This window comes from Salvelinus fontinalis, chromosome 4, assembly GCF_029448725.1.
Source record: "Salvelinus fontinalis isolate EN_2023a chromosome 4, ASM2944872v1, whole genome shotgun sequence".
Classification (NCBI taxonomy): Eukaryota; Metazoa; Chordata; class Actinopteri; order Salmoniformes; family Salmonidae; genus Salvelinus; species Salvelinus fontinalis.
Genome location: NC_074668.1, coordinates 39,307,990 through 39,438,582, shown reverse-complemented (window position 1 = coordinate 39,438,582; position 130,593 = coordinate 39,307,990). Strand labels below are relative to the sequence as shown.

The 130,593-nt window shown below is 43.8% G+C and overlaps 2 protein-coding genes across 3 annotated transcripts; one reads left to right on the top strand and one right to left on the bottom strand.

Annotated features, from left to right (window-relative positions):
* Positions 1–29,391: 29,391 nt before the first annotated feature.
* On the bottom strand, positions 29,392–52,795 carry LOC129853752 (tetraspanin-15-like). Of its 2 annotated transcripts, XM_055920116.1 has the most exons (8): positions 52,201–52,794; positions 39,378–39,563; positions 38,709–38,783; positions 38,398–38,493; positions 35,267–35,383; positions 33,636–33,686; positions 32,802–32,918; positions 29,392–31,133 (listed from the first exon to the last, which is right to left on the bottom strand). In XM_055920116.1, exons 1-8 carry the CDS (start codon positions 52,285–52,287, stop codon positions 30,777–30,779), a joined length of 1,086 nt encoding a protein of 361 aa, XP_055776091.1. In that variant the 5' UTR covers positions 52,288–52,794; the 3' UTR covers positions 29,392–30,776. The 2 variants fall into 2 exon arrangements, with proteins under 2 accessions (XP_055776091.1, XP_055776092.1); XM_055920117.1 differs by lacking the exon at positions 38,709–38,783 and having other exon boundaries at positions 52,201–52,795.
* A 19,284-nt stretch (positions 52,796–72,079) lies between these two features.
* LOC129853750 (substance-P receptor-like) lies at positions 72,080–110,608 on the top strand. The gene is made up of 5 exons (XM_055920115.1): positions 72,080–72,914; positions 81,898–82,092; positions 98,038–98,188; positions 103,169–103,365; positions 106,886–110,608. Exons 1-5 carry the CDS (start codon positions 72,460–72,462, stop codon positions 107,253–107,255), a joined length of 1,368 nt encoding a protein of 455 aa, XP_055776090.1. The 5' UTR covers positions 72,080–72,459; the 3' UTR covers positions 107,256–110,608.
* The last annotated feature ends 19,985 nt before the right edge of the window (positions 110,609–130,593 follow it).

Sequence of the window (130,593 nt, the reverse complement as noted above, 5' to 3'; positions counted from 1 at the left end):
CTCCCCCCTGTCTGCACTCACCTCTACCAAGGTTCCGTTCACGTGGTCCTCTGCCGCTGACCGGGCGTTCTGGGACCTTAAATCTACTTCACCACTGCTCCCATCCTGGTTCATCCTGACGCTTCCCGTAAGTTCCTGGTGGAGACCGATTCCTCGGATGTTGTAGTGGGGGCTGTCCTGTCCCAACGTTCTGCCCTGGACCTTAAGCTGCGTCCCTGCGCCTTCTTCTCCCACCACCTCAACGTCACAGAGAGGAATTACGATGTGGGGAATCGGGAGCTTCTCGCGGTGAAGATGACGTTGGAGGAATGGAGGCACTGGCTAGAAGGGGCGGAACATCCGTTCATTGTGTGGACCGAGTATCTCCACACCGCCAAGCGCCTCAACTCCAGGCAAGTGAGATGGGCCCTGCTGTTTACCCAGTTCAACTTTTCTCTCTCCTACCGGCCCGGGTCGTCAAGCCGGATGCCCTGTCTCGCCACGGTTACCACTCCTTCCAACCTCGTGCCTGGCGACGGCACTCAGCTGGGGTATAGGGAAACCGGTCCGGGAGGCGCAACAGTCCCAGCCGAACCCTGGGAGGGGGCCAGACAACTGGATGTTTGTGCCTGACGCTGTCCACTCCGTGGTCCTGGAGTGGAACCATTCCTCCAGGCTTGTCTGTCACCCGGGCTCTCGTCGGACTCTGGCCTTCGTGCGACAACGCTTTTGGTGGTCTACTATGATTCCGGATGTTGCCACGTTTATCGCCGCCTGCACGGTCTGCGCACAGAACAAGACTCCTCTGCAAGCTCCGGCTGGTCTTCTCCAACCACTGCCTATCCCTCACCGTCCCTGGTCCCATATATCCCTGGATTTCATCACGTGCCTCCCCCCGTCTGAGGGCAACACTGCAATCCTGACTGTGGTCGAACGGTTTTCCAAAGCCACCCACTTCAATCCTCTCCCCAAACTACCCTTGGCCAAGCTTATGATGCAGCACATCTCCCGGATTCACGGACTCCGGGTGGACATGGTCTCCGCTGTAGACATCCTGGACCCAGCCCTCATCGCCGACTTCCAGTGGCGCCCCTAGAGGGGGGGGGGGGGGGGGGGGTACTGTCACACCCTGATCTGTTTCACCTGTCTTTGTGATTGTCTCCACCCACCTCCAGGTGTCGCTTGTCTTCCCCATTATCCCCTGTGTTCTCTGTTTGTCTGTTGCCAGTTGGTTTTGCTCGTCAAGTCAACCAGCGTCTTTGTTCTCAGCTCCTGCTTTTCCCAGTCTCTCATTTTTCGCCCTCCTGGTTTTGACCCTTGCCTGTCCTGACTATGAGCCCGCCTGCCTGACCACTCTGCCTGCCCCTGAGCCTGCCTCCTGACCTGTATCTATGCCCCACCTGTGGATTATTGACCTCTGCCTACCCTGAGCCTGCCACCCATCCGGTACCGTTGCCCCACCTCTGGTTTACTGACCCCTCCCTGCCTTGACCTGTCTTGCCTGCCCCTGTTGGATTATTAAACCATTGTTAATTCGACGTTGTCTGCATCTGGGTCTTAACTTCATACCCGATACTGAACTACTCACCTATCATCTACTGTTGTACATAATGCCAACACTGAAGTAGTGCTGAGCGATTTAGTGCTTTTTGAGGTCGGTTTCAGTTCAATTATTAAAAATAATCACGGATTTTGATTTCAAATATTTTCCTTTACATTAAATGCATTATGTAGGTTGAACGCTGTAACACAAAATAAAACAATTAATAAAAGTCCCAATGTTGGTAGTGACTACCCATTACTGCTTATCACTTAACCATCATTTTTTCACATTTAATCAATAAAATATTTCAGTTGTTTATATTACATTTGTTTTATGAGAGGAATTGGAATGAAATAATAACATAACCTCATCTCTATACTGCTCTACAAAGGCAAAACGCAGTAACCACGCCAACAGTGAAACTAAGAAAAATGGCTTTAATGTTTTTTTTAAAATTGTCCTCAGCACAAGGTGCACCTGTGTAATGATCATGCGGTTTAATCAGCTTCTTGATATGCCACACCTGGATGGATTATATTGGCAAAGGAGAAATGTTCACTATAAGGGATGTAAACAAATTTGTGCATATCTGAGAGAAATAAGCTTTTTGTGCATATGGAAGAATTCTGGGATCTTTTATTTCAGCTCACAACACATAATATGTATGAGTTCCATTTGAAATTTGCCCAGACAGAGGGAGGAGAGACCACTGCTGTCTCCTGGAAATGGTATGCTAAAACGGACGAGGTGATAGGTGGCAGGCCCTCCATTACACAGCATGTCGTCTTTCCCTCGGCCAGCCAGGAGGTAGGTAGTAGTGGTCTCTGAGAAGTTGAAGGTGCAGAAGGAGAGCGTGAGAGAGGGAGATGACCTGTCTTCAAAGAGGGAGCCGGAGTGAGTCGGTCTGCTGAAGGATATGCAAGACAAAGATGAGGAGACAGAGATTTGTCAACCAAGGAAATTGAAAAATGGAGCAAGATGCATTGCAGAGAGAGAAGGAACAGAGAGAGAAGGATGAGCAAAAGAAGGAGAGCTGGAAGAGGAGGGATATGTGACAGGAGGAAAACCTAAAGAGAGAGCAGAGGAAATAAATTAAAGCAGTGGTGGGATGAAGAAAACAAGTGCAGAGAGGAAGAGAATAGAAAGAGGGAAGGTAGCCTGCTTAAGATCCTAGAAGGTTTTTCCGAAATACACAAATAGTGGAATTGTTTATATTTGTATTTTAATCAAAGCTTGTTCTTGTCTGTTGACTTTCAACTCTCTAGATCCATTTACTACTTTTCTATTAGTGACTTGACTTGTGACTTGACGGGACTTGCCATTTTGAGACTTAGGAGTGGGACTTGAGACATGACCAGTTTGACTTACGACTTGGACCTCATGCCTCGTGACCGGTGACTTGATCACACCTCTGCAATTTGGTTCATGAAGTTAATATCAACTGTATCCTTCTTTTAGATGTATATTTCTTCATTATCCCGAAAGGACTGCTCCACCACACTCCTCGCCCTGGAATGCTTGACATTGTTAGTGGCCTCCACTGCACCCATCACTGGCTGCCTGTAGAGTGTCATCAGACAGATGTGCTCTGCCAGGCAGGGATATCCTCCATCCCTGAGGAGACACCAGCCTGGTGGTGGATAGAGGCTACGGAGGTAGACAGGGCTGTGCTTCAGTACATAGGCATCATGTACTGAGCCTGTAAACACCACAAAGATACAGTATCTATGAACTTCCATCTGTGGTCACAGATGGCCTGGAGCTGGTAGGAATGGAATAGTTTGGCAGGTGTAAAACTTTTAAAAGAGGCTGAGTTAGTTACAAAGCGAGGGGGAGGCGGGCGCTTCACAGGGCCGAAATCCAAAATAGATAGATTTCAGATATCCGTCAGCTAACGTGCTAGCACTAAGCCAAGGTGACAAAAGTCTAGTAGACTACATTTAAAGAGAACATGCAGAAAACGTTACGAAACAAAAAGGAGAACTAACGAGGTACTGCGCAATTAGAGCAAGTAGGTATGATTTATTTTGTGTTTTAATGCATTTTATTTTACCATTTGAAGTACCATTATATTACAATATTATCATAGGCTTGTAACCTTTCCTCCAACACAAGAATACACACACACACACAATGATATATGCATGGAGGTATAATTTTCTCTTAAATTTTGAGCTCATGGCAAGAAAGCACCAGAGCCTGGTGTGCTAACGGGTTCCCACTAGATTACACAGCCTCAAAGTCTGTGAATAGCATGAGGTGTGGCTAACATTAGCCAGCTAGCTACCAAGCTAGCTAGAATATGAACTTGGTAGCACAGATTAGATCCTCCATATGACATTGAGAAAAAGTACATTGTGGGTAATTTAGAAGTTATTTGTTAATAAGTTCATAAATATGTAATTAACTATACATAACTATGTTTTTACTTATAGGTAACCAGATCGTGACTACAACTAAATTACTAAGTATTTGACCACTTTGTGTTGTTACATTGGTGAGTAAAAACTCATGCTTCCTACCCTTTATGGCCTACCTTCATTACAAGGATAGGGCTTACACTAATCCATTTCAAGATGGCATGTACAGTATCTGTAGAAGTAAAAAAAATCTGGTATCCTTCAACATGGAATTGTCTTATGAAAAAGATAAACCCACACATTGCTCTTGCTAGTATCAGCCTTTTATTTTCTTTCAAGTTATTAGCAAATGTTTCCCACACACATGAGGTATCTCAAATGTGTGAGTGTTTCAAAGGAAGGCAGATAATTAGCAGGAAAACCTTTTGCCATGATTGTGATGTCGCCAGATTGACTTTAGATGCAGTATAACTTTAGCCAGCTAATTTAGATTGAGGGGACCACTGTATTTTAACTGGCTAACATTAGCATTGCTAGCTATTTTTTAGGAACTTTGCTAGTAACAGTAATGGGAACATTGCCATCTCTCTCAAGTAAATTTGACGACATAATATAGCAAAGTTGTTTCCTACAAATTATATGCCTACCTTAGCAATGTAATCATATTTCCATGTCACTCTAAATTAGTGTAATTTAGACAAAACAGTCACTAACCTCAAAGATACAACCCATGTCTAGGGCACAAATAAATATTGAATGCAGCTATCATGGTACTAGCTAACTCATGTCTGACTACAACAGTGTACTAACTAGCAGCAACAAACTCAAACTAACCCAAGACCATAGCAAAATATGTCACAGTTGGTTGCATAGTGTAACGCGTCACTGGCCTGAATCTAATCCAATCTGGAGCCAGTCAGTCTACATCTGTAAGGCATAGAATTAGCTCCCAAACGAGATTACGTTACTTCTCGAGCTATGATTATAATTGAGGGATGATGACAATCATTGACCCGGTTTTTGCCGGGACCTATCAGAAGGAGAAAAGGTGGGTTTCATAACATGTCCAGCAATGTGATTACAATGGTTTAGCGACCTCCAAAGATATTTTTATTCACTGTTCACTTGCTATTTTCACAGCTTGTCAGGCAAAACCACAGAATGAAAGTGTGTCATGCGACACAAGAACCCGTGTTAAGCCTCCTCTGTTGTTGCCAGAGTCTCCCCGACTCCTATGAAAAGGACATGCCATCATGAGGCCTCTGATAGTGACCCGAGTTACTTCCCTGAGGACACAGATGGCTTCATCAACAACAACAGGTAATGTGTGTTGGGTGAAATGTGAAAAGTATAAAAAAATACTCTGCTTGATTAAATAGTAGGCAAATTCCCCAGCCAAGCAGATACAACGAGTAGAGTCATTTTGGTTGTGAAGAGCATCATCAAAAAGATTTGTCCTTTCTTTAGAACAAAATGCTATTATATCACAGTGTCACATGCCGTCCCAGTCAACACCACCTCATAAGATTGCCTGCTGCAGTTGTTTGAGAGATGTCCAGTTTGCAGCCGAACATGCAGCATAGATAAGACCAGCAGGGGGGGGGCCTCATCAGCATCATGCAGACATGCCCTAGCTGTGAGCATTCCTATGAATGGAACAGTCAGCCACATATTGGCAAGTATCCAGCAAGCAACCTTCACCTGTCAACGGCAGCAGCTTTCACAAGCGCATCATTTGTACAAATACAGAAGGCAACCCACTTCATTACTTTGATACATTTGATAACCCAATTGTGAAACCTCATTTATGTAAACTGACATTATTTGTTGTTTATTTTCTACTTCTTAGATGCATATAATGTCCAGGGCATAACCTAGCCTGGTGGAACCAGCCTGATCGCTGTGTTCACCATTCTATTTCACTTCACATTGTATGATATCTGAAGTGAAATAGAAAGGTCAACACAGGGATTAGATTGGTTCCACCAGGCTAATAATAATCACCATTGATAATGCAATCACTGCTCTGTGTGCTTGTATGTGTGCAACCAGTATCTTTGATGAGGGGCCAGGAGCTGATCTATGCTGCTGAGGTCTTTCCCAGTTAGCTTTGGCAAAGACCTCACCTCCAGCCTCGCCTCTTGCCTGCTCATCAACGGTCATCAATAGGGAGAAAATGATTATGTAGGTTAAGTTTGACATGTTCAAACTTCAACATAGTATCTGTTTGTGGGTCAGATATTACCTATCCTAAATGCCATTGGTGTTTGTTCACAGAAACATGTATGGAGCCAGCACATGGAGACCTGTAAGAGGATGTGATGAAGTCCAGACTGACAGACGGGCTTGATATTGATGTCTCTGAATGGAGAGAGATATGGCACTCGTCACAAACATTTTACTAGACACAACTTTTACCTTTATTGCCTTTTTATTATTGAATTGAATGGTATCAGTCAATATGGGACGGAGAAACCCTTTGTTTCTGCAGCATGATCAGCGAACTCATGTTGTATACGGGACACCACACAGGGAGGTATGACCACTCTGACATGTTTGCCAATTTAACCCAATTACCACCAGACAACATGCTGATAGGCACAGTAACTTTATCAGCTGGGAATGACAATGAAAGATGAAAGGTGCACATTGTTATTTTAGCAGAATGCTACTTCTATGGTATTATTTAAATGGTTGTTTATTCTCTACTGACCCGTTACAACATTTGAAAGTTATCAAAACACTTTGTTTAGAAAATCGTCAAAAATTCAGCAATTGCATTCTTCTCATATTACTCTGTAGGCTACTGACCTATTCAAACTTACTCCGAAATCTCACCATGCACATGCAGGTAGTTATTGAACTCAACCTGTAGAGGTTTGTTTGTTGATTTTGAGTGGGGGGAAACAGCTGCGGAAAAGGTTCTGACAGATGGGTGTGTCTTAGTGGTGGCAAGGACACACCCAACAAACACCCACATCAAACCACACCCCCAAGCCAACTGACATTATACTTCTGTCATGGCCGCCAGCATTTCTTGAGGAGCACGCCAAAAAACAAGGCTAAATCAGCGGCTGCAGTTCCGCTTTAATCAAAGATATGATATTTAGCTTCGAAATCACAGTGCATCTTCTGTAATTTCCCAACAACGTTCCAAAGTTGCTATGATTCACCTTGGTCACTTTTGTTGCACGCTTGTGCACAGAACTATTTGTTGCATTCGGTGTTTGTCAGTTGAGGTCTTGTGAGGTGTCTGTTTCTCAAACTAGACACTAATGTACTTGTCCTCTTGCTCAGTTGTGCACAACACAACTGATTGGCTCAAATGCATTAAGAAGGAAAGAAATTCCACAAATTAACTTTTAACAAGGCACACCTGTTAATTGAAATGATTCCAGGTGACTACCTCATGAAGCTGGTTGAGAGAATGCCAAGCGTATGCAAAGCTGTCATCAAGGCAAAGGGTGGCTACTTTGAAGAATCTAAAGTCTAAAATATATTTTCATTTGTTTAACACTTTTTTGGTTACTACATGATTCCATATGTGTTATTTCATAGTTTTGATGTCTTCACTATTATTGTACAATGTAGAAAATAGTAAAAATATAGAAAAACCCTTGAAGGAGTAGGTGTGTCTGAACTTTTGACTGGTACTGTATATGAACCACAGCATGTTGGTGGCACCTTAATTGGGGAGAACGGGCTTGTGGGTAATGCATTGGTATCAAATACATCAAACAAATTGTTTCCATGTGTTTGATGCCATTCCATTTGCTCAATTCCGGCCATTATTATGAGCCGTTCTCCCCTCAGCAGCCTCCTGTGATATGAACTGAATATGCTTATCAACAACAGTTTTTATTTTTATTTTTTGACCTGTAATATGACAACTGTTACTGTCAATCTAATGATTTCATAATAACACAATGCTACAACAACAAACTGGATTCATAGGCTATTTAATAAATTGGTTGCCAGCTACACAAGTGGCAAAAATTGATTTGCAATGACTCCAGTGATATTGTTATTTCAACATATTTATTGTATCAAATGGTAGCCAACAATGGCATATACATTAAAAGGCTACTTGATAGCCAACAAAGACAAATGTATAATTCTCCACATTTCGCCTAATAATGCCAGTTTCATTGAGGACTTTTCCCCATAAAAAGCAGGGAGTTCCATAACTTCCATTTCAAAATAACACTCGGGAAGTCCCAGAGACCCAAGAACTGAGCATGCATAAAGCACTTCGCTCGATACCGTTCTCTTGAAGCAGTCAACATTAGAATGCAGTTTAAACCACCTCCAAGCAGATTTATGTAATGTATTGTGCCCAAAGTCTTTTTCCAGTGCTTTGTCTCCATTATTTCATGATGTGCATCGGTTCTAGCATATTAACATGTTTAATGGAAAAAGGTTTGGAAATAGGTGTCTCCATAATGACAATCTAAATAGCCTACCTACAACTAGTAAAAAGTTGTCAAAAGTGCACGCGTGCTGCTCTCTCTCAAGTCACTCAGCCAATAACTGTAGACGAACTGGCACAGAGAGACAGGAAACAGAGATAAATACACCAGGGAAAATAAGTGACACCTGGAGGGGGTGGAGACAATCACAAGAACAGGTGAAATAGATCAGAGCGTGACAGTACCACCCCCTCTAGGGACACCACCTAGCATCCTACCTGGGCGCATACCTGGCTGACCGGGGTGTCGGCGGTGAAAATCGGCGACGAGGGCCAGGTCCAGGATGTCTTTAGCAGGAACCCAGCAACTCTCACCCGGGCCATAACCCTCCCAGTCAACCAGGTACTGGAAACCTCTGCCTGTGGTCGAACCCTCAGACGGCGTCTCACCGTATACGCTGGCTGGCCATTGATGACACGGGGGGAAGGGATGGGCCTAGAAACATTAGACAGGACTGTGAGACAAGGGCTTAATCCTGGACACATGAAAAGTAGGGTGAACACGGAGGGTACGGGGCAACAGCAGATGGACAGCAGTGGGACTAAGGACTCTAAAAATGGGGAAAGGACCAATGAAACGGGGGGAAAGTTTGCAGGATTCTACCCGGAGTGGTAGGTGCCGAGTGGACAACCATACCCTCTGCCCAGTACTGTAGCTGGGAGGCTGAGTCCGGTGGTGATCCGCTTGTCAACAATACCTGGAAGTGATCTTGAGAAGTTGAGTCCGGTGGTGATCTGCTTGTCAACAATACCTGGAAGTGATCTTGAGAAGTTGAGTCCGGTGGCGATCTGCTTGTCAACAATACCTGGAAGTGATCTTGAGAAGAGCCGCCCAAGCTCTTCTCTTTAACGAACATCTGGGCTGAAGGTATGTTGACCTCAAATTCTTGCTCTGGGAAGAGCGGAGGCTGATACCCCATGGAACATTCGAAGGGGGAGAGTCCAGTGGCCGAGCAGGGGAGAGTGTTCCTGGCATATTCCACCCAGACCAGATGCTGGGGTTACTGGCAATGAGACACCGGAGTGCCGTCTCCATGTCTTGATTGGCTCGCTCCGACTGGCCGTTGGATTGGGGATGAAACCCAGAGGACAGGCTGGCCGATGACCCGATAAGGGTGCAGAACGCCTTCCAGAATCGGGATGAAAACTGAGGACCTGATGGGGTCAAATTGGGGTCATGATAGGGGCTGCACCAAATGTTTGATGTATTATAATAATTGATTATGCTTATGTTGTATTAATAGAAGGGGAGGGGCTATGTGACCCCACCTCCTCTACATTTATAGGATCCTAGACTACAGATTAACAATATATATATTCATTATAAGGTTTTAAAATTGTTCCACAGTCTTTTCTAAGTCTCTGCTTCTTATAAAGAAATGGTCTGAGAAATGTGTGAATTATTGCATGGGGTCTGTGAAAAAGCACTTCAAAGATAAACATAGAGCCCTGCAGGGGAGTAGAAGAGATAAGAGGCTAGTCAGACAAACCTCTATAAATCAACTTGGGGGAGTTGACATTTACTGCTGAGTCCTTAGAAAACACTGGAACTATTGTATCTCTTGCACGTTAGTATAGCTGTGTATGCATGGGCTTGTCCTGAGGAGTAGCAGGTAATGACGTATGCAGTGACATTACAGGTGGTTGACTACAAGCATGATAAAAGCAACTTGGACTTTTCCTACGGGGCAGAACTCATGAGACATCAGTTGTATGTGTGATGTTTGATCTTTGACTTCTGTCTACAGCTGTATTTTGATTATAATTGTTAGGATTTATATGTGCACATTTTGAGTGTTCCTTATTTTCTAAGTAAATAAAACGGAGCACAGAAAAATGGAACCAACATTTGGCGAGCTTGCCAGGAGAGAGTGAGTGCAACGCTACTGGACGGAACCTGAATCCCCTTCTCTGATCACCAAATTGTACGGTAAGCAGACACCTGTTATATCGAAGTCTGTCATTTAAAAGAAGTAGGTGTTCAGTGTTTCGCTGGTATGTAAAAGCGCCGCCTCCCTCTTGTAATTGTCAAAAAACAAAGCAACCTAAAATGTGCATGTGTAAGTCAATGAATGTGTGGTAATTGTTGTATGTCAATGTGTGTTATATGTTTTATGTATTAAGAACAGTAGCTTGCCTTCTAGCGTGTTAGGGATACTGGGGTAACTTCCGGAAGGGTACTCAAGAGTAGTTATGAGCAGAAGCTGTATCTGAGTGAGAGTTCTCAAATAGGCGATAACCTATGGGACACCTGAGATACGTTTTTAGTTCGGGACAGAAGCTATATCTGAGAGAACAGTTCTGATCAGGCGATAACCTGTGGGACACCTGAGTTAGATTGTTTAGTTAGGGATGGAAGCTGTTGTCTGTCCATATGTGTTTGTTTGGTGTGAGTGAAAAGCGCAGTGGGTGAGGAGATAAACAAATCGAGAATTGGTTATTTGGTCTGAGGACTGAGGACTGAGAGCCATTAATAAGTGGATTTTTGATAAGGAGGGGGACGAGGAATAATATAAGAAAGGGATTTTTGGAAGTGAGGACGACAGGAAGGAGTTCTGTCATTGTATAAGAAAAGGCGTGTTTGATAAAGATAATACCTATAATTTCCGGTCACAACTTGCAGACTTGTTTATGTGCTGCTGTGCGTTTTGTTGCTAGCCTTACTTTGCTACCTGACAACTTGACGGTTTTTACTTTTTAATTACCATTTATATTTTTAGTTTTTCCCTCGCTCTACTTTTTTTCATTAAACTTTTTCACTCCGGACACTTTGATCTGGAGGTGGTTCGTCAGGACCTCCACCAGCCGAAGCTAAGTAGTAACATTAACCTGATGACTTCTAATTGCAGTCACTACGGCGAGGATAGCTACAAGCCCGGCTTCAGACGCATTTGTTAGGCAAGGTTAATTTCAGTGTAAGAAAGGATGAAACAGCGTCTGTGCCACCAGTAAGTACAGATAGTAGTATAAATCCCCTCGCACAGTCCCTGCAGCCGGACAACTTTCTCATGGCTTCTGGAGGGAAATGCTGTAGGAATGCTCAACCGGTGTCGCTCATTCAGTCGACAGAAACATTCCACTGGTTCTCCCCATTAAGCAGCGGGTCGGAGTCAGAGGCCGAGCCTTCTCTGGTCTCTCCTCCTCCCGTTACGGGGAGCCTCCCACCATTAGCTCTGACAAATTGAAAACCCTAGTCATTGGCGACTCCATTACCCGCACTATTAGACTTAAAACGAATCATCCAGCGATCATACACTGTTTACCAGAGGGCAGGGCTACCGACGTTAAGGTTAATCTGAGGATGGTGCTGGCTAAAGCTAAAACTGGCGAGTGTAGAGAGTATAGGGATATTGTTATCCATGTCGGCACCAACGATGTTAGGATGAAACAGTCAGAGGTCACCAAGCGCAACATAGCTTCAGCATGTAAGTCAGCTAGAAAGATGGGTCGGCATCGAGTAATTGTCTCGCTAAAGCTAAAACTGGCGAGTGTAGAGAGTATAGGGATATTGTTATCCATGTCGGCACCAACGATGTTAGGATGAAACAGTCAGAGGTCACCAAGCGCAACATAGCTTCAGCATGTAAGTCAGCTAGAAAGATGGGTCGGCATCGAGTAATTGTCTCGCCCCCCCCCCCCCCCCCCCCCCAGTTAGGGGGAGTGACAGCAGAGTCTCACAACTCAATCGCTGGTTGAGAACTGTTTTCTGCCCCTCCCAAAAGATAGAATTTGTAGATAATTGACCCTCTTTCTGGGACTTACCGACAAACAGGACCAAGCCTGGCCTGTTGAGGAGTGACGGACTCCATCCTAGCTGGAGGGGTGCTCTCATCTTATCTATGAACATAGACAGGGCTCTAACTCCCCTAGCTCCACAATGAAATAGGGTGCAGGCCAGGCCTGTTAGCCAGCCAGCCAGCTTAGTGGAGTCTGCCACTAGCACAGTCAGTGTAGTCAGCTCAGCTATCCCCATTGAGACCGTGTCTGTGCCTCGACCTAGGTTGGGCAAAACTAAACATGGCGGTGTTGGCCTTACCAATCTCACTGGAATAAAGACCTCCTCCATTCCTGCCATTATTGAAAGAGATATCTCACATCTCAAAATATGGCTACTTATTGTTAGATCCCTTATTTCCAAGGCAGTTATTGTCAATTAACTAATCACTGATCATAATCTTGATGTGATTGGCCTGACTGAAACATGGCTTAAGCCTGATGAATTTACTGTGTTAAATGAGGCCTCACCTCCTGGTTACACTAGTGACCATATCCCCCGCGCATCCCGCAAAGGCGGAGGTGTTGCTAACAATTATGATAGCAAATTTCAATTTACCAAAAAAAAAACGATGTTTTCGTCTTTTGAGCTTCTAGTCATGAAATCTATGCAGCCTACTCAATCAAGTTTTATAGCTACGTTTACAGGCCTCCTGGGCCATATACAGTAGCTGAGTTCCCTGAATTATTTTCGGACCTTGTAGTCATGGCAGATAATATTCCAATTTTTGTTGACTTTAATATTCACATGGAAAAGTACACAGACTCACTCCAAAAGACTTTCGGAGCCATCATCGACTCAGTGGGTTTTGTCCAACGTGTCACTGGACCTACTCACTGCCACAGTCATACTCTGGACCTAGTTTTGTCCCATGGAATAAATGTTGTGGATCTTAATGTTTTTCCTCATAATCCAGTACTATCGGACCACCATTTTATTACGTTTGCAATCGCAACAAATGATCTGCTCAGACCCCAACCAAGGATCATCAAAAGTCGTGCTATAAATTCTCGGACAACCCAAAGATTCCTAGATGCCCTCCCAGACTCCCTCCGCCTACCCAAGGACGTCAGAGTACAAAAATCTGTTAACCACCTAACTGAGGAACTCAATTTAACCTTGTGCAATACCCTAGATGCAGTCGCACCCCTAAAAACTAAAAACATTCATCATAAGAAACTAGCTCCCTGGTATACAGAAAATACCCGAGCTCTGAAGCAAGCTTCCAGAAAATTGGAACGGAAATGGCGCCACACCAAACTGGAAGTCTTCCGACTAGCTTGGAAAGACAGTACCGTGCAGTATCGAAGAGCCCTCACTGCTGCTCGAACATCCTATTTTTCCAACTTAATTGAGGAAAATAAGAACAATCCAAAATGTATGTTTAATACTGTCGCAAAGCTAAGTAAAAAACAGCATTCTCCAAAAGAGGATGGCTTTCACTTCAGCAGTGATAAATTCATTAACTTCTTTGAGGAAAAGATCATGACTTTTAGAAAGCAAATTACGGACTCCTCTTTAAATATTTGTATTCCTCCAAAGCTCTGTTGTCCTGAGTCTGCACAACTCTACCAGGACCTAGGATCAAGGGAGACACTCAAGTGTTTTAGTACTATATCTCTTGACACAATGATGAAAACAATCATGGCCTGTAAACCTTCAAGCTGCATACTGGACCTTATTCACTAAACTACTGAAAGAGCTGCTTCCTGTGCTTGGCCCTGCTATGTTGAACAAAATAAACGGCTCTCTATCCACCAGATGTGTACCAAACTCACTAAAAGTGGCAGTAATAAAGCCTCACTTGAAAAAGCCAAAGCTTGACCCAGAAAAGATTAAAAAAACTATCGGCCTGTATCGAATCTCCCATTCCTCTCAAATTTTTTTGAGAAAGCTGTTGCGCAGCAACTCACTGCCTTCCTGAAGTCAAACAATGTATACGAAATGCTTCAGTCTAGTTTTAGACCCCATCATAGCACTGAGACTGCACTTGTGAAGGTGGTAAATTACCTTTAAATGGCGTCAGACCGAGGCTCTGCATCTGTCCTCATGCTCCTTGACCTTAGTGCTGCTTTTGATACCATCGATCACCACATTCTTTTGGAGAGATTGGAAACCCAAATTGGTCTACACGGACAAGTTCTGGCCTGGTTCAGATCTTATCTGTCGGAAAGATATCAGTTTGTCTCTGTGAATAGTTTGTCCTCTGACAAATCAACTGTAAATGTCGGTGTTCCTCAAGGTTCCGTTTAAGGACCACTATTGTTTACACTATATATTTTACCTCTTGGGGATGTCATTCGAAAACATAATGTTAACTTTCACTGCTATGCGGATGACACAAAGCTGTACATTTCAATGAAACATGGTGAAGCCCCAAAATTGCCCTCGCTAGAAGCCTGTGTTTCAGACATAAGGAAGTGAATGGCTGCAAACTTTCTACTTTTAAACTCGGACAAAACAGACTCTTGTTCTAGGTCCCAAGAAACAAAGAGATCTTCTGTTGAATCTGACAATTAATCTTGATGGTTGTACAGTCGTCTCAAATAAAACTGTGAAGGACCTCGGCGTTACTCTGGACCCTGATCTCTCTTTTGACGAACATATCAAGACTGTTTCAAGGACAGCTTTCTTTCCATCTACGTAACATTGCAAAAATCAGAAACTTTCTGTCCAAAAATGATGCAGAAAAATTAATCCATGCTTTTGTCACTTCTAGATTAGATTACTGCAATGCTCTACTTTCCGGCTACCCGGATAAAGCACTAAATAAACTTCAGTTAGTGCTAAATACAGCTGCTAGAATCATGACTAAAACCCCCAAATTTGATCATATTACTCCGGTGCTAGCCTCCCTACACTGGCTTCCTGTTAAGACAAGGGCTAATTTCAACGTTTTACTGCTAACCTACAAAGCATTACATGGGCTTGCTCCTACCTATCTTTCCGATTTGGTCCTACCGTACATACCTACACGTACGCTACGGTCACAAGACGCAGGCCTCCTAATTGTCCTAATTGTCCTAATTTCTAAGCAAACAGCTGGAGGCAGGGCTATAGATCTCAATTTTTATGGAATGGTCTGCATACCCATGTGAGAGACGCAGACTTGGTCTCAACCTTTAAGTCTTTACTGAAGACTCATCTCTTCAGTAGGTCATATGATTGAGTGTAGTCTGGCCCAGGAGTGTGAAGGTAAACGGAACCGCCATTGCTGTCTCTGCCTGGCCGGTTCCCCTCTCTCCACTGGGATTCTCTGCCTCTAACCCTATTACAGGGGCTGAGTCACTGGCTTACTGGTGCTCTTCCATGCCGTCCCTAAGAGGGTTGAATCACTGACGTGGTCTTCCTGTCTGGGTTGGCACCCCACCTTGGGTTGTGCCGTGGCGTAGATCTTTGTGGGCTATACTCGGTCTTGTCTCAGGATGGTAAGTTGGTGGTTGAAGATTTCCCTCTAGTGGTGTGGGGGGCTGTGCTTTTTCAAAGTGGGTGGGGTTATATCCTGCCTATTTGGCCCTGTCTGGGGGTGTCATCGGATGGGGCCACAGTGTCTCCTGACCCCTCCTGTCTCAGCCTCCAGTATTTATGCTGCAGTAGTTTATGTGTCGGGGGGCTAGGGTCAGTCTGTTATATCTGGAGCACTTCTGTCTTATTCCTGTGTGAATTTAAGTATACTCTCTCTAATTCTCTCTATCTCTCTTTCTTTCTCTCTCTCGGAGGACCTGAGCCCTAGGCCCATGCCCATGCCTCAGGACTACCTGGCATGATGACTCCTTGCTGTCCCCAGTCCACCTGGCCGTGCTGCTGCTCCAGTTTCAACTGTTCTGCCTGCGGCTATGGAACCCTGATCTGTTCACTGGACGTGCTACCTGTCCAGACCTGCTGTTTTCAACTTTCTAGAGACAGCAGGAGCGGTAGAGATACTCTTAATGATTGGCTATGAAAAGCCAACTGACATTTACTCCTGAGGTGCTGACTTGTTGCACCCTCGATAACTACTGTGATTATTATTATTTGACCATGCTGGTCATTTATGAACATTTGAACATCTTGGCCATGTTCTGTTATAATCTCCACCTGGCACAGCCAGAAGAGGACTGGTCACCCCTCATAGCCTGGTTCCTCTCTAGGTTTCTTCCTAGGTTTTGGCCTTTCTAGGGAGTTTTTCCTAGCCACCGTGCGTCTACACCTGCATTGCTTGCTGTTTGGGGTTTTAGGCTGGGTTTCTGTACAGCACTTTGAGATATCAGCTGATGTAAGAAGGGCTATATAAATACATTTGATTTGATTTTATTCTTGGGGACCTTCAATGCTGCAGACATTTTTTGATAACATTCCCCAGATCTGTGCCTCGACACAATCCTGTCTTGGCTTTCTACAGACAATTCCTTCTACCTCGTGTCTTTATTTTTTCTCTGACATGCACTGCCAACTGTGAGACCTTAAATAGACAGGTGTGTGCCTTTCCAAATCATGACTAATCAATTGAATTTACCACAGGTGGACTCCAATGAATTTCTAAAAACATCTCAAGGATGATAAATGGAAACAGGATGCACCTGAGCTCAATTTCGAGTCTCGTAGCACAGGGTCTGAATACTTATGTAAATAAGGTGTTTTAAAAAAATGATTTATACATTTGCAAACATGTATAAAAACCTGTTTTCGCTTTGTCATTATGGGGTATTGTGTGTAGATTGCTGAGGGTTTTTATTTATTTAATCAATTTAGAATAAGGCTGTAATGTAATAAAATGTGGAAAATGTCAAGGGGTCTGAATACTTTCCGAAAGCACTGTACCTCTTTCAGCCCACTGCTCAATGTCAGGCTGGGTCTGTAGCCATATTAGGCATATTCCATAATGAAAAAGAAAGTGTATTTGTAAGAGTTAGCTAGCTTACTTGTAATGTGGATAATTAAAGTAGCCTAGCTTTTTCCTGTCTAGCTAGCTAGCTTACAAACGATGTTCAAATTCTAATACATCTTTATCTATCTAGCCCAGCTATAGTTTATCATATGACTTTGGCTTCATGTATTTTAATCAAACAATCAACTTTGCTCACCTAAATAAATGGGAAAATAATCTGCTTATTGGTAGGCTATTTGCTAGTTTAACCACCATCCTCTTGCATCATCATGCTGGAATGGCAGTTTGACCAAAAGGTTCTATATAGAACCCACTTTTTTGTCTATAGTGTATGCTTTGGTTAAACACATGATTTCCTATTGCTTCTAGCTAGCGTTTAGATTGCAACAGCACAGATTTGTATGAACCTTGCTGTTTTCCACTCAGATCTCAGCAACGATGTTATAAATGTCAAATAAAAATAGCTAAAAACCAATGAAAAAGGAGCTAGTTAGCTGTCATTCCAGAGTTTGATGTGTTAGCATGTGTTAGCTTTTAGTTTTTGTTTGCCAAAATACACATTACACTCTGGGACAGGGATAGAACTCTTGTGGAATAATTCTAATGTTAAGATAAGATTTGAGTGGAGAAAGCTGATTCGAGAGAAGACCTCCCTTTCTATCGATCCTATCAGTATTGACACATGCTCCAACCACACATTTAGCGACCGTTCTCGCTGCATGGCGTTTTGGGGAAATGCATGTTACATCTTCAGCCGTTGTAGGAAAGATCCATCGTTGAAACAATTGTAAGCCCTTCCATCGCTATTGGGAAATCGGGCCCAGCATGAGGCAGCTAGACCTGTTTCACACTGTGATGATCATGGCCATCAATGCCATCAATTCCCAAATCATGTAAGAAAAGAGAAAGCAAGTGATTTTGGCTTTTCATTATTGTTTAATGCGATTTTCCCATCTGACATCTTTCTCACATTTTCTTATAGTCTTCTCTTCATAACTACCATAGACACAAAGCCCTTCTTTCCGCCCACCCTGTGAGTCTGAACAGGCACTATCTGTACCAGCCATTGATTTAGCATCTGTGTTACATCTTAATCCCAAAGTTCAGTAGACAACTCTGTCCCTGCCTGCCTGTTAGTCTGAGCGGAGGGAGGGAGACAGGGGGGGCTGTCCTTGAGAGGCTCCCTGTCTGCTATTGGTAATTACCAACTGCGGCATTCATGTCGTTATTATCATAATCATGGCTGTTTGGATGTGTCCCGTTCCTGCACTCAGGTCACTGTGTGTTATTTTGGCGACGCAGTTAATTTCCTCCCGTTGTGCTTCTCGCCTCTATGTAATTATTCCATTCCTGCTGTTGATCGCTATCACAAAGGCGGTAGAGAAGTTAGAAGAGAGAGAGACGGAGAGAGAAAGTGAGCGAGAGAGGGGGGGGGGGGGAATAGAGAGAGGGGCGGTAGACATTGAGGGAAGGGAAGAAAGACAGTGAGAGAGAGAGGGGGGGGGGGCGTCCAAGAGATGCTTCACCCTGTTCTGTTTGTGGAAATTAATTATTGTGTACCTGTATGTGGGTCATTCCACCAATTCAGTGCCTTTTGAGAAATGGAACTTGGTAAAAAAAAAAAAAAAAAAATTATCCCCAATTTCGTGGATCTAATTGGTAGTACAGTCTTGTCTCGTCACTGCAACTCCCGTACGGACTCGGGAGAGGTGAAGGTCAAGAGCCATGCGTCCTCCGAAACACAACCCAACCAAGCCGCACTGCTTCTTGACACAGTGCCCATCCAACCCAAAAGCCAGCCGCACCAATGTGTCGGAGGAAACACTGTACACCTGGCTACCGTGTCAGTGTGAACTGCGCCCGGCCCGCCACAGGAGTCACTAGTGCGCGATGAGACAAGGATATCCCTGCCGGCCAAACCCACCCTAACCCGGAAGACGCTGGGCCAATTGTGCGCCGCCCCATGGGCCTCCCGGTCTCAGCCGGCTGCGACAGAGCCTGGGCTCGAACCCAGAATCTCTAGGGGCACATCTAGCACTGCAATGCAGTGCCTCAGACCACTGCGCCACTCAGGAGGCGATTTCACCTCCCGATGTTTTCCCATCTCAAGAGGTTAAATAAATAAAACAATGACTATAGTAAGTACCTATTAAGTGCCAAATAAAGTAACAGAGTTGACGATTTCTTCTTAAATCAGCCATACATCCCCTTGTGATAAGAGGAATGGAAGCTTGTTGTGTGCAACAGGGAGTGGCAATTGAAGGCAAGCTTCACAAAAAAAAACATACAATTGTTACAACATTTCTAGCCTGTCTATCTATGGGTGTTATGCTCGACCCGTTCAGTTTTCCACCAGAAAATGACCAAGAAGAGTAGAACCAGCTCACCTGCTTTTACAATATTAGATGTTCAATGTTCAATTTAATTGTAATTATTTTAAAAGGAATAGTTTTGCATATTGAACAAGAGTTCAGTTCATGTTACAGTTTTGACCTTAAAATGAGGGACAGAAGTAAATGAATGAATAATCGCATTAAATAAATAATCTTCCAAAATGACTGTCAAAGCAACAAAATAACTAGGGCTTTACAATGATGGTGAAACTTGGATAAATGTTTGGATTAAGTGGGTTAAAACCTTCCTGGAAATAACACATGGTTGACGAAGGAACATGTAAAAATGCTGAATTTTGGTACTTTAGCTAGCCTTTTTTCATATAAAAAATCGGATTGATTGAATTCTCCAGGTGGTCTATATTAAAGGGGACTTCATTTAATATAACAGGCTTTCATTTCTACATAAAATATCAAAGAGACACAAATGGCACTCTTTTCGTGGAACGACCCATGAGTATTTAATTGAAGGAGTCTGATTATCAGAAATCTATCGTGAGAGTAAAGTGTCTTCTTGATGAGATAAACAGCAGTTCAGAAGACATTCAGAAATGTATATATATATATATATATATATATATATATATATATATATATATATATATATATATATATATATATACAGTGTATGTACAGTGCCTTCGGGAAGTATTCAGACCCATGGACTTTTTCCACATTTTGTTAGGTTACAGCCTTATTCTAAAATGTATTAAATTGTTTTTTTTCTTCATCAATCTACACACAATACCCGATAATGACAAAGCAAAAACAGATTTTTAGAAATGTTTGCTAATTTATATATATATAAAAAGTATTCAGACCCCTTACTCAGTACTTTGTTGAATCACCTTTGCCAGCAATTACAGCCTTGAGTCTTCTTGGGTATGACGCTACAAACTTGGCACACTTGTATTCGAGGAGTTTCTTCCATTCTTCTCTGCAAATCCTCTCAAGCTCGGTCAGGTTGGATGGGGAGCGTTGCTGCACAGCTATTTTCAGATCTCTCCAGAGTTATTAGTTCCGGTTTAAGTCCGGGCTCTGGCTGGTCCACTCAAGGACATTCAGAGACTTGTCCCGAAGCCATGTCTGCGTTGTCTTGGCTGTGTGTTTAGGGTCATTGTCCAGTTGGAAGGTGAACCTTTGCCCCAATCGGAGGTCCTGAGCGCTCTGGAGCAGGTTTTCACCAAGGATCTCTCTGTACTTTGCTCCGTTCATCTTTGCCTCGATCCTGACTAGTCTCCCAGTCCCTGCTGCTGAAAAACATCCCCACAGCATGATGCTGCCCCCACTATGCTTCACTTTAGGGATGCTGCCAGGTTTCCTCTAGACGTGATGCTTGGCATTCAGGCCAAACAGTTTAATCTTGGTTTCATCAGACCAGAGAAACTTGTTTCTCATGGTCTGAGAGTCTTTAGGTGCATTTTGGCAAACTCCAAGCGGTCTGTCGTGCCTTTTACTTAGGAGTGGCTTCCGTCTGGACACTCTACCATAAAGGCGTGATTGGTGGAATGTTGCAGAGATGGTTGTCCTTCTGGAAGGTTCTCCCATCTCCACAGAGGAACTCTGGAACTCTGTCAGAGTGACCATCGGGTTCTTGGTCACCTCCCTGACCAAGGCCCTTCTCCCCTGATTGCTCAGTTTGGCCAGGCGGCCAGCTCTTGGTGGTTCCAAACGTATTTAATTTTAGAATGATGGAGGCCACTGTGTTCAAAGGGTCTGAATACCTATGTAAATAAGGTATTTCAGTTGTTTATGTTTAGTACATTTGAAAAAAATTCTAACAATCTGTTTTCACTTTGTAATTATGGGGTATTGTGTTTAGATTGATGACGAACATTGTTTTATTTACTCCATTTTAGAATAAGGCTGTAATGTAACAAAATTAGGAAAAAGTCATGGAGTCTGAATACTTTCCGAATGCACTGTAACTTATAAATACCTAATGAGCTTAATTCAAAATATAAGTTTCTTTGACTCAAAACATTTTAAACAATGTAAATGTAAACAAACACTGTATAGCCTCAAAACATTAGTTATACTATAATTTTGATATCAAGGATGGTTAGTCCTTGCATCCATAGCTCTGTCTATGAGTGGTTACATTTCTCCAGGCCTATCCCCCTTACCAAAACAGAGGCGTGTAAAATTGCAGGAACTTAGTTTGAAAACTGCAAAATGTTCTCTCCGATGCCAAGAGGTGGGCCTTTAAAATGTTCTTTCCCAGTGCCGAAGTCATAGTAAAACTATTTATCTCACTTGAGTTATGAGGGGGTCCCTGTGCCATTTCGAAACCTACGACGGACAGCCTATGACTGACAATTAACACCAAGAAATCGACTATAGGATAGTCCGTTGGTAGTTCACCATTTCAGAAAGGCATAAGTGAAATTACATTTCCCTTTTTAGTGAATGCAAAGTGCATAGGCCTTATATTAGCTCAAAGCACACAGCAACACAGGCTATTTGTGGTGGTGCTATCAAACCCAACCCTGGAAGTAAGACAGACGCAGCAGTAATCTCTGACCTGTGCCAATGCATCTGCTGCAATGTGCCCTGCGTGCCAACCACAAACAAATCTCTGCTTTGCAGACCCAGGGTGTGTCTAAAATTCCACCCTATTCCCTATATAGATGATTCTACAGAAGTGGTGCAAACTGCAGTCCCACTGTACTGTACTACTGTACTCCAGTTCTCTACTTGAGTTTCTTACAATTGAAGCAAGGGCCCATGGCCTCTTGATCTAGTGGTCTTGAGACCACTCAAGACTACATCAATTTGCTCTTTCAATTTGGTCACAACTCACTGGATCTTCATCTTGGGACTCTAGTCCTAGTATAAATCTTGGTCTTGGCTTACAAGACCAAGATTTGGTTTTTGGTTTACAAACCATAGGCAACCCAATCGGATCACTGGCTGATCACTCCCAACCCATTGGGATCCCGAGTGGCGCAGCGGTCTAAGGCATTGCATCGCAGTGCTAGAGTCGTCACTACAGACCCGGTTTCAATCCCGGGCTGTATCACAACTGGCCGTGATCAGGAGTCCCATAGGGCGGCGCACAATTGGTCCAGTGTCGTCCAGGTTAGGGGAGGGTTTGGCTGGGGTAGGCCGTCATTGTAAATAATAATTTGTTCTTAACTGACTTGCCTAGTTAAATAAAGATAAAATTGGAATCCCCACCCAGTTGACTACTTTAAAATGGTGGAAGCCCAGCCCTCAATGGCAATGTCTATACTAATATGAGTTATATCAATCTCTATCAATTCTCTATGATTGACACTGAAACACCTGGTGTTTTACCAAAAGATAGGTAAAGTGATAATTTAAACATCTAACAACATAATAATTAGATGCATAAGTAATTCAATCAATCAAAAAGTTTCAGATTAAGTCAATCAACCTTGAACATTTTACAGTGATCACTAGAGATGATATTTCTCTAAATTAAATTTAAAGGTTTTGACAAGTTTTTCAAAAACGTATCTGTAATAGAAGGTTAATCAAAATGATCACTACTGTGTCTCCCTGCAATACAAACAAAGTGGGATGGGATATCTCTGCAGAATGCTGTGGTAGCCATGCTGGTTAAGTACCTTGAATTCTAAATAAATCATTGATAGTGTCACCAGCAAAGCACCCCCACACCATCACACGTCCTCTATGCTTTACGGTGGGAACCATACATGCAGAGATCATCCGTTCACCTACTCTGCGTCTCACAAAGACACGGCGGTTGGAACCAAAAATCTCAAATTTGGACTAATCAGACCAAAGGACAGATTTCCACCCATCTAATGTCCATTGCTTGTATATCTTGGCCCAAGCAAGTCTCTTCTTCTTATTGGTTTCTTGAAACAAATTTTAACAGGAAGGCCTGATTCACGCAGTCTCCTCTGAACAGTTGATGTTTAGATGTGTCTGTTACTTGAACTCTGTGAAGCATTTATTTGGGCTGTATATCTTCCTTTCCTGTGGCGGTCCACACGAAACCAGTTTCATCATAGCGTTTGATGGTTTTTGCAACTGCACTTGAAGAAACTTTCAAAGTTCTTGACTGATCTTCATGATCTGGTTTTGGTATTTTTAATTTAAATTTACGCAGCCTGTTGTCTAAAATTAATTGGGTTAGGATTTGGGCTTAATCAACTGATGCTGATGTAATTGTGTTTTCTGAAACATGGCTCAGCAAATCTGTTCTTGATAAGGATATTTGTATAAATGGTTACAATGTGTATCGCACTGATCGAGTAAAGAAAGTTGGGGGTGTGGCTAAAGCAAGGAACATGTTCTGATGCTGATTGGCTTCTTTTTAGGCAGCTACGAAACAAGTGTTCTTCTCTTCTCAGGAAGGCCAAGTCTGAATATGTTATATCTTTTACCACTGATAACCTATTAAGTCTATATCTGGTAACATTAATGTAAATTAATTACCGTTATTGTGTATTGAAGGACTCTATATGACAAAACTGAAATGCTGAATTGTTTCAATGGGCACTTTGCATCATCTGGTAGGCTATTTGATTCAGTACCCTCTGTCTCAGAACAACCCTGTGTGAAAGGAGAAGCATTGTGCTATGCTTCTTCCTGAATTTATTATTTTCAACTGCAAAACCCTTACGCACCACTGCACTTTATATACCAGTGAGAGCTGGTCAAACTTGAAATTTTTTGCCATTTGCCATACAGCCCTGAAATCCTTAGATCAGAAAAAGCCTGCAGGTCCTGATCTTCTTGATCCCTGCTTTTTAAATCTGTCAGCTGATTTCATAGCTGAACCACTTACATATCTGTTCAATCTAACCCTGGAATGTAATGGAATTCCAAGGATCTGGAAATCAGCATTTGTCCTACCACTTTTAAAAGGAGGACATCCAACTCTTTCAAATAATTATAAGCCAATCTCAAAGCTGTCACCCCTGGCATAAATACTTGAAACTCTTGATAATGAACAGCTAAAATAGTTTTTATATACTAACTCTATTTTATCAATGTACTAATCGGGCTTCAGGAAGAAGCATAGTACAACTACAGCAGCCATGAAGGTTTTAAATGATATCACTGAAGCCCTTGACAAAAAACAGCACAGTGTCTCACTTTTTATTAATCTCTCTAAAGCTTTTGATACAGTTGAGCATGCTATACTGTGGCAGAGATTGTCGAGCGTAAGTGTTTCGGAGCATGCAGTTGCATGGTTTGCTAACTATCTGTCTGACAGAACTCAGTGCACTCAATTTGATGGGCTCATGTCTGTTAAATTGTCTGTCTGTAATGGTATGCCCCAGGGCTCTGTACTGTGTCCCCTCTTGTTCACTATTTATATAAATAATTTGGACAAAAATATGCAAAATGATACTGTTATTTACTGTTGTGCCTCGTCTCCCACAAAAGCTTTCCAGAACTTACAAACTGCTTTTTATATTGTTCAACATACCTTGTGTCAATTGAAGCTTATCTTCAATGCTAACAAAACTAAACTAATGGTGTTTTCTAAAGCAAGAAATAGACCTCTGAACCTTTCACCTATTACTACCTGTCAGGGCAATGAGATTGAGGCTGTAACCTCATATAAATATCTTGGAATTTTAATGGATGACAGCTTCTATTTTAAATTGCATATTCAACAACTTACAAAATAATTGAAGCTGAAGTTGGGATTTTATTTTAGGAATAAGGCCTGTTTTTCTTTTGAAGCCAGAAGGAGGTTGGTATCAGCTACATTTATGCCTATACTAGACTTTGGTGATATTTTATATATGAATGCTTCCACTCAGTGTTTGCGGTCAATTGACACCCTTTACCATGGAGCATTGAGATGTATTTTCAACTGCAAAACCCTTACGCACCACTGCACTTTATATGCCAGGGTTGGCTGGCCTTCTCTAATCACTCGTAGGCTCAGTCACTGGTATAGTTTTATTTACAAAGCCATTTTGGGTTTACTACCTACTATTTGGGCATTTTTATACTTCAGAAATGTGGTGGATACTTTCTTCGTTTGCAGGACTTCATTCTGCTAACTGTTCCAAATGCCCGAACAAAAATTTGGTAAAAGGGCTTTTATGTACTCTGCGCCATCGGGTTGGAGCACCTTACAAAATACTGGAATAACTTGTCCCGATTGGTGTTTTTAAGTCATTGATGAAGGATTTTGAGGCTCATTCCTTGACCTGTCAATGTTTTTGATTTTCTGTTTCATGATTTTGTTACACTCCTGAGATTTCTATGGTTTTTACTAGATTACCTGTAGTTTTTCATGTCTGTCTGTAATTGTGTAATGACTTGGTGCTGCCTATCTTGGCCAGGATGCTCTTGAAAAAGAGATAAAATCTGAATAAGCCCTTCCTGGTTAAATAAAAATTAAATGTCTTAAAAGTAATAATAGACTGTCATTTCTCTTTGTTTATTTGAGCTGTTCTTGCCATAATATAGACTTGGTATTTTACCAAATAGGGATATCTTCTTCATAACACCCCTACCTTGTCACAACAACTGATTGGCTCAAATGCATTAAGGAAATACATTTCCAAAATGTACTTTTAACAAGGCATACCTGTTAATTGAAATGCATTCCAGGTGACTATCTCGTGAAGCTGGTTGGGAGAATGCCAAGAGTGTGCAAAGCTGTCAAGGCAAAGGGTGGCTACTTTGAAGAATCTAAAATCTATTTTGATTTGTTTAACAATCTTTTGGTTGCTACATGATTCCATATGTGTTATTTCAAAGTTTTGATGTCTTCACTATTATTCTACAATGTAGAAAATAGTAAAAAAAATAAAGAAAAACCCTTGAATGAGTAGGTGTCCAAACTTTTGACTGGTACTGTATATGAACCACAGGAGATTGGTGGCATCTTAATTGGGGAGAACGGGCTTGTGGTAATGCATCAAACAAATTGTTTCCAGGTGTTTGATGCCATTCCAAACTTTTGACTGGTACTCACATTATACACTGCCCAAAAAAATAAAGGGAACACTTAAACAACACAATGTAACTCCAAGTCAATCACACTTCTGTGAAATCAAACTGTCCACTTAGGAAGCAACACTGATTGACAATAAATTTCACATGCTGTTGTGCAAATGGAATAGACAAAAGGTGGAAATTATAGGCAATTAGCAAGACACCCCCAAAAAAGGAGTGATTCTGCAGGTGGTAACCACAGACCACTTCTCAGTTCCTATGCTTCCTGGATGATGTTTTGGTCACTTTTGAATGCTGGCGGTGCTCTCACTCTAGTGGTAGCATGAGACGGAGTCTACAACCCACACAAGTGGCTCAGGTAGTGCAGTTCATCCAGGATGGCACATCAATGCGAGCTGTGGCAAAAAGGTTTGCTGTGTCTGTCAGCGTAGTGTCCAGAGCATGGAGGCGCTACCAGGAGACAGGCCAGTACATCAGGAGACGTGGAGGAGGCCGTAGGAGGGCAACAACCCAGCAGCAGGACCGCTACCTCCGCGGCTTGCTGGAGGTCATTTTGCAGGGCGCTGGCAGTGCTCCTCCTTGCACAAAGGCGGAGGTAGCGGTCCTGCTGCTGGGTTGTTGCCCTCCTACGGCCTCCTCCACGTCTCCTGATAGACACATTTGAAGACATGTCTTGAAAGTTCTGTAAAAATAGAATGCACATTTGCATATTTTTACAAACCCAAATTTGTACCACTTTTGAAGAGCAACCCTATGGGCCCTGGTCAAAAGTATTGCACGATATAGGGAATAGGGTGCCATTCGGCAAGCACACCCAGGAAATCCACCACATAAACTATGTGACCATTACAGCATCGTTATAAGACAGGCCGCGTCTGAAATGGCACCATATTCTCTATATAGTAGTGCACTACTTTTGATCAGAGCCCATAGGGTTATAGTGCCATATCAGACGCAGCCACACTTTACATGGGAGATGTTTGCAGGCATCAAACGTTTACAGGCAGAATATAGATGACATTAGAGCAAAGAAATCAAATTCAAAACAGCTTTATTGACAATGACAGTAGTGTTTATACAAGGCCAGAGCTAAGATGAAGCTCAAACAGTGCAATAAATCAGATTAGATATGAAAAAGATCCTAGCTTTACATGGATTGATATAATTTGGACTGGATTTGTTGTATCCCTTATAACATTGGTTTTGTTTCAAAAAGCTAAGTATAAAAAAAAAGTATTTTTTTTTAAAAATGGAAGAGACTGAAAACCCCTGATGAGACCCTGAAAGAGCTGTAAACAGTTTCCTTTTTTAACTTAATTAAAATACAACACACACACTTTCCACTTGGTTCCTGAATAGGCAGTTCATACATACAAACATATAGTGCCGTCAAAGTATTCAGACCCCTTGACTTTTTCCGCATTTTGTTACGTTACAGCCTTATTCTAAAATTGATTAAATAATTTCCCCCCTCAATCTACACACAATACCCCATAATAACAAAGCACATTTTTTTTGTGTGCCATTTTTGCTAATTTACAGAAAATTCTAAACTGAAATACCACATTAACATTAGTATTCAGACCCATTACTCAGTACTTGTTGAAGCACCTTTGGCCGCGAGTACAGCCTCGAGTCTTCTTGAGTATGACGCTACAAGCTTGACACACCTGTTTTTGGAGAGTTTCTCCCATTTTTTACCGCAGGTCCTCTCACGCTCTGTCAGGTTAGATGGGGAGCATTGCAGCACAGCTATTTTTAGGTCTCTCCAGAGATGTTGGATTGGGTTCAAGTCCGGGCTCTGGCTGGGTCACTCAAGGACATTCAGAGACTTGTCTCGAAGACACTCCTGAGTTGTCTTGGCAGTGTGCTTAGGGTCGTTGTCCTGTTGGAAGATGAACCTTCACTTTTGAGATGGTGCCAGGTTCCCTCCAGACGTGACTCTTGGCATTCAGGCCAAAGTGTTCAATCTTGGTTTCATCAGACCAGAATCTTGTTTCTCATGGTCTGAGAGTCCTTTAGGTGCCATTTGGCAAACTCCAAGCGGGCTGTCATGTTTGTTTTACTGAGGAATGGCTTCTGTCTGGCCACTCTACCATAAAGGCCTGATTGGTGGAGTGCTGCAGAGATGGTTGTCTCTCTGAAAGGTTCTCCCATCTCCATAGAGGAACTCTGGAGCTCTGTCAGTGACCATCAGGTTCTTGGTCACCTGCCTGACCAAGGCCCTTCTCCCCTGATTGCTCAGTTTGGCCAGGCAGCCAGCTCTAGGAAGACTTGGTGGTTCCAAGCGTCTCCCATTTAAGAACGATGGAGGCCACTGTGTTCTTGGGGACCTTCAATGCTACAGAAATGTTTTGGTACCCTTCCCCAGATCTGTGCCTCGACAAATCCTGTCTGAGCTTGACGGACAATTCCTTCAACCCCATGGCTTGGTTTTTGCTATGACATGCACTGCCAACTGTGGGACCTTACATAGACTGGTGTGTGCCTTTCTAAATTATGTCCAATCAATTGAATTTACCACAGGTGGACTCCAATCAAGTTGTAGAAACATCTCAAGGATGATCAATGGAAACAGGATGCACCTGAGCTCAATTTCGAGTCTCATAGCAAAGGGTCTCAATACTTACCGTATGTACACTACTGTTCAAAAGTTTGGGGTCACTTAGAAATGTCCTTGTTTTTAAAATAAAAGTACATTTTTCTGTCCATTAAAATAACATCAAATGTATAAAAAAATACAGTGTAGACATTGTTAATGTGTGCACAACTGAGTAAGAGGACAAGTACATTAGAGTGTCTAGTTTGAGAAACATACGCCTCACAAGTCCTCAACTGACAGCTTCATTAAATAGTACCCGCAAAACACCAGTCTCAACGTCAACAGTGAAGAGGCGACTTCGGGATGCTGGCCTTCTAGGCAGAGTTCCTCTGTCCAGTGTCTGTGTTCTTTTGCCAATCTTATTTTTTTTTTTATTGGCTGGTCTGAGATATGGCTTTTTCTTTGCAACTCTGCATAGAAGGCCAGCATCCGGGAGTCGCCTCTTCACTGTTGATGTTGAGACTGGTGTTTTGCGGGTACTATTTAATGAAGCTGCCAGTTGAGGACTTATGAGGCGTCTGTTTCTCAAACGACAAATGTTGAGTATCTGGAGCATCAGCTAGTCTGAAGAAGGCCAGTTTTATTGCTTCTTTAAATTAGGTCAACAGTTTTCAGCTGTGCTAACATAATTGCAAAAGGGTTTTCTAATTATCAATTAGCCTTTTAAAATGATAAACTTGGATTAGCTAACACAACGTGCCATTGTAACACAGGAGTGAGGGTTGCTGATAACGGGCCTCTGTATGCCTATGAAGATATTCCATAAAAATAAAAAAAATCTGCCATTTCCAGCTACAATAGTCATTTACAACATTAACAATGTCTACACTGTATTTCTGATCAATTTGATGTTATTTTAAATGGACAAAAAAAATTGATTTTCTTTAAAAAAAAGGACATTTCTAAGTGACCCCAAACTTTTGAACAGTAGTGTAAATAAGGTATTTCTGTTTTTAATTTTTAATAAATGAGCAATCATTTCTAAAAACGGGTTTTCACTTTGTAATTATGGGGTATTGTGTGTAGATTGCTGAGGGATAAAAAATAAAAATCGAATAATAATTTAGAACAAGGCAGTGGTCAAGGGGTTTGAATACTTCCCGAAGGCACTGTGTACAAACGGAATCAAAGAGTTCATACAAAAAAGAAACATGCTACACATCCTTCACAGACATTGCACTCGAAGCGAGACAAGATTGGCTACTCCCATTCCTCTGCTCTGACTAGAATGATCATCTCAAACAAAAAAAATGTCAAGTCGGTATAGTAAATAAACATGATGTGAATTGTCTTCTGACTATTGGGCCATTTGAATACAGCCTGAGGTATGCTTTAGCACATGAGACACAGCTCAAAATAAAAGATTTATAAAATACCTGCAACAAATTTGAGGAAATGTCAAAAATAATGCAGAGACCGCAGCTCAATTTGAAAGCTCCATTTAGAAAAGGGTAAAAACAACTTAAATTAGTGTCTAAAAACCACTGCAGCATCTTGTTCTTTGAAAGACTAACGATTGCTCCAATAATGCCTTTCCAAAGTGCCAAACCTCTGGTCGGGTTCCAGGCCAACTGCATGCATTGCATCAACCAATGGATGTGTGCCACGTCATCAACTGCGCAGTCAGGCATCAGATTGCTATATCATATAATGTGGTTAGCTGATATGTTAAACACCTATCCAGGCATTGAGATCTGGCATGCGTATGCAATGTAGCCAGCTAGGAACATGGCCATTATAACCTGTGATCCTGTCAGTTAATGACCATTGATTGGTTTGACCACCAAATAGTGCAACAGGTCTAACCTGTCCTTCAACAAACACACAGACCAAAACAACAACAAAACAACTCAGAGGAAATTCTAAAATTAATATTCCCTTCTTTTCTGCTTCCGCCCAATGTCTACCTCGTCCAGTCTAAGCCCAGATAGCTTGAGGTCTTGGAGGGATTGGGCCAGGGGCCTATGGACCTGGACGGGCAGGGGCCGCTGGACCCGGATGGGGATGGGCTTTAGGTCAGGGTCAGACAAGATGGGGTCTAAAGCTGGCAGGGGGAGGTAGCCTCCGTCTCTGGGCAGACACAGGCAGCAGCCAGCACCAGCCAGGTCCAGCTCGCTGTACTCAAAGCCAGCCCTCTTGAGGATCTTGAAGTCCACCATGTCCATGGACTCATTCATCTCCACCAGCAGGTTCCAGAACATACAGCTCAGCACGATGCCCATAAGCTGGAGAGACACACAGCAGAGAGACCAGTTACATTTACTCTGACACTGGGACTAGTACACACAGCTCAGCAGGCTGGAGAGAGGCAGGGAACACAGCAGAGATGTAAGTAGCCTTGCAAGAGCCCATCTCCTGGTTCTGTAGCGTGAGTCAGCTTGATGTACAAGTTCACCTCCTGGACAGGACGCTAGTCTATCGCAGCGCCTTACCCCTAATCTGTCTCCATAATGCTGAGTGCCAAGCAGAGACGCATTGGGTCCCATTTTTTACAGTCTTTGATATCACTCGGCTGGGGATCAAACTCTGACACCCTTATTCCCTATATCGTTTTGACCAGGGCCCATAGAGACTGGTACCCACAGCCAGGGGAAAATATTCCAGCTGGATATTCAAGGACCACCGCATAGAATCCAGTTTAGACCATGTAACTAAGTTTTTAAATATAATGCACCGTCATGTTCGCGTTTAATGGGCTTGCATGTACCTGACACCATAAAAGTTGCAGAGGCATACAGATATCCAACTTTTCAATTAAGTAATACCGTACTTTGGTCCCAAGGTGGGTAATGCCTGGGCAAGCCAACTTGAGTGTGCAGCTGTCCACTCCCCCAGTGCTTTGAAATTAACTAGTTCCCACCTGAGCTTGCCTGATAAGAACCCTCAGTTTCCTTTTCGGTCTGTCTGCTACTGGACTGGACTGTCTGGATTGCACCTCATCCCCAAAGAATAGGCACATTTTATGATAGTGCAGCTGCTGCAGAATCAGTATGTGGTGTAATTACACATCTCCAAGGGGGCTCGCATAGAAGTCTGGCTGCAAAATTGTCACAGCACAGGAGAGTGAGGATAAAAGTAAAAAGAGGCTGATCGGGTGGGGGAGACAGACAAACGCTCTAAACTAGAACTAAAAACTAAGTGAATGGATAATAGTAAACAACAAACTCTGATTTATTCAAATTGAGTTTATAACACAATAGAAATCATCCAGCTCCTTGTTGGTTATGAAAGCGTTAAATGTTACAGAGATACTGTATCATGCAGTGTAAACTGGCTAAGCTACATGTAGGCTAGGCCATGTTGCCAACAGAGAAGGGAGAGGGTTGCCTAGCTAAGCCCAAATTTACAGCTCTTCAGGGGGAGTGCTTTCTACAGACACCATTCACATCACATTGTGCGTGTTCCAAATGGCACCCTATTCCCTATTATTTATTTATTTTTTACATGTATTTTACCTTTATTTAACTAGGCAAGTCAGTTAAGAACAAATTATTATTTTCAATGATGGCCTAGGAACAGTGGGTTAACTGCCTTGTTCAGGGGCAGAACAACAGATTTTTTACCTCGTCAGCTTGAGGATTCGATCTTGCAACCTTTACTAGTCCAACGCTCTAACCACTAGGCTACCTGACGCCCCCCTATAGGGCCCTGCTCAAAATTAGTGCACTATATTGGGGATAGTATGCCATTTGGAACACAGAAATTGTTTAGTTCTGTGTGAGAGGCAGACACAATATAATGAAGTGGTGGACAGACCGACAAAAACTGGTTAGGAGTCAATCAAAATGCAAATGTGCTAGGAGAAACCTCCCGGGGATGGAAAGACTGAGTGAATAAATACACACGCACGCTCTCACCTGGTGCAAGCGTGTGTGTGCGCGTCTGTGACTGACCTGTGGCAGACCTAAGGCACAGCAGAGCCCAATAGTTGCTCCCACGTTGTCGCTCATCCACAGGTTGACAGCATGGATACAGCCTCGCACATGAATCACCTCATCTAGGACCTCACGCTGACAGAGAAAGCAAGCAAACGGGCAGAATGAAGGAGAGAGGGAGGAGAAGACAGAGGAAGAGAGAGAGACTAAATGAAATGCATTTGACTGAGTGTTTGTATGCATGGCGTTAAGGCAAAAATCAAGACGGTCATTTCACAATGATGAGGCACTACAATGCTAACATGAACAATAGAAAAACAGTGGAAAAATATGTTCTACTACGACAAACGAATAGTGTGCCTTTAAAAAACAAACTGTTCAACTATTCCCCAAAGATTTTCCAACATACGGTACCAAAGACAATATGGCTCAAGGACAGAAAACAGAGACAGCTGAATCAATATCACAACACCACCAGCCACTACCAGCAGGCACAATACAGTGATAACCAATTACCTTATTTGCTGCATACTGCAGCTAGAGAGAACAACCATTTTGGGGCCATAAAAGTAAATGCTCCTGTTGCTGCTCTTTTCCCTGTTGCCATCTTTGGTTGAGTCCCAAATGGCACCCTATATAGTGCACTACCTATGCGGGCCCTGGTCAAAAGTAGTGCACTTTATAGGGAATATGGTGCCATTTGAAACATAGCTTCGGTCTCTGCGCAGAATGACAAGCTCCACAGGCTAATGAAGGCCAACAAACAAGCAGCACACAGAGGAAATGGAGGGGGGGGGGGGAAGATTTCACAGCCTATTAGGACTGGGATATAACCACTTATCTTCCCCTTACCTGCTGGCTGAGAGTCTTGTAACCACAAAGAGTGTTGACAACCTCTCCCACCTGGGAAAACGAGACAGGGAGAATATGATTATGAAGATGAGTCATGTGCAAATAACTATCATTTATTTGTTTTTTGAAGTCAGGTAAGTATCCTTGTTGTTAAAAAGTACATTTATGCACGTCGGACACCAACAGACACATGTTGTGGAGCACATGGCAGAGAGCTGGACATTCCTTAATCAGTTTATAGCTTTGTGGTGCTTTGGAGTTGCCCTGTGTGGGTACAGACCAGAGGAAGAAGCAAAGAAGAGAGACAGAGAGAGAAGAAAGACAAACAGACAAGGCACAGAGAGAGAGAGAGAGAGAGGGAAAAAGATGAAGTGATAAAGGAACAAGAGAGAGAGAGATAGCGAGAGGGCGAGTTAGACAGGGAGAGAGGAAATGAATCATGAGTTCAGTAAATGGATTTAATTATCTCCCACTCCCTCAACTGACGCCGAGGTCTCGGGGTCTCTTCCTGTGCCTGAGTGACTCCACACATTTCACTGTAACCAATTCAACCGGCGTTAATTGCCTAGTAATGCAGCACGAGGCCGGGGATGAGAGGCAGGGGGAGAGGGCCTGTACTGAAAGCAGACCATGGATCCACTCACTCAATTCATGGCTAGAGGGCTGTATGGCTTTGTCTCTTCATTTCGCTCTCACAATATCTGACCTGTGCACGTAAAACACCCAAGATGAACAGTAGCGCTAGAACATGGTTAGCTTACTCATCGAAGCACAAGGAAAGGTCTCCCTGATGGGTGTGTGATTCCATGTGGTAGAATGACATTCACCCCCCCCCCCTCCCATTTCATCTGTGTGTGGAGATCACCTTTACAAATAGCAGGGTCTTAGTATATGATTAAAAGGGAAGAGAGTAGAGTATTGCTTTGGGGTTTAGAGACTTCTTCAGTTTCCAAGAACTGATCTTTGTTTAAAATAAATGAGGATCCCTTATTGCTACAGGCCACTGATGCTTCTCACTACCTCTGCAAGGCTCAGTGTGCTCAGTGAGTCTGTGTGGGTCTGGAGGAGCGCTAAATGAGATCCACAGAGACATGTGAGCGGCTGATAGGGAGGGCAAATATAATATTGGCTAAGGTTTATGTGGGCTACCGAGTGGCGCAGCGGTCTAAGGCACTGCATCTCAGTGCTTGAAGCGTCACTACAGACACCCTGGTTTGAATCCAGGCTATATCACAAACCCGGCCGTGATTGGGAGTCCCATAGGGCGGCGCACAATTGGCCCAGCGTCGTCCGGGTTTGGCCAGTGTAGGCCGTCATTGTAAATAACAATTTGTTCTTAACTGACTTGCCTGGTTAAAATAAAAAAATCAATGTGTGTTATCAGTTCCTACCTGACACACACACACACACGTCACGGTCTAGATAAAAGGTGACAGCTGGAGAATGGTGCCAATGGATGATTTAAAAAAATCTACTGTGTGTGTGTGTGTGTGTGTGTGTGTGTGTGTGTGTGTGTGTGTGTGTGTGTGTGTGTGTGTGTGTGTGTGTGTGTGTGTGTGTGTGTGTGTGTGTGTGTGTGTGTGTGTGTGTGTGTGTGTGTGTGTGTGTGTGTGTACGACGAGAGCATTCACCTTGTGGCGGACACAACATGTATAAGGAACGCCACAGGCCAGCGGCCCGGTGCCATTGCAGAAATGGTACTGATTGACACCCCAGTCCTTGTACTCGTCCCCACCACAACAAGAGAACTGGAGAGGAAAATAAACAGAGAAAAAGAGAGAGAGAGAACGAGGGGAGAGAGAGGGAGAGAAACAGCACCAAACACAGGCATCTTAATGAAGTAAGCGGGGGGGGGGGGGAAACAACCACAGTGAGTGACTGCTTCCCTGCTCAGGTCAGAACCTCCCTGTCACCTTGGACTGGAGCCCTGAGGACATTCTCTACTCTGCCTCGGTACCAAATGGCCCCCTATACCCTCTATAGTGCACTACTTTAGACCACAGCCCAACGGGATTTTATAGATGATATACAGTTGAAGTCGGAAGTTTACATACACCTAGGCCAAATACATTTAAACTCAGTTTTTCACAATTCCTGACATTTAATCCTAGTAAATATTCCCTGTCAGGTAGGATCACCACTTTATTTTATGAATGTGAAATGTCAGAATACTAGAAGAGAGAATGATTTATTTCAGCTTTCATTTCTTTCATCACATTCCCATTGGGTCAGAAGTTTACATACACTCAATTTGTATTTGATAGCATTGCCTTTAAATTGTTTAACTTGGGTCAAACATTTTGGGTAGCCTTCCACAAGCTTCCCACAATAAGTTGGGTGAATTTTGGCCCATTCCTCCTGACAGAGCTAGTGTAGCTGAGTCAGGCTTGTCGGCCTCCTTGCTCGCACACGCTTTTTCAGTTCTGCCCATACATTTTCTATAGGATTGAGGTCAGGGCTTTGTGATGGCCACTCCAGTACTTTGACTTTGTTGTCCGTACTTCCACAACTTTGGAAGTATGCTTGGGGTCATTGTCCATTTGGAAGACCCATTTGTGACTAAGCTTTAACTTCCTGACTGATGTCTTGAGATGTTGCTTCAATATATCCACATAATTTTCCCACCTCATGATGCCATCTATTTTGTGAAGTGCACCAGTCCCTCCTGCAGCAAAGCACCCCACAACATGATGCTGTTGGTGTTCTTCGGCTTGCAAGCCTCCCCCTTTTTCATCAGACCAGAGGACATTTCTCCAAAAAGTATGATCTTTGTCCCCATGTGCAGTTGCAAACCGTAGTCTGGCTTTTTTATGGCGGTTTTGGAGCAGTGGCTTCTTCCTTGCTGAGCGGCCTTTCAGATTGTGTCGATATAGGACTCGTTTTACTGTGGATATAGATACTTTTGTACGTGTTTCCTCCAACATCTTCACAAGGTCCTTTGCCAATGTTCTGGGATTGATTTGCACTTTTCGCAACAAAGTACGTTCATCTCTAGGAGACAGAATGCATCTCCTTCCTGAGCGGTATGACGGCTGCGTGGTCCCATGGTGTTTATACTTGCATACTATTGTTTGTACACAAGAACGTGGTACCTTCAGGCGTTTGGAAATTGCTCCCAAGGATGAACCAGACTCGTGGAGGTCTACAATTATTTTTCTGAAGTCTTGGCTGATTTCTTTTGATTTTCCCATGATGTCAAGCAAAGAGGCCCTGAGTTTGAAGATAGGCCTTGAAATACATCCACAGGAACACCTCCAATTGACTCAAATGATGTCAATTAGCCTATCAGAAGCTTCTAAAGTCATGACATCATTTTCTGGACTTTTCCAAGCTGTTTAAAGGCACAGTCAACTTAGTGTATGTAAACTTCTGACCCACTGGAATTGTGATACAGTGAATTTTAAGTGAAATAATCTGTCTGTAAACAATTGTTGGAAAAATTACTTGTGTCATGCACAAAGTAGATGTCCTAACCGACTTACCAAAACTATATAGTATGTTAACAAGACATGGAGTGGTTGAAAAACGAGTTTTAATGACTCCAACCTAGGTGTATATAAACTTCTGACTTCAACTGTACATACAGTTGAAGTCAGAAGTTTCCATACACTTATTTTCCATGTGGTCTATGTTAAAGGGCACTTCATTTAATATAACGGGCTTTTAAAATTCAATATTTGTGCACAATTTCTTCCAGGGGTTGGAACTGAATTATTTTCCAATCGTTCATTCAAGTCCTAACCGACTTACCAAAACTATATAGTATGTTAACAAGAAATTTATGGAGTGGTTTAAAAACGAGTTTTAATGACTCCAACCTAAGTGTATGTAAACCTCCGACTTCAACTGCAGAAAATAGCCATTTGGGAATCACCCAATCTTTATCCTTTCAACCCAGGGCAAGGCTGGCTTCTTTCATTGACTTTAATCTCACAACCCATTTCTCCCAGCAAATCGATATCAATGTGGAGATTGTCAGACAGGAAGCGAGGGCCCCAGGTAAACCGGGACTTTGACACTCAAATAAAGACTACACTTTAAACTCGTGCAGGCTGTAGGAAATCAGATGGATAACCTAGCATGTTGATAGCAGCGTAGAGAGAAAAGTAGAGATACGACAGCGGGTCAACGCTTTTGGTATCTTTTGGTATTATAGTGGCAGCAGCAGCTTCTTATTGTGTTGTTCTCCTTGCGGGGCTCAACAGCGTTGTACTCCACTGCTGATTGAGATAGAGGCACTCTAATAGGTGTGCGAATGACAACAGCCGTTTCCCAAATGACACCCTATTCCCTATATAGAGCACTACTTTTGACCAGGAATCCTATGGCTCTGTCGAAAGTAGCAGACTGTCTAGAGAATAGTGTGCGCCATTTGTTACACAGGTGGAAAGTAAAGCTTTGAGAGGTGTGAACAATGGTGGCCAATGAAAGGATTGAATGCCTGCAGCAGTGAGGATTATTATGCCTAGTTGCCTAGTTAAATAAAGGTTAAATAAATAAATATATATGTGGTCTGGTTAATTAATTAACCAGGATGAATGGCAGAGATAAAATACAAAATTAGCCAACCTCTCAAAAGACTAGTGTGTGTGTGTGTGTGTGTGTGTAGTGGGGGAGGATTTAATAATGACAGGGTTCAGTCTGTTGTTTTTTCAATCACTCATACTCTATCCATCTCAGTGTATCCTACATTCAACACACACACACACATCACTATATCCTGTCTGTTGCTTCCGTTAATGTAAAGCGAGTCCTCTCTTACCTTCTGTTGCACAAAGTCCAAGATGTTTTTGAAGTCCAGATCATCGTAATAGTGTTTAATTCCCTCTCGTATGCTACTTTGGAACAAGGCTGATGTCTACAGGGAGAGAGAGAGAGGAGGAAGAGTAAAGAGAGAGGGGTATGAATGATGAGCGATGGAAGTCATCATCCATCACATTGAATGCTGCTGTGATGTGATCTTTTCGTGGCTGGAGGCTATGCCAAAGGGGACACTGCTGTACCATGTGAACATGTTACAGATGACGTGTGCGTGCATGCATGTGTGTAGGTGCCAGAAATGAGAGAACTGGCCTTCTTCTCAAAGATGAGTGCAACGATGAGAGCCACAACTTGCAGGAACAGTAGGACACACAGAACACACAAGAACTGGTGGAGAGGAGAGAGAAAAAGAGATGTTAATTTCCCTTTAGGTTATTGTCTATTCCATTTGCTTTGGCAATGTAAACATACGTTTCCCATGCCAATAAAGCCCTTTGAAGAGAGAGAGGGGGGGGGGGGGTTAGCATGACACAAACCAGAGGGACAGAGTTTAGAGGGACTTTAGCTGCTATCTGTATATCCCAGTTTGGAGAGAGATAACTGATTGAGAACAAAGTGCCCCGCAGATGGCTTGCTGGGCTGAGACAAGCAACCCGTCATCAGGCTTACTGACATACCCCAGTCAGTCCCCTCCTCCCTCTCTCTCTGACTTTGTGAGGGGGTTCTTCTCCTCGCTATGTCTCTATCCCGAATCACCCCCACCATGTCCTCCCCCTCTCATCTCATCTACCCCTCCAATCCCTTTACTCTCACCATGTGCTTCCGCCGACATAACGTTCCCCTCCTTCCTTTCCTCCCGCTCTCATCTCCCTCGCCATTCCTCCTCCCACTCCCCTCTCTCCCCATGTGTAGCAGGATCTCCTTTCTCCTCCCTCCCTTTATCTCTCTCCTCCCCACCGCTCCCTCCCTCCCCTCTCTCACCATGTGAAGCAGGGTCTTGTTGTCCCTGAGGGAGCCCACCATGCCCACCAGGGAGACGGTGAACATCACCAGGCCCAGCAGGATGAGCACCACAGCGGGGGCCAGGAACACCCCCTCCAGGGTACGGTTATTCTGGCGTTCCACCTCCGCGTACACCCCCACGCACAACACACACAGGCCCAGGAGCTGTAGGAGGGGAGAGGGGGTAGGGGAGGCAGGGAGAAAGTGAAGAGGCAGGGCAAGAGGGGAAGGAAGAGAGAGCGGGAGACAGGGAGAGAGGGTGGGGGTAGAAGCGGCGAGACAGTGAGATGGGAGTCGTAAGAGAAGAGAGGGGTAAGGCAGGGAGAAAGGAGGAAGACAGAGAGAGATGGGGAGGAGAGAGGGCAGTAGGGGAAAGAAAGGAGATGGGAGAGAGGGAGAGCGGGTTGGGGTGAGAAGGTCAGAACACTGCAGGGTGCCATCTTTACGAATTAGCGTCACTGCAAATAACAGGATTTTATGACAGCAGCGTGCATAGAAAGCATAGCCTAACCAAGCGAGGAACATTAAATGCTTTTGCCATTAGTGCTGAGCGATTAACCAAAATGTCTGTTAACTTTCATTTTTTAAACAAAAGTTTGACCAACGTCAGTTCAATTATTTGAATTCCATTTCGTTAGTTTTTTCCTGTGAGCTGGATGCGCAGGTTCTGTAGAGATAAATCCGATCACGCCCGAACTGTGCGATGTAGTAGCGAGTAGTTTTCAACAGGCTAATATTCGAAATAGTTTATAATCCATTGTGCGTCTGTCTACTTGTCCGTTCTGTGTGGAGCAGACACGATACGAGGAGAAGAGAGAACGCACGATCGAGAGGGATGGAAAGCTGTTTCTTCACAAGGTATCCCTACCTGAAAATACATGATCAAAGTGTTTGATAGTTGGTATTCAGCAGTCATAAAAGTATGCCTTATTTACTTTGAAGAACTACTAAAATGTTGATTTTGTCAGACAGCATAGCATAGAGATGAGGACTTGGAATTAAATAATAATGTCCTCAAATAAAACACATATTTTATTAAAGTAATGTGAATAAATGATGGTTAATAAGTGATAAGCAGTCATGGGTAGTCACTACCTTCATGGGACTTTTATTCATTGTTTTATTCTGTTGTTACATAATAAACCCACATAATGCATAGAGCATTTAATGTAAAAAAATTAAAAATATAAAAAATTACTTTAAAAAAAATGAAAAGAAATCGAACCAATCACAACAAGCACTAATTGCTCAGCACCAACTGTTATGTTCAAAGCTACCGTGGATTGGATTACATACCCATAGCTGATTTCAAATAACAAGGACATCTTTAAAAGAGCATCAATGAGCCCCAAATGGTACCCTATTACCAATAGTGCACTACTTTTGACCAGAGCCTAAAGACCCTAGTGCTCCTGCTCCACCCCCTGCTGCCCAAAATAAAGTTAGCAAATAGGGAACAGAAGATGACGGAGACAGGAGAGGACAGAAAATGGTGGGCCTAGCTCCCGTCTCGCTGCGACGTCCCCCTCGTTAGTATAAAACAACCCACTTGACTAGCTCCTAGAGTGCCATTTGGGAGCTTTCAAACCCAGGGCAGGGTGGGCTGCTAGTTCACATCCCAAATGGCACCCTATTCCCTTTATCGTGAACTAAAGGAACTATACAAAGGCAACATAGGGAATAGGGTGCCATTCGGAACACAAGCTTTGACCCAATGATAGTTCTGTCTTTCTGCAACGCTCGCAAAAAAAGAATAGAAAAACAACTAACAATTGCCACCACCTAGGCCTACCTATTGATTCTCAATTACGGAGAAAGGCACTCTGCACCAAGAGAGCGAGCCTCTTCGCTCTTTACCTACTCTAGTCCATTCACTACTGACAGCCACCACCACCACCCCGCCCAACATCGGAAAATGTATTAAAGGATCCATTTTCAAAGATATAGGCCTAATTCAAGTCTCTTACAGAGGAACCTTAGTTCCTCTCTTATTTATTCTGTCTCCCGCCGTAGTGTAGCCTGAGTGGACTGAAAAGTAGGCTAGACACACTGAGACCGAGAGACAAATATCCTAAAATGACCAAACCTCAGACTGATAAGAAGCTATGCAAATAGGGCACACACTCTTAAAGGATTAGTTGCCTGACTCTCTCCTTCCCCCAAAAAACCTACATACACACACACACTTATGCATGCACGTCATACGGATTCCCGCAAAACTGTGTGTGAAATTACATTAAGCAGATTGAAGAGACAAGGGGAAGAAACAGCATTAATTAACTACGAGAGCCCCTGCATGGCTGGCTGTGGGCCAGGGAATCTCTGGGAGGAACACAAGCCAAGGCACTAAATCTCAACACGGAAGAGTGGGAGCTGAAAAGAAGGTGAGAGGAAGAAAGAAGAAGTGAGAAAGACTGGAAAGAAGGAGAGAAAATAAAAATCCAAGCAAATGAAGTCACTGATGGTGCTTTTCCATTGAGACTTACCCCCACACCAGTGGGCCGCCAGTGTTTTATGTTAATGTATGTCTAGTGTTATTGTGTTTCCGTTAGGAGAGCGACTCTAAAGACTTGTGGCGAGCAGAACCAACAACCTCCGCATCATTCAGGACTGTTGGTTTGTGAGAAGGTGTTCAAGTCAGCCATTGTGTAAATGCATAGATGGAAACAGAAAGGTCTGAGCCTTTTGGGTAAAACACCGGAGTAAATCCTCAGTGGAAATGCCGTATTACAGTTTCTTGAGAGGGAGAGGGAGAGAGAAAGAGTGTGCAAATTGAACATGAAAACGACTGCAATTTCCTTTGAGGTTAGAAGGAGAGTCATGGAGTGAGAGATAGGGTGAGACATCAGAGTGAGAGAGAGCGAGGGATTCATTATACCCACTGATTGATTCTAGGAAGACGAGGATTCGCCAAAAATGGTGGTGGAAAGAGAGAGTGATGGAAGGGGCATGGTTACATTTAACTGATAAAGTAACTGGATGAGTAAAATACGATAAAATTGGCTGACTCATCCATTAGCCTAGGATAGGGTTTGCAATTCAAATATGACAACAACAAAAAGTGTCAGCGAGCACTAGCCTATACTAGACATTCTAGTCCCAACACTTTCCAGGCAGCGCACCAACACCTAGGTTAACTACATGAGAACACACAACAACAAAAAAAATGGAATTATTCAATGGCACTCAAAGGTTGTCTACGGTGAGAGAGATATTGGTGATTTCCCCCATAGGCACATATAAATGTATAAAGACATCACTATATGCCTAAACACTGAGTCACTACTCAAGGGTAGGCTGAATTTTATAACAAACTCTGATGTATAGCCAAGAAAACCAATTGAAAGTCATGGCCAAAGTCACTCATCCATATCTCATACAATCTCCCCCAGTTCCCTTCATCCTCTCTTTCAGCTGCATGCAGGGGAAAACGATCCCCCCCCTCATTGAAGCCACGGGAGTTGAAGGCCGACCACAGTACCGCAGGCATTGTTAGCAGAAAACATGACCCCCCTCCATTATAGTGAATGGAAAAATGGAAATCTTCATGGTCAATTTGAGTAAATAAATACAACATTCAAAGACAATCATGGTACCAGTAACTTCTTCTAATGACACCAGATGTATGTCCTTGAACCAATTGTTTTAAAAATGGCACACAGAAGAAGTTATGAGGATAATTGAGATGCTAATTCAGCCTGCAGTACCCCGGTGGCCTTCAACTTGAGTTCAAATCAAATTTTACTTGTCACATGCGCCGAATACAACAGGTGTAAACCTTACAGTGAAATGTTTACTTACGAGCACCTAACCAACAACGCAGTTCCCAAAAAATATGGATAAGAATAAGAGCTAAAAGTAGCAAGCAATTAAAGAGCAGCAGTAAAATAACAATAGCGAGACTATATACAGGGGGGTACCGATACAGAGTCAATGTATGGGGGCACCGGTTAGTTGAGGTAGTATGTAGGTAGAGTAGATGGAGATATTAAAGTGACTACGCATAGATGACAACAGAGAGTAGCAGCGGTGTAAAGGGGGGTTGGGTGCAAATAGTCTGGGTGGGTAGCCATTTGACTAGATGTTCAGGAGTCTTATGGCTTTGGGGTAGAAGCTGGTTAGAAGCCTCTTGGACCTAGACTTGGAGCTCCAGTATCGCTTGCCGTGAGGTAGCAGAGAGAACAGTCTACGACTAGGGTGGCTGGAGTCTTTGACAATTTTTAGGGCCTTCCTCTGACACCGCCTGGTATAGAGGTCCTGAATGGCAGGAAGCTTGGCCCCAGTGATGGATTGGCCTGTTCGCACTACCCTCTGTAGTGCCTTGCAGTCGGTGGCCGAGCCGTTGCCATACCAAGCAGTGATGCAACCAGTCAGGATGCTCGTGTCGGTGCAGCTGTAGAACCTGGATCTGAGGACCCATGCCAAATCTTTTCAGTCTCCTGAAGGGGAACAGGTTTTGTCGTGACCTCTTCATGACTGTCTTGTTGTGCATAGACCATGATAGTTTGTTGGTGATGTGGACACCAAGGAACTTGAAGCTCTCAACCTGCTCCACTGCAGCCCCGTCGATGAGAATGGGGACGTGCTCGGTCGTCCTTATTCTGTAGTCCACAATCATCTCCTTTGTCTTGATCACTTTGAGGGAGAGGTTGTTGTCCTGGCACTACGGCCAGGTCTCTGACCTCCTCCCTATAGGCTGTCTCGGCCCGTCAGGAAGTCCAGGATCCAGTTGCAGAGGGAGGTGTTTAGTCCCAGGGTCCTTAGCTTATTGGTGAGCTTTGAGGGCACTATGGTGTTGAACGCTGAGCTGTAGTCAATGAATAGCATTCTCACATAGGTGTTCATTTTGTCCAGATGGGAAAGGCCAGTGTAGAATGCAATAGAGATTGTATCATCTGTGGATCTGTTGGGGCAGTAACGAAATTGGAGTGGGTCTAGGGTTTCTAGGATAATGGTGTTGATTGTGACCAGCCTTTCAAAGCACTTCATGGCTACAGATGTGAGTGCTACGGGTCGGTAGTCATTTAGGCAGGTTACCTTGGTGTTCTTGGGCACCGTCACTATGGTGATCTGCTTAAAACATGTTGCTATTACAGACTCGGACAGCGAGAGGTTGGAAATGTCAGTGAAGACACGTGCCTCTCAGTGAGAGGGGGCAGCACTGAGCTAGCCTTCAACGTCACTTCCTGGAGTAGCTTAAACTGGGCATGTTATGTCCATCTTAACCAACTTCATTTGTCTTCAATGCGCTATTGAGTCTTCACATAGGAATGAACGGTGTCACGTGATCGACAGCTTTGTCCATTCATATGTACAGTTATTGGCTGCATCCCTCTTCTCTGCCTGGTGGTGAGATGACCGTAGAGACTGTTGTAGTTAATATTGCGTCACCTGCAGAGACCGAACAGAGTGAACAGTTGATCCCTCTCAGGACCACTGCTCTCACTCAAGGCCTCAAGAGATGTCTCTTAACACACCAGCTGCTTCCCAAATGGCACCTTATTCCTGATATAGTGCACTACTTTTGACCAGGGCCCATACTGAACACAGCCCTATGGGTCCTTGTCAAAAGTAGCCATAAAGTAAATGTATGACGTAGAGTAAGGCTTTTTTTATAGATGCAGTTAAAATGCATGATTAATATAATTCACCAATATACAGTAGGTCTTGGTAGTCCAACAAATATTGCAATCAGGTTGCAAATCACAGCCAACCTGGTACATTGTTTACTTCCTCGAGCTATTCGGGATGCACTGTTTCAACTGGCATGCTCTGATCCAGTAGAAACGTCATAAAATAGGGCTACTTGATTACCTCTTATCAGTGCTTGACTTGGACTGAAATATGTTCCAGTACTCATTTTGAGTGATGGTACTGTTTATATTTAGGTGCAGGAGCTCCACAATACTTTTGAGTTAATATTCCATAAGAGGAACAGGAGCTCAAGCAGCAGAAAATGTGAGGTGCTGGTAGTCAGCTTCGGTGGACTCCTGCCCAAGTCAAGCACTGCTTCTTACCCCTTGCGCAAATAGCCTACAGCTGTGTCTGTCCCGAGCTCACTGGCGTGGGAAACTCTGAGGGCCCAGAAGACTTTATACAATGTTTCAAGCTTGCTAGCGCATGCTTTTGGCCAGGCCCAAGTTAATACAATGTTTCAAGTTCATTGCAGACAGGCCAGGTGTAGCCAATGTGATTTATAGCGGGTCGAGAGTTTCAAGTTCCTTGGTGTCCACATCACCAACGAACTATCATGGTCTAAATACACCAAGACAGTCGTGAAGAGGGCACGCCAAACCTTTTTCCCCTCAGGCGCTACAGAGGGTAGTGCGTACGGCCCAGTACATCACTGGGGCCAAGCTTCCTGCCATCCAGGACCTACAGTTGAAGTCAGAAGTTTACATACACCTTAGCCAAATACATTTAAATTCAGTTTTTCACAATTCATGACATTTAATCCTAGTAAAAATTCCCTGTCTTAGGTCAGTTAGGATCACCACTTTATGTTAAGAATGTGAACTGTCAGAATAATAGTCGAGAGAATGATTTATTCCAGCTTTAATTTCTTTCATCACATTCCCAGTGGGGCAGAAGTTTACAAACACTCAATTAGTATTTGGTAGCGTTGCCTTTAAATAGTTTAACTTAGCCTTCCACAAGCTTCCCACAATAAGTTGGGTGAATTTTGGCCCATTCATCCGGACAGCTGGAGTAACTCAGTCAGGTTTGTAGGCCTCCTTGCTCGCACATGCTTTTTCAGTTCTGCCCACACATTTTCTATAGGATTGAGGTCAGGGCTTTGTGATGGCCATTCCAATACCTTGACTTTGTTGTCCTTAAGCCATTTTGCCCCAACTTTGGAAGTATGCTTGGGGTCATTGTCCATTTGGAAGACCCATTTGCGACCAAGCTTTAACTTCCTGACTGATGTCTTGAGATGTTGCTTCAATATATCCACATAATTTCCCTTCCTGAATATGCCATCTATTTTGTGAAGTGCACCAGTCCCTCCGGCAGCAAAGCAGCCCCACAACATGATGCTGCCACCCCCGTGCTTCATGGTTGGGATAGTGTTCTTCGGCTTGCAAACCTCTCCCTTTTCCCTCCAAACATAACAATGGTCATTATGGCCAAACAGTTCTATTTTTGTTTCATCACAACAAAGAACATTTCTCCAAAAAGTACAATCTTTGTCCCCATGTGCAGTTGCAAACCGTTGTCTGGCTTTTTATGGTGGTTTGGGAGCAGTGGCTTCTTCCTTGCTGAGCACCCTTTCAGGTTATGTCGATATAGTACTCGTTTTACTGTGGATATAGATACTTTTGTACCTGTTTCCTCCAGCATCTGCACAAGGTCCTTTGCTGTTGATCTGGGATTGATTTGCACTTTTCACACCAAAGTACGTTCATCTCTAGGAGACGGAATGTTTCTCCTTCCTGAGCGGTATTACGGCTGCGTGGTCCCATGGTGTTTATACTTGCGTACTATTGTTTGTACAGATGATCGTGGTACCTTCAGACGTTTGGAAATTGCTCCCAAGGATGAACCAGGTCTACCATTTTTTTCTGAGGTCTTGGCTAATTTCTTTAGATTTTCCCATGATGTCAAGCAAAGAGGCACTGAGTTTGAAGGTAGGCCTTCCACAGGTACACCTCCAATTGACTCAAATGATGTCAATTAGCCCATCAGATGCTTCTAAAGACATGACACCATTTTCTGGAATGTTCCAAGCTGTTTAAAGGCACAGTCAACTTATTGTATGTAAACTTCTGACCCACTGGAATAGTGATACAGTGAATTAAAAGTGAAATAATAGTCTGTAAACAATTGTTAGAAAAATTACTTGTGTCATGCACAAAGTAGATGTCCTAACCGACTTGCCAAAACTATAGTATGTTAATAATAAATTTGTGGAGTGGTTGAAAAACGAGTTTTAATGATTCCAACCTAAGTGTATGTAAACTTCCTACTTCAAGTGTATATAATAGGCGGTGTCAGATGAAAGCCCATAAAATTGTCAGAGACTCCAGTCACCCAAGACTGTTTTCTCTGCTACCGCATGGCAAGCGGTACCGGAGCGCAAAGTCTAGTACCAAAAAGCTCCATAACAGCTTCTACCCCCAAGCAATGAGACTGCTGAACAATTAATCAAATGGCCACCGAACTATTTACATAGACCCCCCTCCCATTTGTTTTGTACACTGCTGCTACTCACTGTTTATTACTTCACCCCTACCTACCTGTACAAATTACCTCAACTAACCTGTACCCCCGCACACTGACTCGGTACACCCTGTATATAGCCTCGTTATTATTATGTTATTATGTTATTTTTATAATTTTTTTACTTTAGTTTTTTTGTAAGTATTTTCTTAACTCTTCTTGAACTGCACTGTTGGTTAAGGGCTTGTAAGTAAGCATTTCACGGTAAGGTCTACTCTTGTTGTATTTGGCGCATGTGACAAATAAAGTTTGACTTGATATATGGAAAAATACACATTTAAAAATGTCGACCAATCGAATGGTCGAAAAAACAGACGACGTTCGGTTGACAAAGATTATTATTAATTTCTTTTAGTCGGGGATAGCCCTACTTGACACAGTTTAAACTAGGTCTATTTGTGGTGTCTGCAACCGGACTAGATTGTTAAACGACACTTGGCATTGCTTGACTGAGTGATACCGTTTGCGAATTGCAGCCACCCCCAAAAGATTTGTTCTCGAGTTCGAGTTTGTTGAGCAGAGGATGTGTATGTTGTGGTTCTACAAAGCTGTGTCCATCATAACATTCAATTAATTGCATTCATTCTTGCGCCATGTGATCAATTATCAGTTCCAAATATGTATTTTTTCTTCTCTATGCTGCAGCATCATTTATTTTCCCTTGCACACATGGACAGTTGCTGGTCGGAGCACATATCCGGAGTCGCCGGTATTTAAAGGCTCTGCATGGTAAATCCGGAGTCTGCATTGACCGTACCTCATTTACAGCGATACGACCTCTGAAGAAGTCAGTGCAGTCATACTTCTTGCGCGTCGCAGAGCAGAACTGTTGCGAAGGAAGTTGTCAAGGAAGTGAGTTTGTGTTTATACAGTGCCTCCCGCCCCCACCTCCAGAGGCTCTGCAATTGCATCACACCCTCTGTAAGGAGCCTCTGAATCGCATGGCCAGAGAAAGCATAAATTGGCTTTTAATACTGCTGTAGAATTAATTGTGGCCAGTAGGTCAAACGAACGACAAAAATTAAAGAGTCACTGAAAAAAAACAAATCATGTCTCTCGAGTCAGTAAAAAGGGTTGTTCAAAAATTGAGAATTGTTCACGAACTTCACATCACTAGCGGGCAGGCAGGAAAGTTCCCATTCAGTCGTCAAAACGTGGGTTGGGACAAGCATGCAATGACAGACAAGCTGCAGAAGAGCGAGTAGGCTACTCCCCATCGTTCATCAGTGCAATTTTGACGGCCAACACAAAAAGGGTTGATCTACTGTTCCCTTGTTAGATTTTAGCTCAACTCGCTCTGGTTAACATTAGCTGTTGATCTTGTTGTTGCTGATGTGCATAGGCAACAGAGGGCGAGAGAGCCTACCTTTTCATTGTTGTTTGATCAATAGGAATGTAAAGTTCCCAAAGGAACAAGATGGAGCCGACAGAGATGGTCGCCTCGCTTCGAGTCATTTGGAAACTATGCAGTATTTTGTTTATTTCTGTATTATTTCTTACATTGTTACCCCAGGAAATCTTAAGTCTTATTACATACAGCCGGGAAGAACTATTGGATAAAAGAGCAACGTCGACTTACCAACATTACGACCAGGAATACAACTTTCCTGAAGCGGATCCTCTGTTTGTACCACCACCCAGGACAATGGATCTAATTCCAGAAGCCGACCCAAAACAACAGCACCGCAGAAGGGGCAGATGGAGCAGCCTCCTGGTCAGGCTCCGTAGACGTGCACATCGCCCACCGCTCCCGGGTATACTACTCAACAATGTCCAGTCTCTTGACAACAAGGTAGACAAAATTCCAGAGCGACATCAGAGACTGTAACATTCTGTTTCACGGAAATATGGCTCTCTCGGGATATGTTGTCGGAATCGGTTCAGACACCGGGCCACCATTGTTCCTGTACCCAAGAAGGCAAAGATAACTGAACTAAATGACTACCGCCCTGTAGCACTCACTTCTGTCATCATGAAGTGCTTTGAGAGACTAGTCAAGGATCATATCACCTTACCGGCCACCCTAGACCCACTTCAGTTTGCATACCGCCTCAACAGGTCCACAGACGATGCAATCGCCATCACACTACCCTATCTGGACAAGAGGAATAGCCATGTAAGAATGCTGTTCATTGACTACAGCTCAGCATTCAACACCATAGTACCCTCCAAGCTCATCATTAAGCTGGAGGCCCTGGGTCTCAACCCCGCCCTGTGCAATTGGGTCCTGGACTTCCTGACAGGCCGCCCCCAGGTGGTGATGGTAGGAAACAACATCTCCACTTCGCTGACCCTCAACACTGGGGCCCCACAAGGGTTGTGCTCAGCCCCCTCCTGTACTCTCTGTTCACCCACGACTGCGTGGCCATGCACGCCTCCAAATCAATCATCAAGTTTGCAGACGACACAACAGTAGTGGGCTTGATTACCAACAACGACGAGACAACCTACAGGGAGGAAGTGAGGGCACTCGGAGTGTGGTGTCAGGAAAACAACCTCTCACTCAACGTCAACAAAACAAAGGAGATGATCGTGGACTTCAGGAAGAAGCAGTGGAGAAGGTGGAAAGCTTTAAGTTATTCGGCGTACACATCACAAACAAACTGAAATGGTCCACCCACACAGACAGCGTGGTGAAGAAGGCGCAACAGCGCCTCTTCAACCTGAGGAGGCTGAAGAAATTTTTACAGATGCACAATCGAGAGCATCCTGTATCACAGCCTGGTACGGCAACAGCACCGCTCTCAACCGCAAGGCTCTCCAGAGGGTGGTGCGGTCTGCACAACGCATCACCGGGAGCAAACTATCTGCCCTCCATGACACCTACAGCACCCGATGTCACAGGAAGTCCAAAAAGATCAGCAACGACAACAACCAACCGAGCCACTGCCTGTTCACACCGCTACTATCCAAAAGGCGAGGTCAGTACAGGTGCATCAAAGCCGGGACCGAGAGACTGACAAACAGCTTCTATCTCAAGGCCATCAGACTGCTAAACAGCCATCACTAACTCAGAGAGTCTGCTGCCTACACTGAGTCCCAATCACTGGCCACTTTAATAAATGGATCACTAGTCACTTTAAACAATGCCATTTTAAATAATGCCACTTTAATAATGTTTACATATCTTACATTATTAATATCAAATGTAGTGTATTTTATACGATCTATTGCACTTTGCCTATGCCGCTTGGCCATCGCCCCTCCATATATTTATATGTACATATTCTCATTCACCCCTTTAGATTTGTGTGTATTAGGTAGTTGTTGGGGAATTGTTAGATATTACTGCACTGTCGGAACTAGAAGCACAAGCATTCCGATACACTCGCATTAACATCTGCTAACCATGCGTATGTGACCAATAAAATTTGATGTAAGAGGACTCCCATGCTATTTACATATTTTATTGAAATCCATTCAGGTGTATTCTGTGGCTTATGGCAAATCTTTCTAATGATCTAAAGTCTTGCTGTTGCTACTGCCTGTAAACACACAGTCCAGTTTAAAGTAATTGATGGCAGGCCCGTGTGGCAATTGGCTTATTTGCATATAAGCCTATTGTAGCTCTGATTGGCTATGGTGCACCGGTCTGTGTAGATATTTTTATTAGGTTTTATTCGCTGCAGTATCTATTAATTTGCCAAACGCACAGACACTTTCCCACTCTATAGTGCTATAGCATTATCACAAATGCCTGAGTCATTCCCAAACATTCTATGAATGTATGAAAATGTGAAAATGACCATATCTATATTCTTGCTTGTCAGAAAGAAAAATAAGCAGCCACAATCCTCCTGTGGGTGTATATGAACATATTTGAATAACGTTGACAAAATACTGTCAGTTCCACTTTAAAGCCTACATGACACATAAGTGTATGTGTGTCATGTATGCTAGCATGTTATGGCATTTAAGTGAATTAGACTTACCTGTGTAACCCACTCCTGCCCTGAAAAGCTGTAACAACAATGTAGTAAATGTCCCACAACACCAAGAAGAGGCATTAACACCAGGCTGCATTAAATGGTAATTTGACTATAACCCTGATTAGACTCATTAGGCTTAATCAAATGTAAAGTAATAGGTAGGCTTAGGCCTATAGCTAGTTACTCTTTCCAAATATTGCAATATGAAGGCCCTAGAATAGTCTGAAACAATCAAATGTGTTAATGGGCTACAGTTAGCATCCCATTTCCTGTCGGCAAAGAAAATCTCCCACTTCACTTTTAACTGTATCACAGTAGTCTCACGGCACGCCCTGCACTACAAAGCAGGAAAAGCAGTGTAGCCTAGTGTAGTAAATGAACGACAATAGTGTGCACAGCAGTATTTTCATTATTTGTTATTCTTGCAAGCAATTTGACACCCGAGTTAGCTAGCTAGCCAACTAAGAAGATCCTGGCAGCTACTAGATAGCTGTTACACTGGCTAGCTAGACAGCTGGCTAGTAACATATAACGTTAGCTGTGTGGTAAACAAAGGTGATGGTGGTTATCGGACAGTCACACAATCCAACATGTTTGTGGTCCGGTCCCCAACCCTGTACCTAAAACCAACAAGTCAATATTAAAACACTTACCGAGAAGAGCATTGAGTAGATATTTAAGGTGAATTTGATGAAATAATAGAAGCGGTTGCTCTTTCTCACTGCTTTGTACGAAGGCATGTTGCTTGGTAGCTGAAGAAGCAAGCTAGTTGCAAGCTAAAAACCCAATTTAGCTAACGTTAGCTATCTATGCTAGTAGACGCATATCAACACTGACCTAATTAGCTATTTCAGCTAGCCACAGTTAGCTAACTATATTATCCGATAGAATTTTCAAAACATCTCGATTTTACACAAGTACGTCAACGCCTTCGTTTAGCTTATTTACTCCGGTTAAATGTACCCTCACAAACAATAGCAACTTCCGGGCCACGTTCAATGCACGCTCTGTTTTGGCGACGTCATTTAACGGGCCTGAGTAGTGAAATACGTTCAGCTATAACGGGCCTGAGTAGTGAAATACGTTCAGCTATTTCATATGTAATTATCCAGTCAAACTCGATTACAGTATCATCATCTGCGATAGCTGAGACGGTAGACAAAGGAGCTGGCTCTCATCATCCAGACTATTGCTTGCTTTCCTTTACATCTTAAAGGAAATGGGTCACATCTCAGCCCACTGAAGAGTCTGTGTCACTACCCTACAAGTGTCACTGTTACTGGGCAAAGTGCATTTATCCCTGCTATTGCTCCTCGTTGCATTAGTTGTTGGTATATTTTTGGCACACGTGATGTGGATGCTGGATACTAGGCTATTGCTAGGTCACTAATCTTTGTTGTAACTTAAACTGTAGAAGCAATGATGTCTAATTTCTGCCTGCAATTTGGGGAATTCCAGCATGTGGGCATTCCTGCATCTGCAGGAACCCCTCTTTATACTTCTATTGGTCAATTTTTAAGTTAGGACAGGCGGGAGGCGGTGACTCTTCAGTACGGTAGGCGGCATTAATGCACTAGCTAGTACAGGGTGTTGCTAACTATTTAGCTAGCTAGTACACAGTGTCGCTCTAACCTCCCATCTGCTGTGCTAGCGGGAGACAGGGCCGACCGGTACACAGTGTCTTTCACCCAACCGGTTGGGCACAGTATTCTCTGGTACACAGCCGGCGGGAGGCGGGGATGAAATAATGTGCTAGCTAACTAGCAAGCTCGCACATGGTGTCGCTAACTAGCAAACTAGCTAGATAGCTAGCATACGGTGTTGCCCTAGCCTCCCGTCTGCTGTGCTAGCGGGAGGCGTGGGCGACCGGTATACAGTGTCCTTCACCCCCGAGGAGCGTTCATGCAGGAACCAATGGGATGCTCGATGGGGGGGATTCCTGCATTTGCAGGAATGTCCACATGCAGAAACGCCCCAAATTGCAGGCTGCAGTTGCGCACTTTTGGAAGCCGCAGGCAGAATGAACACATCTAACTAGCCTATGGGAATCTCTTGTGCCCTAATACCAGCTCACAACCATTCAGCACCATGGACAGCGCCCCGGACATGATTCAGCACCACAGCCACTGAAAAGCACAGTGCCCAGGCATCTCAATCCACTTTCCCCTGGACTTTAGATTTGTGATAAGGTGCAACGTAGTGGTGTAGTGGGGGCTATACCAACTGGTGGTGGACTCTAATAGAGGTGCCAGTTTAGATTATATGTGCAACTGTCCCAGCGTCCCGGTAAGAAGATGGAAATGACCAGTAACCAGTAACCAGTAACACACAGTGAACAGGAAGGAGAATAGACTAGTGGAAGAAAGGTCCAACTGATGAGTTGTGTGAAGCCAGGGGTTTACATAGGCTATTCTCAACCTGGGCTCCAAAATGCAACTGAAGAGTTCAGAGATTGTGTTGGAGGTTCTCCTGCCCCTGGCTAGGCCAATGATTGGCTGACCATGTCACATGACACAGGTCAGGAAAGTATTGCCCCTAGCGACAGAGTTTCCAAGGGCCAGAGGTGTGAAACTGGGGGATGGTAGGCTCTGCTGGGTTGGAGAGTTTCTCTCTAAAGTTTGGGCCTCTGTGTCCCAGGGTCATAGAGAGGGTTTGAGAGAGGTTTTTAATATCAGGCAGCAAGAGGGCCCAGCTCTCAACTGGCTGTCTCATGGAGCAACTCATCGGTAGCCAGTAGGGTAGGTAAGAAAGACGTTTCAACTTATGATATCTACCAGTAATTGCTAACTAAGGCAACAATGGGTATGCAAGCCAGACATTGAAAAAGTTTGGTCCGAAGTCTTGGTTGAATCTTTGTAATGTGCAATTCAGTCATCATGTGCTGTTCGAATGAAAATGTTAAAGGCTTTTCCAAAAACCCCTCCCAATTTAATGTTGACCGCAAAGTAGGTCTACCTGGCTGAATGATATCATCGTGATTTGTATCAATTGGAAAGGCAATTGTTTTTCCATCACATGTATACTGTACTCTACCAACACACGGGGGCAGACTGGCCATCTGGCATTTCGGGCAAATGCCAGATGGGCTGGTCAATTGTTTTGCCTAGCGGACTTGTCTAACTTAGTGTTTTCTTTAGCAAAATTATAATTATCTGGAAAATTATGAGGGCCTCAAGGGGAAGAAAATGGCCTGGTGTGGGTGCCTCTGTGACAAAAATGGGCCGGTGTGTTATGAATTACATTAGGGATTTTGGGTTCCAGTCTGCCCATGACTGTAGGCCTACATTGTACAGTAACACTACTGTGGTCTCTTGCTACATGCACAATTGAATTAAAGGGCAACTGTGTGAGATTTTATAGATTTTTGCCAAAATTAGAGTATACCCTCTTCTCCAGGCACCACTACACCACTAGCAGTGGATATATGCAGGTAAACACCATATACTCACTTTTTTGTGGGCATGGCATATACTCACTTCTTAATCCCAACGATGTGTATCGAAGTAGTGTAGTGGAGGTATACAACGTATCAATTAATAAGGCTGATGCAACAGATCAGAATGTTTCGCTTAAGATGTTGATAAGCTATTATTTCTTCACATTTTAAGTGCATCAGTGTGCACATGGTGGTAGGCCTACGAGCTAATGTTCCAAAATGCAATTTGCTGAAAGCACCATTCTAAAATGCCCACCGCACATGCGAGTGGTTTCATGGACAGAGATTGAAATATCCTTTCGAAATTTAGAAAGAGGGAAGATCTAAGGATGCAACAACTATCAATCATGGGTTGCTAATATGACTAGGATAATGCCATTGGCTGCTAAACAATGAACGAAAGTTGATTTGGAAACCAATAGAACAAGGAGAGTATATATGAGTAAGTCTATGATTTAAAAAATAATCTCCTCCACATTTCTATGCTGGGATTTTGGCTAGGTTACTTTGAAGCAAGGTAAGACATGCCTCATAATATAAAATATCCAGGTTTCAAACGATTAAGGAACAGGAAAAATATAGTGATGCTAATGATAGAACAAACCGTCTTCTGGTTGATGGAAAGGCTTTGCCAAAAACCTCTATTAAACATTAACGAGCAACAAAGGAACCTATGCCTACCTGGCAGAATAATATAGCACCCCCCTATCCACATCGACGGGACAGTAGTGAAGAAGGTGGACAGTTTTAAGTTCCTCGGCGTACACATCACGGACAAACTGAAATGGTCCACCCACACAGACAGTGTGGCTTGTCACCAAAAACACTCAAACTTTTACAGATGTACAATCAAGAGCATCCTGTCGGGCTGTATCACCGCCTGGTACGGCAACTGCTCCGCCCACAACCGTAAGGCTCTCCAGAGGGTAGTGAGGTCTGCACAACGCATCACCGGGGGCAAACTACCTGCCCCCAGGACACCTACACCACCCGATGTCACAGGAAGGCCAAAAAGATCATCAAGGAAAACAACCACCCAAGCCACTGCCTGTTCACCCTGCTATCATCCAGAAGGCGAGGTCAGTACAGGTGCATCAAAGCTGGGACAGAGAGACTGAAAAACAGCTTCTATCTCAAGGCCATCAGACTGCTAAACAGCCATCACTAACATTGAGTGGCTGCTGCCAACATACTGACTCAAATCTCTAGCCACTTTAATAATTAAACATTTTATGTAATAAATGTATCACTAGCCACTTTAAACAATGCCACTTTATATAATGTTTACATACCCTACATTACTCATCTCATATGTATATACTGTACTCTATACCATCTGCTGCATCTTGCCTATGCCGTTCGGCCATTGCTCATCCATATATTTATATGTACATATTCTTATTCATTCCTTTTGTCAGAACGTGTGCGTACTGGTAGCGAAGTCAGGTGCAGGAGAGCAGAGATTTGTGAACAGGCACACACTTTATTTAGGCAAAAGTGCAAAACAATTATGTTTAACAATAAACATCTTAGTGAAAAATAACACGGAAAAAACAAGCCAGTCTTGCGTGTCAACAATACACACGTAACACAAACAATCTTACACAAAGACATGATGGGGAACAGAGGAATAAACACATGTAGATTGATTGGGGAATAAAAACCAGGTGTGCAGGGAACAAGACAAAACAAATGGATACATGAAAAATGGAGCGGCGATGGCTAGAAAGCCGGTGACGTCGACCGCCGAACGCCGCCCGAACAAGGAGAGGAGCCGACTTCGGCGGAAGTCGTGACACCTTTACACTTGTGTGTATAAGGTAGTTGTTGTGAAATTGCTAGATTACTTGTTAGATATTACTGCACGGTCGGAACAAGAAGAACAAGCACTTCGCTACACTCGCATTAACTGCTAATAATCTGCTAAACATGTGTATGTGACCAATAAAATTTGATTTGATTTGAACAGTGGTAGGTGCCTGCTCAGTTGAATTAAAGGGTAACAACACAAAAAAATCTAATCTATCTTAGATTTTTCCCAGACCTCAAAAGTGGTCTCCTGGTGTGGTTTAAGCATTGTTGTGGAGTTATAACATACTTAAAAATATATATATTACAAAAGTGTGACTTTGAGAGGGAAAACCTGAACATTTTGGGAAAAATCTGAAACCTCTGACTCAGTTGACAGCCTCATTTATCTATTACAATAGTAGGCCTCCTGTTAGTCTACTTGCACAGTGCAGCTTGGATTGGCCTGATTGAAAGAACAATATGCGATTGATCATTTTAAGTTATTCAGAGTGTATGTTACTGTTTGTCATAGACTTTTTCACACAGGGCACCTTTCCTTCGCCGGGCGGGCCATTCAGTAAAGTTTTGGCAAAATTTGAGTATACCCACTTCTCCAGGCACCATTACACCACTGCTTGTTGTGTGTCTTTGTTGTCTGTAATCTATGAAAATCGAATGCTTAATTGCCGTCCAATATGACTTGACATTGTAAAACACAACAGGTGTCATTAAAGAACATATAATTTGCCTCGAAGAGAATTGCAATGCTGGCATCGGAGACCACAGCTCACTCAAAATAATGATGCTGCAATATTTTACTGAGTGGGCAGAAGATCGACATGGCCTGCATCCAAAATGGCACCCTATTCCATAGTGCACTACTTTTGACCAGGGCCCTAGTGCACCATATAGTGAATGGAGTTCCATTTTGGATGCCTATATGGTCTATTTGGAATACAGGTCAGCACCGAAGAGTCGATGTCCGTGCCCTCGTGGGAATCTAATTAGCATAATATACAAATCCCCATCAAAATCCGTATGTTTAAGCTAGAGATATGTTTTTTTGCATGGGTTGCGTCTCAATCCACCGTCTCTGGCCATGTCGGCCTTCCACATCTGGGGTGGAAGGTGGCAGAGCTACAGTGTTTGTCGGACCAGGAGACATCCTGAAAATCGGTCTTCTCCCGAAAATGTCTGCAGAGTCCAAACGGTTTGGGCTATATGACCACCACAATTCATGTTCGTTGTTTTACTCTACTACGCCCACAAGCCTCACAAGACTTGTCTGAAGGTAATCCAGTACCGGGATGAAAAATGTATGGAAGTGAATAGGGCATTTCCAGGTCAAACGTATACAGGTCATTCCCCGGTAAAAGCAAATGAACAAATAATAAACAATCCTTAGCTTTCTTATATCTCTCAGATATAGGACAGACACTGCGTTTCTATGAGCTAATAGCGAATTCAATGTTTAATTAAAAACAATGTATATACTGTATAAGAAATTTGACTATAGAGGGATTCATCTCCTCACTGATACAGGGGCTGACCACCAAACCCAGTTCCCATTTATTTATTTGAATATTCACAATTAATTTCCCCCTGTAGTGAGAGGTAGTGGTTTGAGAAAGGAGTCAAGTTATCAACTGAGATAAATGAGCTCGTTGTAGAAATAGGATATCCTGTCTTGTGGCATCCTATTCCCTAATGCCATATAGTGCACTACTTGTGACCAGAGCCCTGGTCAGAAATAGTGCACTATGAAGGGAATAGAGTGCAATTTGGGATGCACACTTGCGCTTTCCCTCAGGGTAGATATTATTCTTACCATGATTTGGATGGTAGTTGGTGCATGGAATGGAGGAATTTGGAGCTGATTGCAGGCTATGGAGGTTTGCCTCTGATTGTGCTGTATATGCCTGACTGTGATGAAACAAGAGAGCTGAATATCTATGAGAAATCTAACCTGTCGGTGTCTCACTTAGCTTTTTACTTTTCCAAATGCTCATACTGATTCCTTTCAAGATTCAAATTGAGTTTGAAGAATAGGCAAGTCAATCATGGAGCTGACAAGTCTTCACAGGTTGAATATCGTTTCACGTTGAGTAGGTTCACATGCTGAATAGTTGTTTCATTTTCATCTATAACTACTTTTGGGCTACACCCTTGTTGACTGAGTTTCCTGCCTTGTTTCTTACCTGCTCTCTACAATGTTGTTATTCTACTTCTTTCACCTGCTATATTATACATTCTATACCAGATAGTAGGAGTTTCTTTCTGTTTCTGGACACTGCTACATTAAACCTTGATTTCCTTTGTCATCCCTAAGGTAACAGGATCATCTAGTTTTCCTCTACCTATGCTGTGTGAGCCTTTGACATTTTTCAGCTTGCCAGTAACATGCCTGTATTGTGCCAAAATTGAATGTCACAGAATTCATATGATTCAATCTTCTACCTCCTATAGGAGAAACTAGTAAGCATATTGAATTGCTTACATGTTTTAAGCAGTCACGACCTTCGAGCACAGATAACTTCTTTTTTTTTCGTGGAAAAGAGATCTTTGCCAAAAATGTAAAAAGTAGCCTAAAAACTCAAATCAAATTTTATTTGTCACATGCACCGAATACAACAGGTGTCGTAAAATGCTACTTACAAGAAAAATAAAAGTTGAAAAAATATTTACTAAATTAACTCAAGTTAAAAAATCAAAGAGTAACAATAAAATAACAGTAACGGGGCTACATACAGAGGGTACTGGTAACGAGTCAATGTGCAGGGCTACAGGTTAGTCAAGGTAATTGAGGTAAAATGTACAGTACCAGTCAAAAGTTTGAACACACCTACTCATTCAAGGGTTTTACTTTATTTTGACTATTTTCTACATTGTAGAATAATAGTGAAGACCTCAAAAATATGAAGTAACACATATGGATTCACATAGTAAACATAAAAAGTGTTAAACAAATCAAAATATATTTTCTATTTGAGATTCTTCAAAGTACCCACCATTTGCTTTGATGACAGCTTTGCACACTCTTGGCATTCTCTCAACCAGCTTCACCTGGAATGCTTTTCCAACAGTCTTGAAGGAGTTCCCACATATGCTGAGCACTTGTTGGCTGCTTTTCCTTCACTCTGTGGTCCAAATCATCCCAAACCATCTAAATTGGGTTGAGATCGGTTGATTGTGGAAGCCAGCTCATCTGATGCACTCCATCACTCTCTTTCTTGGTCAAAATAGCCCTTACACAGCCTGGAGGTGTGCTGCGTCATTGTCCTGTTGAAAAACAAATGATAGTCTCACTAAGCGCAAACCAGATGGGATGGTGTATCGCTGCAGAATGCTGTGGTAGCCATACTGGCTAAGTGTGCATTGAATTCTAAATAAATCACAGACAGTGTCACCAGCAAAGCACCCCCACACCATCACACCTCCTCCTCCATGCTTCATGGTGGGAACAACACATGCAGAGATCATCCATTCACCTACTCACAAAGACATGGTGGTTGGAACCAAAAATCTCAAATTTGGACTCATCAGACCAAAAGACATAAGTCCATTGCTTGTATTTCTTGGCCCAAGCAAGTATTTTCTTCATATTGGTGTCCTTTAGTAATGGTTTCTTTGCAGCCATTTGACCATGAAGGCCTGATTCACGCAGTCTCCTATGAACAGTTGATGTTGAGTTGTGTCTGTTACTTGAACTCTGTGCAGTATTTATTTGGGCTGCCTTTTCTGAGGCTGGTAACTCTAATGAACGTATCCTCTGCAGCAGAGGTAACTCTGGGTCTTCCTTTCCTGTGGCGGTCCTTATGAGAGCCAGTTTCATCATAGCGCTTGATGGTTTTTGGAACTGTACTTAAAAGGTCTTAGAATTTCCTGATTGACTGATCTTCAGGTCTTAAAGTAATGATGGACTGTCGTTTCTGCTTATTTGAGTTGTTCTTGCCATAATATGTACTTGGTCTTTTACCAAATAGGGCTATTTTCTGTATACCACCCCTACCTTGTCACAGCACAACTAATTGGCTCAAACGCATTAAGAAGAAAATAAATTCCACAAATTAACTTTTAACAAGGCACACCTGTTAATTGAAATGCATTCCAGGTGACTACCTCATGAAGCTGGTTGAGAGAATGCCAAGAGTGTGCAAAGCTGTCAATAAGGCAAAGGGAGGCTACTTTGAAGAATCTGAAATATAAAATATACTTTGATTTGTTTAACACTTTTTTGGTTACTACATGATTCCGTTTTGTGTTATTTCATAGTTTTGATGTATTTTCGATTATTCTAAAATGTAGTAGGTGTGTCCAAACTTTTGACTGGTGCTGTACATGTAGTTAGGGGTAAAGTGACTATGCATGGATAATAAGCAGCGAGTAGCAGCACTGTAAAAAATGGGCGGGTCAATTCAAATAGTCCGGGTTGCCATTTGATTAGCTGTTCAGCAGTCATATGGCTTGGGGGTAGAAGCTGTTAAGAAGCCTTTTGGACCTAGACGTGGCGCTCCGGTAACGCCTGCCGTGCGGAAGCAGAGAGAACAGTCTATGACTAGGGTAGCTGGAATCTTTGGCAATTTTTAGGGCATTCCTCTGACACCGCTTGGTATAGAGGTCCTGGGTGGCAGGAAGCTTGGCCCCAGTGATGTACTGGGCCTTACCCACTGCCCTCTGTAGTGCCTTGCAGTCGGAGGCCGAGCCGTTGCCATACCAGCTGATGATGCAAACAGTCAGGATGCTCTCGATGGTGCAGCTGTTGAACTTTTTGAGGATCTGCATACCCATGCCAAATCTCTTTAGTCTCCTGAAGGGGAATAGGTGTTTTTGTGCCCTCTTCACAACTGTCTTGGTGTGTTTGGACCATGATAGTTTGTTGGTGATGTGGACACCATGGAACTTGACGCTCTCAAACTGCTCCACTACAGCCCCGTCGATGAGAATGGGGGTGTGCTCGGCCCTCCTTTTCCTGTTGTCATTGATCATCTCCTTTGTCTTGATCACATTGAGGGTGATTGTTGTCCTGGCACCACACTGCCAGGTCTCTGACCTCCTCCCTATAGGCTGTCTCATCGATGTCGGTGATCAGGCCTACTGGCGTTGTGTCGTCGGCAAACTTAATGATGGTGTTGGAGTCGTGCTTGGCCACGCAGTCATTGGTGAACAGGGAGTACAGCAAGGAACTAAGCACGCACCCCTGAGGGGCCCCCGTGTTGCGGATCTGCGTGACAAATGTGTTGTTGCCTACCCTTACCACCTGGGGATGGCCTGTCAGGAAGTCCAGGATCTAGTTGCAGAGGGAGGTGTTGAGTCCCAGGGTCCTTAGCTTAGTGATGAGCTTTGAGGACACTATGCTGTTGAAATCTGAGCTGTAGTCAATGAACAGCATTCTCACGTAGGTGTTCCTTTTGTCAAGGTGGGAAAGAGCAGTGTGGAGTCTAATAGAGATTTGTGTCATCTGTGGATCTGTTTGGGCGGTATGCGAATTGGAGTGGGTCTAGGGTTTCTGGGATGATGGTGTTGATGTGAGCCATTACCAGCCTTTCAAAGCACTTCATGGCTACAGACGTACAGAGTGCTACGGGTCGGTAGTCATTTAAGTAGTCAATAACTATGTTTGTTTGAGAGAGAATGAAATTCAGGATTGCCATCTTCTAAAAGAGGACGAGGGAGAGTAGAGAGAACAGTGATCAGAAAATAAAGGCTGTGTGTGATGGAGAGGGCCATAGAACTCTCTACTTACTAATGGCTAGGCAATATTATGTACCATGAATTTCATGACCACCATTATGTCCCCAAGATTATGCACAGTAGTTAGATGAATTCAATATTTTCTCTCAAATGATAAATTAGTCTATAGCTCTTAGAGATACAGTAATATAAGCTCACATTATCATGAAACCTAACATTGTTCAAGATAATGACATATTGTACTGTATGGAGGTACCATAGTTACACAGCAGCATTGTCACACCCTGATCTGTTTCACCTGTCCTTGTGCTTGTCTCCGCCCCCCCACTCCCCCAGGTGTCGTTCATCTTCCCCACTTATCCCCTAGGTATTTATACCTGTGTTTTCTGTCTGTCTGTGCCAGTTTGTCTTGTTTGCCAAGTCAACCAGCGTTTTTCTCTCAGCTCCTGTTTTTCCCAGTCTCTCTTTTTCTCGTCCTCCTGGTTTTGACCATTGCCTGTCCTGACTCTGAGCTCGCCGGCCTTACCACTCTGCCTGCCCCTGACCTCGAGCCTGCCTGCTGCCCTGTACCGTTTTGGACTCTGCTCTGGCTATGAACGCTTGCCTGTCCCCAACCTGGCTTTTGTCTATCCCTTGGATTATAATAAATACCAGAGCTCAAACCATCTGCCTCCTGTGTCTGCTTCTGGGTCTCGCCTTGTGTCGGGATAAGCATACTCTGCATTTGTGAGATTTTAAGCAATCCTATTGATGAACATCAATACAGACAGTCCCCATTGTAAGGCCTTCCAACTGCGTAGTGATGCATAACTCCATTGGTACTGCTGTACTGTATGGGAGCACACATAATGATGTTACCACCATGCTACAGGGATGTCAATGGTTGCTCTTTGTGGAATCATATTTTAAATTATTCTCCTCTAATGTTATAGGTACATAAAGGCTGATGAATCAACCTCCATTTTCAGTGATGAGATTACTACAGTATATACAATTTTAGTTGTACTACAACAGGCTACCATTGTGTGGTCTTTTTTCAATTCCCCAGAAGATTTTCCAAGAACAGCAAAGCCCTAGCCTCCCAGGCTTCACTCACAATTGGTGAAAGCCTGTGATAGAGGCTAGCAATGCCCTTATGCTGCGTTCATTACCAAGTGGGACCAGGGGGTATTTACCACATATAACTGGGAAAAATACACTGATACGCCTCTCCAACTGGTAATTACTAGTGCGAAATCATCCCTGAGCTCTGAATTCTCCCACATGCTGACCTCTGATAACCTTGATAACAGCATTTTCGGCAGTTATATCCAACAACAAAACAGTATTTATGAAAAGCAAACTATTTGCATGTTTGTGTTTTTTGTTTAAAAAATAAATAAATTATCCCCTTTTCTCCCCAATTTTCGTGGTATCCAATCGCTAGTAATTACTATCTTGTCTCATCGCTACAACTCCCGTACGGGCTCGGGAGAGACGAAGGTCGAAAGCCATGCGTCCTCCGAAGCACAACCCAACCAAGCCGCACTGCTTCTTTAACACAGCGCGCCTCCAACCCGGAAGCCAGCCGCACCAATGTGTCGGAGGAAACACGGTGCACCTGGACCCTTGGTAAGCGCGCACTACGCCCGGCCCACCACAGGAGTCGCTGGAGCGCAATGAGACAAGGATATCCCTACCGGCCAAACCCTCCCTAACCCAGATGACGCTAGCCCAATTGTGCGTCGCCCCACGGACCTCCCGGTCGCGGCTGGCTGCGACAGAGCCTGGGAGCGAACCCAGAGACTCTGGTGGCGCAGCTAGCACTGCGATAAAGTGCCCTAGACCACTGCGCCACCCGGGAGGCCCTTGCATGGTTTTTTTAACACTATAATTTGGGGGCTCCCGAGTGGCACAGCGGTCTAAGTCACTGCATCTCAGTGCCAGAGACATCACTACAGACCCTGGTTCAATTCCAGGATGTATCACAACCGGCCGTGAATAAGTCTGTGCCTTGCCAATACTCTCTGTCCCGAACGTACTAGACGACCAGTTCTTATAGCCCTTAGTCGTACCCTTATCCTACTCCTCTGCTCCTGGTGATGTACAGGTTAATCCAGGCCCTGCAGTGCCTAGCTCCACTCCCATTCCCCAAGCCCTCTCATTTGTTGACTTCTGTAACCGTAAAAGCCTTGGTTTCATGCGTGTTAACATTAGAAGCCACCTCCCTAAGTTTGTTTTATTCACTGCTTTAGCACACTCTGCCAACCCGGATGTCCTAGCTGTGTCGGAATCCTGGCTTAGGAAGGCCCCCAAAAACCCTGAAATTTCCATCCCTAACTATAACATTTTCCGACAAGATAGAACTGCCAAAGGGGGCGGAGTTGCAATCTACTGTAGAGATAGCCTGCAGAGTTCTGTCTTACTATCCAGGTCTGTGCCCCAAAAATTTGAGCTTCTACTTTTAAAAATCCACCTTTCCAGAAACACCAACGTCTCTCACCGTTGCCGCTTGCTATAGACCACCTTCTGCCCCCAGCTGTGCCCTGGACACCATATGTGAATTGATTGCCCCCCATCTATCTTCAGAGCTCGTGCTGTTAGGTGACCTAAACTGGGACATGCTTAACACCCCGGCCATCCTACAATCTAAGCTAGATGCCATCAATCTCACAAAATTATCAATGAACCTACCATTGCGTCCGTAATGGGTCTGCGGTCAAACGACCACCCCTCATCACTGTCAAACGCTCCCTAAAACACTTCAGCGAGCAGGCCTTCCTAATTGACCGAACTGGTATCCTGGAAGGATATTGACCTCATTCAATCAGTAGAAGATGCCTGGTTATTCTTTAAAAGTGTTTTCCTCACAATCTTAAATAAGCATGCCCCATTAAAAAAATAAAAAAACAGGAACAGATATAGCCCGTGGTTCACTCCAGACCTGACTTCCCTTGACCAGCACAAAAACATCCTGTGGCGTACGGCATTATTATCAAATAGCCACCGCGATATGCAACTTTTCAGGGAAGTTAGGAACCAATATACACTGGCAGTTAGGAAAGCAAAAGCTAGCTTTTTCAAACAGAAATTTCCATCCTGCAGCACAAACTCCAAAAAGTTCTGGGACACTGTAAAGTCCATGGAGAATAAGAGCACCTCCTCCCAGCTGCCCACTACACTGAGGCTAGGAAATACTGTCACCTCCGATAAATCCACAATAATTGAGAATCTCAATAAGCATTTTTCTACGTCTGGCCATGATTTCCACCTGGCCACCCCTAACCTGGTCAACACCCCTGCACCCCACACAGAAACTTGCCCAAGCCTCCCCCATTTCTCCTTCACCCAAATCCAGATAGCTGATGTTCTAAAAGAGCTGCAAAATCTGGACCCCTACAAATCAGCAGGGCTAGACAATCTGGACCCTCTCTTTCTAAAATTATCAGCTGAAATTGTTGCAATCCCTATTACTAGCCTGTTCAACCTCTCTCGTATCGTCTGAGATCCCCAAAGATTGGAAAACTGCCGTGGTCATCCCCATCTTCAAAGGGGGAGACACTCTAGACCCAAAGTGTTACAGACCTATATCTATCCTACCCTGCCTTTCTAAGGTTTTCAATAGCCAAGTTAACAAAAAGATCACCAACCATTTCGAATCCCACCATAACTTCTCCGCTATGCAATCTGGTTTCCGAGCTGTTCATGGGTGCACCTCAGCCATACTCAAGGTCGTAAATGGTATCATAACCGCCATCGATAAGAGACAATACTGTGCAGCTGTATTCATCAACCTGACCAAGGCTTTCGACTCTGTCAATCACCACAGTTTTATCGGCAGACTCAACAGCCTTGGTTTCTCAAATGACTGCCTCGCCTGGTTCACCAACTACTTCTCAGACAGAGATGAGTGTGTCAAATCGGAGGGCCTGTTATTCGGATCTCTGGCAGTCTCTATGGGGGTGTCACAGGGTTCAATTCTCTGGCCGACTCTTTTCTCTGTATACATCAATGATGTCGCTCTTGCTGCTGGTGATTCTCTGATCCACCTCTACGCAGACGACACCATTCTGTATACTTCTGGCCCTTCTTTGGACACTGTGTTAACAAACCTCCAGACGAGCTTCAATGCCATACAACTCTCCTTCCGTGGCCTCCAACTGCTCTTAAATGCAAGTAAAACTAAATGCATGCTCTTCAACCGATCACTGCCTGCACCTGCCTGCCCGTCCAGCATCACTACTCTGGACGGTTCTGACTTAGAATATGTGGACAACTACCAATACCTAGGTGTCTGGTTAGACTGTAAATTCTCCTTCCAGGCTCATATTAAGCATCTCCAATCCAAAATTAAATCGAGAATCGGCTTCCTATTTCACCTCAAAGCATCCTTCACTCATGCTGCCAAACATGCCTTGTAAAACTGACCATCCTGCCGATCCTTGACTTCGGCAATGTCATTTACAAAATAGCCTCCAACACTCTACTCAGCAAATTGGATGCAGTCTATCACAGTGCCATCCGTTTTGTCACCAAAGCCCCATATACCACCCACCACTGCGACCTGTATGCTCTCGTTGGCTGGCCCTCGCTTCATATTCGTTGCCAAACCCACTGGCTCCAGGTCATCTATAAGTCTGTGCTAGGTAAAGCCCCGCCTTATCTCAGCTCACTGGTCACCATAGCAGCACCTACCCGTAGAACGCGCTCCAGCAGGTATATTTCACTGGTCACCCCCAAAGCCAATTCCTCCTTTGGCCGCCTTTCTTTCCAGTTTTCTGCTGCAAGTTCTCTGCTGGAACGAATTGCAAAAATCACTGAAGCTGGAGACCCATATCTCCCTCACTAACTTTAAGCACCAGCTATCAGAGCACCTCACAGATCACTGCACCTGTACATAGCCCATACTGTTATTTTTTATTTTTGCTCCTTTGCACCCCAGTATTTATATTTGCACATTCATCTTTTGCACATCTATCACCCAAGTGTTTAATTGCTAAATTGTAATTATTTTGCCACTATGGCCTATTTATTGCTTACCTCCCTTATCTTACCTCATTTGAACACACTGTATATAGACTTTTTCTCTATTGTATTATTGACTGTATGTTTGTTTATTCCATGTGTAACTCTGTGTTGTTGTTTGTGTTGCACTGCTTTGCTTTATCTTGGCCAGGTCGCAGTTTTAAATGAGAACTTGTTCTCAACTAGCCTACCTGGTTAAATAAAGGTGAAATAATAAAAAATAAAAAAATATATTTTTAAATAAAATGCAAAAAATGTATTTGTCCTTTGTGGCTCAGTTGGTAGAGCATGGCGCTTGTAACACCAGGGTCATGGGTTTGAGTAATGCTGGGGCCACACAAAAATATTATGAATGCATGACTGACTGTAAGTCGCTTTGGATAAAAGCTTCAGCTAAATTGCATATACTTTATTATATTATGATGCACTCAGACACAGAAAATGACACAGAACAATTTATCTCTGGGCCTGACCTGGTTAATTACCGCTTCTCCCTCATAAAGTGGATGATAGATCAAAAGCTGTTGTTGATGAAACTACTTTAATGTGGTGGTTGTATACCTGGACTATCCTCAGTCAGGGTCAGCCTGATGTTCATACGTGGTTTGTAATGATGGTGACTCTTTTGTCAGATGTATTTATTATTCTTACAATCTTTATTTCTGATGTGCATCTCTTCCAGCTTTTATGCACATATCCCTTAGGTAATATGACCTCTCCTGTCAGCCACATTGACACTGTGCTTCCTCCCTTACTTCCTTACTGTGTCACACCCTGATCTGTTTCACCTGTCTTTGTGATTGTCTCCACCCCCCTCCAGGTTTCGCCCATCTCCCCCATTATCCCCTGTGTATTTATACCTGTGTTGTCTGCTTGTCTGTTGCCAGTCCATCTTGTTTGTCAAGCCAACCAGCGGTTTTGTGTCAGCGCCTGCTTTTCCCCAGTCTCTCTTTTCTTGTTCTCCTGGTTTTTGACCCTTGCCTGCCCTGACCCTGTACCCACCTGCCTGACCACTCTGACTGCCTGCCGGGCTGTACCTTTGCCCCTGTCGTTGTAATAAACATTGTTACTTCGACACGGTCTGCATCAGGGTCTTGTCTTGATACCTGATAGGCTGCTCTCTCTGACAGTAAATAAATAATCCCTGGCAGTCTTAATTCAGCAGTCTCTCTTTCTCTCTCTCCCTCTCTCTCTCTCTTTGCCTCCCCCCGCCCCCTCTCTTCCAGGTTGCATTGTCTTTGACGCAATAGAGACCAGAGTCTCCTTTACCTTCAATTTAAAATTAAAAGATATATTAAGACTTTTCGCACCTTTGAATAGCTAGCAAGGCAATCTGTAATACGATAACACGATAACACAAATACGCTACAAAGTTATTTGTCCGTGGTATCAAACCAGCAACACAAACACGAAAAAGTAATTCGCCCAAGGTTTAAAAGCCAATAAATACCTCTAGTAAATCACTACTACCAGCGGTATAGGCATGAACTCCACTGAGAATTACAGAAATTACATATTGAACTGTGAATTACTGTCAATATTAGCTCTGCGAAGGGCAGCACTCACACTTCATTATCAGTCATAAAATACTCCCTGGCACAGAACATCCCAACACATTTAATCTCAATACACAGAGCACGCAAAATGTCTAATTACATGGCATGCTACTGTGAAAAGCTGATATATTTTGTTTCAGCATCCAGGAAAATGCAGGTGCCTCTGAGAATAACATATTGCCGTATGAGTCATGGCACTAAACTATTGAACATAAAAGATCATGGAAGTGTATCAGATGCTGACGGTTGACTTTGTCAGCTCTTGGCACAGATCGTTAAGTGGCCACCAACATTGGCAAACAACAACGTTCCTTTCTTCCGTTTGATGGGAGGTACTGCGCTGGCCAAGGCAGCACTGAGCTATTGGGAGAACTATCCTGGTATGGCAGACAGTGGGGAAATATCACATGACCAACTCTTGGCCTCCAGTCCAAAAGCCTGGGTGTCATCCCGAAAACACTCACTGATGGAGCAAAAATGAGACCAGCAAGATGGCATTCAAGCCTCTACTTCTGCCACCCAACATTAGTTATCCTTACGATACCTGGCTGTCTTGTTACAAAAGGGCACTGTGGCTTGAATTGAATTACTCTTATACAAAGGAGAGATGTAAACAGCATGAAGAGTTATTTGCAAATCCTACTGCGACCTCTCATTTTCCAGCTTTTACATATAATCGTTTACATGTAATCTGATTACAAAAAAAACTTTACCTGTAGCCAGTTACGTTACCTGGAACAATATTGTAATCGGATTAAAGATACTTGAAAAAAATTATGATTACTTCTTTGATTACTTTTAAATTCAGAAAGGATGTTTGTGAAAAAAAAATACATTATGACACCTTTCTGTTTTCTCAATGACATCAATTCAGAGACCACTATGATGACACACCAAATGCGTTTGATGGATTACTTTTGTCTTTTTCTAATGCCTCTTAAAGGGAAAGTAATCCAAAAGTTACTGAAAGTAATCAGATTAAGTTACCGAGTTTGGGTAATCCAAAAGTTACACTACTGATTATAACTTTGGACAGGTAACTAGTAACTGTAACGGATTACATTTAGAAAATCAACCGACCCAACCCTGCCTGTGGCCAGCACATAATATGATCTCTCCTGTCAGCGACGTGGACACTGCAAAAGGAATACAAATGTCCAGTTCGGCACCAGACAAGGGCTTCCTCCCTTTTCTCCTATAGCTGCTCTCGCTAACAGTCAATAATGTGTCCCTGGCAGTCTATATTCAGCAGTCTTGCATACAGCAGTCTCCCGCTCTCCATCCGTCCCCTATTCCTTGGCTACAACATTCATTCAGAAATTTAGCTATGACCATTATAGCGCAGAGTTCACCACAGAGCGTTAGGTGGCTGTGGCAGAAAGTACCACTAGATGGGGATAGTGAGCAGAAACATGTAGCAGACTGTCAGTTGTGATAATGATCAAAGAAAGTAATACAACTTCTTGGTAAATTGTGTATCCCATGCTGTCTTTCAATTCTTAGGAAATTCATGTTTTACTTTGACATATCCCTTTATGGCTTATGATACAGAAGCCCATCAGGTCAGTTTCCAGAGGCCTCTGAAACGACCAACATGCAGGCTTTCACAAAGGTGTCCACCTCAGTATAAAAATATTTTAAGCTTTTGCACCAATTTGGGGGAAACTGAGGAAAACAGAGCAACAATAATTTGAGTCTCTCTCTAAACTGCATCTCCCCTTCCCCATTTTTGTCACCCACACAACATGATGCTTCACGGTTGGAATGGGGTTCTTCAGATTGCAAGCCTCCCCCTTTTCCTCCAAACATAACGATGGTCATTATGGCCAAACTGTTCTATTTTTGTTTCATCACAACAAAGGACATTTCTCCAAAAAGGAAAATCTTTGTCCCCATGTGCAGTTGCAAACCGTAGTCTGGCTTTTTATGGTGGTTTTGGAGCAGTGGCTTCTTCCTTGCTGAGCACCCTTTCAGGTTATGTCGATATAGGACTTGTTTTACTGTGGATATAGATACTTTTGTACCTGTTTCCTCCAGCATCTTTACAAGGTCCTTTGGTGTTGTTCTGGGTTTGATTTGCACTTTTCGCACCAAAGTACGTTCATCTCTAGGAGACAGAACGCATCTCCTTCCTGAGCGGTATGACAGCTCTGTGGTTCCATAGTGTTTATACTTGCGTACTATTGTTTGTACAGATGAACGTGGTACTTTCAGGCGTTTGGAAATTGCTCCCAAGGATGAACCAGACTTGTGAAGGTCTCCAATTGTTTTTCTGAGGTCTTGGCCGATTTCTTTTGATTTTCCCATGTCAAGCAAAGAGGGGCTGAGTTTGAAGGTAGGCCTTGAAATACATCCACAGGTACACCTCCAATTGACTCAAATTATGTCAATTAGCCTACCAGAAGCTTCTAAAGCCATGACATCATTTTCTGGAGTTTTCCAAGCTGTTTAAAGGCACAGTCAACTTAGTGTATGTAAACTTCTGACCCACTGGAGTTGTGATACAGTGAATTATAAGGGAAATAATCTGTCTGTAAACAATTGCTGGGAAAATTACTTGTGTCATGCACAAAGTAGATGTCCTAAACGACTTGCCAAAACTATAGTTTGTTAACAAGAAATTTGTGGAGTGGTTGAAAAACAAGTTTTGATGATTCCAACCTAAGTGTATGTAAACTTCCGACTTCAACTGTATAATGTTTCTACAATGCTCTCAGAAAATGTGAGCTATTGGAAATTGTTAGGTAAAGAGCCTATAATAAATTACACCATTGAAATACAACCCCCATTCACTACAGGAGTCCTTATCTGCTATAGCAGCAGTCCTTTTATTCGTCGGCTAAATACTTTTCTATTGTCTACATTTAGACAATAATTAATTACTTTAAGTATGCTAGTCTTGCTGAACAAGTTGTCCAGTCCATGGACGTCTCAAGTTACCACACACTATTGCAGAACATCTATGATATTCGCGTAGGCGCGCTCTTGGCTGCGCTCCGGTTGGCGCACGTCGATTGTGTGAGAGGAGAGAGAGAGCACCTCTCTGAGCCAAGAGTATAGGGTACGGAGTACAGAGTACCGCGCTGGAGACTAGGACGCTGCTCCCCGTGTCTTTTTGCTGCGGTGGAGAAGAGCCATACACCAAGGACCATCTCAATTTTACACGGAGTGGAGTCAACTTCAATACATATTCATCGTTTTATCCAAATTCAATTTTTAACAGCTACGACTATTCTCAATGTTCTGTGTGTGAGCTGCGCCTTCAGTGATCATTCCATTATTTTATCATTCTAATTTAGCTGTGCCAAATTAATCGGGAGAATGGCAATGAGGAAGAAAGTTTGAATTGAAAAGCATCAACACACACCAAGATTATTCCTAACCAGTTACTCAATCAGTTGTGAGTGGTTGAGTGTACATGTCATAGGTATTGCATGGACCAACATCATTTTTTGTCACAAAAAAAAAAGAACACCAAAATGGATCCCTTGTTCACCGCGACTGATTTGCCATTGCTAAGCAATTGGACCAACGCTTCAGGAATCAATGGAACTGATCTAGACGGGAACCAGTTTGTGCAACCAGTTTGGAGAATTGTTCTATGGGCATTCGCCTACAGTTGCATGGTTACTGTGTCTCTGGTGGGGAACGTCGTAGTAATATGGATCATTATGGCGCACCAACGAATGAGAACTGTGACCAACTATTTTCTGTTGAACCTGGCGTTTGCAGAGGCGTCTATGTCAGCCTTCAACACCGTTATCAACTTCGTCTATTCCGTCCACAACGAGTGGTACTTCGGGCTGATGTACTGCCGCTTTCACAACTTCTTCCCCGTCGCTGCTGTCTTCGCTAGTATCTACTCTATGACTGCGATAGCGGTGGACAGGTGAGTTCAGTTTGGGGGGACGTTTCAATGGATAAAGGCTAGAATGTTTGCCTATGGTCATAATAAGCAAAACAGAAAAATAATGCACTTGAATCCTGTCACAAATGTATTTGTAATAAATATGTAATATCAATGAAATAAAAATTCAATCACATTTATTGATAAAGTCCTTTTGACATCAGCAGATGTCACAGAGTGCTCATACAGAAACCCAACCTAAACCCCCAGAGAGCAAGCAATGCAGATGTATAGCCACGGTGGCAAGGAAAAACTCACTAGAAAGGCAGGAAGCTAGGAAGAAACCTAGAGAGGAACCAGCCTTTGAGGGGTGTCCAGTCCTTTTCTGGCTGTGTCCGTGTAGATTATAAGTGTACAGGTTCAAAGCGGCAATCAGCAATTGATAGATTTTTTAAAATTACGAATATATACCCATTGATTCTTGAAGAATATCGCTTACTGTCGCTTACTGTCAAAATATATGTTTGTTTTACTCCATTGTTTGTAAACAATGTAGTTGTAAACAAACATTGTATAGCCTCAAAACATTGTTAAAACTTTACCCTAATGTTGATATCATGGATGGTCAGTCCTTGAATCCATAGGTCTGTCTATGAATTTAAGAGTGGTTACATTTCTCCAGCCCTATCTCTCAGCTGTTTACCAAAACAAAGGCTGGGCACCCACTTTGTTGTTATTTGAACTGCAGATTGCCCATTTAAGATAAGAACATTTCTACCAAGGCTACATAGACATGTTATATAGCTAATGTATTCATTCAACTTAATTGGTTCTGGGGTGATGCTGCTGTTGCTGCTCCATCATCAAATCCATCAAACCAATCAATCACTAATGTGTGTGTGTGTGTGTGTGTGTGTGTGTGTGTGTGTGTGTGTGTGTGTGTGTGTGTGTGTGTGTGTGTGTGTGTGTGTGTGTGTGTGTGTGTGTGTGTGTGTGTGTGTGTGTGTGTGTGTGTGTGTGTGTGTGTGTGTGTGTGCGTGCCTGTGTGAGTGTATGACCTCACACTTGTGTTTATGTCCAGGCTGTTGTTTTAAGCAGACTCACCCCCACAATTCTATTCTTATTAACCTGTTTCTGTTAGTGAGATTTAGCCATTCTCATTCTGTGAAAGCTGCTGTCTGATTTCTCCTCTTACCCCCTGACTTGGTACTCCAGAGGTAATAACCTGTAATGCATGCATAGCTCTGCTTTTCTGCCAGCAGAGTCTGCATGTACTTGACCTTTGCAGTGTTTTGAAATTCAATTACCCTTGAGATGACCTGGAGTAGGGCGAGCAGGGAGAGCAAGAAGAGCAGGGAGAACAGGCATCATGTGAGGTACTAAAAGACACACTTCAAACAACACATACTGATCTGATTAAACCCCATACTTATCAACGGGTTAAGCTTGTAGTCATCTCTCCATTCATCATTATCTAACCACTCTTATAAACTTGCCTGATGAATCCTGTCTCCTCATGGTCACATTCTTTTGACATACTCAATGAGCAGTGATCGTGTATGCAAGATGTAATTGGTAAGGTCTATCATTTTTATTCTACATTTCCAGTAAACAGAGGGAGCGAAATAATCATGGCACACTCTACTGTGTAACATATGGAGGAAAAACACCACAAACAACAGGTGTTTATGCCTTCAATTATGTAGATCAAATGATGCGTCTTTCCATGTATTCCCCTTGAATGGGAAATGTCTCTCTAATGCCCTATAGAAAAGCAGTGGAGTGTGCTACGTGCCAGGTAATTGTGATGAGCGTCTCCGCTAAACCGGTTAATTCCCTCTCTCATAGTCCCAGCATCTGCTGCCTTGAGTCATCACCTCCATGTTTCTCCCATGCTATGATGTACACATATTCCCAGCAAGGCAAACACAAACCCAAGCCTGTAGTGACTCTGTCACCCCCCCCCCCCCCCCCCCTTGTGTCAATGTATGTGTGTGTGCGTGTGGGGTGACGCTGTGTGTGTGTGTGTGTGTGTGTGCGTGTGGGGTGACGCTGTGTGTGTGTGTGTGTTTGTGTGTGTGTGCGTGTGTGGGGTGACGCTGCGTGTGTGTGTGTGTGCGTGTGTGGGGTGACGCTGCGTGTGTGTGTGTGTGCGTGTGTGTGTGGGGGGGGGACGCTGTGTGTGTGTGTGTGTGTGTGTGCGTGTGGGGTGACGCTGTGTGTTTGTGTGTTTGTGTGTGCGTGTGGGGTGACGCTGTGTGTGTGTGTGTTTGTGTGTGTTTGTGTGTGTGTGCGTGTGTGGGGTGACGCTGCGTGTGTGTGCGTGTGTGGGGTGACGCTGCGTGTGTGTGCGTGTGTGGGGTGACGCTGTGTGTGTGTGTGTGTGTGTGTGTGTGTGTGTGTGTGTGTGTGTGTGTGTGTGTGTGTGTGTGTGTGTGTGTGTGTGTGTGTGTGTGTGTGTGTGTGTGTGTGTGTGTGAGAGAGAGAGCGAGAGAGAGAGAGAGAGAGAGAGAGAGAGAGAGAGAGAGAGAGAGAGAGAGAAAGTGCATGCATGTGTGTGACACTGTGTGTATGCCTGTGTGGTGTGTGCTTGGCAGTGCTGTGCTGCTGCAGTGCAGAGCATCTTAATGCAGCCATGCCGTTCTCTCCCAGCTGTGGCAGCAAGACTACTGTGTCTGTTTTTGTTCATTCAATTTCCTCTAATTTCTTCGTGACTCTCAGGGGATGTCACAGCAATTCAGCCAATCTCTGTATATTTCTCTCCTATCTTCATCTGATTGCTTTTTATAAAAAAGCAGAACAAAATTCTGTATTTAGTTGTGAAGGAATAAAAGATAGAGTTAGAGGGTTGTGAAGAAAGAGATGTAAGGAGAATGTGGGAAATGTCCACCCACCGGTGGGGGTCAAACGTATTTAGTCTGGGGTCAACACGGCAGCGCTATATCCAGACCAGACTCTGGCACACCGTCTATTCACTTTGGATTTATTTGCACTGTGTCATGTTAGGCCATCATATCCCGTCTCCCACCTTTCACCTATAAGAGGACTGCACACACACACAGCCACACACGCCAATGCAGAGTCTATAAATAAAGCCTATATTTACTGTAGGTCTACAGCTGATCTGTCCAGAGACACACCCACATAACACAAGTGCACACACACACATACACTTGAAGTCGGAAGTTTACATACACCTTAGCCAAATACATTTAAACTCCGTTTTTCACAATTCCTGACATTTAATCCAAGTAAATTTTCCCTGTTTTAGGTCAGTTAGGATCACCACTGTATTTTAAGAATGGGAAATGTCAGAATAATAGTAGAGAGAATGATTTATTTCACATTCCCAGTGGGTCAGATGTTTACATACACTCAATTAGTATTTGGTAGCATTACCTTTATATTGTTTAACTTGGGTCAAACGTTTCAGGTAGCCTTCCACAAGCTTCCCACAATAAGTTGGGTGAATTTTGTCCCATTCCTCCTGGCAGAGCTGGTGTAACTGAGTCACGTTTGTAGGCCTCCTTGCTCGCACACGCTTTTTCAGTTCTACCCACAAATTTTCTATAGGAAGGCTAGCATCCCGGAGTCGCCTCTTCACTGTTGACATTGAGACCGGTGTTTTGCAGGTACTATTTAATGAAGCTGCCAGTTGACTTGTAATCTGTTTCTCAAACTAGACACTCGAATGTACTTGTCCTCTTGCTCAGTTGTGCACCAGGGCCTCCCACTCCTCCTTATATTCTGGTTAGAGCCAATTTGCACTATTCTGTGTTTGGAGTAGTACACAGTGTTGTACGAGATCTTCAGTTTCTTGGCAATTTCTCGCATGAAATAGCCTTAATTTCTCAGAACAAGAATAGACTGATGAGTTTCAGAAGAAAGTTCTTTGTTTCTAGCCATTTTGAGCCTGTAATCGAACAGATACTCCAGATACTCAACTAGTCTAAAGAAGGCCAGTTTTATTGCTTCTTTAATCAGAACATCAGTTTTCAGCTGTGCTAACATAATTGAAAAATAGTTTTCTAATGATTAATTAGCCTTTTAAAATGATAAACTTGGATTAGCTAACACAACGTGCCATTGAAACACAGGAGTGATGGTTGCTGATAATGGGCCTCTGTACGCCTATGTAAATATTCCATTAAAAAACTGCCGTTTCCAGCTACAATAGTCATTTACAACATTAACAATGTCTACACTGTATTTCTGATCAATTTGATGTTATTTTAATGGACCAAAAATTTGCTTTTCTTTCAAAACAAGGACATTTCTAAGTGACCCCAAACTTTTGAACAGTAGTGTATGTGTATTGGATTATAATAATTAAGGATATATTGCTTCAAATCTCTGTCTTCAGTGGTTTAGGTTGTGGGCTGTGGGCTGTGGGATGTGGGCTGTGGGTAGCATTAGATTTAGGTTGTCTATGGCTGGTGTCCAGCGGGAAGTGCTGACTGCTGGAGTAATGAACGCAGGGTAGGGCACACAAACACACGCACACACGCACACACACAATGGTTGGCAACGTTGGGCTGCTGCATATATATATACCGTATATATATATACGGTGCATATATATATATATATATATATATAGTATATGTCTCCGGCAGGAATAGAAATCTTCTCTATCAATCAGCATTACCCCTCTCTGCACCCAGCCTCTCACCACCCGTCAGACCTGGGTTCAAATACGATTTGAAAATATTTCAATGACTTTATCTGTGCTTCATTGAACATGCCACTTAATTGACCAACGTATAGTCCCAATACTGTAAACCCCACCCATTTGGAACCCCAGACAGGCAACAACAAACACTCAAAGTATTTGAAAGATTTCAAATAGTATTTCAGCCCAGGTCTGCCACCGGGCTCATTTCCTCCCATCTGTTGATGGAGATTTTATGTAATCTTCAGCAAAACAACAGTACCCCCCGAGAGCACAATGAACTGGGAAATAGATTCCTGATCAAATTACAGCCTTTAAACCAAAACAATTCAAAACAGAAAAAACACTGCAAGCGTGAAGGTTAAATATTGTGTTGGCACCTCTGTAGAAGGAGCCTATACCTTAAAGACTTATATCTCTCCACGAGAGCAAGAGAGCACCCAGACAGAGCATCTGCCTGTTGTCTTTATTGGATTATTCCTTATGTATTAAGTGGCTTTGGTGGTTTAGATGTCATTGCCGGATCATTAGATCTGTGCCTCTCTCATTCATTTATACCAGGGACGGACAATTGGGATTGGGGTGTGGGCCACAATCCTCATGAGGGGCCACTGTTGCAGTGGGGGTGGAGAGAAATGTTTGCAGTTTTTAATATTATATCTGAGTGAGAGTGACTAACAAAATCAATGGGGACCCCTGGGCGGTAATTCGAACATGATTACTATGAGTTTAGATAGCTGGCTTGACTAATTAACCAATCTAAAAAAAGAGGGGTCACGTGCCCCAGTTGCCCATACCTGATTTATACCATCTTCCAGTGTGGTCTGCTATTGCCCAGACACATTCGCAACAAAGCCAGGTTGAAAACCGAGAAAGTAAGTGAGGTGTAAAACAGGCTTGAAAGAAAGTGAGACAAAGAGGGATGCTGCCGACACTCCAGGCAAACATTAGATACAGAAAAAAGATTGAATTTCCAGTTTAAAAAATGACAAAAGGATTCCCAAAACCGTGGTTCCATGCTGTTGTTGTAAGGTTATACAAAATAAAGAGAAATACAGGGGTTTGTATTTGCTGTGTGTTCATGTGAACATACAGTATGTAAATCTACGCATTTGTATGCAGGTGGTGAACAGAAAACAAGCTGGCATCAGTCACCAGCAGCTAACCCACACTATCCCTGTAAGCCAGGCCTCTATATGCTTTTCAAAGAGTGTTGTCAGAAACACAGCTGAACTAAACCCATACCATGGAGAAGCAGCATTGTGAGTATCACTTGAAACAAGATAGGGGATTCCGAGAGCCGTGTGGTAATGGAATGAGCCACGTATAGCAGATAGTCAAGATGTGACCGATAGTTGTGTTGGACTACAGAGAACGTTTGAAATCAAAGATTATTGGGAGAATGTCCAAATAGAAGATTAAATGGGGCTATTAGATGGATTAAGATGTTGATTAAATCTCCAAGTTAAAGACATTGAACTCTCAAGTGCCGCTCGTTAGGTCAGTAGTCTATTGATGGAATGGGACTTGCTTGGGGTTGCATGCCAAATTGCAACCTATTCCGTATAGTGCACTACTTTTGAACAGTCACTGGTCCTATATAGGGAATAGGATGTAATTTGGGACTAGGACTAAAGGGTTATTCCACCAAATATATACCTTTGATATTTGAAGTAGAAATAAAACGGTTGGAACCGGTTCAGGGAACAGAGCCGAAAACCGGAAAATAACGAAATTATTTGAGGAATAGAACCCGAACTGAAAACGAAAGTGATCCATACTGTTCTGGAAGAGAACGTTCTTTTAAAAGCATGGGAACTGGTTAATAACGTTATTTTACGTTCAAGGCATTTTTTTCCAGTCCCTCAAAAATCACAACAAAGCACCCACTGTGTCACTTAGAAACTTATTCCAGCGTCTGCCTGCCAGCTGGAAATCTTTTCCAGTGGGTGTGTTTGTGTGTGTAGACTACCTGCCCCTCCCCTCTAAAGCATAGGTTACTGTAGCCTACTGACTATGTTACAAGCATAATTCAGAAATTAGGGAGAGACCTTTTACTGCAATGGGCTAAATCAGGATCACACAGACTGTTTCTTGGTAGTCTTAAACAAATCTACTTTGAAACAAAAGTATACACCTCACACACATGCTTATGGGCTTAAAAAAGACGACACCTGTACCATGTCAAATATACAATTGAAATGTATTGCATTTTGAGTTTGCATCCCAATAAAACACTTTACATACATCAAAGAAAGCTGAAATATAACAAATAATATAACGTTGATTAATTATGAAATTATGAAAAACATGAATAACATTCCACCCATGAAGCCACTAGGTCATTTGACTGCAGGAAAGGGCTATATAGAGAAGAATGGATTTACTTTTTCAATGCTAGTTAAGGATAGGATTTTACATTGGATTGATTAACTACAAACATGTAAGACGTTTTTAATTCTAGTTAATAAATGATAGCTAGCTTAGCTAGCTGGCCCAACTGTCACGACTTCGACCGAGGCAGGCTCTCTTTCCCGTTCGGGTGGCGTTCGGCGGTCGTCGTCACCGGCCTATTAGCTGCCACTGATCCTTTTCTCCCCCTCCCTATGTGTTTATTGGGCGCACCTGTTTTGTATTAGGGTTAATTAGTTGGGCTTATTAGTCAGCCGGCCCGCACGTTTCTTTGTGCGGGATTGTTTTGTTTGTAAGTAGTGGTGTTGGTTTTGTGCTACGTGTTTACTGGATTGTGTTCGTTTCCCCCGTGTCTGGGGTTGGTTAAGAAGTACACCCAGTGTGTTAGTAGGGTGGCCTAGTTTGTCCGTGTTCATTAAAGAACATTTGTATTTGCACCTGCTGTTTCCTGCGCTTTGACTTCACACTCCGACACCCAGGCCTTACACCAACATTAAACCAACTCAGAAGTTCAAAGACATTAAAAGTTCCTCCATAGAAGCCGCTCCTCCGTATGTATAATTCTGTGGGCCTAATTCAGATAATGCATGTCATAACACAATGCCCAGCACTTCAAGGTAAGATTCCTCCATCCTCTCTCGCTCTCTCTCACCCTCAAAATTTCAGTCGCATCTCACGCCCTACACTGACTGGCAGCACAGTGTGTTTTGTCTTTCATTATGATTAAACCATGCAGTTATCGACTTTCTTATACAGATTCAATCGCTTACCCGCTCCACAGCAAGCTGCTCTATCCGCACTGATTGGTGAAGTAAATTCATTTCGAGCTAAATGTAAAAAAATATGTTTCAGAGGTTTAAAAAGGAACAGAAAGGAATGATATAAACCGTTACTTTTTTGATTGTTTGAACCAGTTCAGAATGTTATTGTTTTGGTCGGAACAGAGGAACGGAATGAAAAAAATAATGGTTCTGTTCAGGATGAAACGATTGGAAAATAATTCAGTTCCAACCCCTGGAAGAAATTGTGCACAAATATTGAATTTTAAAAACCTGTTATATTAAATGAAGTGTCCTTTAACATAGACCACATGGAAAATAAGTGTGTGTGTGTGTGTGTGTGTGTGTGTGTGTGTGTGTGTGTGTGTGTGTGTGTGTGTGTGTGTGTGTGTGTGTGTGTGTGTGTGTGTGTGTGTGTGTGTGTGTGTGTGTGTGTGTGTGTGTGTGTGTGTGTGTGTTTGTGTGTGTGTGTGTGTGTGTGTAGAGGTGGAAAAAAATACTCAATTGTCATAATTGAGTAAAAGTAAAGATACCTTAATCTAAAATGACTCAAGTAAAAGTGAAAGTAACCCAGTAAAATAGTACGAGAGTAAAAGTCTAAAAGTAAGTACAGTGATGGAAAAAGTACTAAATTGTCTTACTTTAGTAAAAGTAAAAAGTAAAAGCAAATACTATACATCAAATTCCTTATATTTAACAAACCAGGTGGCACAATTTCCTTTTTTAGAACTTTTTTTGACAGCCAGGGGCACACTCCAGCACTCAGACATAATTTACAAAAGAAGCATTTATGTTTCGTAAGTCCACCAGATCAGAGGCAGTAGGGATGACCAGGGACGTTCTATTGATAAGTGTGTGAATTTGACCTTTTTCCTGTATTGCTAAGCATTCAAATTTTAACTAGTACTTTTGGGTGTCAGGGAAAATGTATGGAGTAAAAAGTACATAATTGTCTTTAGGAATGTAGTGAAGTGAAAGTAAAAGTAGTCAAAAATATAAATAGTAATGTAAAGTACAGATACCCCCAAAAATTGCTTAAGTAGTACTTTAAAGTATTTTTAATGAAGTACTTTACACCCCTGTGTGTGTGTATGTGTGTAGATCTTCACCTTGTATCTTCCTGAACATGTGTTTGACCCTCTTTTCTCTCCTCTTTTCCTAGGTACATGGCCATCATCCACCCCTTGCAGCAGCGTATGTCGTCCACAGAGACCAAGGTGATCGTGGGGGTGATCTGGGTGCTGGCTCTGCTCCTGGCCTTCCCTCAGTACTATTACTCAGTGACAGAAGAGCTACCTGGACGAATCATCTGCTACATCGAGTGGCCCGAATACACTGGCTGCGACTACAGAATTATGTGAGTTTCCTTTAAAGGGGGGGAAGTGTGAGAGAGAGAAAAAGAGAGAGAGAGAGAGAGAGCGAGAGTGTGTGTTTGTGTGCGTGGACATTTCCACTAATCACTAAAGTAAACACTCCTGATTACTTTGAGTGGAGAACAAATGCATGAGGGTTGTTGGTAAACACTAGCCAGTAAATAAAAGCAGCATGGAACAAAAATGCTTTGTTTCTTTTCTGTTTCTCGATGAAAGAAAAAACACCAAAAGCTTTTTATCGAGTATATCTGTGTAGGGAAAATATCACTTCAGATGTAAACAGTAGAATACACAACTATACAGTTTACTCTTCTCTCATTATTTATTAAAGCCGATGTAACGTTGACCATTCCCGCACTGCTTATTAAAGCAGCACTTTGACTCTGTCTTAAATACAATGCTAATGATGACTGTTGTCGAAAGCAGCGGAGAGTTAAGGTCCCCCTGTGTCGACTTCTGCATGTCTTCAGCAGAGCGTATAAAAGATAGACCAAGACATTCTGCTGTTCACTATTCTGTTGCCTAACAGATCAAATATTTTATTTACCTTCACGATCGATTCCAAATTCCTCGAATTGTGTCTCCACTCAAGAGCAGCTTGGGTTAACCATAAAAAGCTCAATTCCATTATCTTCTAGCTGTCCAAACGCAGGGCTGATTTCATATTATCCTCTTAGCTCCATCCATCGAAAGCAATAAAAAAACTGAAAGGACTGAGAGAACATCCCAAATGGCGCCCTTTTCCCTTTATAGTCCACTTCCTTTGACCAGGGCCCATATAGCTCTGGTCGAAAGTCGTGCACCATAAAGGGAACGAGGGTGCCATTTGAGACGCATACTAGACTGAGAGTGCATGCAGACTACATACCCTGTGTCTAACCTTAACAAAACATTGTTGGAAGGAAACAGAGTATTATTTATTGGTGTGATTGCGAAGCCACTAGACATATTCTGTGCTGCAGTATCAGGTGAATATGGGTAGCCAGATATTGAACAGATTATTATTTGTATTGTAGGGGGCTTTGGCAGTTTAGATGTTATTGCTGAATCATTGGATCTGAGCCTCTCGCATTCATTCTTCCATTCGCCCCTCTCTCACCTCTCATCTTTCACACTGTTTTGATGTGCTTCATAGATGAACATGAAGCAGGAGAGTGACACCATCAGACACGTGTCTGACTGAGTGATATTCTGCCCAACCTTTCCTCTACATTGCTTCCTTCCTTACGTTACCAAAATAGAACGGAACGATTACGGTTGTCATACCCTGATTCAGAGGGTTGGGTTAAATGAGGAAGACACATTTCGGTTGAATGCGTTCAGTTGTACTCACTAGGTATCCCCTTTCCCTTTTTCAATGAGCAATACAATTATAGGCGTGAAGGGCTATATATATATATATATATATATATATATATATATATATATATAAGGAGTTAATGTTAGCACTTCACACCTATAATTGTATGCTGTATTTGATTTGTGCTGTGGGGAACAGAATAGCAAGTCTGTCACCGGGACCGCTTCCCAACGCTCTCCTTGGTTCTCTTCACCCCATAATGTACGGCAAACTAAAAGCTGTGAAGCAGTGGAGGCTCCTCAGAAGAGGAAGGGGAGGCCCATCCTCGTCAGTGAATTTCATACAAATAAAAATAGTGAAACATTAAAAAAGTTAGCCTTTTTAGATAAAACTAAGCTAAATATATTTTCATCCCCATATCATTGATTAAAACACACTGTTTTGCAATGAAGGTCTAGAGCAGCCTCAACAGCACTCTATAGCGTAGCACCATGGTGTAGCCTGAGGACAGCTCGTTTCCGTCCTCCTTTGGGTACATTGATTTCAATAGAAGAATTAGGAGACTTATGGTTCTCACCCCCTTCCATAGACTTAAACAGTAATTATGTCAACTTTCAGAGGACATCCTCCGATCTCTTGTAGTATTTACTGACAAATTGTCCATCAAATCAGAGGATCAGAGAATGAATCTAGTACTGAAAGCATAAGCTACAGCTAGTTAGCACTGCAGTGCATAAAATGTGGTGAGTAATTGACTCAGAGAGAGAAAGGCAATAGTTTTGAACAAAAATGAAGGAGAATGAATTTAAAAATGAAGGAGAATCAATAGAGAGAGCAAGAGAGATAGAGAGAGATATTTCGTAGCATTTCTTTTTTCACTTTCAGTTTCACTTAGCAAGCGAATGCAGATAGCTAGTTTAGCCTACTCAAACACCCGGCTCAAACAGAGAGGGATGCTATGTTAGCTAGCTGGCTATGCCTATCCAACACTGGAACTCTTCCAAGTCAAGGTAAGCTTTTGGTTTTATTAATTTATTGCCATCGGGTCCCACCGGTATAACTGCTAAACTGCTTGCTGACTGTACTGCATGATTGTAGCGGGTTTACTAATGCATTAGTTCTAGTAGTTATGTTGACTATGACGTTATATGGTAATATGCTATTATGGTGATAATTATATAGGCTGTGTGTAGCAGTTAGTGGTTATGGTATGAAGGTTTGGCTTGGAAATGTTTTTTTGCCTGGTCACAGACAGATGATGTGTTGTGCACTGAAGTCCACAAGCGAAGGGGAAAAGTTAGAGAAGGAGAGCAAGTAGATGCGAGAAGGAATTATACAACGAGCAAAATGATCATGCTGTTTGTATGTGGCTGCTATTAAAGTGAACTGTGTTTGCGTGTGATAAGAGGTGTGTTAATTCCGCCGATTCTGTTTAAAAACATTTCTAAAACGTAAGCAAACGGAATAAAACGGGGATAAACATACCCAAATTTGTCCAATGGAACCTCTTGTTTGCAACTGTTGGACTAATAATTAAAGCCTAGATGAGCTAGATGCAGGCAAGAGTGTGCAAGGCGGTATTGAATGTGTCACTGTCTGTCACCTTGATTACTAAAAATGTTCTTTCGACCTGTGCATCTACGTTGTAAACGTTCATTCATGTAGCAACCTCATGATGGGTATAGGGAACAGTTGAGTATCATGTAGTAGCCTAAACCTATTGATGTTACATTGAGCTGGGTGAATGGAATATGAATGACAGTCATCCAATATAATGTAATAGAAATAAGGCCAGACTCATGAAAAAAACGAATCGTCCTCCCTAATTTTAAAGGTCACTGTCACGATCGTTGGAAGCATACTCGGACCAACGTGAAGCGGGATCTGGGTCCCACATCTTTTATTAGAAATAAGTGAACCACACAACAAAACAATAAAGACTAAACGAAACGTGACGACAATGGAGTGCTAACATGCAACTACACATAAACAATATCCCACAAAACACAGGTGGAAAAATTAGACTTAAATATGATCCCCAATTAGAGACAACGATAGCCAGTTGCCTCTAATTGGGAATCATAACAAACACCAACATAGAAAACAAAACTAGAACCCCATATAGAAAATATTAACTAGACTAACCCCCAGTCACGCCCTTACCTACTCCACCATAGAAAATAAGGACTATCTATGGTCAGGACGTGACAGTCACCGACCGCCACTGCTGTGAAAAGGTATTACACAGTGTGTGTGTGTGTGTGTGTGTGTGTGTGTGTGTGTGTGTGTGTGTGTGTGTGTGTGTGTGTGTGTGTGTGTGTGTGTGTGTGTGTGTGTGTGTGTGTGTGTGTGTGTGTGTGTGTGTGTGTGTGTGTGTGTAAAAGCCGTGAAGATGTATGGCAGCTTCAGCAGAAGGTTGAAATCCTCTGATGGCCACACTGTAGAGAGTGCGAGAGAGAGAGAGTGACAAAGACAGAGACCTGGAGATTCAAGGGATGATTCTAGCACGCGTAAGGCCCGTTTACTCTAACAGTGGGAAAGTGCTCCCCACCCCTGTGGCCCTTAATGTATTTGTTTGACTGCAGTCGTTACCTTCCGCCGTCCAGTGAGCTGATAAACGCACAGCCTCCAGCTCTGATCTGATCACAGCAGCCCCTCTGCTCTCAGCCCATCAACACCACAGCATTTTAGGGTTGCTTTCTTTGTCTCCAAATGCCATTGTCATTCAGTCTGGCTGTCCAGGCTCCCACCCTTCCACATTGTAACCATTTGTCATGAATAGCACGATGGCAATTACAATGTTCATGTAGGAATCGCTGTGGCACTTATTACTTTTTAAATAAAACTGTAATCACTGACACATCAGGTCTAAGTGAGCGGAGCTTTGGTGTGGTTGTAATTCAGCCAGCCCGTCCACTGCTGTAATTGACACATCTGATTATGGCTGACCCTCCAGTCCAAGCATTGTGTGTGTGTGTGTGTGTGTGTGTGTGTGTGTGTGTGTGTGTGTGTGTGTGTGTGTGTGTGTGTGTGTGTGTGTGTGTGTGTGTGTGTGTGTGTGTGTGTGTGTTTGTGTGTATGTGTGGTTGTGTGTGTGTGTGCTGCCCCTCTGCCACCGTCGCTATGGCCCCCTCTCAGTGAGCAGGAATTAGGGAGTAAGGCCACGGGGAGGGTATAAATAGCAACGTCACAAACTTACTGAAGATTCCGTTTCCAACAGTATGATCACACACTCAGACAAGTACGCTAGACCTTCACACACGCCCGTGTGCGGGTTTGAGCACAGCCACATACACAGCTGTGCACAGACCTTTTCTATACACAACTTGATTCAGAGCGATAGACATACAGTTATACCCCCTCCCACCCCCCCCCCCCCCCCACACACACACACAGAGTTAGACACACAGTGACCCCCCCCCCCCCACACACACACACACACACACACACACATTGAGAGAGAGGAAGAGAGGGTGAGTAATAGAGAAAGAGAAAAAGACACACAAAGTGACACACAGACCATCCTGCGCAAGCACACCCCGTTCTCTCTGCCCCCGTCCCCGTCCCCGTCCCCTAAATTGGGTACCTAAAGAGCTTGTCTTTGACCTATGCCAGTAAGCCAGCAGCATTGTGCAGGGTGTCACGTTACCTCAGCCACTACATTCATCTCCCTCTGCAGACGCCCAGGCTTCATTCTCTTCTCCCAGCAAGTCAAAAGAACAGCAACAGCGGCCCACACATGGCGCAACAGAACACAGACAATCTTTGAGATCCAGTCTAGAGCTCGGCTAGACAGTCAGGCAGGAAGAGAAGACAGAAAATTAATGAGCAGCAAGTACTGTACATGGTGAATATTAACTGGGCGGGCTATTGGACTTTGATGTGCTGGGTGTAACTGTAAACTGTAACGTTGATGTATCATTCCTCCCATTGTGACTTTATTTGGCAGGATTTTTATTGATAACTGTGCTGTGACAGTTAGGTGACAGACACTCACTTCTCTTTTCTGATAGCCCCATGGTCTTGTAGCGGATGCGAGCTTCAACTGGAAGCCAGTGGAGAGAGCGGAGGAGCGGGGTGACGTGAGAGAACTTGGGAAAGTTGAACACCAGACGGGCTGTGGCATTCTGAATGAGTTGTAGGGGTTTAATGGCACAGGCAGGGAGCCCAGCCAACAGCGAGTTGCAGTAATCCAGACGGGAGATGACAAGTGCCTGGATTAGGACCTGCGCCGCTTCCTGCGTGAGGCAGGGTCGTACTCTGCGAATGTTGTAGAGCATGAACCTACAGGAACGGGTCACCGCCTTGATGTTAGTTGAGAACGACAGGGTGTTGTCCAGGATCACGCCAAGGTTCTTAGCACTCTGGGAGGAGGACACAATGGAGTTGTCAACCGTGATGGCGAGATCATGGAACGGGCAGTCCTTCCCCGGGAGGAAGAGCAGCTCCGTCTTGCCGAGGTTCAGCTTGAGGTGGTGATCCGTCATCCACACTGATATGTCTGCCAGACATGCAGAGATGCGATTCACCACCTGGTTATCAGAGGGGGGAAAGGAGAAGATTAATTGTGTGTCGTCTGCATAGCAATGATAGGAGAGACCATGTGAGGATATGACAGAGCCAAGTGACTTGGTGTATAGCGAGAATAGGAGAGGGCCTAGAACAGAGCCCTGGGGGACACCAGTGGTGAGAGCACGTGGTGCGGAGACAGATTCTCGCCACGCCACCTGGTAGGAGCGACCTGTCAGGTAGGACGCAATCCAAGCGTGGGCCGCGCCGGAGATGCCCAGCTCGGAGAGGGTGGAGAGGAGGATCTGATGGTTCACAGTATCAAAGGCAGCCGATAGGTCTAGAAGGATGAGAGCAGAGGAGAGAGAGTTAGCTTTAGCAGTGCGGAGCGCCTCCGTGGCACAGAGAAGAGCAGTCTCAGTTGAATGACTAGTCTTGAAACCTGACTGATTTGGATCAAGAAGGTCATTCTGAGAGAGATAGCAGGAGAGCTGGCCAAGGACGGCACGTTCAAGAGTTTTGGAGAGAAAAGAAAGAAGGGATACTGGTCTGTAGTTGTTGACATCGGAGGGATCGAGTGTAGGTTTTTTCAGAAGGGGTGCAACTCTCGCTCTCTTGAAGACGGAAGGGACGTAGCCAGTGCTCAAGGATGAGTTGATGAGCGAGGTGAGGTAAGGGAGAAGGACTCCGGAAATGGTCTGGAGAAGAGAGGAGGGGATAGGGTCAAGCGGGCAGGTTGTTGGGCGGCCGGCCGTCACAAGACGCGAGATTTCATCTGGAGAGAGAGGGGAGAAAGAGGTCAAAGCACAGGGTAGGGCAGTGTGAGCAGAACCAACGGTGTCGTTTGACTTAGCAAACGAGGATCGGATGTCGTCGACCTTCTTTTCAAAATGGTTGACGAAGTCATTAGCAGAGAGGGAGGAGGGGGGAGGAGGGGGAGGAGGATTCAGGAGGGAGGAGAAGGTGGCAAAGAGCTTCCTAGGGTTAGAGGCAGATGCTTGGAATTTAGAGTGGTAGAAATTGGCTTTAGCAGCAGAGACAGAAGAGGAGAATGTAGAGAGGAGGGAGTGAAAGGATGCCAGGTCCGCAGGGAGGCGAGTTTTCCTCCATTTCCGCTCGGCTGCCCGGAGCCCTGTTCTGTGAGCTCCCAATGAGTCGTCGAGCCACGGAGCAGGAGGGGAGGACCGAGCCGGCCTGGAGGATAGGGGACATAGAGAGTCAAAGGATGCAGAAAGGGAGGAGAGGAGGGTTGAGGAGGCAGAATCAGGAGATAGGTTGGAGAAGGTTTGAGCAGAGGGAAGAGATGATAGGATGGAAGAGGAGAGAGTAGCGGGGGAGAGAGAGCGAAGGTTGGGACGGCGCGATACCATCCGAGTAGGGGCAGTGTGGGAAGTGTTGGATGAGAGCGAGAGGGAAAAAGATACAAGGTAGTGGTCGGAGACTTGGAGGGGAGTTGCAATGAGATTAGTGGAAGAACAGCATCTAGTAAAGATGAGGTCAAGCGTATTGCCTGCCTTGTGAGTAGGGGGGGGAAGGTGAGAGGGTGAGGTCAAAAGAGGAGAGGAGTGGAAAGAAGGAGGCAGAGAGGAATGAGTCAAAGGTAGACGTGGGGAGGTTAAAGTCACCCAGAACTGTGAGAGGTGAGCCATCCTCAGGAAAGGAACTTATCAGGGCGTCAAGCTCATTGATGAACTCTCCAAGGCAACCTGGAGGGCGATAAATGATAAGGATGTTAAGCTTGAAAGGGCTGGTAACTGTGACAGCATGGAATTCAAAGGAGGCGATAGACAGATGGGTCAGGGGAGAAAGAGAGAATGTCCACTTGGGAGAGATGAGGATCCCAGTGCCACCACCCCGCTGACCAGAAGCTCTCGGGGTGTGCGAGAACACGTGGGCAGACGAGGAGAGAGCAGTAGGAGTAGCAGTGTTATCAGTGGTAATCCATGTTTCCGTCAGTGCCAAGAAGTCGAGGGACTGGAGGGAAGCATAGGCTGAGATGAACTCTGCCTTGTTGGCCGCAGATCGGCAGTTCCAGAGGCTGCCTGAGACCTGGAACTCCACGTGGGTCGTGCGCGCTGGGACCACCAGGTTAGAGTAGCAGCGGCCACGTGGTGTGAAGCGTTTGTATGGTCTGTGCAGAGAGGAGAGAACAGGGATAGACAGACACATAGTTGACAGGCTACAGAAGAGGCTACGCTAATGCAAAGGAGATTGGAATGACAAGTGGACTACACGTCTCGAATGTTCAGAAAGTTAAGCTTACGTTGCAAAAAATCTTATTGACTAAAATGATATAGTACTGCTGGCTGGTGAAATAGGCTAGCTAGCAGTGACTGCGTTGTTGACTTTGTTTGAAAGTGTAGCTGGCTAGGTAACCTCTAACTGGCTAGGTAACCTCGACAATTACTCTAGACTACACAATTATCTTGGATACAAAGACGGCTATGTAGCCAGCTAAGATCAAACAAATCAAACTGTTGTACTGTAATGAAATGAAATGTAATACTACCTGTGGAGCAAAGCGGAATGCAACTACTCGCTCCAACCCGGAAGTGCGTATCGTAGAGGGAGAGGCAATAGAAGTGTTGTTTCTTGTATTATTGTCTTTTGTGTCTTTAGAGGACTGCTTCACCTTAATGTCCCCTTTCCCCCCTTTCCCTTTTCTTCTGTCCTTATTTTGTCCCACTTTGTCCCTTCTTTGTCCCTTCTTCTCTTCTGCCAACTAGACACTCCTTGTTAGCTAGCTAGCTTCTTCCAGGAATGTCCCTAGCAACTGCCTAGCAACAGGTAAACAACTTAGCTAGCTAAGAAAACGGTATAATTTATGAAAAAATTGTTACTTTTTCAAAAGCCTTTCTTCTTTGTTTGCTGCTTGTTTGGTCTCCTATTCAGTTTGCCGTTTTCTTTAGATTTTTTTCGATGTACTTTACTCTAAAAAAAAACATTTAAATTTCAATATTTGTAGGAGCTCATCTTTTCAGCTGCTGCTGCTTAATTTGGAACTCCGGAACTCTACTGGAAGAACTGACAGTTCATTAAACGGACAATAGTTTTTAAAACCAAATGTACATTTTTCTACAAACTCCCACCAAACTGTGTGTGTGTGTGTGTGTCTCTGTGTGTGTCTCTGTGTGTGTCTCTGTGTGTGTGTGTGTGTGTGTGTGTGTGTGTGTGTGTGTGTGTGTGTGTGTGTGTGTGTGTGTGTGTGTGTGTGTGTGTGTGTGTGTGTGTGTGTGTGTGTGTGTGTGTGCGCGTGTGTGTGTAAGCATTTTCATTTGTAGGATCTTAATTTGATCACCTTGTTGCAGGAGAACTTCTGAAGTTTCTAATTTCCACTTTGAAATTTCAGACTTAATGTTCCCTTATGAAATTTGTATCAACCCCTACAAAGATGTCCAATAATTATAATCATCATAATAATTCACATTTCCTGTGTCTGCAGGATTATTTTCCTGCTGTAGCAAACTGGCTAAAATATCTTACATCTATACACTTCCAGGTAGAACTCAGGTAGAACCCTTTTGCGATCCATGTCGAAAGGGTTCTACATCAGTGGAGGCTGCTGAGGGGAGGACGGCTCATAATAATGGCTGGAACGGAGCAAATGTAATGGCATGGAACACATGGAAACCATGTGTTTAATGTATTTGATACCATTCCATTTATTTCGCTCCAACCATTACCACGAGTCCGTCCTTCCCAATTAAGGTGCCACCAACCTCCTGTGTTCTACATTGAACCAAAAAGGGTTCTACCTGGAACCAAAAATGGTTCTTCAAACTGTTGTCCAATTGGTACAGCTGAAGAAACCTTTTAGGTTGTAAATAGCACCTTTTTATTCTAATAGTGTATGTGTGTAACTGTACGTGTTTGACAGTTTGTGTGCATGCATTTGTGTGTGTTTCTCTGTGTATGTCTATGGCATGTCTGTGTGTCAATGCATGGGTCTGCCTGGTGAGTGTGTCTGCATGAATGCGTCAACGACATGTGATATCCTCAGCTGCTTGTGATGGGTGTTGCAAAATTCTAAAATGCTGTCTGACTCACAGTCTCCAAGTGAAGTGACCCTGATAAGGCCCTGCAAACAGTCAGATCCTCAGCCTGCCAAACCAAAACACACTGACAAGCCCTGCTACCTTTTGAAATATTCCCCTGAAGAAAATAGTTATCCCAGTGACAACAACAACCCTGAAAACTGTCGGAGAAATTAAACACATGCTTTGCTGACAGAGTCATAGGGAGGTAAGTATGGAAAAGCTGGCCTGATATACACATTCTTTCTATGTGTCCGTATTTGGAAGTCCTTCAGGGTGCGTCCCAAATGGCACCCTATTCCCTATGTAGTGCACCATATAGGGAATAGGGTGCGATTTGAGAATTCTTTCATGTTGAGAGAGAGAGGGATGAAAATAGGGCACCGTTGTTAATGGTTTCTCTGTTGTAACAAATACACTGAACATAAATATAAACTCAACATGCAATAATTCCAAAGATTTTACTGAATTACAGTTCATATAATAAAAGCAGTCAACTGAAATGAATTCATTAGGCCCTAATCTATGGATCAGAGCAACATGCATAGAGTCTCCTTCGCATAAAGTGGATCAGGCTGTTGATTGTGGCCTGTGGAATGCTGTTCCACTCCTCTTTAATGGCTGTGCGAAGTTGTTGGATATTGGTGGGAAATGGGTGACATGTCTGGTGAGTATTCAGGCCATGGAAGAACTGGTACGTTTTCAGCTTCCAGGAATTGTGTACAGATCCTTGCGACATGGGGCCGTGCATTATCATGCTGAAACATAAGGTGATGGTGGCGGATGAATGGCACGACAACGGGCCTCAGGATTTCGTCATGGTCTCTCTGTGCACTCAGCTTGCCAAAGATAAAATGCAATTTGTTCGTGCTCCGTAGCTTTTGCCTGCCCATACCATAACCCCACCGCCACCATGGGGCACTTTGTTCACAACGTTGACATCATCAAACTGCTCACCCACACAATGCCATACACGCCGTCTGCTCTGTACAGTGGAAATCGATGATGTTTACAACGCTGAACTGCAGTCAGGTGAAGACCCTGGTGAGGACGACAAGCACGTAGTTGAGCTTCCCTGAGACGGTTTCTGCAAAAATGATTTGGTTGTGCAAACCCACAGTTTCATCAGCTGTCCGGGTGGCTCGTCTCAGACTGTCACGCCAGTGAAGAACACGGATGTGGAGGTCCTGGGCTGGCGTGGTTACACATGGTCTGCGGTTGTGAGGCCGGTTGGACGTGCTGCCAAATTCTCAAAGCGACATTGGAGGCGGCTTATCGTAGACAAATCAACATTCAATTATCTGGCAACTACTCTGGAGGACATTCCTGCAGTCAGCATGCCAATTGCACTCTCCCTCAAAACCTGAGGAATATGTGGCATTGTGTTGTGTGACAAGACTGCACCTTTTGGAGTGGCTTTTAATTGTCCTTAGCACACGGGGAACTTGTGGAAGGATCATGCTGTTTAATCAGCTTCTTGATATATCACACCTGTCAGGTAGATGCATTATCTTGACAAAGCAGAAATGCTCACTAACAGAGAAGCAAACAAATGTGTTCACAGAATTTGAGCTAAAATAAGCTTTTTGTGCATATGGACAATTTCAGGGATCTTTTATTTCAGCTCATGAAAACATGGGACCAACAATTTACATGTTGCTTTTATATTTTTGTTCACTATAAAACAAGACTTTATCTGAGGAAGTAGTGCCTACCGGTTCTCCAAAGACAGTACAGTATGAAGATAGGCAGAAAACGGCTTTTCCAATAGAAATCCCCAATCACACTTGTAGGCGATGTCATGGCGTCATCGGCTAGCTGAGCTCATGTGCAGAAACACATCATCGGGTCTAACGGTCGTCTCGCGCCGAACTGTGTGTGGTCAGGCCATCAAATCAAAGGCACTTCTTCGATACAAAGTTGTTTTGACTAAAATAACATCAGTTTATCTCTTTAACAAGGTTGTTTTATAAGACATTGGCTCGAACCAAGAAAATGAACAAGTAAGGAGGCATGTTTAACTTCTATCATTTACTTCTCAAACCCCAAACCCTGGCCTGGTCTGCTTGGTCTGTTTCACAAGTGTTACCGGCAGTCTCGCGATGTTGCTCCTCTGGGTTTAGAGACTTGGTGTGTTCTCCTTTGAATTTAATTCATATTATTTACAAAAAGCAAGTGTTAGGGAGCTGTGACGGTTAATTTCACACATCTCAGTCAAAAAAGTCAGTGGAAGTCTGTACAGGAGCCCACCCATTACCAATTTGCTGCCTGTACTCTCTCATGGAGTTCCCAAACATTTCACTGTAATAATCACTGGTAACAGACTGTGAATGCCATTAAAGGGATATTTCAGGATGTTGGCAATGCCCTTTATCTACTTCCCCAGAGTCAGATGAATTCGTGGATACCATTTTTATATCTCTCTCTGAGGAAGTTGCTATGCTGCGTTAGCGCAATTGCTAACTATTGTTGACTGGAACAGCTAGCATGCTAGCTGTTCCTGTAGACTTCCAGCTGTTCCCATAGACTTCCAGTCATTGAGGTAATGCTAGTTAGCATTGATTCGCGAAACTACCTATAGCTTCCTTCATACTGGACACAGAGACAAAACAAAATGGTGTCCACGAGTTTATCAGACTCTAGGGAAGTAGATAAACGGCTTCACTGAAACAATTTGGAAGTATACCTTGAATATTGGATTCCTCGGCAAACACAAACAGATGCTTTCCACAGTCGTCTTACCTTTTATATCCAAAAAACTAAAACACTGCATGCATCATCACTAAAGAACAAAAAGGTACAACAGAGCTTTTGGGGAGGAAAACCATTGATGCAAAAAAAAGATAAGCCTTCAAGTCAATTGGTTGAATTGCAGCTTCTCTCTCTTTGGGCTCATTTATTATGCCTTGTGTACTGTGTGTGCCAGGTTTGATCCTCTGGTGCACCTGCATTTTGCTCAGTAGGCCGGTATGAGAGCCTGAAGGCTGATGTTATGTCTCTGTCCTCCTGGGCGTTCTATCTGTTTATAATAATTGTCCGAATTTTCCTTGTTTAAAAAAACAACAACACAGACTTCCATGGAAGTCTCTGGGGAGGAGAGACCGGCTACTGTGTCTGATAACCAAGCCATTAACTCGTATTAACTGAATCTGAGCTGTCTTAATTTGTTATTTATTATTGGAAAGCTAATTATGGGGGGAGTTAGTTCCTTTGCCATGTAAATATAGAAAAATGTTCTCAGAATAGTTGTATTAGATATGTTTGCTCGAATAGGAGGCCCTTATTCATACCCTATGACTGTTGCACCTGACCTAAAGATACAGTTACCTGATAAGAATCCCATCCAAACCCACACACCTATCTGATCCCTTTTTTTGACTCTATGTGTCACGTTCCTGACCTGTTTTCCCTTGTTTTTGTATTTATTTAGTATGGTCAGGGCGTGAGTTGGGTGGGTTGTCGATGTGTGATTTTATGTTGGGATTTTGTGTGTTCGGCCTGGTATGATTCTCAATCAGAGGCAGCTGTCAATCGTTGTCCCTGATTGAGAATCATACTTAGGCAGCCGGGGTTTCACGTGTGTTTTGTGGGTGTTTGTTCTTGTGTCAGTGTTTCGCCACACGGGACTGTCACGGTAGTTATTTTTGTTATTTTGTATCGCATATTGTTTTGTTATATATTAAATCACTATTAAATCACTATCACTAGAAACTAACCACTCTGCGTATTGGTCTGATTCTTCTCGCCTCTCCTCGTCCGAGGAGGAGGAAGATAATGACTATCGTTACAGAAACACCCACCAACAAAGGACCAAGCGGAGTGGAAAAGGGCAGTGACAGCAGCAGCAGAAACAGACACAGAGCTCCTGGACTTGGGAGGAGATCCTGGACGGCAGGGGACCCTGGGCTCAGCCAGGGGAATATCGCCGTCCCAAGGCGAAGTTGGAGGCAGAGAAGGCAGAGAGGCGCTGGTATGAGGAGGCAGCGCGGCGACGCGGTTGGAAGCCCGATATTCAGACCCAAAAGTTTCTTTGGGGGGGGGGGTTGGCACACGCAGAGTGTGGCAAAGCCGGGTAGGAGACCTGAGCCAACTCCCCGTGCTTACCGTGGAATGAGAGGGCGTCGTACTGGTCAGACACCGTGTTATGCGGTGGAGCGCACGGTGTCCCCAGTACGCGTGCTTAGTCCAGTGCGGGCTATTCCACCTCGCCGCACTGGTCGGGCTAGGTTGGGCATCGAGCTGGGTGCCATGAAGAAGGCCCAACGCATCTGGTCTCCAGTGCGTCTCCTCGGGCCGGCATACATGGCACCAGCCTTACAAATGGTGTCCCCGGTTCGCCAGCATAGCCCAGTTCGGGCTATTCCACCTCGCCGCACTGGCAGGGCTACGGGGACCATTCAACCTGGTAAGGTTGGGCAGGCTCGGTGCTCAAGAGCGCGTGTACTCCTTCACGGTCCGGTATATCCGGTGCTACCTCTACGTACCAGTCCTCCGGTGGCAGCCCCCCGCACCAGGCTGTCTCTTCGTCTTCTCTCTCTAGTTGCTCCCATCTGTCCAGCGCTGTCAGAGCCTTCCTCCTCTCCAGCGCAGCCAGAGTCTGAGCTGCCTGCCTGCCCAGCGCTGTCTGAGCTGCCTGCCTGCCCAGCGCTGTCTGAACTGCCTGCCTGCCCAGCGCTGTCTGAACTGCCTGCCTGCCCAGCGCTGTCTGAGTTGCCTGCCTGCCCAGCGCTGTCTGAGCTGCCTGCCTGCCCAGCGCTGTCTGAGCTGCCTGCCTGCCCAGCGCTGTCAGAGCTGCCCGCCTGCCCAGCGCCGTCAGAGCTGCCCGTCTGTCCCGAGCCGTCAGAGCTACCCGTCTGTCCCGAGCCGCTAGAGCCGTCCGCCAGACAGGAGCAGTAGAGCCGTCCGCCAGACAGGAGCAGCCAGAGCCGTCCGCCAGACAGGAGCAGCCAGAGCCGTCCGCCAGACAGGAGCAGTTAGAGCCGTCCGCCAGACAGGAGCAGCCAGAGCCGTCAGCCAGCCATGACCAGCCAGAGCCGTCAGCCAGCCATAACCAGCCAGAGCCGTCAGCCAGCCATGACCAGCCAGAGCCGTCAGCCAGCCATGACCAGCCAGAGCCGTCAGCCAGCCAGGAGCTGCCAGAGCCAGCCAGCCAGGAGCTGCCAGAGCCAGCCAGCCAGGAGCTGCCAGAGCCAGCCAGGCAGGAGCTGGGGGGGGGGTTCTGTCACGTTCCTGACCTGTTTTCCCTGTTTTTGTATTTATTTAGTATGGTCAGGGCGTGAGTTGGGTGGGTTGTCGATGTGTGATTTTTATGTTGGGATTTTGTGTGTTCGGCCTGGTATGATTCTCAATCAGACTCAGACATAGTGTAACTATCGTTACACTATGTCATCTTTCACTGATGTCCTCCCTGTCTCCGCTTTTCTTCCAGCTCCCTGTTGATTACAAGTATTTTCCAAAATAAAGGAAACATCAACATTTATATGGCATTGGGCCATCATGACCCAGAACAGCTTCAATGCACCTTGGCATAGATCAGTGTATCCCAAACTCGGTACTGGGGACCCCAAGGGGTGCACGTTTTGGTTTTCACCCTAGCACTACACATGATTGAAATAATCAAGAAGTGATAATTAGTTGATTATTTGAATCAGCTGTGTAGTGCTAGGGCCAAAACAAGAATGTGCACCACGTTTGGGAAACTATTGGAGGGATTCTTCCATGATAAATTCTATAATTTTGTGTTTTGTTGATAGTGATGGAAAAAACGGTGTCAGGCACTCCTCCAGAATCTCCCAGAAGTGTTAATTGGGTTGAGCTCTGGTGACTGAGACGCCATGAAATATGGTTTACTCCGCTATCATGCTCATCAAATCATCAAATTGCTGAATTAACTCGGGAACCACACCTGTGTGGAAGCACCTGCTTTCAATATATTTTCTATTTTTCATTTACTAAAGTGTTTCCATTATTTTGTCAGTTACCTGTATGTGTGTGTGACTGTGCCGATCTTCTTCCCCTTTCCTGTAGGTACAATGTAGTGGTGCTGTATGCTGATCTTGTCTTCCCCTCCCTGTCGTGTCCTGTAGGTACTACATGTGCGTGACAGTGCTGATCTACTTCCTGCCTCTACTGGTGATGGGCTGTGCCTATCTGGTGGTGGGCCTCACTCTCTGGGCCAGTAACATACCTGGAGACTCCTCTGACCGCTACAAGGAGCAGCTCACTGCCAAACGCAAGGTACAGCACACTGTAATAAAAGGTACAGCACATTATAATAAAAGGTACAGCACACTATAATAAAAGGTACAGCGCACTGTAATAAAAGGTACAGCACACTATAATAAAAGGTACAGCACACTATAATTAAAGGTACAGCACACTATAATAAAAGGTACAGGGCACTATAATTAAAGGTACAGCACACTATAATAAAAGGTACAGCGCACTGTAATAAAAGGTACAGCGCACTATAATAAAAGGTACAGCGCACTGTAATAAAAGGTACAGCGCACTATAATAAAAGGTACAGCACACTATAATAAAAGGTACAGCACATTATAATAAAAGGTACAGCACACTATAATAAAAGGTACAGCGCACTGTAATAAAAGGTACAGCACACTATAATAAAAGGTTACAGCGCACTGTAATAAAAGGTACAGCGCACTATAATAAAAGGTACAGCACACTATAATAAAAGGTACAGCACACTATAATAAAAGGTACAGCACACTATAATAAAAGGTACAGCACACTATAATAAAAGGTACAGCACACTATAATAAAAGGTACAGCGCACTATAATAAAAGGTACAGCACATTATAATAAAAGGTACAGGGCACTATAATAAAAGGTACAGCGCACTATAATAAAAGGTACAGCGCACTATAATAAAAGGTACAGGGCACTATAATTAAAGGTACAGCGCACTATAATTAAAGGTACAGCACACTATAATTAAAGGTACAGCACATTATAATAAAAGGTACAGCACACTATAATAAAAGGTACAGCACATTATAATAAAAGGTACAGGGCACTATAATAAAAGGTACAGCACACTATAATAAAAGGTACAGCGCACTATAATAAAAGGTACAGCACACTATAATAAAAGGTACAGCGCACTATAATAAAAGGTACAGCGCACTATAATAAAAGGTACAGCGCACTATAATAAAAGGTACAGCACACTATAATAAAAGGTACAGCAACTATAATAAAAGGTACAGCAACTATAATAAAAGGTACAGCAACTATAATAAAAGGTACAGCACACTATAATAAAAGGTACAGCACACTATAATAAAAGGTACAGCACACTATAATAAAAGGTACAGAACACTATAATAAAAGGTACAGCACACTGTAATAAAAGGTACAGCGCACTATAATAAAAGGTACAGCACACTATAATAAAAGGTACAGCGCACTATAATAAAAGGTACAGCGCACTATAATAAAAGGTACAGCACACTATAATAAAAGGTACAGCATACTATAATAAAAGGTACAGCACACTATAATAAAAGGTACAGCACACTATAATAAAAGGTACAGCACACTATAATAAAAGGTACAGCAACTATAATAAAAGGTACAGCACACTATAATAAAAGGTACAGCACACTATAATAAAAGGTACAGCGCACTGTAATAAAAGGTACAGCACAGTAACCCTGGGTTACACCAGCCCAGCTCACAGCCAAACACAAGGTACCATACACTAACACTAGGTTTAAAGAAATAGCGTTGACCATAGTATTATATCACGGATGTAAGGTACAGTTTCTTTTTTTTAATGTCCATTAATTATAATCCACATAATAATTCACATTTCCTGTTGGTGCAGAAATATTTTCCTGCTGTAGCAAACTGGCTCAAATTAAGATCATATATCTGTACACTAACACATCAGGGGTATTGTAGGGTAAATATTTACTGTGGGGCTCTGGGAAAGATTAGACGATGTCAGAATTGAGTACAGTAAGTATGCATGGGTTTACACCATGGTAACCTATGGTGTACATGCTCTACTTGTCACGGCTGTCTAAGGGTGAGAGAGTGGACCAAGGCGCAGCATGTGAAAAATACATCTTCTCTTTCTTATTAAGAAGAAAAACAAAACAAAACAACAAAAGACGAACGTGAAGCTATATAAATGAACTAAGTGCACACATGCAGCATAGAACATAGACACAGACAATTACCCACAAAACCCCAATGCCTATGACTGCCTTAAATATGGCTCTCAATCAGAGACAATGAACCACAGCTGCCTCTAATTGAGAACCAATCTAGGCAGCCATAGACATAACTAGACAACTACACTAGACACTACAAAAACACATACATTCCCCATGTCACACCCTGACCTAACAAAAAACATAAAGAAAACAAAGAATACTAAGGCCAGGGTGTGACAGTACCCCCCCCCCCCCCCCCCCCCCCCCAAAGGTACGGACTCCGACCGCACAAACTGACATAGAAGGGGAGCGTCCGGGGTGGGCCCCATCATGGCGGCGGCTCGGGTGCGGGACGTGGCCCCCACTCCACCATTGTCAATACCCGCTTTGGTAGCCTCCTCCAAATGGCCACCCTCCAAATTAACCCCACTGGATTAGGGGGCAGCACCGGACTGAGGGGCAGCTCCGGACTGAGGGGCGGCAGCTCCGGACTGAGGGACGGCAGCTCCGGACTGGCTGACGGCTCTGGCTAGTCATGGCTGGCTGACGGCTCTGGCTGGTCATGGCTGGCTGACGGCTCTGGCTGGTCATGGCTGGCTGACGGCTCTGGCTGGTCATGGCTGGCTGACAGCTCTGGCTGGTCATGGCTGGCTGACGGCTCTGGCTGGTCATGGCTGGCTGACGGCTCTGGCTGGTCATGGCCGGCGGACGGCTCTGGCTGGTCATGGCTGGCGGACGGCTCTGGCTGGTCATGGCTGGCGGACGGCTCTGGCTGGTCATGGCTGGCGGATGGCTCTTGCTGATCCTGTCTGGTGGAAGGCTCTGGCTGATCCTGTCTGGCGGAAGGCTCTGGCTGCTCCTGCCTGGCGGAAGGCTCTGGCTGCTCCTGCCTGGCGGAAGGCTCTGGCTGCTACTGTCTGGCGGAAGGCTCTGGCGGCTCCTGTCTGGCGGAAGGCTCCAGCGGCTCCTGTCTGGCGGAAGGCTCTAGCGGCTCCTGTCTGGCGGAAGGCTCTAGCGGCTCCTGTCTGGCGGAAGGCTCTGAAGGCTCATGGCAGACGGGCGGCTTTGCAGGCTCATGGCAGACGTGCGGCTTTGAAGGCTCAGTCCAGACGGGCAGTTCATGCGGCGCTTGGCAGACGGACAGTTCAGGCGCCGTTGGGCAGACGGGCAGTTCAGGCGCCGTTGGGCAGACGGGCAGTTCAGGCGCCGTTGGGCAGACGGCAGACTCTGGCCGGCTGAGACGCACTGTAGGCCTGGTGCGTGGTGCCGGAACTGGAGGTTCCGGGTTAAGGACACGCACCTTCAGGCTAGTGCGAGGAACAACAACAGGACGCACAGGACTCTGGGGACACACAGGAGGCTTGGTGCGTGGTGCCGGAACTGGTGGTACCAGGCTGGAGACACGCACCATAGGGCGAGTGCGTGGAGGAGGAACAGGGCTCTGGAGACACACTGGAAGCCTGGTGCGTGGTGTAGGCACTGGTGGTACTGGGCTGGGGCGAGGAGGTGGCGCCGGAAATACCGGACCGTGCAGGCGTACTGGCTCCCTTGAGCACTAAGCCTGCCCAACCTTACCTGGTTGTATGCTCCCCGTCGCCTGACCAGTGCGGGGAGGTGGAATAACCCGCACCGGGCTATGTAGGCGAACCGGGGACACCATCCGTAAGGCTGGTGCCATGTAAGCCGGCCCGAGGAGACGCACTGGTGGCCAGATGCGTTGGGCCGGCTTTATGACATCCGGCTCAACGCTCAATCTAGCCCGGCCGATACGTGGAGCTGGAATGTACCGAACCGGGCTATGCACGCGTACAGGAGACACCATGCGCTCTACTGCGTAACGCGGTGTCTGCCCGTACTCTCGCTCTCCACGGTAAGTACAGGGAGTATGCGCAGGTCTCCTACCTGACTTCGCCACACTCCCTTTAAGCCCCCCCCCCAAGAAATTTTTGGGTAGTACTCACGGGCTTCCAGCCTTGCCTCCGTGCTGCCTCCTCATATCGCCTCCTCTCGGCTTTCGCTGCCTCCAGCTTAGCTTTGGGGCGGCGATATTCTCCTGGTTGAGCCCAAGGTCCCTTACCATCTAATTCGTCCTCCCATGCCTAGAAATCCTGTGTAGGTGGGTCCTGTTGCCGCTTGACACGCCGCTTGGTCCGATTTAGGTGGGTTATTCTGTCACGGCTGTCTAAGGGTGAGAGAGTGGACCAAGGCGCAGCGTGTGAAAAATACATCTTCTCTTTCTTATTAAGAAAAACGAAACAAAACAACAAATAGACGAACGTGAAGCTATATAAATGAACTAAGTGCACACATGCAACATTGAACATAGACACAGACAATTACCCACAAAACCCCAATGCCTATGACTGCCTTAAATATGGCTCTCAATCAGAGACAATGAAACACAGCTGCCTCTAATTGAGAACCAATCTAGGCAGCCATAGACATAACTAGACAACTACACTAGACACTACAAAAACACATACATTCCCCATGTCACACCCTGACCTAACAAAAAAACATAAAGAAAACAAAGAATACTAAGGCCAGGGCGTGACACTACTAGCTACTGTACATCAACATGACCCAAGTGAATTATCAGTAAGGGATGTGAAGTTTATGGGGCTAGCTGTATCCCTCTCTGGCTGCATTTACAGAGGCATTCCAATACTGATAGTTTGACCAATGTTTTAAAAAAAGCACAATCGTATGAGCCCTTGTCAAAGTCAGTGCACATTATAAGGAAGATGGTGTAATTTGGGAGAAGAACTTGAACAGCTTGGCTTCATCACCTCCAGGTCCAGCCAGGGAGAACGTTCTTATTTCTCTCACACATACCCTTTATTTCCTGTTGTCTTGACCCCACAATATAAAATTACATTTTGATTCAACAATGCCATGTATGTCATTGAAATGCCTCCTGAAATGACTGAATCGAACTCAGAATTACAGAACTAATTTAATAGGATCTCTGTCATTAGAATTTGAATGAACCCCAATCCTGTGGTTGATCTGTATCTCTGTCTGTGATAGGTGGTGAAGATGATGATCGTGGTGGTGTGTACATTTGCTATCTGCTGGCTGCCCTACCACGTGTACTTCCTGCTCCATCTGTTCTTCCCCCTCCTGTTTGAGACACTCTACATCCAACAAGTCTACCTGGCTGTCATGTGGCTGGCCATGAGCTCCACCATGTACAACCCGATCATCTACTGCTGTCTCAACGACAGGTAGGTACACTACAGAGGAACACACACAGGTGCGTGCAAATGGCACACACACAGGCACATAGGCACGCACACACACAATGGGTAAATCAAAATGGTTTAAAATTCTCTTACCTGTTTTTTATTAGGTAGATTATTTATTAATTGCATTATTTATATGTTGAGGAACATTCAGCACATATTATTCATAACCTTTACTTATGTGGTGAAGGCAAAATTAGAAAAAAAATGAATTCCTGCATGAACAACAACTACTTGCTCTAATATGACTTGTTACAGTTTTTTTATCGCTTTGGTGCAATTTTCACAATTGTGTGGTACAAAGCTCAAAACAGATCATCAAAAAGGCAGTTGTTTCAAAACTCTAAACACAAAATCATAGTCATTTTTTCACCAAACTGAATCAGTTTTTCATCTAGAAATGCATGTTTCACATTGCAATACATTTTCATATAAAGTAATTGCCTTTCACAATGCAATGCTCACATTACTTTTGATATGATTCTCTTCTATTTTGAAAACATTTTACTATTACTTAATTTGACTGATGATCACTTAAACATTTGGTAAACCTATAGATGTAAACTGGTTTGTCTACTGCAGATTTTGAGAGCTAGATCATGAAAATGTACGTCTGTAAAGTTGAAACATAAAAGTATGATATGCTTGAATGTAATACTATGATGATGACTATTATGATTTTTTATTTTACCTGATGTTGACAAGCCCACATGAAAAAATAATATAGTGTGTACTGTGGTAGGAATACTATAGTATTCACTGTAGTGTTTTTGCAGACTTTAATGTAGTATTCGCTGAGGCATACAATGATTTCTATCCAGACCTATGTCAGGTTTGGATTCGCCATGCCAAAAGGTTTTTCCCTAAGTGCATGAACAATGAAGATATTTACTGCAATTTCGATGAGAACCTATGGCCAAATGCTCAAGACAGGCTTGATGCAAACTAGTGCCATCTAAACATTGTTTCTTTCGTGTCTTTCATTTGATTACATTGTGAAAGATGTCTTCAATGATCACTGATTTGATCACACATGAGATTGAATCCTGCTACAACGGCTCTGACGCTCGTCGGATGTGGCAGGGCTTGAAAACTATTACGGACTACAAAGGGAAACCCAGACGTGAGCTGCCCAGTGACGCGAGCCTACCAGACGAGCTAAATGCCTTTAATGCTCGCTTCGAGGCAAGTAACACTGAAGCATGCACGAGAGCACCAGCTGTTCTGGATGACTATGTGATAACGCTCTCAGTAGCCGATGTGTGCAAGACCTTTAAACAGGTCAACATTCACAAAGCCACGGGGCCAGATGGATTACCAGGATGTGTACTCAAAGCATGCGTGGACCAACTGACATTTTCAACCTCTCCCTGATTGAGTCTGTAATACCTACATGTTTCAAGCAGACCACCATAGTCCCTGTGCCCAAGGAAGCAAAGGTAACCTGCCTAAATGATTACCGCCCGTAGCACTCACGTCGGCAGCCATGAAGTGCTTTGAAAGGCTGGTCATGGCTCACATCAACAGCATCCTCCCGGATACCCTAGACCCACTCCAATTCGCATTCCACCCCAACAGATCCACAGATGACGCAATCTCAATCGCATTCCACACTGCCCTTTCCCACCTGGACAAAAGGAACACCTATGTGAGAATGCTGTTCATTGACTACAGCTCAGCATTAAACACCATAGTGCCCTCAAAGCTCATCACTAAGCTAAGGACCATGGGTCTAAACACCTCCCTCTGCAACTGGATCCTGGACTTCCTGACGGGCCACCCCCAGGTGGTAAGGGTAGGCAACAACACATCTGCCACGCTGATCCTCAACACTGGGGCCCCTCATAGGTGTGTACTTAGTCCCCTCCTGTACTCTCTCTTCACCCACGACTGCGTAGCCAAACACGACTCCAACACCATCATTAAGTTTGCTGACGACACAACAGTGGTAGGCCTGATCACTGACAATGATGAGACAGCCTATAGGGTGGATGTCAGAGACCTGGCAGTGTGGTGCCCGGACAACAACCTCTCCCTCAATGTGAGCAAGACAAAGGAGCTGATTGTGGACTACAGAAAAAGGCAGGCCGAACAGGCCCCCATTAACATTGACGGGGCTGTAGTGGAGCGGGTTCGAGAGTTTCAAGTTCCCTGGTGTCCACAGCACCAACAAACTATCATGGTCCAAACACACCAAGACAGTCGTGAAGAGGGCACGACAAAACTTTTTCCCCCTCAGGAGACTGAAAAGATTTGGCATGTGTCCCCAGATCATCAAAAAGTTCTACAGCTGCACCATCGAGATCATCCTGACCGGTTGCATCACCGCCTGGTATGGCAACTGCTCGGCATCTGAGCGTGAGGCACTACAGAGGGTAGTGCGTACGGCCCAGTACATCACTGGGGCCAAGCCATCCAGGACCTATATAATAGGCGGTGTCAGAGGAAAGCCCATAAAATTGTAAGAGACTTCAATCACCCAAGTCATAGACTGTTTTCTCTGCTACCGCACGGCAAGCGGTACCGGAGCACCAAGTCTAGGACCAAAAGGCTCCTTAAAAACAGCTTCTACCCCCCAAGCCATAAGATTGCTGAACAGTTAATCAAATGGCCACTGGACTATTTAAATTGACACCCCCCTCCCCCTCCATTTGTTTTGTACACTGCTGCTACACCCTGTTTATTGTCTATGCATAGTCACTTCACCCCTACCTACATTACAAATGACCTCTAACCTGTACCCCCCGCACACTGACTTGGTACCGGTACCCCCTGTATATAGCCTCGTTATTGTTATTTCATTGTGTTACTTTTTATTATTTTTACTTTATTTTATTTGGTAAATATTTTCTTAACTCTTCTTGAATTGCACTGTTGGTTAAGGGCTTGTAAGTAAGCATTTCACAGTAAGGTCCACACTTGTTGTATTCGGCGCATGTGACAAGTAAAGTTTGATTTGCATTATGGAATGTGATGTTCAGTCAATTTTAATCGGTAGTGCAAGTGAATTGCCGAATGTGAAAACAGTGTAATGTGCTGTAATTTACAGTACTGTAGCATACTTCATTCAAAGGGCAATTTTGAAACCTGTATCTTCCATGTTTGCTATTGTAAATATGGTTAATTCACTGTGGTGGTAAATGATATGATGAACCAACCTCCCATTGTTTTTCTTAACAACCACCTGCTGGCTGTCTGGTGTCTCTGAAAGATGCCTATTTCACACTAGGTTATGGCTGAGTGTCATTAAAGTACAAAACGAAAATGTGAGAGTTAGTTAAACTGCTAGAGAACTGCCAGGGTCTAAGTCATGAAACATTCTGCAGCATCCCTCTCCTCTCCACATCTGCCTCCACTCATTTTCCATCAAACTCTTTCCTTTTCTTCTTACTCTATATCCTCAGCTTTTTCACATTCCCCTTTAAAAAAAATCTGTCCTCCTGGCCTCTCGTTTATCTGTCTGTGTCTGTCCTGTGCTCTCTGTCTCTCTGTCCTTCCCTAGGTTCCGAGCTGGCTTCAAGCAGGCATTCCGATGCTGTCCCTGTGTTCCCGCTGGCTCTTACGAGGGTCTGGAGCTCAAGTCCACACGTTACCTACAGACCCAGACCAGCATGTATAAGACCAGTCGCATGGAGACAGCTGTGTCCGCCGTGCCGCACGTGGTCAACGACTTGGAGCCTCCCAGGTTCGGGGCCCTATCTGGGGCCGGGTGTGAGGCCGGGGCGCGGGTGGTTGGCGGAGGGGGCGTGGGGTTGTGTGCGGCGGCACCCAGGCGCTCCTCTCTGGACCTGACTTCCAATGGCTCTTCGTCCCGCAGCATCTCCAAGACCGTTTCGGAGACCTCCAGCTTCTACAACAACCTGCCTGAGTAGGGAGGGGAGAGTAGAGTCAAGCACCGCTGAACACGCTCTCACAATATCTGCCAACGGGGACCGTGTGCATGTGTGTTTTTGTGTGTGTGGCCGTGAACGTGTTTCTGTGTGAGTGTACATTTGTGTTGGTGTGTGGGTTCCGTCCATGTATGTGGATAATGTCCTTTCATTGAATGTTGGGCATCAAGTCTACCGCCTGTGACTAAGGCTTGGTTTGGTTCCCCTTCAGAGGGCATTGTGCTTTCCAGTGTGCCCTGATTCAAACTAAACAGGAGTTCGTAGACACTAAGGCCGTAAGGCATACCTAGCCCACACTACCTGGTACCTGCTGTACACGAGTTAGCTGAGAACGTCACGAAAACGATGCGCACGCTTCAATGGGGCAGAAAGCCGCGTGTTGTTGGGATTCTGGATGGCCAGGTAGCTAGCAACAATGACAAGTGGGGAATCGTGAGTGGCTCGTTTCAGTTAGCTTTACCTTGTTTTTTGAGGTTTTTGACTGCTGTCACCTCTATGCTAAAATGGCTCAAATTCGCTAGCTAGCTAACCAAGAAATGTAAGGATGTATTTAAGAGACAACATGTACTCATTGTGCAACTTTATTTATGTTTTCAACAAACATTGGAGACAAAATGTAGTTTACATGTTGTCAGAAATTTAAACCAACCCTGTCTGTTTTGCCACATAGTTGCACACGTGTCGGTTTTGTTGTTAAACTACCAACCCGTCTATAGCCCGCAGAGATAAAGGCTGGCTTCAAGACTTGATCAATACAGAAAACAAGCTTAATTAATACAGGACCCAGCCCTAACTGAACCCTCAAACCTTTACACTATCCACAAAGCTTCAATTATCAGAATCTAACCAAAACTTATCTAGCATATTCACAGTTGCTTCTAACGTTCATATTACCATCAGTACTTCTGAATGGTGCATTAGTGTATGACTGCTGGGAGCACAGTCAGTTCTCATGAACATGTTTATGATAAGCTTGGTATTTCGGTTGCATAGCCTAAGACCCTGAAACGAAGCCCGGGGTTAACAAGCCAGCACTCCATGGGAAACTAGACTACTGGGGCTGATGTGTGTTTAGCTGGTGGCCTTTCAGCATGACTTCAGTGGAATAATGTGGGATAGACCTGAACAGAGTGCTAGTCAGCTGTGTACTTCACAGGACATAAGACAGTGGAGAAATGTAGTGTGATTACATAAACAAAGAGAAACTGCACTGCGAGGCTTTTGTTAGTTCTTGTAACTAGCGATGGGAAGATGGGTCTGGATACTTAGCATAATGCCGCTGAGGGAGGGAGGGAGGAAGGGAGGCAGCTTTGAGGCAATTCTCTCTGTATAAAACCTCTGGGTCTGAGATGGAACCCTATTGCCTAGATAGTGCATTGCTATTGACCAGAGGGTGCCCTTTGCCATGCAACCTCTGTGTGACTGTGTGTTCAGCGGGAGGGAGCTGTTATAGCTGTGACACAGCAGCTCCTACCCCACCATCTGAAACCTAACGAGTACACTTATGTATGTATGATGTTCAGCACACACATAATCACACATTCTCACACAGACCCACAGACACCCTCAGCTGTTCACACACATGTATTTAAATTCCCCAATTTTACATTTGTATTAACATTTTACATTTTAAATCAATATTTTTGCATTTGTAATGCCTTATTGAATAATTGAATTCATCAATTCAAATTGTATTTCATGATTTGAAACTGAATTTAATGAATATTGCATTAAGTTTTAAAATTACATTTCAATTTAATTCCATATTCTATATTTATATTCAGTGTCAATATGGTAGAAACAGTACTGCATTCATCCTTTACATTAACTTCCTGAACATATGCCTATGGGCTTTAGATAAGTGGGCTAACACAGTCTTCTGTCATGCATGTTCCGGAGAGTCTTAGATTTCAGGAATGGGCTAAGCTTATTGCCCAAACGATTAAATCCCTAGAGCCAAATTTCTAGGAAGACAATAAATTCAACATAATACAATGGCTTCAGAAACCAACAGAATCTGCTCCTTTGATACCTCTAGCTTCTGTTCACCACAGAGAGAGTTTGATTTTATCGGTTCTCCTCTACCTTTCCTGGCTGGCAAAGTACCAGGATGTTGTTTTGAATCTGAATCTAGAGTACTGAATTCAAAAAGGTAAATCATTAGGGGTGTAGAATATCTACTTATCCCGTTGTAATTAGATACCTATTCTTTCTGCCTTGCCACTCCTATGTTACGGTGTCTGGTAGACTTCTAAAATTCATTCAGATTTAATGGGATGTGTGCGTGCGTGCGTGCGTGCGTGCGTGCGTGCGTGCGACACGTCTCAGTGGACACAGTCTGTAAGAAGGAGGACAGAATTCACTCAGACATTGCATTTCACCTCAAGACAGCCACTAAATGAAACACGCCTTGCAACTGATTAATTTAACATGGGGTACCAGGTAGCCTGTTCTTCTCTCCAAACAAACTCTCTCAGGCAGACACTAGTTCAGCCAAAAAGGCATCCGTCCTAAACCAAAAGGTCGGTAGCTCCCATACAGTTGAACTGAATACTGAAACCAAAAATAGACCAAACACACAATGTCTAAATTCAATAGAATGTTTTTACATTTCAGATGGCAGGTTCAAGAGAAGATTATGCCAAAGAGAGGCAGCTGAATGTGTACCAAACCTCATTCAAAACAGATTTGTTAATTGACAATGTTGCAGGATGTATGGTTGCTTATTTCAGAAAGCCGTGTTGGTTTTGATCACTGTAGTGATGGAGACAATTGGCTGGCCTTGTTCCTGTGGGTTGGGAGAGAGCTGGCGCCATGCTGTCTACTCAACTGGGTGAATGTCCTCATCAACGCCATCTCTCTCCAATCACACTAATTACCCACAAGGGGAGAGAGAGATGGAATGGAATGAGACAGAACAGCTGTACACACACATACAGAAAGAAGCACACACACAAAGACACAAACGCACATAGGCACATACAGACACATCCGTGCACGCGAATGCACACACACACACAGGGTAAAAAGAGCAGATCTCTCCTTTGCCTTAATGATGTGATGTGATTTTCACTTACCTGTATGTATGAGCCTACCATCTACATGATGGATTCTGGCTGGTGCAACGCACCATGAGATGTGCTTATCTCTGCTACAGTGATCTGAGTGGCTACTGCTTTGATGCGTTTAGATGGAGAGAATCTGCCAGGACTGAATGGGATGGGTGAGAGACGAGCAGCATCAGTTCCAGTTTTCCGCCACTGGTCATTTGGACATATCAGGATTGGGCAAAGGCGGTACTTAAACTGCTTCGCTTCGAGTGCTTTGCGCGTGGGGCGGGGGGGGGGGGGGGGGGGGCGGGGACTTTGACAGAGAGCTTGCTTTTGCGAGGGTGGAGACTGTTTTTGCCGGAACTCTCCATTTCGAACACGTACGAACACAGATTTGTTTTTAAGCAGCTGACCAAATCACGTGAGATTTTACTTCTGGGTTGGCAAAGATTACAGCAGTACTGCTGGACAGCAGCTCACACACTGCTTGTAGTTTACCACAGCCACAGATGCGCCCCAAATGGCACCCTATTCCCTATATAGTGCATTTATTTTGACCAGGGCTCATAGGGAATAGGGTGCCACACACAATGCTCTCTGATACAGTGCTGAAAGATCAGTTAATCTCTTGTGTGGACCTCCTTGTACATAGTACAGTTATGTTTGGTTGGTTTTCTGTATAACTGTGTTGTTTCTTTGAAATGTCATTGTTAAGCAAACCAAATGAACTCATACTGCAGGGGTCTTCAACAGGTGGCCCACGGGCCAAAACCGGCCCACAAGTGATTTCCCCCCACAATTAAGGTATGAAATGATTGCTATTTTCAAATACAACCTCTTTTTGGGCTTAGTTGTGGTCAATTTGCAGCGTACAGATTATTATGATTAGGTTCCGGCCCTCCAACCATACGCTTCGACAAAAATTGTCCCACGGCTGAATCTAGTTGCCTACCCCTGCCATGCTGTAACGTTACAAACACTTGCTCATTTACTGCTACTGCACATGGCTTGGCTTGTGTGGTCTGTGTTGATCTCTGTTGTACATTTTGTTTTGAATATAACTGTCATGCTAAACAGCACATGAAAGCAATTGAACATATCCAACTATTGCAGCTGATGTGGTTTACAATCTTCTGGAGGGAGAAAAGCTGCAACCTGGTCTCAGAGCATTTTGTATTATTCTATACGAGACACTCCATTTAGTATAATATGGTACGTATGTATGTTCGTATGTATGTATTAATTTGTGGACTTCCATTATCCATTTTGTGTGATATGTAATGAATTACAATTGTAATATGTTACGCAATATATTAAGAATTTGCAATATCTATGATATGCTACGATTTCCAATTTTTTGTGGCTATCATTAGCTAGGTGGCTAGGTGGCTAATTCAAACATTAGCTGGGTGGCTAATGTTTGCTAGGCTATGGGTGAGTGGTTAGGGTTAAGGTTAGGAGTTAGGTTATAGGGTTACGGTTAGGAGAAGGGTTAGCTAACATGCTAAGTAGTTGAAAGTAGGATGTAGTTGCAAAGTTACTAATTAGCCAAAATGCTTACGTTGTCCTTGATGAGATTCGAATACGCAACTTTTGGATGCTAGACATTTGCGTTATTTTTGCCTTAATTAGCCTTTTGTCTTATGTAACTATACCAGTGGAGTCTTGTGGGAGGAGCTATAGGAGGACAGGTTGATTGTAATGACTGGAATGGAAATAATGGAACGGTATCAAACATATGGAAACAACATGTTCGACTCCGTTTCATTTATACCATTCCAGCCATTGCAATGAGCTCATCCTCCTATAGCTCATCCCACCAGCCTCCACTGAACCATACCAAACGTTACATAATCATACTAATTTTAGTGTCCTGGATGTACATGCACTATGTTACATCTCGTCTATGAGACCAGGATGGGAGAAATGGTAAGATGAACCGTTGAACAAAGCAACGTTGTTGTTTTGTATTGCACTGATCTATCAAATGGATTTCACTTGTCCTGCTGCTGACTTGTCTGAGGCACTGTTGAACGTTTCTGAACACTCTGTCAGACAATTACCCTGCACGACTGAACTATTAGCCCAATACGCAGCATCCCTGAAGGAAGATCTCTGTTTACAACAGAACAGCGTGTTTTACTGTCCAGTTTCCATATGATATCCTCTACCTGACTAAGTCCCCTGCATTGGCCATTATCAGCAACCATCCCAAACCACCTCTGTTACACCACTTACTCTCTCGGGTTCTGCTTTCATAAGTGTTATTATGTGTTATTTCATACGTGTTATTATGTGTTATTTCAGACATGTGTATTTCACATGTATTTGTTATTCTTGTTGAGAGATCTATATCGACATTGTGAACGCACTTATTGCAGCCGTGTCAAGATATTTATTTTAGCAGGATTCATCAGTAAAAAAGAAAAAGAATAAAAAAGAGCAAAGGTATTTACAGTGTTAGTATTGCTTTACACTAACCCACTATCTCTGATGTACATAATCAGATGTTTTCTGGGGGTTTCTTTTGCCTTTGAACGCATAGCTGTGTTGTTCGTGGTTTTCATGCAAATCTCAATGTTGTGTTAATGTTTTGAATACGTTTGCTCATATTACAGCTACTATTTTAATCCAACATCAGTTCGTCGAGAATATTGTAGCCTATAGTATTTAGTATGACTTCAAACAAAGAATCTAAACTATGTTTAAGTGTAGAAAAAGTTGAAATACCCCCCCAAAATATATAGAGTGAATGGAGGAGCACCCCTGCAGACCTCAACAGAGAAATAGTGCTAAATAATGTTGGGGAATTACTAAAACAACACAGACAACAGTTCGCTCTGGGATTGGCATGGTCTCATTATAATTCCTGACCTCCAGTGGAGACCTCACCAGACAGATGAAAGGAGAGGAGAGGGATTGGCGAGCCCTGTGTCAGATGAAGCATGTTTGTGTTTGGACTGGACCTTTGTTTTTTGTCTGTAAAAGGAGAGTAGAGTAGAGGGCAGTCTGTGCGTATTAAACACCAGTCCATCTGCATGGGTCTGGACAGAGTGTGTCTGTCCACGTCTCTGTAGACCTGCCAGAACAGCAGTGACTCACAGGCCATGTACTTTATCTGTAAATTGGGATACGTTCCAAATGGCAGCCATATGTGCCCTGGTCAAACACAGAGCTCTATGAAGGGAATAGAGTGCACATCTCAGACATGGGCTTGGCTTTCTGGAAGCAGTCTATTTAAGAATCATCTGACCGTAACAATCTATCCTATTTCAAGGAAAATATAAGAATATGACATTCCTGAATGTTCCTGATGATACTTTTTACAGCATTGGTGTTTTTGAGAGGAGTGTGTTGGTTGTAGAGCGAGCGAACCGCAGCCCGATCCTTGAATTGCCTCAGTTGCGAATGCATTAGGAGACAGAAGTGAAGTTGACAGATGAACAGGATAGGCAACGAGGAGATACAAAATGATATTGACAGCATGAAGAGAGTGATAGAGAAGAGGGAGACAGAGAGACTGACAGAGGAGAGAAGGCGACGGGGGAGTATAGAGGAACCCATGCTGAGACTGATTATCCCGTCTGGATCACCCTCTCTGTTTCAAAGCCCGACGGATCTGCAGCTCAAGTAAATAAATCCTGATTTCCTCATTCACTTATCTCACTTCTTCTCAGAGGCCTATCACCCCACTCACAGAGAAATGTGAGAGAGGTTGGCAACAGACAGACTAGAAGCTAGATTTTTCCCCAGAGAACAGGTGTGTGTGGCTCTAGTGGCCTGAGCGTCCGTGCAGTGATTAGTGTCGGTGTGCCTAGTTTGCAGTTAACATCTTCAGAAAGTTGCAAGAAATACAAATCACTGATGCATTCTTTAATATTCTTCACATGTAGGCTTTGGATTGAACTAATATTCACTCGCTTTTTTCTCGAGGGCACAACAATTATTATCTGGGGTGATTCATTTTCGTGGTCGCACTGGTGCTCCCAAACTAAATGTCAGGTCGCAAAGCAAAATATCTAAGAGCATATGCGACCAAAATGGTTGCACTTTAGAGCCCTGAGTGTAAGTGGCAGGTGGTGGAGAGCAGTAGGGGTTCCTCTTTCCCTCGTCCCCTTATCAAGCACATCTTTCATTATCATACATTATCGTGCGATCATGCAGTGTAAGTGGATCTATGTTCCTGTCTGTGTTCGTCCTTTCTTTCTCTGTCTCATCTTGATGTGCATAAGAAGGGACTTGATCTGAGGGCCCTTAGATGGTACCGCGTGTCTCTCTTCAGATGCTCTGCTCTGATTGTCGTGAAGGTTCGCGCTGTTGTGGTTCACTCAAACAATGTACAAACTGTATTTATATGAAACAACCACCAATAAAGGCTCCTTTTGCTGAGAGAAAATGTGTCTGTCATTAAGTATGACTATTGATCTAATTACTGTATCTTATTGAGGATTTATTTATACTCTGTTTCTTTCTTCCTCTCATTTCTTCTTCCTCTCTTACTATTACTGAAATTAGCGTAGCATTCTAACAAGGTCTCTCCGAGATACATGTCCCCCTTCCTTAGTGGGCAGTGCAGTTTTGGATCGAGGGGAATAAAGAGAGGGTGAGTCACACCGGGCAGTTGTCCGAGAAGGTCCAACTCACATGTCCGTCTGTCCTAAGGGCATGCATGGGAAGCAGATACAAGGACTCTTGATCTCCCTCTCTCACATAAACACGCAGAGAGATATATTCATTCACCGCTACCATAATAATACACTTTATACATATAACATTCACTTCTACCATTTGGGCTCTCAAGAGACCACTGCGTCTCAGTGCTAGAGGCGTCATTACAGACACCCTGGTTCGAATCCAGGCTGTATCACAACTGGCCGTGATTGGGAGTCCCATAGGGCGGTACTCAATCGGCCCAGCGTCGTCCGGGTTTGGTTGGTGTAGGCTGTCATTGTAAATATGTAAATAAGAATTTGTTCTGAACTGACTTGCCTAGTTAAATAAAGGTTACATTATTATTTGTAACACCATAATAATACACTATATGTATCAGTCACCTGTCTCTGAATGGGTAAAGGACTGACAAACTTAACATTCCCTACGCTGTCAGATTCTTCTCACATAAAATCAAATAATGACAATGTGCTTACATAGAGGTGTTGGGTCACATATACTATGCAGTGGAGACAATTAGCTATTACAGTGCAAAGAGAAAGAGGAGTGCTGAGTTGTTATCAGCAGAAGTAAGTTGGGAGGAAGTAACCCCATGAGTGGCACTGGTGCAGAGAGAGAGTGACTGTTTAAGAATGCCTATTTGGGAACTGTCCTCAACTCTGCTCTAGGGAGAGTGGATGTCAGAAACAAAGATGGAGTCAAGTGTGAAGAGGCATGGGAAGTGAAGCCTCCCGTTGCTCTTTTTTAACTGAGCGTGCATCCCCCTGCTCCTTCACACACACACACACACACACACACACACACACACACACACACACACACACACACACACACACACACACACACACACACACACACACACACACACACACACACACACACACACACACACACACACACACACACACACACACACTCCTCCAACTGCAGCAGCTCTGCAGACCTGCTTAAATAATAAAAACAATGATGCATTCTTCTCTGCCAACAGCAAACATGCTCAACATGACAGATTAAATTGCCTCTTGTAGGCAAAGCCCGCAGAATAATAAAGTGTACTCTCCTCTCTCTCTGGTGCTTCTCTTTCTGTTTCTTTGTCTCTTCAACCATTATTTATTTCACTCCACTCCCTCTCTCTCCTTCCTTGGCTCTCTCTACAGATGTCAGCTCTTAACTCTTAACTCACTCGTCATTTTATACAGCTTAATAATGCAAGATAGATATTGATCTGCACTAGGCTAGGACATACAAGTTCCTAGTGTATCCTAAGGTTACGAATTAACTAAAAATTTAGTTCAATTGTGGCCTGGCGTGGTCTAGCAGTTAGGGCCGCTGCCTTCAGTGTGCACATATAGGCCTATTGTGTTGACATGGGTTTGATTCTAACCCATGGACTTCTGGCACAAATAACTCAATCCTCCAATGGACTTGATGTAGTTACCCATTTCAAATATGTCCAGGGTTATTTTACCCCCGATCTTGAAAAGAAATGCACAGGTGTGATAGTTTTATGATTTAATCACAATGCAAGCCTACTCATTACAAATGCAATATTAGCGTCACAGTGAAACACCACTGCCCAGTGACCCAAGCCTACCAGATGAGCTAAATGCCTTTTATGCTCACTTCGAGGCAAGTAACACTGAAGCATGCAAGAGAGCAACAGCTGTTCTGGACAACTGTGTGATAACGCTCTCGGTAGCCGATGTGAGCAAGACCTTTGAACAGGTCAACATTTACAAAGCCGCGGGGCTAGACGGAGTACCAGGACGGGTACTCAAAGCATTACCAGGACGTGTACTCAACTTCTCCCTGACTGAGTCTACAATACCTACATGTTTCAAGCAGACCACCATAGTCCCTGTGCCCAAGGAAGCGAAGGTAACCTGCTTAAATGATTACCGACTCGTAACACTCACGTCGGTAGCCATGAAGTACTTTGAAAGGCTGGTCATGGCTCACATCAACAGCATCCTCCCGGATACCCTAGACCCACTGCAATTCACATACCGCCCCAACAGATCCACAGATGACGCAATCTCAATCGCACTCCACACTGTCCTTTTCCACCTGGACAAAAGGAACACCTATGTGAGAATGCTATTCATTGACTACAGCTCAGCGTGAAACACCATAGTGCCCTCAAAGCTCATCACTAAGCTAAGGACTCTGGGACTAAACACCTCCCTCTGCAACTGGATCCTGGACTTCCTGACGGGCCACCCCCAGGTGGTAAGGGTAGGCAACAACACGTCTGCCACGCTGATCCTCAACACTGGGGCCCCTCAGGGGTGTGTGCTTAGTCCATTCCTGTATTCCCTGTTCACCCATGACTGCGTGGCCAAACACAACTCTAACACCATCATTAAGTTTGCTGACGACACAACAGTGTTAGGCCTGATCACCAAAAATTAGGAGACAGCCTATAGGGAGGAGGTCAGATACCTGGCAGAGTGGTGCCCGGACAACAACCTCTCCCTCAATGTGAGCAAGACAAAGGAGCTGGTTGTGGACTACAGAAAAATGTGGGCCGAACAGGCCCCCATTAACATCGACAGGGCTGTAGTGGAGCGGGTTCGAGAGTTTCAAGTTCCTTGGTGTCCACATCACCAATGAACAATCATGGTCCAAACACACCAAGACAGTCGTGAAGAGGGCACGACAACACCTTTTCCCAATCAGGAGACTGAAAAGATTTGGCATGTGTCCCCAGATCCTCAAAAGGTTCTACAGCTGCACCGTCGAGAACATCCTGACCGGTTGCATCACCGCCTGGTATGTTAACTGCTCGGCATCTGACCGTAAAGCGATACAGAGGATAGTGCGTACGGCCCAGTACATCACTGGGGCCAAGCTTCCTGCCATCCAGGACCTATATACTAGGCGGTGTCAGAGGAAAGCCCGAAATATTGTCAAAGAGACTCCAGTCATGTTGTATTCGGCGCATGTGACAAAGAACATCTGATTTGATTTGATATTATTCATTCTTAAACAGTTAGTAAACTAGCTTATTTAGCTATCTGAATAAATCGTAGACTGTATGATGTCATGCATGCAAGCTTACCTGTCATGTCCACAATGATGAAGCAGCGACCAATCATTTCTCTGGTCGGTGTCAACTTCATTCATTAAAAGGTACTGAGGAGATCGATTCTGTTACTTGTTATTCATGTCAGATATTTCCATTTTGGGATAGCTGTTCACTGAATTGCTAGCACTAGTTTCTCACACTGCTACAGTGGCTATAATGCGACTTCAAATGTCTCGTGCCGGTGGAATGTCAATGCGTTATCACATGATGCTGCTTTCAAATCCCATCCTACTAAGCTAGGCGCCTTTGGAGGCAGGTAGGCAGCAGCCTTTGGATTGGTTAAATAAAAACAGTATGCTACACCAACATTAGTTTCCATTCATACAAAACGATTGCCCAACACTGGGTGCGAACTCAGACAACTGTGCTACAGCAGTTCACAATGCTCTCACAAGCCGTGAGAATACTTGATGGTACTTGATGGCAGTGGCGATTCTAACATGTAAATCTTAGTGGGGCAAACAAAAAAAATGTGGGATGCATGCCAGCAAAGCAACAACACAACACTAAACAATACTTTAATTGCACTACAACGGTGACTAACGGAGCCCACAAACTGTTAGGGCCCAACAGCAGTCCCAACACCTTACCACTGCTACAGTTCATTCATCCTCATGTACTGCCTGTTAAAAACAAATATGGCTGACTTGCTTAAACAACTGTGGTTTCTACTAACAATTGAGATGTACAAATTATGGCATAAGGGGACGACTGTCACGTTCGTCGTAAGATTTATCAGACCAAGACGCAGCGTGATATGGTTTCCACATGTTTATTAACTGAAACGCACAAAACAACAAAGAATGAACGAAACGTGAAGTGCTCACAGGCAACTAAACATAAACAAGATCCCACCAACACAGGTGGGAAAAATAACTACTTAAATATGATCCCCAATTAGAGACAACGATTACCAGCTGCCTCTAATTGGGAATCATACAAAACACCAACATAGAAAAGATACTAGAACACAACATAGACATCGATATACTAGATCACCCCCTAGTCACGCCCTGACCTACTACACCATAGAGAAACAATGGCTCTCTATGGTCAGGGCGTGACAACGACAAGCGGATAAGAGGCAATCCGTAATTTTGATTAAGACATTAATGAGCGAGAGACGACGGACGTAGTCAATATAACTATTTGTTCAGCACTTTTGAAATGTACAGCGACAGAATTCAGAACACAGGCCGTTCTTACATATAAACAGACAATGAAAGTTCTTACAATATTCGATGATTACATCTCTCTAAAACAGGTTATAGGCAAACAAGCACACACCGGCCACGAACGATGTGTTTACAATACCGAATTGGTGAAAATAAACCAAATTATTAGGGTGAGGCACATGGGCAACTAACAGCTTACTACACAACATACACTTAGTAATACTTTAGCTACAGTATACATATCTCTCTGGCATCATATATAATTTATGAAGCAGTATAAGACATTTTTGGACTCACGTTGTGATGTGCTTGAACAGGAAAGAAGCGTGGCGGTCCTTCGGGGGCAAACTTTGTCATCAAAGAGAAAGATGCCGGATTTACAATTCCAAGTTGAATGACCGCTCAAAACGTATTTTCCCAGTCGTTCCCAGTTGTCTTGAACTCACAGTTAGCCACTGATTCCTACCCAAACCACTCATTGTTGAATTTTGCGATTTCCAACTTGTTGTGTAATGTTTATGTCCAATGGCCGATGAGCACAGAGACGTTTTATCTCTAATTTCTCTTCATATGACAAGGATTGAAAAGGATTTGATTTTCGACTTGATTCATGGTGACGACTGCTAGCTTGCTAGCTAAGATTTTGAAGTATGATGTTGACCAATGTCAGTCCAATCAAAGCTAATGTAGATATAGCATGATTTGATGTCATTCTATCTGTGGCCAATGACCTTGAGCTTTCTTGGATGGGCATTTCTAAAATAATTATATTGTAGAACCCGAAGGGCTAAAATGTTAGAGCTCTAACCTTAGAATTGGGGATGACATACTGTCCCATGAGTGACAGAAAACTGAGCCAATCATGACAGAAAACTTAGCCAATCAGGCGCAATGCTCCGTATTTTCTGTTGGCTAGCCCCACCACCACAGAAAGCACTGAGCTAGGCTGAAACACTGAAACACCTGCATGTTCAGCTGCTTTACTCAAGAAAGCAAAAAAGAGACCATGTTTGTATGCGGCTTTATTCATTTTTTTACATTGTTTGCAAACTGATATGAGTGACATGTATTAATGCAAAACAGGCAAGCCCCTCCCAATTTGTTTTTATTAATAAATAAATATATATATTAACCTAAAAGTGTGGGGCTCAAAACAGGTGCCCCACCGGCCCTGAATGAAGGGTCGCCACTGCTTGATGGTATGAGGCCGGTTGGTTTGCAGAGCCTTCCCCAAACCATAGCCCCCTAGGTACGGTACTGCATTGTATAGCCTACAAACACCGCTTCCAGCTGCCCCCTGGTGGTGATTAAATATTTATTAGAATCCTCCTGCTGCAGGATTATTTTCCCGACGACGACGAAATGGGTCATATTAATATCCGACATCTGTACATCCTCCTTGATCTACTCTTCTGGAATTTCTCATTTTGCCCTCTCTTTGTTCTGTCTTAGAGGGTTTCTGTCTGTCTGTGTCTGTTGATATTGTGTGACTCCTTCATCTCTGTTTCCCCCATATTCAGATTCCAACAGAGTTGCAGTGTTTTAGACAGACATCTTGAAGCAGAATGAGTCTTAGGTCATGAGGGTTGTTTGTCAGGAAAATAAGAGTTTGTGGTCGCGGTTTGTGATGTGTATTCTCTCTGCCATCAATTTCTCTGCCACCAAAGGGATGCAGTTTGATATACAATGCTGTTTTCATTTGAAATACAATAGTATGTATGATGCTCTAGAGCAGGGGTGTCAAACATACGGGCCGGATCCGGACCACGAGCCCCTCCACAACAGCCTGCAAGGTGGTTTGAGTAAAAACAAATACGTATATATATAATAACATATATATTTGTTTTGTTTTTTGTTGTTTCCGACAAAAAACTATCTCAATTGATTTTGAAATGACAAAAAAAACGAATAGAAACTGCAGAAGTTATATTTGGCCCACATTTATAGCCTCATTACTCTGTCCAGCTTGCTAACTGTCATCGAAACGGAATCTAGAGCTCCCTCCTTGTGACATTCACTTGAACTATGGAGAGAGAGAGGACAAGAGAGAAAGCGAGCAAGAGAACGAAAGTCTGTCTTAAGCTATGGAGGTGAGTGACCTCGCCGATGCGCAATCTGGCAACCAGGAGTAGAGGAGTCAGAGGGACCGCCACTATACGGTGGAGTCAGCTAAATGTCCAATCGCTATGGTGGTGGTTAGCTGGGATTGTCTCAGAAGGAGAGAGAGAGAAACAGATCAATACCAGCCATACCATGAGGGATCTCTCTCTCTCTCCGAGTCACAGGCAGGTGTTGATGATTGTGTCAGTTGTGCAAGGACATGAGATTGCGCTCCTGCCACAGAGGCAGGGAAGGAGGGAGGGTTAACCATGGGCTTAACACATCACACCAGGCAGAGAGCAGGACGTGGCTGGCTCCTCAATTGGGGCCTGTGGCTTGGTAAATAAGACCAAGTATTTGAGTGTGGAGGCACGTCCCATTGTATAGAGAAATAGTTCAAATGTGGGCTACTGAGGCAGACACTGAGTCAAAGTAATTACAGAATTCATAAGCACGCCATGAACAGGCCAAGATAAAAAGCTTCCTCTTTCTCTCTTTCTGTCCTCTTCTCTCTCTGTCTACCCCTCTCTCTTTGTCTCTGCACATCTCTCTCTCTCTTTCTGTCCACCTCTCTGTCCTCCTTTCCCTCTCTGTCATCCTCTCTCTCTATCCTCTGACTTTCTGTACTCCCCCTTCCTCTCTCTCTCTCTGTCTCTCTATTCCTCCTCCACTCTCTCAGTTCTACTTCCTTTTCTAACGAAATTAGATATCTATTCTCGTAGCTTGACCATCAGAGAGTGGGAGTAAAATACGTGAGAAGGGCCCCAATTTTCACAACGACCATCACTGGTGAAATTAAGAATTGTATTTAGTGTTTTAGTGCTATAAAACATTTTGATACTTGCTTCTCTGCAAGGCTGTGGGAGTATTTTATCCGCTATAATGGTCTGCCTGATACATCTGACAGTGTAGACCTACTGCATCTCAAATTTGACAGATTACATACTTTAAAGATACATTTGCAGGAGAACTCGCCCACATTATGTTGGAAGAGAAAGTGTTTTTCAAGCAACTCCATTTAAATGTAATTCATATTAGAGTTAATTAAACCTAATCATGTTAATTAAGGCTATTTCTTACCTCTCTGGTACTTCTACAGTTTGAGTTACAAAGAAACCGAGACACCTGGCAGTATTAGTACTGAGTAAGAGTGAATGCTAAGCTGAGGTAAAGTGGAGACAAATATTATATTGTGTTTCCCTGTTCATCTCCACCGCCTTTCCCTCTGTCAATTTATTCGGATGAGATCAGAAAGAACACAAACAGGGCTGTGAAGCTAGGAGCTGCCTTGAAAACAATTGTATTTAGACAATCAATCATTTCCTCTCTCTGGATTGGAATTGAGTGTAGGCGTCCTTCACCCTTCAGCTATTCTTTATTTTCTTCTACCAATTCAAAACAAAAGCATTCAATTAAGAAGTGGAAAATCAACTATTCCTGCCCACCAGCTCCTTCAAGTTAAATGGTAAATGGGAGTGAGAGATCAAACACTGCCAGCCAAGGTAATTAACTATATTTATAGTAAACGTGTTGGTCCCATGTTGAATGAGCTGAAATAAAAAATCCCAGAAATGTTCCATTTGCACAAAAAGCTTATTTCTCTCAAATTTTGTGCACAAATTTGTTTACATCCCTGTTAGTGAACATATCTCCTTTGCCAAGATAATCCATCCACCTGATAGGTGTGGCATAACAAGAAGCTAATTAAACAGCATGACCATTACACAGGTGCTGGGGACAATAAAGGGCTACTCTAAAATGTGCAGTTTTGTCACACATCACAATGCCACAGATGTCTCAAATTTAGAGGGAGCGTGCAATTGGCATGCAGACTGTAGGAATGTCCACCAGAGCTGTTGCCAGATAATTGTATGTTCATTTCTCTACCATAAGCCGCTTTCAGCGTCATTTTAGAAAAATTGGCCTCACAACCACAGACCACGTGTTACCACGCCACCCGGACAGCCACCAGGACAGGTGATGAAATTGAGGAGTATTTCCATCTGTAATAAAGCAGTTTAAATGTGTTTAAACAAACACATGCATACACAAGAAGTACAGAAACAGCAAAGTAAATATACCTTAATGTAAACTTGCACAAATTTTATGAACAAGCAAACACCAGCAGAAGCATCTATCTCATTAAAACTAACAGGGTCTAAAACTAATGTACTCACACACACAAATTATACAGCAGTTAACTATTCAGAGTAAAACTTGGACTTCACTCGCTGGGTGAGTGTAGGGCTTTGTAATCCAGTGTCAAGTGAAGTTCTTTCTTTCAGACTAAGTAAACACAATCAACATTTCACAGAATAGCCATCAGCCACTGTTCTCCTCCATTCAGACAACGGTGACCAGAATCTCAATCAAACCATTCAAAAGAACTTCATCAAAGCTATGAAGCAAACAAACAAAGAAACAAACAAACCCTGGTGAGAGGATAATTTAATGAGCGTAGTGAGTCCACATGCTGCCAATAATCCACCTTCCCTTAAGATATTTTGCCTATTACACAAAGAGCCACAACTAGTCATAGTTATGATTAAATTACTGGATTACTGGAATCTAGTATGGCAATGCCAGAGTTTTGCCAGAACAAGTTGACGTCATAAAATCTCCTAGCGGTCTAGCATATTCCAAGTCATCATCCCAGAGACAGATCATTATCCATACAGAAATAGAGTGTGCATCCCAAATGCCATCCTATTCCCTACAGGGTTACATCCTATTCCCTACAGGGTTAGGGAGTAACTGATTCATCAGATTTGTTTTACGACTGTAACTGTAATTAGTTACTTTACCAGTAAACATATATAAATCAGAGTACAGACACTTTTGAAAAACTAGATGATTACTAATTGAATTACTTTAAAATTTAGAAAGGATTTTGAGGACAAAAGAAATGAACACCTTTCTGTTTTCTCAATGACATAACATTCAGCATTGAAAAAAGGCACAATCTTAAATGAGTTCTGCCTGAGCAAGTCTGAACCCTATGATGAAACACCAAACGTGTTTGATTGATCCTTTTTGTCTTCTAATGTCCCCTTAAAGGGGAAGTAATCCAAAAGTAACAGAAAGTAAACTTTTGGGTAATCCCAAAGTTCAGTAACGGATTACATTTAGAAAGCAATCTACCCAACCTTGATTCTCTACATAGTGCACTACTTTTGACCATGGCCCTCTATAATAGAGACTAGGGTGCCATTTGGGATGCAACCAATCAGGTTCTATACAGAGATGGAGATCAGTATACAAATAACAGCATATCCCACTTCAGCTTGGAGACTGTCAGTATCCATAATCAGTATCCATACACCAGCCTCACTCCAAACTATTTTTACAACACGGTAATACCCTCTAATTAGGAATCATTGTATCTTATTATCCACATCTACATCCATCACTGTCAGCAACTAGCTTTTCAGGCCGGGGACTAGTTTTCCTTAGTACATATTACAACCATTTTATTCTCTGTTTAAAGTAATTTCTCCAGTACCCTCTCATACTTGTCTCCTGATAAATTACCTCAGGGACCTAGAGAGATAGCTACTAGATGACTTGGCCCATGCTACAGAGCAGAGCAGCCATGCTACAGAGCAGATCAGCCATGCTCAGCAGAGCAGAGTAGCCATGCTCATGTTACAGAGCAGAGCAGCCATGCTACAGAGCAGCCATGCTACAGAGCAGCTATGCTACATAGCAGAGCAGCCATGCTCAGCAGAGCAGAAGAGCCATGCTACAGAGCAGCCATGCTACAAAGCAGAGCAGCCATGCTACAGAGCAGAGCAGCCATGCTACAGAGCAGAACAGCCATGCTACAGAGCAGAGCAGTCATGCTACAGAGCAGAGCAGCCATGCTCAGCAGAGCAGAAGAGCCATGCTACAGAGCAGCCATTCTACAGAGCAGAGCAGCCATGCTACAGAGCAGAGCAGCCATGCTACAGAGCAGAACAGCCATGCTACAGAGCAGAGCAGTCATGCTACAGAGCAGAGCAGCCATGCTACAGAGCAGAGCAGCCATGCTACAGAGCAGAGCAGCCATGCTCCAGAGCAGAACAGCCATGCTACAGAGCAGAGCAGTCATGCTACAGAGCAGAGCAGCCATGCTACAGAGCAGAGCAGTCATGCTACAGAGCAGAGCAGTCATGCTACAGAGCAGCCATGCTGCAGAGCAGAACAGCCATGCTACAGAGCAGAGCAGTCATGCTACAGAGCAGCCATGCTACAGAGCAGAGCAGCCATGCTACAGAGCAGAGCAGCCATGCGCAGCAGAGCAGATTAGCCATGCTACAGAGCAGAGCAGAGCAGCCATGCTACAGAGCAGCCATGCTCAGCAGAACAGCCATGCTACAGAGCAGAGCAGAGCAGCCATGCTACAGAGCAGCCATGCTCAGCAGAACAGCCATGCTACAGAGCAGAGCTGTTCGTTCTTTGCACTCCTTCCCAAGAAAGACCCATTGACTTATGAATCACAAAGGATGCCTCACAAATGGAACCCTATTCCCTATACAGTGCCATATAGGCCCTGGATAAAAGTATTACATTAAATAGGGATTAGGGTGCAATTTGCGATGCATCCATTAAGTTACAAAAGCATTGTGGGCTACAATATGTCTGTCTGTCTGAGTGAGCAACCTGAAAGCGACAAGGCCTGGTGCTGCTGTGCTGTGTGTTCATGGCTGCTGCTGCAGCTGCAGGCTCTATCCAAGAAGTTTATTTCTGCCCTGCAAGGCACTGGCACAGCATCGGCAGGGCAGCACTAAGTCAATGTCATGTTTTGTATGTGTTTTCTCCCGGTGCTGACTCATCAAAATCTAATGGATAGTGACATAGGAGGGTCATTCCATGTCATTTCAGCAAGCCATTACAACCACCATCTCAGATTAATATGAAAAAGTTTCTGTAGTTAGAAACAGATAAGATAAGCATTCCGGAAACATTATCTGAGAAATGACTGTGCCTAAATTGGCCATTTTAATTTACAGGATTCATATAATATGCAATAATTATAGTACCTAACATTCGATTTAGACCAAACTTTTTTCTAACAATGAGTAAGACATAAGGAATCCAAAGAAGGGGTCAAAATCCATCCACAAACCTCCCACACCCCACGACAATCCAACCCCAACAACAAGTATATAGTATCAGTTCTCTATGTTTCAGAAATTGTATGGAGCTTGGAGTGTTGTTTCTTTATCCTATGTAATGTCTTCTCATTGAATTTGGTGATGTTTTTTCCCCCTGTCAAAGAAATTAGTGATTGATGTTGTTAGGTTTATGTTCCATCCTGCATCCTGATATTACCAGGTTCTGACCAGTAGATGGTGCTGTTCCTGCTATTAGGTGATTGTTTTTTAAGAATTCCCAAATCAGATGTTAGGTGCTATATTTATTGAATATTATATGAATCCTACACATTAAAATGGCCAATTTGGGTGCAATCAATTAGCTTAATTCCGCAGAGATCAAATTATAGTTAAACAAAATAATGTTGCAGGAATACTAATCTTATCTATTTTTGAAAAACAGAAATGATTTCAAAACAATCTGAGATAAATGTTCTCTTTCTTGTGCTTTTGATTTGGAATGACCCAGGACCTAAATTAAATAGACCTCCTATTACTAAGAAAACTTTGAAAACCCCACAAACTTCCATCCCCACATCTCCAATGCCAACTAACTACAGGTCAGAACATACTGTGTAAACTCACGCACAAACGTATACACACACACATATACACACAGTGTTGTATAAATAGAGGAACTGTAAGTCTGTTTGCAATGTAAACTCACGCACAAACGTATACACACACACATATATACACAGTGTTGTATAAATAGAGGAACTGTAAGTATGTTTGCTAAGCGATTTTCCATCTCTATCTCAACATGACATACGGGTTCTGAGACGGCAGCTAAATAGATTAAGGCTATGCCCCATGCAGTGACAATAACTATATAGAATTAATATCATCATTTTGTTGGCGGATTATTTGCTGTTGTGTCTAGCAGTAATCAGTCATTTTCCCTGTTGGAGGTTTGTGGTTATTGTAAGGCAGGAGAGAAATAAGTGTAGCAAATCCTACGCCACCCCAGGTTTAAACAAGAGCATGAGGAGCTCTGCCTAACATACAGTTTCTTAAAGTTTAGGTTGAGTGGCAAAATAAAGAAGTCAACAACAGGTTGCAAGTTTACACGTTTTATTTTCTCCTTCTCCACCATTAGTCAAAACCTCAGACTTATCTCTTTTAAGCCTGGTCAAAAGACAAGGAGCACACAGGAGAACACAATGAAATATACAAACACATGTTCTGGTGCAGGGTCGAAGGAAGACATTATTTCATTTTCAAATCAAGATAAATAAAATATATTCTCTCAACTTAGTCAGACAGTCAAACACTACCAACCAGCACATGGCAACTTCCTTCTTACCTGCACCTTCCCCCGGGCAGCCGCGCCTTAAACAAAAAAAGAGACAGTATTGAAAGAATCAGTAAGCCATTGAAATTACAGGATCAATCATTCAACCCAATGGGTTCTGGTCAAAGGTAGTGCACTATATAGGGAATAGGATGAAATATGGGACGCCGATTGAATGTCATAGCAGCCCCAGTCATTATCCATTACTGGCCTCAGATGAATTGTCCCCGGCTCTGTGGGTCTCAGAATGATGACAGGCTCAACAGGCTCACATGGAGAGCACGGTGGTTTAGGTGACCAGCCAGAGGAAGGCATCAACATCAGTCACACAGCCAATTACACTCTGACGGGAAGATGGGTTGGAACAACAGGGTCGCATCAATCACAGGCTGAGCATATTTGTATTGGGGATGCATCCAAACAAAAGCTATGAATTTGTGTATGGGTCAGTGTAATTGTTGTTGGACAAAGAGCACAAAGAGGAATCAAGAGACGGAGAATGTTTGTATGCAGAAGAATGGTTGTGTGTGTTTGTGTCAGAGAGGGGGAAAGAGAGAGCTAAAAGAAAAATAAGCGATAGGGAGAGAATGGGGATGTGGGAAAGAGAGAGAAGGAAAAGAGAGTGTGTTGGGTGGAGAGAGAGACAGAAGGGAGAAAGAGTGTGTTGGGTGGAGAGAGAGAGAGAGAGAAGGGAGAGTGTATTGGGTGGAGAGAGAGAGGGGAGAGAGAGTTTGTTGGGTGGAGAGAGAAAGAGTAGGGAGAGAGAGTGTGTTGGGTGGAGAGAGAGAGAGGGGGGGGAGAGTGTGTTGGTGGAGAGAGAGAGAGAAGGGAGAGAGAGTGTGTTGGGTGGAGGGAGAGAGAAGGGAGAGATCATGTGTTGGGTAGAGAGAGAGAGAGAGAGAGAGAGAGAGAGAGAGAGAGAGAGAGAGAGAGAGAGAGAGAGAGAGAGAGAGAGAGAAGGGAGAGAGAGTGTGTGGGTGGAGAGAGAGAGGGGCAGAAAGGGGAGAAGGGGAGAAAGGTCTTGATTGGGAGTGCAGATGTCTGAGAGCCGCAGGAGGTCTCTCACTCAGTTCATAGTAGGTTGGAAATTTCGCACTAACCCTCCCTCCCTCCAACCCATATCTACCTGTGCCACTCACTCACCACCTCATAACACAACACTTATGGCACATAGATTAATTTACACAAGGATACAGCCTGTCATCACCGGTTGCATTCCACATGGTACCCTATTCCCTACATCCAGTAGTTTACTACTTTGACCAGGGCCTATAGTGCACTATAAATGGTGCCATCTGCTGTCTTCATAGTATGTATAGGAGAAAGATTGGGAAGAGAAGCAGTGTGTGGGGGCAAAGGGGACAATGGGTTTTGGTAACTGCTGGTCCCTCACCATTTCCATACTCAGTGTACTGCTCTTAGACTGACAGGTGGGAAATTGGTATGTTGTCTGCTCAGTGGTCTATGCAGCAGGTGTGAACTGGCGGAGCAGCACGGTGGGTGTCATGGTGTCCTGTGTTGACGGCTGGGGGTGATTTGTACACAGTATTTTCCTCCTAATTTCCAAATAATACACACCACCCCTGATGAAGTCGTTCTTATTTTAGATTAGATAGATTGGGCGGCAAAGAAAAGCTGCTAATCAGAGATGAAAGAGTCAGGTAAGGATTCAAGTGTTTGTAATAAATAAATAATAATAATAATAATTTAGTGTGTGCTTATATTTGTTCTATTTCACACATGTACAAGTGTGGTTTATACGCATGTGTGAACCCCCCCATGAGACACCCTCAGAGAGTTGGGTCACGGCCAGGGTCTGCCATTATCAACTGCGACCATGGAGCAATAAGAGTTAAGTCCCTTGCCCAAGGGCACATCGACCAATTTGTCACTTTGTCGGCTCGGGGATTCGAACTAGCGACTGTTACTGGCCCAATGCTCTAACCGCTAGGATACCTGCCGCCCCTGTGTGTATGTCTTGCTGTCTGTGTGCTCTCTTATAGATATGAGGCTTAATACCCTTGACAATGTTTTAGCTCTGACACAATGGGGCAGTGAAAATGGATTAAACAGATTTTGCTCAATTACTCTTCGGTTTAAAAGACTGCATTGTCAAAACCTCAACTGGATTACGTATTAGTATGAATGTGTGGGTGTGTGTTTGTGTATGTCTGTGTGGAGAGAGAGAGCGAGAGTGTGTGTGTGTGTGTGTGTGTGTGTGTGTGTGTGTGTGTGTGTGTGTGTGTGTGTGTGTGTGTGTGTGTGTGTGTGTGTGTGTGTGTGTGTGTGTGTGTGTGTGTGTGTGTGTGTGTGTGTGTGTGTGTGTGTGTGTGAGAGAGAGAGAGAGAGGTAGAGAGATAGAGAGAGACAGAGAGAGGGAGAGAAAAAAAATGTGTGTAATACAGAGTGAGAAATAAAAGATGAGTGACGAGGGGATAAAGTCAAAGTAGCTTAGAGCGGTGAATAAGAATGCAAATAGCCTCATAAAATGAATGTTCAAACAATCAAACAGGACTTTCAAATCATAACTGCAGATCTATGCTGATCTATGTCCCAAATGGAACCCAATTCTCTACATAGTGCACTACTTCAGACCAGAAGTAGTCAAAACCTCAGACTTATCTCTTTTAAGCCTGGTCAAAGGACAAGGAGTACACAGGAGAACACAATGAACTATACAAACACAGGTTCTGGTGCAGGGTCGACATGCAACTGTCACGCCCTGACCATAGAGAGCCTTGTTATTCTCTCTTTTGGTTAGGTCGGGGTGTGACTAGGGGGGGTGTTCCTATCTAGGTTAAGTATTT

Excerpts from the sequence above, each read along its gene's own strand:
- LOC129853752 (XM_055920116.1), bottom strand. The coding sequence starts at position 52,287 with ATGCCTTCGTACAAAGCAGTGAGAAAGAGCAACCGCTTCTATTATTTC. Across the intron at positions 38,784-39,377 it reads ACAAGACCCTGCTTCACATG|TTCTTGTGTGTTCTGTGTGT; the intron begins GTGAGAGAGGGG and ends CCTCTCCACCAG. Across the intron at positions 38,494-38,708 it reads CACTCATCTTTGAGAAGAAG|ACATCAGCCTTGTTCCAAAG; the intron begins GCCAGTTCTCTC and ends CTCTCCCTGTAG.
- LOC129853750 (XM_055920115.1), top strand. The coding sequence starts at position 72,460 with ATGGACCAACATCATTTTTTGTCACAAAAAAAAAAGAACACCAAAATG. Across the intron at positions 82,093-98,037 it reads GGCTGCGACTACAGAATTAT|GTACTACATGTGCGTGACAG; the intron begins GTGAGTTTCCTT and ends CGTGTCCTGTAG. Across the intron at positions 103,366-106,885 it reads TACTGCTGTCTCAACGACAG|GTTCCGAGCTGGCTTCAAGC; the intron begins GTAGGTACACTA and ends GTCCTTCCCTAG.